At 40.1% G+C, this 144179-nt stretch overlaps 2 protein-coding genes across 3 annotated transcripts; one reads left to right on the top strand and one right to left on the bottom strand.

Annotated features, from left to right (window-relative positions):
- Nucleotides 1–24137: 24137 nt before the first annotated feature.
- Nucleotides 24138–86508, top strand: LOC131226657 (probable RNA-dependent RNA polymerase 1). The gene is made up of 4 exons (XM_058222268.1): nt 24138–24910; nt 60751–62651; nt 83940–84090; nt 85493–86508. The coding sequence occupies exons 1-4, from the start codon at nt 24383–24385 to the stop codon at nt 86291–86293; spliced, it is 3381 nt and encodes a 1126-aa protein (XP_058078251.1). The 5' UTR covers nt 24138–24382; the 3' UTR covers nt 86294–86508.
- Nucleotides 86509–103092: 16584 nt separating this feature from the next.
- On the bottom strand, nt 103093–117099 carry LOC131227590 (MACPF domain-containing protein At1g14780-like). 2 transcript variants are annotated; one of them, XM_058223396.1, is made up of 8 exons: nt 116713–117099; nt 113327–113568; nt 110137–110340; nt 108145–108220; nt 107554–107737; nt 106711–106877; nt 105795–105859; nt 103093–103736 (listed from the first exon to the last, which is right to left on the bottom strand). In XM_058223396.1, exons 1-8 carry the CDS (start codon nt 116944–116946, stop codon nt 103109–103111), a joined length of 1800 nt encoding a protein of 599 aa, XP_058079379.1. In that variant the 5' UTR covers nt 116947–117099; the 3' UTR covers nt 103093–103108. The 2 variants fall into 2 exon arrangements, with proteins under 2 accessions (XP_058079379.1, XP_058079380.1); XM_058223397.1 differs by lacking the exon at nt 113327–113568 and having other exon boundaries at nt 116713–117097.
- Between the last annotated feature and the right edge of the window lie 27080 nt (nt 117100–144179).

The following is a 144179-nucleotide window of genomic DNA, read 5'->3' on the forward strand; positions in this document are numbered from 1 at the left end:
TTCTCAATTCAGTTAAGCAGTAATGATAAAACAATATAATCAAACATTCATAAGTACTCTGATTAATGTAAGAATGGTATGAATAAATGATACATGCCCTCGCCTGCACTCCCTCTGCGATCTTCATCTAACGGTCGCGCATGTCAGTCACTTCCTCAGTACTCTGCTCAACGCCAAACGGCACATGCAATACGGTGCATGAACGTGATTACCAAGTTCTTATTAGTCCTTTTCATATAGTAGGATTGGGAAGCTAAGGTACCTCCCTTATATCAATTCCCAAACGATGATCCAATCTAAGGTCGTCAATCCTAGTAAATCTCATACGATGTTACGGTTCTAGGTCGCTGCAAAGGGCTCGTCACTTTATCAGTGCAGGCCTAGTGTACTCCTATGCTACGTAAGAGCTCGTCGCCTCTACGCAGTCTTAGAGTACGCTCGAGGTCACTATAAAGGGCTCGCCACCTCATCAGTGTAGGCCGACAGCTCGAATACAGTGTCCCATACCACCGTATTCGGCTCACGAGTTTGGGTTGCTCACTGGTCACTACGGGGAGGCTATTCACCCCAGCGTAAGCCGACAGCTCGACCACGGTATCCCATACCACCATGTCCAGCTCATGAGTCTTAGCGGATTGAAGTACCAAGGTTTAAAGGGGTTTTCACTGGTGAGTTTAGGACCTTAGATTCAAGCAGTAGCGTCTATACATGGTGAACATACATCGGGTCAATCGGGTTACTTGATGAGCTTGACTAGTACGAGCGCATGTTGAGTTGACCGACATGAAGTGTGTAAGCACTCCGTCTGGCCTAACCACTGCCGACATCTCAAGTACGGCTCGGATTCATCTATCACGTCCTATGCGGCAAAACAACCTCAACCACCTATTCAGTGCCTGTTACCGATTGCCTGGACTATTCCGTAGTCCCAAACACATTCAATTATAACAGATAATCATACAAGCTAATCAGAACAGTAATGGATCAACAATTCCAATCATACTAGCATATGAGCATTTGATGGATTTCAACTTAAACATGAATTCACACATATGTAGTCCCTAAGTAAAACAAACAAAGAATGTAAGTTACATGGAGAAAATCATACACATCGTTAAGATAGTTGAGAATCTCTTCTCAACGCCCATATAATGTACAATTTATTACACACTTGTTCATTCAGACATTTCTACAAACACTTAGACTACATATTCCAACATACATGACATATGTTGGTGATAGCACATATTAGGGCAAATCCTTTCACTAAGGAACTGTCACATATACTTCAACCATATGTCTATAACAGTTAATCATGGCAAATCCATATCCAGAATCCATACACATACAAATATTTCAACAAACACAAGAATACACAATATTCAACATAGTTCATATATATGTGTAAAGGGCGGGAACAACGTGTTAAGCATGTGATAGTAATTCAAGTTAGTCATAAATCATTAGTTGACATTGAAAGCCTTGAAAACCATAACCTAAACATTTATAGTCCTCACCTTTCGTCGGTAGACTCGTAGCGAACTCAGTTTTAAAAGTTAAGTCTTGTCTACAGCACCACAATAACCTATAACAGGGAATAGGTTAGCTAATTCATCTATTACGCTAGTCGAAAACCCTAAGACAAATTAGGGTTAGGTTTTCTTACCTAAATACAGAGTCGGAATTGCCTGTATAGCGATACAGGAGTGGCGGTTGAGTGCGTGGAGTAGCAGGATCGAATCCCAGGAAGTATCTCCAACTCTCACTCTCACTTTCTCTCTTTTCCTTTCTCTTTTCTCTTCTCTCTCTCCTAGGGTTTCTCAAATTCGTATGAGGTGAGAGAGTGAGGGTTTAAGGTCCTTACATAGGCCCAGGTTTGATGAAAATAGCCCCAGGGCCAAGGTATACTTAGGTTATATCCAAATACGGACTGTTCTGGTCCAACAGAGCACTTCTGGTGGCCCCTTTTCCACGTGCGGTCGGACTTAAGCTCCCTGACCATGGATCTGGGTCAGGCTAAGTTTTCGTTCCAATCGGACTTACAGATCAGCTGTGGCGGACCAGTTTCAGTTTAATGGTTACCAACACTCGATCAGGACCACAAGTACACCGACATGTGTGGGACATTTCTCCTGATTCGAGGGTATATTTGGGTTAGATTCTGACGGTCTAAATTCTCATATTTGGCCCGCAAGCGACACGACTCAGATTACTTAAATTCGGATGTTATTTCTAAATATTTTCACATTTCTCACACACTTTGTTCCGGGCTCAAGTGTGCATTTTTAGACACAATTAAGACTTGATTTCCAAGGGGGTCATCAAGTCCAGTAATGCGGTCATATCCGTATAGTTTCGGGGTAATCGGACTTTCGACGTGTGGTACAGGTCCAATACGGAGTTTCGGTGTGCTCCCGAGAGCAACCAGGTTTAGGGATGGATTCTAGATTTCAGGGTAATGTAGCGTCAATGATACTGCACGGTTTGGGTCTTACAGATCATATTTAAAGTGAGTAGTGCTAATTTCATAAGCACTCTAGTTTAGCACTTGCTAACATTAACCTAATTTCTAAAGGTTTTGGTCCTGGGTGATTTCTGCCTGAGGTGGTACTCGGGTCCTTGTACGGATTTTTTCGAGACGTTACAATCTACCCCCCTTAAAGAAAAATTTCATCCTTGAAATTAGTACCTTTTCATACTCCTCGAGAATCTAAGGGTAGTTCTTTCGAACCTCGACTTCTTCCTCGGCTTCTCTCCCAAGTGGCCTCTTCTTCCGTGTGATGCATCCACAGTACTTTCACCAATGAAATAATTTTGCTACGTAGCACTTGTTCCTTCTTGTCTAGGATATGCGTCAGTCGTAATATATATGCAGCATCCTCACTCAACTGTATCTGCTCTCATCTGATAATGTGGGAAGGATCGGGAACGTATTTCTTCATCATAGAAACATGAAACACGTTATGCACACCCGCAAGTGGAGTAGGCAAAGCAAGGCGGTACGCTACCGTCTCCACTCGATCAAGTATCTGGAATGAGCCAATGAATCGAGGCGTAAGCTTCCCCTTCTTGCCAAACCAAAGGACTCCCTTTATAGGGAAAACCCTAAGCAACACATGGTCTCCGACCTCGAACTCTAGCGGTCGCCGCCTCATATCGGCGTAGCTCTTCTGTCTGCTCTGTGCTGTCAGAAGTCGGCGCCTGATAATGTCGACTTTCTCTGAAGTTGCCTGAACTAACTCCGGGCCAATCAAGCTCTTCTTGCCAACCTCTGCCCAGCAATGCGGCGCTCTGCACGGGCGCCCATACAAGGCCTCATAGGGAGCCATGTCAATACTCGCCTGAAAACTGTTGTTTTAAGAGAACTCTGCATAAGGAAGACAGTCATCCCAACTGTCCTTGAAATCCAACACACAGGCCCGCAACATGTCCTCCAGAATCTGGTTCACTTGTTCCGTCTGCTCGTCAGTCTGTGGGTGGAATGCGGTACTGAACTTCAACTTTACCCCATCGCTTCCTAAATGCGAGTCCAGAAGATATATGTAAATCGCGTGTCTCAGTCCGACACGATCTCCAAGGGAACTCCATGCAGACGTATAATCTCCTTGATATACAACCTGGCCGCCTCGTCTGCAGAGTTCGAAACTCTGATAGGGAGAAAATGAGCCGATTTCATCAACCGGTCCACGATCACCCAAATGGAATCATGCCCCTTCCTCGTCTTTGGTAGCCCTGAGATGAAATCCATAGAGATGAAGTCCCACTTCCATTCTACTATGGGCATGGGCTGAAGTAGTCTAGGAGGTTGGCGATGCTCTACCTTGACCTGCTGGCACGTGAGACAACGGGACATGTAATCTACTATGTGAGCCTTTATATTGTCCTACCAGTACGACCTCTTCATGTCACGATACATCTTCGTACTGCCTGGATGCATAACCATCCTTGAGTCGTGAGCAGCCTCAAGAACTTCCTTCCTTAAGTCAGGGAGGTTCGGGAGTCATAGGCGGCCACGGTAACGTAAGCCCCCATCCGTACCAACTCTCCACTCTGAGTCCTCATCTGCACTAACCTGCCCTCTCATCTTCGCCAACAGCTCATCGTCTGCCTAAGCTGCGATAATCCCGTCATCAATGAGGGGTTGTACTCGAATATGTGCGATGCCCTCATATGGCTCCTCCACCATGAGTTTCTGCTCAAAGTCTTGCATAAACTCTACCATGTCCCACTCTGTTATCATCAACGGAGCCGCAAACACCAATGCCTTCTTGCGGATCAGTGCGTCTACCACAAGGTTGGCCTTACTGGGATGGTAAGAGACCTCGAACTTGAAGTCCTTCAAGGTTTCCATCCATCGCCGCTGCCTCATATTCAGGTCCTGCTGAGTGAATATGTATCTGAGGCTCTTGTGGTCGCAAAAGAGCTCAAACTCCTCTCCGTAGAAGTAATGCCTCCAGATCTTAAAGGCAAAGATGACGACAACTAACTCCAAGTCATGCGTAGGGTAGTTTTCCTCGTGTTTCCTCAACTGTCGCGACAGGTAAGCAATAACTCTGTCTTTTTGCATCAAAACACCGCCCAAACCGACGCGAGACACGTCCGTGTATATCGTATACTTGACCCCTTGCTCTGGCAATACTAGCACAGGGGCGGACGTCAACTTGTCTTTCAGCTCCTGAAAAGCTACTTCTGCCTTTTCATTCCAAGCGAACTTCAGATCCTTTCATGTCAACTGAGACAAAAGTCTAGCTATTTTCGAGAAATCCCAAATGAATCGTCAATAGTAACCTGCCAGACCAAGAAAACTCCTTACCTCAGTAACCGAACTGGGCTGCTTCCAGTCCTAAACTGCAGCTACCTTGGCAAGGTCCATAGCTATCCCTTCTCTAGATACCATGTGTCCTAGAAACTTGACTTCCTCTTTCCAGAAGTCGCACTTCTTGTACTGGGCGAACAACTGGTTCTTCCTCAGAGTATCCAAGACTGCTCGCAGGTGTTCCTTGTGCTCCTCCCGACTCTTAGAGTATATCAGGATATCATCAATAAATACGATGACGAATCGGAATAGAAATGGCCGAAATACCTTGTTCATCAGGTCCATGAACACAGCCGGTGCGTTCATAAGGCCGAACGACATTATGAGAAACTCAGTGTCCAAAATTGGTCCTGAAGGCCGTCTTCTGCACGTCCTCATCCCTGACACGCAACTGGTGATACCCCGACTGCAAGTCGATCTTCGAGAAATACCTTGCCCCCTTCAACTGATCAAACAGATCATCTATCCTAGGCAAAGGATACTTGTTCTTTACCGTCACTTGATTCAATCTGCGATAATCAATACATAACCGCAGAGATCCATCCTTCTTCTTTACAAACAACATGGGCGCTCCCCATGGAGACACGCTGGGTTGTATAAAGCCTGCATCCAACAATCATCGATCTATTTCCTCAGCTCCTCCATCTCACACGGAGCCATGCGATAGGTCGGAAGAGATACAGGTGTCGTACTAGGCACTAGATCGATCGTAAAATTAATTTCGCGCTGAGAGGGTAGTCCAGGTATCTTCCTGAACACATCTGAGAACTCTTGGACCACAGGAGTGTCCTCAAGCGCTGGACCATGAGCGTCCTCCAGCATGGAAGCATAACAATCAATGCTATAGGGTCAACTGACCTGTACCGGGAAAGTAAAGGTCGTGCCCTCTGGTCCATAAGCTGTCACCACTCTACAATCGCAGTCGATCTCTACCTTCATCTCTGTGAGCCAATCCATACCAAGAATGACATCATAATGATGTAATGGGGTGATAATCAAGTCGAGGAGCCCTGTCCTGCCCCCTACATCTATCAAACATCCCTTACAGATCTTGGTAGCATCCGAGAAAGTCCCTGTGGCGGTAAGGATTCTCACCCCAACCATAGGACTAGTTTCCAACCCTAGTCGCTTGACTGCTGCGCACGATATGATAGAGACAGTGGACCCGGTGTCCACTAATAAAAAGACTGGAGTACCTTAGATATGTGCCATAACATCAAAAGCCATAGGTGGTGTAGGTGCTGCCTCTGATGCTTCAACTCTAAGTGAGTACACTCGAGCTTGCTGAAAACGGTTAGGCTGAGGTACCATAGGCCGTTGAGGCGGCCTAGATCGAGGTACAGGTGGCCGGAATGATGGATGAGCTGGTGTCGTGCGTAGAGGTGGTGCCGATATAACCTGGGGAAGCGGGCGGTTGACCCTCTGGGGCGGTGAGAAGCCGCTATCCCTCATCCTGATGAAGCAGTTCACCTCTGTGTGGCCTGGCCTCTTGCAATAGGCACACCACATATCAGGTCGCTTCACAGGGCAGGTGAAGCCGTTAGCCTCGACGGTGAATCTGCCTGTGGCCTCTTCCCGAGGAATGGTCTGCTCTAAATCTCTGGTCGCGGCCTAGGAGCCATCGGTGCTCGCATACGGGACTGCCTGTCCCCGTCCTGCTCAGCTCTCATGGACATGCTCACTAGCTCAGAATAGCTAGGTATGCTAGCGCAGCACATCTTCGAGCGAATATCTGATCGCAAGCCCTCAGAAAAACGCCGCATACGCATCGGCTCATCTGCCAGAATCAACGGGGCATACCTGCCTAACTCTATAAACTTGTTCTCGTACTCTGCCACTGACATCCCTCCCTGTCGAAGGCGAAGGAACTCACTCTCCTTCTTGTGGCGATAGGTGATGGGATAGTATTTCTCGTGGAAGCGGGTCTCAAAATCTGCCTACGTCCATACGTGTCCAATCGCAACAGTACAGAGGACACTATCCCACCATAAGTTGGCCTCCTTCTCGAACATGAAGGTGACCAACTCCACCTGCTCAGGCTCTGTGCAGTGCAGCTGCTTTAGCATCTTAGAGATGTAGTCAAGCCAATACTCGGCCTCCTCGGGTCTATGAGTACTTGTAAAGGTAGGGGGCCGCAAGCGCTGAAATTGCTCAAAAAGGCCGATAGCACCCACATTTCCAGCAGGGGGCACAGGTGATGTAGGTGAAGCCACACCAATGCTCTCGGCACAGATCCCTGCCATGGTGGCCAAAAACTGCTACTGCTGCTATGCCTGCTGCTGCTGCTATTGTGCCTGCTGCTGCTGCATCAATAACATCATCTGCTCCAACCTATCAGTAGGGGGAGCCGACTGAGGTACAGATGGCGTCGAGGAGGATGCACGATTCTGCTCTGGAATTGGTGGCACAACAAGTGTAGGCCCATTGGTGGGGCCAGTGGCCGGCTGAGAGTCCGGCATGGTGTCAGAGGGAGACGGGCCCGAACTAAGGTCCGTATGGCTATCGCTCAAGGGAGGTGCCCCGTCAAATGAATTGCCAAGAGTCAGCCGTGCCGTACTCCGTGTGGCCTTAGGTGACATTCCCTATATACAACATACGGTGCAACCCAGGTCAAATTCAGCATGCCCACAACCTTAACCACACAACATTTACACACAGTTTAAAGAAACTTCATGTATTTCATTTACTAAAATTGTCACAATACATGAAATACATATTACATGAATCATGACAGGAAATGCATATAAGCTATTACAAAGCAAGACTACAAACATAGAGCAATTGTCAAACACAAACACACTTCCTACCTACTATACTACTAGGTCCATCAACCTTAAAACGCAAACATTCTAAGATAACTACTAGGCAACGGCATGGATGACTAGACATCCGAGTCTGGCGATGGAGGAGGGGTGCCCTTATCCTGCAGGCAACATAGGATAGTTTTCAAGGTGCGGGTCACCTTCTTAAACTTGTGTTTCACAAGGGCCCGGACATCGATAATCTCCTGTCGCAAGGCAGCCTGGCCCTCCTCAAGTCGAGCTAAGCGAGCTTCCCTAGCAGCCCGATCAGGGTCATGCTCCGTTACTATAGGAGGGGAGCTCTCATCCGTGTCTTGAGCCTCCACTTCTTCCTCTTGTTCTTCTTTTATCTCCTCTCTGCTTTCCTCCTCACTTTCATACTCGTCACTAGCTGTCTCATCCTCACTTTCATCAAGGCGGGCTTATCACTGTTGTGGCCCAATTTTCATCTAGTTGAGAGTAGTTTCGTCGATGTAATAGATCAGCACCGGCACTTCTGCCCTATGTCTATAGCCAAACTCACGTGCAATCTTGCATATGAGTCGACCAAATGGAAGCGAATCAGACGCTCTAGTTGAGCGTGCGGTAAGAACTATCTACCGCAGAACGTGCGTAGGCATGCACAACTTCTCTCCCTGCCCCACTTGGTACAGGAAATCTACCATCAGACGGGTGCACTCGCTGCAGTTGCTCCACCTAGGGTACATGTTGTACGTGAAGATTTCCTGGAGCAGGCGGAAGTCATCCGTCATATTAGTTGCTAGGAGACTGTTGTTCGAATTCCAGCGAGCTAGTTGTCCACAAAGGAATCGCGTGCGGCAATCCCTTTCACGTACATTCTTCAAATTCTTCTCGCTTGCATGCACTTCGCCAAGCGGCATCTTCATAAGCCGAGCTATCAACCCAGTATCAATTGTGGCCTCCCGATCTCTTCCAATAGGGATCTTGAACTGCAAGGGCTCTAACGTAGGCTCTCGAATATGGGCGTAGAAGGATCGGACTATGCCCACATTTGCGTGGTACTCACCCTCGAACACAGGACCTCACCCAGCTTCGACCAGGCCATCACCAGATATTGCCCGAAGAGCTTCTCATCCACATGAGCTTCAAAGAGGACCCTACGACCCTGAAATCTCCCATGAGACATATCTGTCAAGAGGATCCTTTCGAGAGGAGCCTGGGGATCAAGCTCCCACTTGGTCCGTATCTCCCGATCGACATTAGCACTAGTAGCGGCGCTTCTAGGCCTCCTTGAACGAGTAGGGCGACTAAGCCCGGCCTCATCCGTAGGCGTTCTCTTCTTCCCCATGAGAGAAAGAAGCGTGAAAATCGAGAAGATGGCCATCACAAGCTCGAACAAGGCCATGGAAAAGAGAAGATAGGTGGAAAAAGGAGGGGTTGTTGAACTTGAAGATATGTGGGACACAAATAAGGGATTTGTGCTCTCAAATCAAAGGAAAAGAGAGAGATAGGAGAGGGTTTTGATGGAAAATGATGGGAGGGTGTATGTGTTGAAGGAAAATGATGAAATGGGTGAATGGAGGGGAGATTTGAGAGAGAAACAAAGGTTTTTGAGAAAAAAAGAAAGCTTGGAGGGGTAGGTTATGAAGGGGAGGTGTGTTTGGAGGGTTTAAATTCATCCTAACACACATCAGTGGGCCACACTATACCCTAGGGGCGTCGGCCCGAACCAACCTGCCCGGCCAGGCCCGCTAGCCAGCGAGGCCTCACGAAACCGGCGAGGTCCTTGCCGACCTCTGGACCATCCGGCGATGGCTCGCCGATGGGGCGAGGTCCTCCTGCCTCCTGGACTCCAAAAATGTATGGGACCCACCCTGGGTCCCCCTGAAAATGTTCTGTTTGGCCCTCAACTTTGTTTTGAGTCGTTTCGGGTCATTTCGTATAATTTCTGGTGTAACAACGTATTTTCTCGATTGTTGAAGGCTGAGATTGGGTAAATTATGGTCTAAACCCGTCGATTGACGGTCTAGGAATGATCCGGGGTCGTCTCAAGCGATCACGGATGTGTTCGAACCCGATCTCAGCGATCGTTTTTTGTAACTTTCGCCAATTGGCGAAACTGGACAACTAAGCTTGTTTCTACAGTTTTCTCGTACCCACCTAGGTCTAAATGTGTCAACGTACGTCGTGTGACCATAACCCATGTCCGGTTTAATCCAAATCATGCTCCGATACCAACTTGTAATGCCTTGAAAATTGGGGGTCGAGTAGAAGTCCAACTCCCGAGTTCCAACCATCACTTATGCAACATATTTAATGATGATTAAATGTTGTCTGTATTAGTGCATAAAACATAAATAAGATTAAGCCAAATCATCAATACATAATCCAGGGACAGTTGTAATACGCAAACGGAAGACTTACTCAAACATGTATAGCGTTATAACTCAGTATAGGTCCCCAAAGTATGTATGCATTTCCAGGTCAATAATTACATGTACTGTTTCAAATTATAAAATGTCAAAATGTAATAGTCCACTACAAGTATAACCCTGAAGCCCCGCCGATCAGAACGGTCTGGGTGTAGCCCCCAGAATACTGTATATACGAGAAGGCATCCTCATCGTCTACGAAGTCCGCCTTCGCCTCATCAGTCGGGTCTCCGTCTGCAGCTAAGACAGAGTCTGGTTGGTGTGTACAACACCATCCCGTAATGTGGGAGTGAGTGATCAACTCAGTGGAACAATAAAGTAAAGGTTAACATGTTCTTAATTCAGTCGAGCAGTAATGATAAAACAATACAATCAAACATTCCTAAGTACTCTGATTAATGCAAGAATGGTATGAATAAATGATGCATGCCCTCGCCTACACTCCCTCTGCGATCTTCATCTAACGGTCGCGCATGTCAGTCACTTCCTCAGTGCTCTACCCAACGCCAAACGGCACATGCAGTGTGGCGTATGAATGTGATTACAAGTTCTTATTAGTCCTTTTCATATAGCAGGATTGGAAAGCTAAGGTACCTCCCTTATATCAATTCCCAAACAATGATCCAATCTAGGGTCGTCAATCCTAGTAAATCTCATACAGTGTTACAGTTCTAGGTCGCTGCAAAGGGCTTGTCACCTTATCAGTGCAGGCCTAGTGTACTCCTATTGTTATGTAAGGGCTCGTCGCCTCTACGCAGTCTTAGAGTACGCTCGAGGTCACTACAAAGGGCTCGTCACCTTATCAGTGTAGGCTGACAGCTCGAATATAGTGTCACATACCACCGTATTCAGCTCACGAGTCTGGGTTGCTCACTGGTCACTACAGGGAGGTTCGTCACCCCAGCGTAGGCCGACAGCTTGACCACGGTATCCTATAACACCATGTCCGGCTCATGAGTCTTAGCGGATCGAGGTACCAAGGTTTAAAGGGGTTTTCACCGGTGAGTTTAGGACCTTAGATTCAAGCAGTAGCGTCCATACATGGTGAACATACATCGGGTCAATTGGGTTACTTGACGAGCTCGACTAGTACGAGCGCACGTTGAGTTGATTGACATGAAGTGCATAAGCACTCCGTCTGGCCTAACCACTGCCGACATCCCAAGTACGGCTCGGATTCATCTATCACGTCCTATGCGGTGAAACAACCTCAGCCACCTATTTAGTGCCTGTTACCGATTACCTGGACTATTCCGCAGTCCCAAACACATTCAATTATAACAGATAATCATATAAGCTAATCCGAACAGTAATGGATCAACAATTCCAATCATACTAGCATATGAGCATTTAATGGATTTCAACTTAAACATGAATTCACACATATGTAGTCCCTGAGTAAAATAGACAAAGAATGTAAGTTACATGGAGGAAATCATACACATCGTTAAGATAGTTGAGAATCTCTTCTTAATGCCCATATAACGTACAATTTATTACACAATTGTTCATTCAGACATTTCTACAAACACTTATACTACATATTCCAACATATATGACGTATGTTGGTGATAGCACGTATTAGGGCAAATCCTTTCACTAAGGAATTGTTACATATACTTCAACCATACGTCTACAACAGTTAATCATGGCAAATTCATATCCAAAATCCATACACATACAAACATTTCAACAAACACAAGAATACACAATATTCAACATAGTTCATATATATATATGTGTAAAGTGCGGGAACAGCGTGTCTAAGCATGTGATAGTAATTCAAGTCAGTCATAAATCATTAGCTGACATTGAAAGCCTTGAAAACCATAACCTAAATATTTATAGTCCGTACCTTTCATCGGTAGACTCGTCGCGAACTCAGTTTTAAAAGTTAAGTCTTGTCTACGGCACCACAATAACCTATAACAGGGAATAGGTTAGCTAATTTATCTATTACGCTAGTCAGAAACCCTAAGACAAATTAGGGTTAGGTTTTCTTACCTAAATATGGAGTCGGAATCACCTGTATAGCAATACAGGAGTGGCGGTTGAGTGCGTGGAGTAGCGGGATCGAATCCCACGAAGTATCTCCAACTCTCACTCTCACTTTCTCTCTTTTCCTTTCTCTTTTCTCCTCTCTCTCCTAGGGTTTCTCAAATTCGTATGAGGTGAGAGAGTGAGGGTTTAAGGTCCTTATATAGGCCCAAGTTTGATGGAAATGGCCCTAGGGCCAAGGTATACTTAGGTTATATCCAAATACGGACTGTTCCGGTCCAACGAAGCACTTCTGGTGGCCCCTTTTCCATGTGCGATCGGACTTAAGCTCCCTGACCATGGATCCAGGTCAGGCTGAGTTTTCGTTCTGATCAGACTTACAGATCAGCCGTGATAGACTAGTTTCAGTTTAACGGTCACTGACACTCAATCAAGACCACAAGTACACTGACATGTGTGGGACATTTCTCCTGATCTGAGGGTGTATTTGGGTCAGATTCTAACGGTCTGAATCCTTATATTTGGCCCGCAAGCAACACGACTCAGATTACCTAAATTTGGATTTTATTTCTAAATATTTTCACGTTTCTCACACACTTTATTCCGGGCTCAAGTTGTGCATTTCTAAACACAATTAAGACTTGATTTCCGAGAGGGTTTTCAAGTCCAGTAATGCGGTCATATCTGTATAATTTCAGGGTAATTGGACTATTGATGTGTGGTCCAGGTCCGATACAGAGTTTCGGTGTGCTCCTGAGAGCAACCGAGTTTAGGGATGGATTCTAGATTTCAGGGTAATGTAGCATCAATGATACTGCACGGTTTAGGTCTTTCAAATCATATTTAAAGTGATTAGTGCTAATTTCATAAGCACTCTAGTTTAGCACTTGCTAACATTAACCTAATTTCTAAAGGTTTTGGTCCTGGGTGATTTCTGCCTGAGGCGGTTCTCGGGTCCTTGTACGGATTTTTCCAAGACATTACATATATGTGTGCCTTTCTGAAATAAATTAGAACTAGAACTAGGAGGTAGATTTAAGTAATAATCTAAAGAATTGAGAGATTAATGATTTAACAATCAATAATAAAAGGGAAACTATGGTGCCAATGAACCACATGTAGCTATTTAGATGCTACCTTACTTGATTCAAAGAGCTACAACTGGAATTAAAGTACTATCCTATCCAGTTGGATGATAGAGCAGCAGAAACCTAAAAATCTGAATTTTCCATTAACGTAGTTCTCTCGTGAAGCATCCATGTGATAATCGTAGGGATTTCAACCATCCACCATGCCTATAGACGATAGTAAATCATGATTTTTACAAATAATGATTTTTACAGATCACACACTTCCAAAACAAATAAGAAGATATCAAAATCTTTCACAACATCTACTGTAATTTCAGTCACAATAAACCATACAAAACTAAAAATATTCATTTTATTCCAACCATAAATTAATAGGAATTCATCATATACTTGAATCAAAGCAAAGGAAACATCAAAATAAACTACAGCTTCACCTCTTAGCCCTAGCTAAGAGATTAGCTAGTCATAGCTAACTCAAAAATAAAAGAAAAACTAAAAGATCTACTACAAGCATGAAGAAATCGAAGTAAAAGAACGTTGTCGGTGCTCCACCTAGGCCTTCTCTCCTTTTTCAAACCCTATAAGATGATTTGGAATAACCTAGGGACTCCATTAAATAGTTTTGTAGCTAAAACTTTCTCACTGCTTTAGAAAAGTTTGCAAATCGCCTCAAATTTATGCACTTTGCGCATCGGCAAACTTCGATGTCATCGAACAGTCTTTGATTGCACCTTCGATGGCATAAAACTGTCTCCAATTCCATTGATGTCCAAAACTGTCCAGCGAATTGAGCCTGAAATTCATAAATTGTCAATGTCATCGAAGTCTATTTTTGAAATTATTTCAGGACTTTCTCTTTTAGGCTCGGAGTTTCAGAATATTATTTTTTTAGATAATTTCCAGGATTCCTTTTCTTCACTTTAAACCTTCGATTCTCTTCATTCCTCACTTGGTTTCCTTAGATTTTTGACATGTGAATTTTTTATTAATGACTTTCAAATCTCCAATTCTTTATTATCTTCTTTTGAGCTCTAAATTCATCATTTTAAGCGCATATTCATTATAAGTTTCTGAATCACCTCGCAAGAGAAAATATGCGAAAATAGATCGATTAAATATATTTATGCTCTCGAAACTAATGAATAACAAAGGAAAAATATGCAATATTTCACACTCAATAGTAAGCCCAAATTTTGGAGTATGATATGAATGTGATAAGGTGCTTAGACGTAATGGAGGCGTAAGTACTAGTATGGGTGGCTCAAATGAGAGAAGCTTTAGAGAGGATAAGAGAAGCCAAGAGACGCTTCTCCGATCATCAAGAGGTGGCTTCAAGCTGTGATTGAAGTGCCACTCCTTTTTTTGTGTGGTTTTGGGCGAACTTTTATTTTGTACCTTTTAATACAGGTGAAATTAGCCATTGGTCGATCCTTTGGTTGAACTATGTAACCGCCTTTTCTTTTATATTGTTATTGCTATTAAACACCCACATTATGAATGCTTAACTATCTTTATTTATCAATATTTTAAAAATAAAAAATTTACAACTAAACCTAATTTAGTCGGCCATACATTATTGAAATAAAAAGAAAATAACCTATACTAAAAGATGCCCTTTAGTTGGCTTTGGCTATCCCTTCGATTGACTTTATCCTTTCTACTTCTAAGCGAATGGAGTGTTCAACAGATTTGGCCTTCACTCTTTTTGAATAGACTTCTTTTGTTAATTAGCTTGCTTGGGTTTCTTCATGTTATGGCCATAACTGTCGTTCTCTGTTCGCTTCTTGGTTTGCAATCATTTCTGCAGAGATATCGGTCGTAGGAGAAGCATGACCTTTTCCTATTGATTATTTCTAGTTGTGTCATATTTCTTCCTTTCAATTGCCCTCTTCTCCATATGCATCACTTTTTAGCCTTAACTGCCTAATGTGGGTGGTCCATTTTGGGCCTAATTGTGCGTGTGACCTGGCAAGCCATATTTAATGACTTCTATAATACGTTGGAGGAACTTATTATATTGTGGTTGATCTCGTGCTTACATTAGTCGGCCTAATTGTGGTTTTCTCCTAGTTCTCTGCTTGCTAGGACCAACCTTTGGTGTAGCTTTGGTCACATTACCGTTATTCATGGTAGAACCCTTTTAAGTCGCTTGTCCCCAAGGCCTCATCCTCATCAATTTGCTCCTCGTGTATTTGATCGGGTGCCATTGCATATTTCTTATAGGTTAGGCATAATGATGTTCTTTAATGGTGACAGTCAAGCCAACCTCCCTCTTAGTTACCCTAAGGAGGTTTGCTCTCGTGGAGCTTACCTTCCTCAAAATAGGCTTTTCTAGCAGTTGCTTGCCCATCTCCTGGGTGCCAACCCTCCCCTATTTTGGTCATGCATTGGGTTTATGTCGAGTTTGCTAATTTAATTTCGCCCCTACTTTTCTTTGTGTGACATACACAGAATATGAGGGGTCTGGATTCATGCTTAGGTTTTTAGGTGTTTGAACTTTCAGGGTCCTGATATACCATTGGAGTCTTTCCTTTGTCTTTTGCGTGGGGATGATTGCCTCACAACGCCTGCCATTTTCGCAACAAGTCTTCCTTTCACGCCTGAAGGTAGAATTGGGCTTGTGATCCATTCAATCATCGCTACCAATGGTGGGCTGTGAGTAACAGGCGTAGGCTGCTTCTCAACCTGGAGTGTTGACATTTGGGCGGTTAAGGGCGGATTATCTCGTTTAATTGGATGATGAGTGGCCCTGCAGGCTTCTCCTTGGGTTAGTCGATCGTCATTTTTGCTTGTATAATATTAACACCGACCGTTTTAGAGGTGGGGGTGATGTCGACCTCCATTAGCTTCTCTTCCATCTTAGGTTACTTAAGCAGGCCTTTGTCGATGTTTTCCTACACTTTATTCCTGAATATGATATAATTCTTAGTAGAATGTATCTTGGTACTATGCCATTTACAATAGATCCCCCTTTTTAGTTTTTTAGCTGAGAGAATCTTTTGACGATCAAGGAGTCCGATAAACTTGCTCTCTAACAGGACATCAAATATTTCCTCACCCTTAGAGATGTTAAATGTAACTGCCTTGGAGCTTCAAGGGCACATTTCCTTGGGTTAACTGTAACATAGGCTTTGTACTCAACCCTTTTTAGGGTCAAGCACTCGCAGGGCTGCATGCAAATTATTTTGGACATGATCACCTCATAGTAGGCGTCATATTGGTCTTCACTCGGCCATGTGGGAACAATTTCTGCAATGGCCAACTTGTAACTCGGGTCATGATAAAACTTGCCCTTAGGCACATTCATCTGTTGTTACTCCTCCTAAAGAATCCATTTGTATCTCATAACCCTAATTATTAACTCGAATAGGTCTCAAAAGTATACGCCTTCAAATGTCTTAAGAAACTCAAAACCCATTCCCTGCAAGGCCAACTTGACAAACTTAGCCTTTGAGAGAATAACTAGGCAGCAATTTCTGGTGCTCTTAAATTGAGCGATAAATTACTTGGTCAACTCCTTAGGCAATTGTTGTAGATTGGACAAGTCGGTCATAGATACTTCCAGATCAATACGGTAGAACTGCATGTGAAGCTTTTATTCCATCTCGTTGTAGGTTTGGACCGAGTTGACTGGGAGGTTTATGTACCATCTGAACGTAGTCCCATTAAGGAGTTTTCAAATAACCTGAGCCTTAGGAAATCATTATGAGATGTAGAGCTGGGTAAAATAGACCCGATCCGGTGGATCCGACCCGATCCAACCTGATCAGAACCAAACCGACTGTCTGGATCGGTGCAGATCGAGTAGCTCCATCCAAATCTGAAATCTTTTCGGGTCAAGTTTGAATTGGCCTTGATTCGACCCGACCCGACCCGAAAACCCGATCCAAATGGATCCGGACCGATCCGATCCTACCCGATCTGGAGTAGTTCTTATCGATACTTCTACTTTTTCCTGTGGTATGGTCCGCTTGAGCTTTGGATATGCATCAATTTTGGGTTCAACCACTAAAATGATCTGCAAAAATGAATGGACGGCGTGGATAAACCACATTCATTCAAGGTGGGCCCCAATAGAGTTTAGGGTGTACCATAAGAAGAGGATTTGCTAGTGTACCGCACACAACTATGTAGCTGGCTGCAGGAGCCTAGCTGTAGGTATGTGTCGTGCCAAGAGGAAGCTGATTGCGTACTGAGTAACTCAGTACGATTAGCGTACTGAGTAAACTTTGTGAGGTTCATCATGACTTATGTATTTTATCCACTCGGTTCATCCATTTTATGGAATAATTTTCGAGTTCTATCCCAAAAGTAAAGTATATCCAACGCTCAAATGGGCCACACCACAGGAAACAGTGTGAATTGAAGATCTACCATTGAAAATTTCTTGGAGGCCACAGAAGTTTTGGATCAAGCTTATTTTTATGTTTTCCCTTCATCCATGTCTGTAAGAGTTTTTGAATAGTTTGGATGACAAACAAACATCACTGTGGGGCCTAACAAGGTTTCAACGGTGGAAATCATTATTCCCACTATTTCCGGTAGTATGATATGCTTGATCTTTGGATATTCTTCAAATTTGGGCTCAACGCCTTAAATTATATGGAAAAACGGATGGACGGCATGGATAGACTACATACATTCACAGTGGGGCCAACTGAGTTTACTTAATACGATAAGAGCGTACTGAGTAACTCAGTATGCAATCCGATTTCTTACCAAGACGAGCACTGACGCTCCTCGAGCTGCGAGTTGTACGAACAGTCCAAAGGAGATCAAAGTTATACGGCCCAACAGTGATGTATTTATTATATCTACACCGTTCCTATATATTTAGAGATCATTCTAGAGCATTATCCAAAAAAATGGATCATATCTAAAGATCATCTGGACCACACCACAAATAGAAACATAGAATGATTTTCACCTTGAAACAATTCGTAGGGCCCACCATAATGTTTATTTTCCATCCAATCTGTTCATAAGGTCACAAAGACTTGAATTAAGAGGAAAAACAAATTTGCAATCGATCCAAAACTTCTATGAGACTGTGACCCCAAAAATTCAATGATAGACATTCAATCCCCACTGCTTTTTTCAGTGTGGCCCACTTGATAGTTAGATCTATCTTATTTTTTTGTCTCAAGCCTTAAAACAAGCTCGCCAAATGGATGGACAGTTTTGATATAACACATACACCATGATCAGACCCACCTAACTTGCTAACGTCAATACATTATACACCACCAGTGCGCACGGCACTTTCGTGCACAACACATCACGGTGCACGCTGTTCACAACACGTAAACAGCTGTAAGCGCCTCGAGATCTGATTTATATGAACGGCTCAAACGAGATCAACATGGGCCCCACAATGATGTATTTATTATATCCATACCGTTTATCCATTTTTCATGATCATTTTAGAGCACTTGGAAAAAAATGAATCATATCTAAAGCTCAAATGGACCACATCGAAAATAGCAGCGAGGATAATGATTTTCACTGTTAAAAACTTTGATGAGGATCGTACCCAATCCGATCCGACTCAATTTTCCTGACCAAGTTGGGCTCGGTTTGGATCAGGCCAAACGTCCATTGGATTGGTTTGAGTCAGATGTTTCAGACTCGGTCCCAGATCGGATCGGGTTCGGATCTGCATATGCAGATTTCGGACCGAATCGAGTTGGACTGAATCCGGTTCGACTCGGTCTGATGCCCAGCTCTAATGGGATGCCTCTCCATATTTCATGGTAAAGTGACCAACATGTTTGATGGTAGAGGTTTCACCATCTGCTAAGAAAAGAGTGGATTCGGGAAACCTAAAGCTTATGGAAAACTCGTAATGACGGTTGACCCACTCAGGATATGGTTTTCTATAGATTTGTTGAGCAATTTTCAAGCCATTCGGGTGGAGCCCGTACTCCTAGATGAGTCCTATGATGTTGAGATACCTTTACATTTGAGATAGCTTTGCGGCTGTTTAGGGATGGCCCTTGGCCGCATGACAACAGTTGCTAGAGGAGGCACAGCCGAAGGTTGCCCCCCGAGCACCTTTGTCCTATAGTAGCCATTGCGGATTGGAGGCACGATCAAAGATTGCCCCTGGAGTGCCTTTGTCATGTAGTAACCCTTGTAGACTGGAGATGCATCGACGGTTGCCCCTCGTGTGCCTCTGTTGTGTAGTGTTCTTGATATTTGGCCAAGCTTACTGGAAGTTGCCCTCCTTGGTACTCAGCGGTCTGGAAACCACCATGAATGGCTAGACTGACTAGAGGTTGCCCCTTAAGATGTCTGGTTGCGGGCTAGGCAGCTAGTTGCCCCCCTCCCCCCTGGGTAACTTGCATCTACTGGGTATCACCTCTCGGATGCATAATAATTTTGTCGATTGGGATATTTCGGCTAGTTGTATCATCGTCTATCTCGATCATTCCTCGTTGCTAGCGACGGTGGTGAAGGTCGACCTTGAGGTTCGATTTGGCTAGCTCTTGTTGAGAGCTCAACTGGCTGTTCTGCCTCCCATTTAACAAGGTGAGCATGGGTAGAGTGGATATAATTGATCTCGAGTCTTAAAAGAAAAATCTTAACCATTCTCTCAAATATCTCTACTTGTGCCATGGATCATCTGGCAATTTGTTGTATGTATCTGTTTATTCGAAGGAAGAACATAGCAAGGTCACCGGGGATATGCTAGGAAGATGATCTTGCATCTACGTCGACAACGAGCTCATGTGCCTAGACCAAGTCTTGTAGTTCTTCCGCCGTCTAGCTCTTCTCAAATAGGAGTCATCTTAATCTATTGAGAAATAGTAAAGGTAGCTTACTGAGTACCACTGGGTGTGCCAAAAAATGTGTTCATGCAATTCAATCAAACACAAGGCCACATGTGTGATTGAGGGCCTATTTTTGGTTTTCATGTGCGATTAAGAAGTGAGGGTGTGCTAGAGCCGTACTCGACTCAATATTTGATTGAACTCTGGTGACCCCCACGCTGAAACGACTAAGATTGGATTCAGAAATCCAGTGTTGAGCCAGCTTCTGGTTGTGATCAACGATCAAGCGATTTGTAAAGGGGTAGTGGTGAGTCCTTTCTAATGGATTATTTTTGCCTTGTATATAAGAATTTGTTCCTTCACCAGTAATTGCAGCCAATGTATTTCTCAAAGGAGTAAAGATGAACAAATAAATAAAGAGAACGCTGAAATAATACCAACAATGTTGATTTTATTAATATGCGAGTGAAGCTCATTACAATCGACATAGTATCAAAATAAACTAAAGAAATAAACAAAATGAGAGATAAATACCTAATCCGTTTATGAGAATAGATGATCAATGATCAAGGCAGATGGTTAGTAGAATGTGACCAGAAAGATTATCACCCAAGTAAGAACTTGATTGATTAAGATCCAATAACTTAGGGTTGTGGATGTTTAATATAATCTTACGATACTGTGGTGATTGTGTTGAATAATAGCGATCTATGCTAAGACTATGCTATGCTAAGATAAATGTAAAAGAGATAAATTATGTTTGGTGTGGGCCTCAAACTCTTCATCGTGTGTTCCGTTTATAGGTTATTGAGGTGGTGAAACCACCCCTGAGTTTCCTTGTTGATCCATGATACTCCGCATCTACAACATGCATTTTGAATAGGGGGATCTCCATAAATTTGAATATGACGATTTTTTGATCTCCACTTTCGCGTAAATATTCTCATATTGCAGACCTTCAGGACCTATTGAATGTAGATTTGGGATTGATTAGATCCATCTTTACCGTTCATCTTGAACTCAAATCAATCCGGTCATCATTGCATCTGAATGACCCGATCAACACAGTCCACCTTTCCACAATCTCGCTCTTGTTTGATCATAGAACTATGAGATTGGATCCACCAGATCAAGTTCTCCCATTCTTTTAGTTCCGATTGATGTGCAAACAGAGACCCAATTTGCTGGTGTTCACTCTCTCCTTATTTGGGTTCATGTGGCAACCAATCTGCTCGGACGCCAATTTGATTTTTGTGATCACCACAAGACCTTTGAAGGCCTCCAGAAAGATCTCATGTTTTGGAAGGATTGCAAGAGATGGCCTTAGCGAGTCTATTATAGGTAAATTCTTGGTAAGATTCTCTTCTCTCGTATGTTTTTTAAATAGATGTACTGGTACACTGCCTCATTAAAATGGTACACCAATCACAACCACGTCGCATGTACTACTATGCCAGCGCGTTAATAATAAAATTTGTATAGCTAAACTAAAATTAACATAATGTATATTTGGGTACTATTCTACCAACACCAAACTCACGGTGATATGATAAGTGGTTACTTCTAGTTAGTTCACGTTGGTACACGAAAATGGGTGTAAACAAGGATCCAACCACCTCTTATCGGTCACATAGACATAGATGAATGGAAAACACAAATTTCACCTTGATCAAAAACTTCCGTGGCCCCAAGAAATTTTCAACGGTAGGCATTCAATTCACACCGTTTTCTGTGGTACGGTCCACTTGAGCTTTGGATACGCTTCAATTTTAGGCTCACCCCTAAAACGATCGGGCAAAAAGGATGGACCGCGTGGATAAGACACATACATGACGGTGGGCCTCACAGAGTTTACTCAATACACAATCTGCGACTTCCACCCTCTTTCTTCAGGAAACGGATTGGCTACTCCCCTACACCAGCCAATGGCTGATGGTCGGTGCTATGTGGGCCCCGCCATGATGTATATGTTTCATCCATTTCGTTCATATATTTTTAAAGATCATTTTACGGTATGAGACCAAAAATGAGGTATATCCAAATCTCAAGTGGATCACATTACAGGAAACAGTGTTGGATGAGTGTCGACCATTAAAAGCATTTGGAGGCCATAAAAGTTTTGGATCAAGCTTATTTTTGTTTTTTACCTTCATCTGGGCCTGTATGACCTAATCAACAGATTGGATGTCAAATAAACAGTACAGTAGGCCTTAGGAGGATTTTAATGGTGGATATCCAATCACTATTGTTTTCATGTGGTGTGGTCCACTTGAGATTTATATCCTCTAATTTTTGGTAAAGACACAAAATGATCTTTAAAAATGTATGAATGGAATGGATGAAATACATAAATCATGGTGGGTCCCACAGAGCACTGACCATCAGCCGCAGGGGAACGGATTGGCTACTCCCCCTGACAGCAGCCATTGGCGGGTGGTCGGTGCTCTGTGGGGCCCACCATGATTTATGTGTGTCATCCATGCCGTCCATATATTTTTATATATCATTTTATGATACGATAAAAAAATTAAATACATCTCAATATCAGGTGGACCACATTACAGGAAACAGTGTTGAATGCATTTTGACCATTAAAAACGTTTTGGGGGCCATAAAAGTTTTGGATCAAGCTGATATTTATTTTTTCCCTTCATCTGGGTCTTTATGACCAAATCAACAGATTGGATGTCAAATAAACAGTACAGTGAGCCTTAGGAGGATTTTAATTGTGAATATCCATTCATTATTTTTGTCCTGTGGTGTGGCCCACCTATGATTTATATCCCTATCATTTTTTGTACCAAGCCTTAAAATGATCTGTAAAAATGGATGAACTGAATGGATGAAACAAGTACGTCATGGTTGGGCCCACAGAGCACCGACCACCAGCCACGGGGCTAGTGTCAGGGAGAGTAGCCAATCCGTTCCCCAGCCGCGGGGCTGGTGTCAGGGGGCGTAGCCAATCCGTTTCCTTTTCTTCAAACCCTCTCACCGCCCATTTTCCATTCCCAAATAACCACCTCTGCGCAGAAATCCCCCTGCCAACGATTCCACCCGTAGATGGCTTTCGCAGCACTGGAATTGAGGGCATTGTGCCGGGATCTAGGGCATTGTGCCGGTGAACGAATTACAGCTGCTGTCGTCGGTGGTACTCGACATTGCTGTTGCCCCAAACAATTCGCAAGAGGGATGCCTGCAATAGAAATCGCCATTAAAGTCGTCTTCTTCCTCGTTGATTCTCACGCATCTGACTCTGATTCATTTAATTCCCATCCGTTGAATCAATGCATACCTGTTGAATCCGCCATTAACGATGGGTTTCGAAGCTTGCTGAGAAGATGGTCCGCCGCCAACTCGGATCTTCCAGTGTCTTTCTCGAAGACTGATGCTTTTTCCTTCAGTAGGGATGCTTATCCTCTTGAGTTGCGCAGGGGATTTTACAACTTTAACTTGAAACTTTAGTGGAAAGAGTGAAAGAAGATAACTTCGATGAGATTGTGTTGTTCTTTGTCTTGAATCTGTCTGAGAGTCTGTTTGGATGCACCCAGAATGATAATGGATTGTAACATTGCCCGACCCATGTGCATTTTGGGAAAGAGGGTCATTTGGAACGAAATGCAAACTGCAAAAGCTACTAAAATGAGATGCAGTAAAAACATCCTTGACACATTATCTTCCCATTCCCAAATTGGGATGGTGGACATTTCAAACCTCCTCAATTGATACTGTATTTGGGTAGAAATGAATGACCATCTTAAGGCCTGTTTGGATGTACAAGACCACACTCCCACCCAAGAAATCCAGCTCAAATGAGAATGAGTTGAAAACAAGGTTGTTATGATCACATTCTCAATGGGGACAGTGGCTACACGCTTCCATCTGTATTTGGGGACATTCCGAACAGGTCCTTATCTATATGATATCTAGTAATTTGGTTGATGAGCTCTTTCAAGGCTTGATTATCTTTATGGGTGCTTTGGGTTGAACAAAATTAGGGCTCATTTGGCAGTAGTGAATGGGAAGGATTTGTGGGGTTTTGTTCTCTCTTTTTTTGGTTGTTCGGGACAATGGAATTAGAGGGATTTGGATTTTGGAGGAATCAAAATCCCCCAAAGAGACCCTTTTTGCATTCCCACCCCCAAGCTGATTTGCAAAGTCAACTTGATTCTACAGGATTTAAAATCCATGTTGCCAAATGAGCCTTTAGGCTGATTATTCATGATGTATCATGAAATTTCTTGATATTTGGTGCAACCAAACACAACCCTATACCATTGTATGAGTTTGAGTTTTGTGTGTAGTAAAGATTGTTCAAAATCTTGCAAATACTTGAAGTGGAAGCTTACATTGTAGCAGAGATTGACTGGCTAACATGTGTCTTGCTGCCGTAGATTTTTTGTTGCGAGTGACGCTGGGGTCAAGAGCTGTGGCCTCGTGATTGCAGCACGAAGAACCATCCAATTGAGCTATACCATCTCAACCCCAACTGTATTAGATCAACTCAGACAACATGGGAGGTGGGACAATTCAGGTTTTGGGTTTCCCTTCGAATGTGTGTGCGGAAAATGTGAAGGAGTTTTTTGAGAGATACACAGGTGAGGGGACTGTTTATGCAATTAAGGTTAGACTGCCCAAGACTATCAGGCCAAGATCAAAAGCATTCGTGATCGTTCAATTCACGACAAGTAGTTGCGCCAAAGATATAACCTCTATGGCTAGTCAGCAGCAGCTTTCATACGAGGGTTCTTACCTTGAAACCCGAGATGCGGAGCATGATATTGAGCCGAAGCCAAGGACCAAAGTGTTTAACTTGGAACACGTGACTCTGCATTTCGGCTGTCAGACTACGGACAGAAGTTTTTCTGCTCTTTGGAGTGTCAGCGACGTTAGAGTTAACTTTGGTTTCCGTCAGCGAAAATTGAAGTTCTTACTCTCTTGCCACAGCATCCACTATAAGCTTGGACTCTTTTATGGGAGCATTAGGCAAATCCAGCTGCGCCACTCACATGAACAAGCTGCTAAGTTTCTCTTGATACAGGTATGAAATGCCAAACCATGTTCTATTTTATTTTTTCTGGATTCTGAGATCAATAATTTCTCTTTTAGGCATGACTATATATATTGTATGTACTGAATAAGTAATTGCTCTTAGTTAGTGGGGCTGTCAACGGGTTTGGTCCAGGTTGGGTATCCAATAGTGCCCGTACCTTGTCTAACCAGAGTTGGGGTACCCGTCAGGTATTCATTTGGTCTTTATATCCAGGCTTCGAGTTGGGTTCGGGACAAATAAGAGAATTTGCATGGTCAGACCCACTCAATGGATTGGCTAGATTGCACGGCAAGTACCACTTTGACACATGCATGGTGTGTAAACAGGCCCTGTTGCATACATGTGGCTTAAAAAACCTCGCCTCTCTGCTAGAACCTTTGTTAGCCAAAATCAGGTTAAACTCCGTATTTTTGGAAAAAGAAAAATCATATAATTGATTAACCATCACCATCATCATCTAAGCCTTATCCAAACTAACTAGGGTCGGCTGCATGAATCCTTTTCCTCCGTCCCACTCTATCAAGGTCCGTAACTTCAGTTAGACCATGGGTCATCAAGTCTTTTCTTACTACCTCTACCCATGCCATTTTGGGCCTTCTCCTTGCTGTTTTAGAGCATTCAAATTGTACCAACTCACTCTTTCTTACCGGCACAATTCTTGGTCCCCATTTCACATGACCAAAGCATCAAATCTACTTTCCCTCAATCTCATTGCCTATTGGTGCTAGTCCTATATTTCCTCGAATGCATCCGTTTCTAATTCTTAACTGCTGATGTAGGCCCACGGCCCACCTAGATTTCGAACAGCTAATTTATAGATTTGGGGGAGATATGGTAGGATGTGATGGAGGATATGAGGTTGATTCGAAGATGTGATTGAAGATTTTGAGGATCATTTCCTAGATTTGCTTTTACTATTATTACACTTTTACCATCTTAGGTTGATGAGATTGCTTTGAAGTTAACTGTGATTGATTTGAAATCAATTAATTAGTTGGGAGAATTCTCATTAGGGATTTATTTAAGGTCTATAAAAGTGGGGATAGCATAGGTAGGCCTTCCAAATTTTCTTAGTGAGTTTTTCTTTAGTATTGTAAGAAGAAGTTGATATCAATAAAATTATTTCTCTCTACTCAAATATTCTTGTGGGTGAACTCTTGTCCATTTCTTTATGATTCGGGTGTTAAGATCTTAATTGACTCGATAACTGGGTTGCACCAATTGCCAACATTGTGTTCCATAAAGCATGACCGGTCTTATAGCCATCTCATGAAATTATCTTTTGAGTTCATTCATTTAATATCCCTTTGGTGTCATTGACATAAGAGATGTCATTCAATCAAAGAAGATGTTATCATTGACAAATTGATGGGGACATCACGCGCACATGCGCATGCACGCCGCCCCCTACGCACATACGCTAGAAGGTGGAGGACCCCACCGTCGATCTGGATCGATGACAACGTCCAGGGAGGGCTTCCTAGTTAGGAGACGAAGTTTTGATTCAAAAGAGTGAGCTCGATAATCAAGAAAAGCCCACCATGGGATCTCATGATCGTAGCCCACTAGTCGGATTGATTTTATATTTTAGGTTTTGCTTATTGTTATTATTTAGAACATCATGAACGTTTAGATTTCTTTGTTTGATTTTTATTTTAGTTTACCTCATCGCCAAGTAATAGGTTGCGCACATGGTGCGAGTTTTAGAGTATAGGGTTTTCCTATAAATAGGCACCCCTTGTAGTTCTTTTGATTCATTGAAGATTAATAAAAATTATGTGTTTTCCTACTCTCTGAGTTGTGAAGCCTAATTGGGTGCGAAGCCCTCCCTTCTTCGAAGGGTTAACTACCGTGGTGCGAAGCCACATCTATCCCGATTCACCCTCACCTTCTTCCATCCATATTTCTCTTTTCCTACAAGCATTCCATCTGTAAAACCATCAATAGTTGCAGCTGTTTTTCTCTTTACAGCAGATTTCTAGAATCTGGCCCTGCAGGAGGGCTGAAACTTCGGCGAAGCACCACACACAAACCATGTATCAGATTGAGTTGAGATTTGGGGGTTTTGGAGTCCATCCCTGGCCGACTAGGGCTAAGGTGGCCTTTTTTTGAATAGTGGACCCTACACACGTGCGGCCGTGATCACACGCATGTGCGTCTGGGCCATTATTGTTGTCCGCGCGAGGGAATTGTCTTCCGGTTAAAGTTTTCTTCTTATTTTGCCCTCTTATACCAGTTTTTCATAAACTTTAACCCTAAATTGCATTATCCTTAATTTGTTTACCCCTTTTCTCACCCTAGGGTTCCTTGAATTGAAATTGGTGAATTCCTTGGATTAGGGACTGATTGGTGTGCATGTGTGGATGATTACTGCTTATCTTTGAGCATTGTTTGGTTTATAATTTTAACAGATCCAGCCCTAACCTGTGTAGGCCTGGACCCGTGCAGATTCCCATTTACTTAAATGTTTGAGCTTTTGTATAGGATGTGGAATTAATATGGATTGTTTTGAATTAGTATGATCTAAAGCCTGAGATCTTGCATATCATATTTAATTTTCCATGTCTTGCATCAAATTTGGTATTAGAGCTTAGGGTTCTTATAGGGGAATACATTACATGTTCAGGATTAGTTTGTTTAAGTCCTTCATGCATCCAATTTCATCACATATAGCTGTTTAGAAAACCCGTATTTTTTGATATTAGTTGCTGAAATTTCTGATTATCAGGAAGTTAGCCTTTCACATTGCTGTACTTTCTGTTATTCCCTTATTTCGACAACTATATTGCTGAATTTCAGTATCGGTGTAGTCTTCTTCATATAAAGTCTCATAGGGTCATTTAGTTCTTTTAGATGCATATAGTCGCCGTAGAAAGTCCTTAGGTTTAGCGAGTCAGTGTATGCCCACACGTACGGGTCGTGGTTTTGGTTTGCACCCTACACTAAACATGGAACAACTGCTAGAGTCACTACAGAAACTGTCCCAGCAGATCAAGTCTTTGGTAAGCGCTTGGAAATGGACCAATGCTTTGAACGGCTTGATGTGCGCATTACTTGACTAAAGACCATCGCCAGGACAAACCCCACCATTGGGGTAGATGTCCAATCTCAGACAGGTGGCCTGGAGGATAGACCAATGAATGGAGTTGGTCAAAGAATCAGTCATGGGCGTGCACCCACCCCATGAGGGACATCAAGACCACTACTTTGAGGGGTACAATATGTGCAGCCTTGTGGCTGAAGAGAGTGCACCAGAGGCTAGTGTAGAGTTACCCACTGAGACCATTCCGGTAATAGATGAGTTTCGTGATGCTGTCCTGATGATCTACCGGATGAGTCTCCCCCTAGGAGGGATATAGAGCGCACTAAAACACAGGACACCGTAATACCTACAACCAAGTTTGCATTTAATAGCTTTGTCGATAGGTCCACGGGTCTCAGTCCTTATGAAGTCGTTACTGGTTATAAACCTGAGAAACATATAGATCTTGTCCCTACGTTACTTTCTCATAGGCCGTCAGAGCTTACAGAGTCTTTTGCGTATCACATTCATTCGTGACATTAAGAAATCAGGTAGAAGATCACTACTAGTAATGAACATTACAAATTTTTTGCAGACCAGCATGAACGTTTTAAAGAATTCAATATTGGAGACTCTGTGATGGTCCGCATCAGGCCCAAGCGGTATCTTCTGGAGGCCATTCGTAAGTTACATGCTCGTAGCGCTGGACCCTTTAAAATTATAAAACAAAACAGTCTCAATGCGTATGAGGTAGATCTTCCACCTTCCATGAGAATTAATTCCGCATTCAATGTGGAGGATCTAGTTACTTTTCAGGGGACCACTGATAGTTTTTTCAGCCTTTCACCCACCCATCCCGATTCCCCATATTTGTCCCTTGAACCATGGCCCCTTCCCGACCTATTTTCCCAGCCTCTACCTCCCATACCTACTCTTCCTGACCTTTCTTCCTAGTCTCTACCTCACATACCTACCCTTCCCGACCCATTTTCCTATCCTCTACCTCCCATACCTATCCGTCCCGACCCATTTTTCCAGCCTCTACCTCCCATACCTACTCTTCCTGACCTTTCTTCCTAGCCTTTGCCTCCCATACCTAACCTTCACACATCCGGAGAGGAAATAGAGGATATCCTGGACCACCAGATAGTTTCAACGTCGGACGGCAGGTTTCAGAAGTACCTGGTTAAATGGAAGTCACTCCCAGCTTTAGACAGCACGTGACTCACCGAGGAGGAGCTTCAGAGACTTGATCCTGATATCCTGGAGCGGTTCAGGAGTTTTATTTCCCCAGTGGCGGAATCTTCGTAGCCGGGGAGACTTGATGGGGACATCACGCGCACACGCGCACGCACGCCACCCCCTACGCACATACGCCAGGAGGAGGACCCCACCGTCGATCTGGATCGATGACGATGTCCAGGGAGGGCTTCCTAGTTAGGAGACGAAGTTTTGATTCAAAAGAGTGGGCCCAATAATCAATAAAAGCCCACCATGGGATCTCATGATTGTAGCCCATTAGTCGAATTGATTTCATATTTTAGGTTTTGCTTATTGTTATTACTTAGAACATCATGAACGCTTTAGATTTCTTTGTTTGGTTTTTATTTTAGTTTACTTCATTGCTAAGTAATAGGTTGCGCACATGGCGCGAGTTTTGGGGTATAGGGTTTTCCTATAGATAGGCACCCCTTGTAGTTCTTTTGATTCATTGAAGATTAATAAAAATTCTGCGTTTTCCTACTCTCTGAGTTGTGAAGCCTAATTGGGTGCGAAGCCCTCCCTTCTTAGAAGGGTTAACTACCGTGGTGCGAAGCCACATTTATCCCGATTCGCCCTCACCTTCTTCCATCCATATTTCTCTTCTCCTACAAGCATTCCATCTGTAAATCCATCAATAGTTGCAGCCGTTTTTCTCTTTACAGCAGATTTCCAGAATCTGGCCCTACAGGAGGGCTGAAACTTTGGCGGAGCATCACGCACAAACCGTGCATCGGATTGAGCTGAGATTTGAGAGTTTTGGAGTCCATCCCTAGCCGACTAGGGCCAATGTGACCTTTTTTTGAATAGTTGGCCTCACACACATGCGTCTGGGCCATTGTTGCTGTCCGCGCGCTGGAACTGTCTTCTGGTTCAGGTTTTCTTCTTATTTTACCCTCTCATACCGGTTTTTCATAAACTTTAACCCTAGATTGCATTATCCTTAATTTGTTTGCCCATTTTCTCACCCTAGGGTTCCTTGAATTGAAATTGGTGAATCCCTTGGATTAGGGACTGAGTGGTGTGCATGTGTGGATGATTACTGCTTATCTTTGAGCATCGTTTGGTTTATAATTTTAACAGATCCAACCCTAACCTGTGTAAGCCTGGACCCGTGCAGATTTCCCTTTACTTGAATGTTTGAGCTTTTCTGTAGGATGTGGAATTAACATGGATTGTTTTGAATTAGTATGATCTAAAGCCTGGGATCTTGCATATCATATTTAATTTTCCATTTCCTGCATCACAAAAGAGATGTCATTTCTAGTCTATCTGTTTCTATATATGGAAAAGCGGTACACGACGATCGCATAAAACTCCAAAGGCACATCTCCATTTCTTCCACCCAAGCTTGAATTCCATTGACAACATCCTTCTCAATCTCCCCACTCATGAATTATCAACCCAAGATATTGAAAGTGGTCATTATGGTTAACTTCTTGGTTAACAATCTTTACCTTGTTTATGCTCCTGTTGTTACTACAATTGCATTCCATATACTCTATTTTAGTTTGACTAATTTTAAATCTCTATATTGATTAAATGTTTAAAACTCTGTATTTTTCAAAAGAAAAGAAAAAAAACTTGTTTTTTGGGCAAACTGAATTAAACGTCTTTTTTTCAATAGAACACGTTTTATTAAAAAAAAAACAAAAACGAAAAACTTTTGGGGCAATTAGAAGATGGAGATTGGTGATCACCACCCATTAATAAATTTAGTGAGGTGAAAACTTTTAGTGGAGTTGGACTGATTTATACATGTATTACTTGAAATGGGAGAATTTGAAAGAGGCAAAGAACACCCTTTGACTATCTATGATACATCATTGTTCATATGTATAGAAATTCTAATTATTTTAATTAAAATTCTTTTTTAAAGATTATTTATACATAGTACATAGACAAAAATATACATGTTTAGCCATTTTTCAACTCCATTTTTTAGTCCAATCCGTACTAAACCAGAATTTTCCATTCCCGAATTTTTGGCATTTTCAGTTTTTTGATCGAAATTTTTACGATCAATACCAAATTGAACACAAATATTTCCCATACTGTTATTATTATTATTATTTTGCCTAATGATGTTTTGCTAACTATGGCTACAACAATCCATGTATATTTAATGCATATATTAGTATCATGAAAACTAACTGGACCCAAGATATCTCTCGTTTTGCTAAGACCAAATCAACAATAAACCTACAAGGATTGATAGCTACCAAAGGGTCCTCTCTTTCTAACCAAGTCTAACTTTCTGCCCCTAGCATGCTATAAGAGAAACTCCCCAATTTACCTCGGCATCATCCAATCACTTTGGGAAAAGATGAAATAACCAGCCCCACACCACTCTGGCATAATTGCAATGTAAGAATAAATGGTCCACATATTCCACTATGTTGAGGCACATAATGCAAAAGTTGAGAATGATCATGTGTAACTGAAGTTATGGCCCTTGATAGCTTGGAATGGCAGAAAAGGATTCATGTAGCGGATTCCAATTAGTTTGTATAAGGCTTAAGATGATGATGATGGGAATGATCATGTCTTTTTTTGCAAATTGTCCACGGTTAGGAACCTTACTCGTACCAACCAAGCAAAGGTGATAACCTTATTCACCAACTTTTTATATTTATCATGAATATCTTCTTCTTCTTCTTTTTTGTTTGCAGTCATTATTATATCCATTCTTGTATTACTATACGATGTGGTATTTTAAGAAAATTGGGACGTATGGGCAAATCGCCCACCATGTCTAGCATGCCTTTTCCCATTTAGAGTTACCTTGCAATTGTAGGGCTCATGCAGATGGCGTGGCACGTTATATTATTTATTTATTAATATTGTTATGATTATTATGGACTGAGTGACGCCATTACATGATTGAGTTGAGGAGCTGAAACACGGAATTTAGTGGCCCGCTTAAATCAACCACATGCGGGAAGATAGGCCAATTCACCTCCCTGATTCGATAGTGAAAGTGGTATGTTGACTACAGTCACGGTCAAATGTGGGTGGACGGGTCCCACGTGCAGGTCTCATCTCTTTCTCCTCTCACCTCTTAGTAAAATTGAGATGATGAATACATAGTCCATTAGGGGGACTGCATAGTCCACTAGATGGAGGTGCAAGTACGCAGTCTGCTAGTTGGAGGTGTGAGGCCCAACGTGGAGCACGCGTTGCACAGTTCGAGGGGAGGGGCACGAGGAACAAGGCAGAGGTGCATATTGCACAGTCCAGAAGGAGGGGTGTACAACCCATGACAGAGGCGCGTCTGTGCAATCCAAAGGGAGGGATGTGGGCCCCAAGGTAGAGGTGCGCACAGAGAGAGGAGAGCAAGAGAGTGAGCGGTGAGAGCAAGAGAGTGAACAGTGAGAGTGAGAGTAAGAGAGTGAGTGAGGCAGGAAGGGCCTTTTATAGAGAGAGCCAACCACTTCTCTCCCTTTACCCCCTTTTCTCCTTTAGTCAAGTGCAAGGGTAGGTGGGGCCCACTAGGGGCTGCCACCTATCTAGTACTAACATCTCCCATTCAACCCCATAGTGGGGTATAGTATTTTCAGTCTACCTGATTCTGGACATGAAATTAAATGTGGAATGCAAGAAATCAAGCTCATAATTATACCAATTTAAACAATCACAAAATTCCACATCCTACATACTATCAAACATTAAAAAAGGAAAATCTATGGGGGTCCAAGCCTACACAAGTTTAGGGCTGGATCAAATAAAATTATAAACTAAACAAGTCCAAAGGAATGTAAGATTCATCCATTATTGTAAAGGATTGTTCCCCAATTCAAGAGATTCACCATGTTTCAATTCGGGGGAAAATCTAGGGCTCAAATTTGGGGATAATTCGGATTTGGGATTCTTTAGGGTTAAGGATTTGGATTTAAGTCTAAAGAGAAGGCAAATAGAGGAAAAATAGAACCTAAGATGAGCCACGTGCGTGGACAGCAGCTGGCCCTGGGCGCACGTGCGTGACCACTCGTCCGCACGTGTGTGGGGCCCACAAAGTCGGAAGTCGATTCCTAGGCTAGGATCGGCCAGGGTAGGACTGCCTCCATGCCAAATTTCGCATCGATCCATCGCAAGGTATGTGCGTAGTGCTCCGTCGAAGTTTTAGCCCCTCAGATGGGCCAAAATCTAAAAATCTGTTTGTGCATTGTTATAGGATAGAACTTGGATACGAAAGAGGGTGAATTTGAAGGTGGAAGGGATGTAGAGGATGATGGATGTGAGGCGTAATGAAGTGGGGATGATTTGGGATGGTTGTGGCTTTGCGCAACGGTAGTTAGCCCTTCGAGGAAGGGAGGGTTTCACACCCAATTTGATTCTTCAACCCAAAGAGATAGAGAAGAAGAAAATGCAGAATTTTTTATTCATAAACTTCATTAAGAGCACCTACCTAGGGTTGCTTATTTATAAGAAAACCCTAAACCCCAAAAGACAATTTTACCTTGCGCCATGTGCGCGCACTAATACTTAAAGCTAAAGTAAATAAACTAATAACTAATCTAAGCAATCAAAGCCGTTTATGATGTTTCTAATAACGAGAATAGTCAAAACTCAAAATCCTAGATCATCTAAGGTAGTGGGCCACGATCATGAGATCCGATGGTAGAATCTATATGATGATCGTGTCCACTCTAATGCTCCATAGTGCAGCCCCTAATTGTAAGGCATTGATCCAAATTGAAATTAGGGCCCGCCTCCTCGAATATGTGCGTAGGGTGGGAGGCATGCGCATGATGTCCCCATCACCACCTCTGCAATGTTGCCTGATATCGTATAATTGGAGCAAGAATCGGGGATGTGGAACCAGCCAGGATTCTAGTGTCTTTATAGACATGTGATTGTATGCTAACTGACCACCACAATAGTGCATAGCCTCGTAAGCTCTCCAAGGTTTGCCCTAGACCTGCATGACCACACTAGATGTAGACAATCCTCAATGTAGGATCCCTCTACTATCATACTCACTTATCCTTTGATCGAGTTCAAATCATAAATCTTTTGGAAATGTTCTTTGAAGTTTTTCAAAAATTAGTTATTTAAGTACATAATTTTAAGAAATAGTTTGCATTTCATAATACAAACTTGATATGCCACTACAAATAAGTTTCAAAGTGCGCAATCATGGTCCTAGGAACTTGGTTCGCTGCCAAGGGGTCTTTTTCACGCAATCATACATTTTAGAATTGACTAAGCTAATTTCCTAATAGTACATCTTCGACTAAATTAATCATGACCTTTGTACTGTATGCTAAAGTAGCGACACTCAATCTCATCCTCCTGTGTGCAAATGTGGAGTTGAGGGCACAAGAGTCACCTACGAGACCCACTTGCTCGCTCAATACACTTATTAGACCGAATAAGGCATTTGTAGGTAAATCGATCCTTGAGTACTAGCTTAGCAACTCCTAACCTTATTAAATAGAGGTCCTGCCTAAAACGCGTGAGTACTAGCTTAGCAACTCCTAACTTGGCTCTATACAAGCCATGACATCATTAGGAAATAGAAATAGATGTTCCACTTAAAGTGGGTGAATATTGGCTCAACAACTCGTAACCTCATTAAATAGAGGTCCTGCCTAAAGCGTGTGAGTGCGAACTTAGCACAATAACTCTTAACTCCACTACCACTATGAATGTCATTCTACTCCCAAAGTCTCATTCCCAGTCACTTAAAGCTATTCACTATGTGATGACACAAGCTAATACATGCTAACACGTACGAAAATTAATATGAACATGTTAAACACGTCAAGGATCAAATAATACATATACATAGCTGTGATTGGAGGCGATCGCTCCTTAACATGCACTACCTCATCTTTTGTATTACTAGGGAAGGCGGTTGCAACTTAGTGTGTTTCCTCATCTTAAACATGCCTTCATGTGCATGCCAAGGATGGACAATTCTTGTGCGAGTGGGGAAGACTGACCTGCCCACCAAAAACCACAATTTATGATCTAAGGTGTAGAAAAATCAGCCATGCATAAATATTTAATTAATGTATGGCCATTTAAAAATTCATTTCATAAAATAGATCATTTATACAACCAACACATGTGTGCTAGTAGTAAACACTACACAATGAGATCTCTACCATCACAGTGGGAAGTATTACCGAAATTATTATTAAATTGCACACTCCCACTTTTATCAAAGATTGATGAGGACATCACGTCATGTACACCCTTACGTACAAATCAGAGGAGGCGGGCTGTGCCGATTTTCCTATGGCTAGGCAAGTACCCATGATCGTGTTAAAGACCTCATGTGCATGTGCGAGTATTTGGAAGACCCCACACTAGGAAGATGCATATGGGCTGCTTTATGGAGTGATCCAGACCATTGGATCGAAGGGACGCGACGATTGGGCCATTAGATCACATGGATCACATGATTGGGCCATTGATCGTTGATCGTCCACATCAGTTTTAGACTTTATCATATTTTAGGATTTAGTTTTTAATTATTTTATATTTGGACACATTATGAGTGTTTTAGTTGATTTTATTTAAACTAGGGTTATTTTTGTTAAAATTCATAATATAGGGGGATTTTTGTAATTTTTGAAACTTCTTGGATCTATAAAAAGAGGGGGGCGTGTGACCTCTCTCCCATTGAATTTTGTGAAAAAAAAAAAGAAAAGCTCTTGCTTTCTTCTCCTTTCTTCATGCGATTTGAAGATACTTTCATGTGATTTGGAAGGAAGATTGGTGCGGGGCTAATCTTCATCAACGGAGGTGCGAGGTCTCCATCTATTCCTACACCATCTTCTCTTTTCTTCTCCATCCAGGTATTTTATTCAGATTCTTAATTCTTCCATCCCAAATCTTCGTCTTCTACCAAACCCAACTTTCCCATACCCTTCCAAAATCTGAACCCTAACCGACCTAAACCCATCCTCCCATGCCACACGTGTGACCGTACGACTACATGTGTGAATCCTACCTGCCCCTTTTGGTTTCCCACCATCATTATATCAAAACCCCATTTTTCCATCCCCGAAACCCTGACTCTAAACCTAAAATTCCTAATTTTCCTACTTTCCCAAAATTACCCAAATCTTAATTTTCACCCTAGGTTGTATTAGGTTTCCTATTTTGAAATAAACTATACCCTATGCTAATTGGATATCCCTATATCCATTAAATCCTAGTTTCTTTTTTTATTTAATGATCTTGTGTTACAATGTTGGTAGCTTTGGTTATGATTATGCATAATTTTCTTTTGATTTTCTTGATATTTGTGATGAAAATAGTGACGTTTATGTTTTTTTTTTTTTTTTTTTTTTTTTTTTTGTGTTAAATATCTTAATTCGGTTATTTGATCTCACATGTTACTTAGTTCATGCATCGGTCCTGCATCAAAGATGTTAAGCTCTCTTGAGTCCTATTTGCCTAAAATGTACGTCAAATATATCTTTGACAATTGTTTTTGTCATGGGATCCGTTAGCATTTCTCCTATGGGAATATATTCAAGTACAACATGCCTATCTCTCCCTTGACGTCGCACTTAGTGATATTTAATTTTATTATGCTTCGACTTCTTGTGGCGGGGAGACATTATCTGACACCAAGACCTAGTCAAAGAGTGATGCGGGGGGTGGGTCCGGTGATAGTGATGACAACAATGAGGGTGATGATGACTCTGATGACAGTAGCGATAATGGTGATGATAGCGACGAGGATGGTGGCGGCGACGGTGGTAGTCGGGATCAGATGCCTCTTAGCCCTTTCACCGGGGAGGAGGATTTCGATCACAGACGAGTGAGGGGAGCTTGAGTTACAGGCCACAACATGGATATGGATCACAAACACAGGAGAGTAGCTCGAGTTATGTGCCACAATATGGATATGCATATGGACCTAGTGGATATGCGGCGAGTGACTCCAGCAGTAACGGCACATCGTTTTTTCAACTATGAACATGAGCAACGTTGTCATGTGCGATCGCACATTTGCATATGCGCACACATGTGCACAGATCGCATATGCGACAATGGCATATGCGATCGCATGGTTGCCAATGGTCAGAAATCTGATCGTTGGAATTTTTATTTTTATTTTCAAATCTTGATTTTTTTCTCCATAAAAAGGGATTCTAAGCACTCCTACATGCACTCAAAGCTCAAACTCTATCTCTATCTCTATTTTGCTCTCTTACACTCTCTCTTACATAATTCCAACCCCCAAGCTCCACTCCTCCATCCATATTTCTTTCAAAATTGAAGTTTCAATCAAGGGACAAGTACATACATCTACAATGATTCAAGAATCAAGATTCAAGAGACGAGACAACCAAGCTCTCCATCCATTGAATTGAACTCTCTTTCTAGTTTCTAATTTTTCCAAGTTATAATCATATTCACACAACACACCCACCACTCTCTCTTTTTATCTCTCTTTCTATCTCTCTTTCTATCTCATTCTCTCTTAAAGTTTCATAATCATATCCAAGTTCTAAGTTTTCTAACAACTTCTAACATTTTTTTTTTTTTTTTTAGTTTGTTACTTTGTTACAAGTTACAAGTTAGTGTTGTGTTAGTGACTTAGTGTTACAACTTACAGCAACACAACTTTACAAGTCTACATTTTACATAATTCTAGAATCAAGATCAAGACTCAAGGGTCAATGACTTGAGGCAAAAGTGAAGACAACTTAGACAAGAAGTGAAGATTGAAGAGTTTGGAAGTTGGAACCTCCTTTTAAATTTGTAATTGTAATTTTGTTTGTGTGTAAATCTCTCTCCCCTCTCTTTAACTACAAGCAATGTTTAAATTATCAGCGACAATATCGAAGTCGCCGATAATATCGGTATCGCTGGCTCAGCGATATCGAAACCCCATTTATTTGTTTCGGTGCCAGGTTTCGCCGATAATCTCGCCGATAATTTCGGTATTGTCAATATTTTCGAAATGTCACCGAAATTTCACTGTTCTCACGATAAAAGGGGATGTAAAATCGTCAGAATCAAAAACAAAAAACACAAGAAAATACCTGTTTTTCACCTGGATTTGTTTGAAGACGTGAATTTTAAGAGCTTTATGTTTGTTGAGTGTAGATCGGCAACCTTTCCGGTAAGATTCAACCCCAAAAAAATCGGTTTTTCCGTCGTCTCGATATCTTGTTGGAAAATAGAGGTTTTTTTATTTATTTATAAATTTGGGATGAGGGAGAGGGATTTTCTGGATGAAAATCCGGAGATTTTGGTGGGAAGGAGAGGAATTTTTGAAAATTTGGGATGAGGGAGAGGGGAGAGGGATTTTCGGGGTTTCTACGCATTTTGGGGATTGGATTTCAGATTTTAGGGAAATCGGATTGCGTACTGTATTACTTAGTACGCACGCTCTTATCGTACTGATTAAACTCTGTTGGGTTTACAGTGAATGTATGTGGTTAATCCACACTGTCCATCCGTTTTTCCATCTCATTTAAGGGTTGGGACCAAAATTGAAGTATATACAAAGCTCAAGTCGACCGTACCACAGGAAACAGTGGGAATAATGATTTCCACCGTTGAAACTTGATAGGCCCCACGGTGATGTTTATTTGTCATCCAGCCTGTTCATAAGATCACAAAAACATGGATGAAGGGAAAACACAAATATAAGTTTGATCAAAAACTTTAGTGGCCCTCAAGAAATTTCAATGGTAGATGTTCAATTCACATTGTTTCAGGTGGTGTGGTCCATTTAAGACTTGGTTATTCTTCATTTTTGGGTTCAAGTCCTAAATTTATCTGGTAAAATGGATGGAAGGAGTGGATATAATATAGAAATCATGGTGGACCCCACAAAGTTTACTCAGTATGCTTAGCGTATTGAGTTACTACGCGATCCGCTTCCATTTTAAGGGGCGCGTAGCATATTGAGCAGTCACACCCACCGTTGAAACATTTATAGGGCCCACCGTGATGTATTTTTGAGATCCAACCTATTCATAAGTTAACATAGAGATAGATGAAGTGAAAACAAAAATATCAGCTTGATTGGATACAACTGTGGCCCCTAAGAAGTTTTGAACTGTGGATGTCACTGTCCCCACTATTTTCAATGGTGGGGTCCTCTTGAACTTTAGATCTATCTCATTCACTTCATCCAAGTTTGCATGACCTTATTGATAGGTTGGGTGGTAAAAAAACATCACGGTGGCCCTTAGAAAGGTTTCAACGATGGGTGTCATTATCACTGTAGCTTCCTTTGATGTGGTCCACTGGAGATGTGTATCTGCTTCATTTTTTTGTATAATATCTTAAAATGATATTAGAAAAGCGATGAACGGTGTGGATAAAATACTTACATCACGGTGGGCCCCACAGAGCCCTGCCTAGATTGATCCGTCTGGGCGAGGGTAGGATGCAATCTGCGTCCATTGTTTATAAAAATCGGATTGCATACTGAGTACGTAGGGACGCAGTTTAGCTAGTGATGTTGATCGCTGCTCCGTGGGCCCATTATGTTCTGTCTTTAATTCACACAGTCCATCCATTTTTACACATCATTTTAATATTAAATGTAATAAAATAGGTAAATCAAAATCTCAGGTGGACCACACCATGGGAAAACAGTAGTGATTGAATTTCTACCATTAAAAACCTCCTAGGGGCTAGGGCCCACTGTAATATTTATTTGACATCTAACCTGTAGATTAAGTCATACAGTCCTAGATGAACAGCGTGGATAAACCACATGCATTCATGGTGGGTCCAAAAGTGAAGAATATCCAAAGCTCAAATGCACCACACCACATGAAACAGTGTGAATTGAACTTATACTGTTGAAAAATTCTTGAGTGTCACAGAATTTTTGTATTGAGCTTATATTTATTTTTTCCCCTTCATTCATGTCTTTTGATCTTATTAAAGCTTGGATGACAAATAGACATCACTGTAGGGTTTGGATGGGATGCCGTAGATGCACATAAACCATTGGGCAGTGGCAATGTAATGAAGTACACCGGAATTATCATTTGGCCCACCTGATGATTAAGAATGATGCCTCTACAGGCATCATGTATCGATATCGGATGATATCGACCCATATTCTGATGCAGACACAAGCGCATTCAAGGTGTACCAACGAAGAAAGCGCCAACCACAAGTGCCGTCCTTATGGATAGGCGACTATTGAGGAGCTGAAGACCTTTCACATGTGATTGGACATATAGAAGACCCCACTCAGGGAAGACACATGTGAAGGAAGATTGGAGAAAGAAGACCGAGCGCCTAAAAGCGCCCAAACTTTCCCGTACTTATGTTATTTGCGCGTTTTTGACTTAGTTAGGGGTCTTTTAGTAATTTTATGTCTTTATTTGCTTATTCTAGGGGTATTTTAGTAATTTTATGTCTTTATTTGCTTATTTAAGTGGGCTAAAGCCCTAAACACGAATTTCAATTATTGATTAATGAAAAGCAAACCATTTGGTTGCCTCCTTCCTCTCTTCTCTCTAATGGTGTTTCTTCTCTTCCCTTGATCTTCTTCTAATTTCTTCTTGCGCCCCTTCAACTTCTTCAAGGTAATAATCTTCTTCCTTCTATTTTTCAGTTTTGGCTAATCCTTCTTCGATCAAAATCTTGAGAACCGATCTAAACCCTAAACTCCCAAATTCTCAAATCCCTAATCTGTGAAACTTCTTGGTTCTTCGGACTAGTGATCTTCATTGATCGATTGAGTGTGACCATGCAAGATCGGGAAGTCTCATCCCTCGCCGGATCCAACATAAGTAGTAATTGAATTCCATACTCCATGGTTGTAGTGATGGCCCGCTCCATTACATGTTTCCTTTATAATTTTCTCAGTTCTGATGATTACTGTTAGAATTTTAGATCATTTATTCCTTTTATTTCCGCTGTTTAATTATGTCCATGAGCATGCATCATAATTAGGGCCGTCCTGCGTCAAATTTGGTATCAAAGCCTAGGCATGCATGGTTTTTGTTTAGATCGAGTTATCAAATTAGGGTTTTGATTTTATTTTATTTTATTATGTTTAACTTAGGAAAGTTCCAGGTTTAGAAAGTTTTCAATTTTAAAAACTTTCTAATTTTAGAAAGTTCCTAATCTGGAAAATTTTCAGATTTGAGTTGTTTCCTATTTCAACTTAATTGTGTCAGTTCATAATTGTTTTGCATTCATCACATTCATCTTGAAAGTCATAACAACTAGTAGTCTAGTTAGGTAGAGTTTGGTTCAAGTCTTCATTGTATGCCCACAAGAAGAGGTAGAGGTTTGGGACTTCAACCTACCATGAATAACGAGCAGTTATCTGAGCAACTTGCTCAATTGATACAAAAGATAACCGCCCTATAAGCGAGTCAAAGGCGTGAGTTTGCCCGCCTTGAGAACCAAATTACCAATACCATGACTCAAGTGGAGCAACTAGAGGCGTCCCAAAAGGAAAACCCCGCTGTAGGGGAAGATGCGCACTCTCAAGTGGAAGGAATCATTAAAGAACGTGCTGCCACACGTGGTGGTAGTGAGGATAGAGATCGTGGTAACGGTCGTGGTATGGTGCGAGAGGCACGAGCCACATGTGGTCATCAAGACCGCTATGATCCAGATGAGCGTGCCATGAAGAGTGTGAGAGTTGAGGCCCCGAGTTTTGATGGGCGCTTGGATCCCAAGGCGTTCCTTGACTGGGTTGCTGACATGGACCACTACTTTGAGTGGTATGGCATGTCGAAAAACCGTCAAATGCGGTTTGCTAAGATGAAGCTTGTGGGTCAAGCCAAGCTCTTCTGGACCAACACCGAGCGTAGGATAAAGAGAGTTGGTAGAGCCCCTATCACACATTGGTATGAGATGAAAGAGAAGTTGAAGGAGAAGTACCTTCCTCTCTCATACCGTCAGAAGCTCCTTGACCAATGGCAATCCTTACGCCAAGGGTCAATGCCTGCCGCTGACTACATCGCTAAATTTGAAGAGTATGTGATGCGATGTGATATCCGAGAAGACCCTCTAGTAACGCTCTCGCGTTTCAAGACGGGCCTTTGTGCGGATCTTCAGCGCGAGCTTATTACTCGGCCCTTAACAAACTTAGATGAAGCATATCAAGTCGTGCAGGAGTTAGAGCAATATCTGAAGGCTCCTGTCGTTCGTCGTTTTGAGTCCCGAGACTCCAGTGCTAGATCTAGTTCCCAAGGAACTAGACCTAATATTGGTAGTCAACCTAGGGCACAGGCGACCATTCCGCCTAGGCCTAGGGAGGACAAGGGCAAAGGGGTTCTTGGTGCCGGTCCTAGTAACATGAGCCAAGTGAGGTGCTATGAGTGTGGCAACCTTAGCCACATGTCTAATCAGTGTCCTACAAAGAATCGTGGGAGAGCCTTAGTTATAGGCGAGTCCCACGAAGGTGGAGATGACCAGGGTGATTATGAAGTTGAAGAGTATCACCCTGAAGGAGGACTTACTGATGAAGAAGAAGTGGATGGAGACGCAACGCCTGCAGTAGTCAGGCGTGTTAGCTCAGTCTAGAAGTAGTGCTGCCTGGCGTCGAAGCACTATCTTCTACACTATTGCCAAGTGTGGTGAAAAGAATTGTAAGGTGATAGTGGACAGTGGAAGTTGTCAGAATGTGATTTCCACTAGCACCTTAGATCGCTTAAAACTGAAATCTACACCTCATCCAGACCCGTATAAAGTTTCTTGGGTTGACAAGACATCCCTACCTGTCACCCACAAATGTCTAGTCCACAACGATTTTGGGTCATACAAAGAGTACCGGTGTTGTGAGGTTTTACATATGTATGTGGTAAATGTTATCCTAGGTAGACCGTGGCTATTCGATAATGATGTCACGATCTTTGGCCGTTCGAATGCGTGTACTTTTATGTATAATGGTAAAAAGATCAAACTTAATCCCATGCCACCTGAGAATACACTAGGGAAGAAGAAGGATGAGAAGGCAAGTGAGCCTAGAGAAATGGGGAAATCCAAACCTAAGTCTTTACATATAATCAGCGCAAGAGAGTTTGAAAAAGAGGCTAAGGAGGATTCTATGGTGTATGCCCTTGTGGCTAGAGAAATTACACCTGAGGTTCCATCAGAGTTGCCTTGTGAGGTGACCTCGGTCCTGAAGGAATACAGTGATGTATTTCCTGAAGACTTACCGAATGAGTTGCCACCTATGAGGGACATACAGCATGCCATTGATCTTGTCCCAGGGTCTACTTTACCGAACCTTCCTCACTACAGGATGAACCCTGCAGCGCATGCAGAGTTGAAGAAGCAAGTTGATGAGCTTCTGCAAAAGGGTTTCATCCAAGAGAGTATGAGCCCGTGTGCCGTGCCTGCATTGTTGACGCCAAAGAAAGACGGCACGTGGCGCATGTGTGTGGACAGCCGTGCCATAAACAAAATTACTGTCAAGTATAGGTTCCCTATACCTAGACTTGATGATATGCTTGACATGTTGGCCAGGTCCACTATATTCTCGAAGATAGACCTCAAGAGTGGATATCACCAAATCCGTATACGCCCAGGAGATGAGTGGAAGACGGCGTTTAAGACGAAAGATGGGCTGTATGAGTGGTTGGTCATGCCCTTCGGCTTGACTAACGCACCCAGTACTTTCATGCGGGTGATGACACAAGCTTTGAGGCCGTTCATGGAAAAATTCCTAGTGGTGTACTTTGACGATATTCTTATTTATAGTACCACCAAGGAATCACACCTTGAACATTTAAAGAAGGTCTGTAGTGTCCTTAGGAAGGAAAAGTTGTACACTAATCTTAAGAAATGTGCTTTCATGTCTAGCCAAGTTGTGTTCTTAGGATTTATAGTATCATCTGAAGGGATGCGCGCAGACCCTGAAAAAGTCAGGGCCATAGTTGAGTGGCCAGAACTAAGGAACATTCATGAGGTGCGAAGTTTTCACGGCCTAGCAACTTTTTATCGTCGGTTCATTAGGGGTTTTAGCACGATCATGGCTCCCATTACCGAGTGCATGAAAAAGGGAGAGTTTGTGTGGTCTAAAGCCGCCGTCAAGGCTTTTAAAGAAATTAAGGGCAAGATGGTGAAAGCTCCTGTCATGCGTCTACCTGACTTTTCTAAAGTCTTTGTAGTAGCATACGATGCGTCTGGTGTCGGTATAGGTGGAGTGTTGAGTCAAGAAGGACACCTAGTGGCCTATTTCAGTGAGAAATTGAATGAGGCAAAACAAAAATACTCCACTTACGACAAAGAATTTTATGCGGTAGTGCAATCCCTGAGACATTGGTGACACTACCTCCTACCGCAAGAATTCGTTTTGTTTTCTGACCATGAGGCTTTGAGATATTTGCATTCTCAGAAGAAACTCAACCCAAAGCATGCTAAGTGGGTAACGTTTCTTCAGGAATATTCGTTTGTTTTGAAACACAAGGCCGGGGTTGAAAACAAACCAGCGGATGCCCTTAGTAGGAGAGTGGCGTTGCTCAACTCCTTGAGTGTAGAGGTAGTCGGATTTGAGCAATTGAAAGATGAATACCCCATATGTCCTGATTTTGGGGGTACTTACGCGTCGCTCTCTAGTGACCAGCATATTATGGGTGAATATGTTCTTAAAGATGGCTTTCTTTTCAAGGGAGATAGACTTTGTATTCCCCGTATGTCCCTTCGTGAATTCCTCATCTGGGAGCTTCATTCAGGAGGGATAGCTGGCCATTTTGGTCGTGATAAGACCATTGCCCTCGTGGAAGATCGTTTCTATTGGCCAAGCCTCAAGCGAGACGTAGCCAAAGTTTTAGGGCAGTGTCGAACATGTCAGCTGGCAAAGCAAAGAAAGCAAAATACCGGGCTGTACACGCCATTGCCAGTGCCACATGCTCCGTGGCAGGACATTAGTATGGACTTCGTGCTCGGGCTTCCCAAGACTATTAAAAAGCAAGATTCCATTTTTGTCGTTGTGGACCGTTTTTCTAAAATGGCGCATTTCCTCCCATGTTCAAAAACGTCAGATGCGTCCCATGTTGCTCGTCTCTTTTTTAATGGTGTGGTGCGTCTCCATGGGTTACCTAAAACCATAGTGTCTGATCATGATGTTCGATTTACTAGCTATTTTTGGAAGACACTGTGGCACATTATGGGAACTCGTTTGCAATTTTCTACTGCTTACCACCCACAAACAGATGGTCAAACTGAAGTGGTAAACCGTAGCCTTGGAAATCTTCTACGTTGTCTAGTGGGTGAACATATTAAGACTTGGGACCTAATTTTACCAACTGCTGAACTTGCTTATAATGGGTCAGTTAATAGATCTACAGGGTTGAGTCCTTTTGAAATTGTAAGTGGTTATAAACCTAGAATGCCCATAGATCTCTTACCTATGTCTATTACCCAAAGGTCTTCTGAGTCAGCCGATGCATTCGCACGCCATATTCATGATTTGCATACACATATTAGACAGCGGTTAAATAAGAGCAATAATGATTATAAAGTTTCAGCTGATTCTCATCGTAAAGTGCAAGAATTTCAAGAAGGAGACTATGTAATGGTGCGAATAAGGCCAGAGCGATTCTCTCAAGGATCTGCAAAGAAATTACAAGCGCGTAGTGCTGGACCATTCAAGATATTACAAAAGGTTGGGTCCAACGCGTATCGGGTTGACCTTCCACCTGAAATGAGCATTAATCCAACTTTTAATGTGGAAGATCTAGTCCGTGCCCATACTCCCATTGTTGATACATCGTCCCTTTCATGGCCTTTTTCTGAGTTTGCTACCTAACCCCTTCCACCCCCTCCTCCACCCATTACCCATAAAGAAGCAATTGAAGAAATCTTGGATGACGAGATAGTATCCACGAGAGATGGGGGTTTCCAAAGGTATCTTGTCAAGTGGAAGAACAAACCATCGTCTGAATCTACGTGGCTGTCGGGCGACGCATTGCAGGGTATTGATCCAGATCTACTCGAGCACTACAAAAGTTTCAACTCGTCGAAGTCGAGTTTTTCTCACCCGAGGGGAATTGATGCGGACACAAGCGCATTCAAGGTGTACCAACGAAGAAAGCGCCAACCACAAGTGCCGTCCTTATGGATAGGCGACTATTGAGGAGCTGAAGACCTTTCACATGTGATTGGACATATAGAAGACCCCACTCAGGGAAGACACATGTGAAGGAAGATTGGAGAAAGAAGACCGAGCGCCCAAAAGCGCCCAAACTTTCCCGTACTTATGTTATTTGCGCGTTTTTGACTTAGTTAGGGGTCTTTTAGTAATTTTATGTCTTTATTTGCTTATTCTAGGGGTATTTTAGTAATTTTATGTCTTTATTTGCTTATTTAAGTGGGCTAAAGCCCTAAACACGAATTTCAACTATTGATTAATGAAAAGCAAACCCTTTGGTTGCCTCCTTCCTCTCTTCTCTCTAATGGTGCTTCTTCTCTTCCCTTGATCTTCTTCTAATTTCTTCTTGGGCCCCTCCAACTTCTTCAAGGTAATAATCTTCTTCCTTCTATTTTCCAGTTTTGGCTAATCCTTCTTCGATCAAAATCTTGAGAACCGATCTAAACCCTAAACCCCCAAATTCTCAAATCCCTAATCCGAGAAACTTCTTGGTTCTTCGGACTAGTGATCTTCATTGATCGATTGGGTGTGACCATGCAAGATCGGGAGGTCTCATCCCTCGCCGGATCCAACCTAAGTAGTAATTGAATTCCATACTCCATGGTTGTAGTGATGGCCCGCTCCATTGCATGTTTCCTTTATGATTTTCTCAGTTATGATGATTACTGTTAGAATTTTAGATCATTTATTCCTTTTATTTCCGTTGTTTAATTATGTCCATGAGCATGCATCATAATTAGGGCTGTCCTGCGTCACCTTCCTCTTTTTTTTTATTATTATTAAAATGCCATGTGATGAAGATGATGATAGAAATGGACGATTCAGATCGATTGTTTGATTATCCACACGTCCAGAATCAACTGCGTGCATCGTGGGCCATTGCCCACCTACATCACTTGTGCAAGAGCAGAGTCCGCCGTTTGCGCGGCCTCTCCCAAACACCCCATTGCATGGAGATGATACGGTAGAACCCGGAGAACCCGAATGTGGTAGATCCATATCTCTACCCTACAGGTAGCAGGGAGAAGTATTGATCGGGGCTGTCCATCTAGTGGGATATATCATGGATGGATATTTTTGAAAAATATCACAGCAGTTAGAAAATCTTGTCTATCACATTTCATCAATTTAACTGGATGAATGTTTGTCTATTAACTATTTTCATCTCACACCATCGCTTGAAGGCCATCTTTTAGATGGATATGATAACTGGATATTTATAAATTTGGATAAACCAACCATCCAAAGTAAGGAAAACTAGATGGACGGACCAGATTGATTCATTTTCCTGCCACTCGTTCCAATGTTTCCATAGTAAGATAACCTTGATCTGTAGTTAGCAGATAAAGTACATAAATCACCTTGGGCCCACGGAATTTACTCAATACGCAATCTGCGAACTCTTTCGTCAATTGTAAGTTACATGAAATTTTGAGGATTTAACATCCTAGCCCTTTAGCATTCTTGTAAGCTTGCATTTGTATTATATAAACTCATTTTGATTACTATTTGAGTGGTTTCTTACGACAATGCATGCCTTTTGACCCCTGTTAAATGGAAACTTATTATTTAATGCATTTTTTATTTTTTATTTTTGCAATTTTTTCATTCCTGAATATGTAAATGTGTATTTAGGCATGTCCTAAAGTTTCATTGAAAAATTCCACCATTTTCTCCATGTTTCCCCCCTTTTCCCTGCATTTCCGGTTATCAGTGATAACGATATTATATCTTTATCTCTGGCCAGCGAAACTTGTAGCGATACCGACAACTCGAACATTGACTACAAGTGTAACTCAACTCTCTCTCTCTCTCTCTCTCTCTCTCTCTCTCCTTTTCTTTTCCCTCTTCTTCTCCCTTTCTACAAGTGTAACTCAACTCTCTCTCTCTCTCCCTCTCTCTCTCTCCCTCTCTCAAGTCACATCTCTTTAGTCTCTTTATTCTTAGTCTCTTACTTTAGTTTTTACTTTTAGTTTACTTTCTAGTTACTTTTTAGTACTAGGCTACTAGCAATCAACATACACCCACACCACCAACATAATGTCTTCTTCCCAATCTTCTTCTTTGAAACCCAAGTCGAATGACCCGGGTTGGAAGTATGGATACTACCGTAGTGTTTCGGATAAGATTCATATAGTATGTGAGTTATGTGGGTATGTGGGTTCCGGTGGCATTGCAAGGCACAAGTAACACCTTACACATTTACCAGGGTCAAATGTAAACACATGCGACAAAATTACTTCAGAAATCTGAAGGGAGATCATGGAGTGTATGGAAAAATAGTCAAGAAAGAGATGCGATAATGCCCTACGTCAGGAGGAATATTTGGAATAAGATGCATATGAAGATATAAATGTAGTTAATGTAGATGAAGCTACTCTCACTCCCCCTACTTCGACAGGCCGGTTTAGACCACAAGTACAACCAATGGTCTCGAAAAGAGCCCGAGGGCATGGGCCCATGGATAGATGGTGTAGACCACACCCTGAGGATGTGATTGACCAAAGGGGTCGAGACAAAGGGCCGACTCAAACAACTTTAGAGATTCGGTATAAACAAAAAGATAGGAAAACCATTATTCAATACATTACTAAGTGGTTTTACCAAACCGACATTGCTTTCAACGTCGTTAAATCGAGAAGCTTCAAAGTAATGGTTGAGGCCATAGGTCAATTTGGACTTGGGCTTAAACCTCCTTCACATCATGAAATGAGGGAGACATGCCTGAAAACTGAAGTTGAATATACACGATCCTTCATAACTGAATATAAGAAATCGTGGAAAACATATTGGTGTTCACTAATGGCCGATGGATGAACCGATAGATCCGGTCGGTCTCTCATTAACTTTTTAGTAAATTGTCTAGCTAGGACAATGTTCTTGAAGTCCGTGGATGCATTGGGCCATTCACACACAGGAGAATACTTGTTTAGTTTACTAGATAATGTATTTGAGGAAATAGGTGAGGAATATGTTATATAAGTAATTACAGACAACACAACCTCATATGTGATGGCCGAACGTCTTCTTATGGAGAAGAGGCATTGTTTATTTTGGACACCTTGTGTTGATTTTATGTTAGAAGATATATGTAAGTTATTTATAAATGTGATTGAAAGGGCTAGAAGAATTACGGTCTTTATGTACAAATACGTCATTTTTCTCAGTCGAATGAGAAAATACATTGGGGGTAACTTGCTGCGTCCAACAGTCACCCGTTTCGCTACAGCCTTTTTAACACTACAAAGATTACATGCAAAAAAATCAGAACTTGGAAGCTTTGTAGTGTCGACTGATTTTACAAGTGGGCCTTGGTCAAAGAAGGCTGAAGGGAAACATATTCAACAAACAATCCTTTCGCAAAGTTTTTGGACACAAGTGGTAAAGGCGCTAAAAGCATCCGAGCCCTTAGTCATTGTGTTGCAATTGGTAGACGGGGTTGAGAAGCTTGCAATGAGCTACATATATGATGCAATGGAGGGGCGAAAAATAAGATAATGAATTATTTTAACTATAGAGACCGTGATTATAAGCCAATTATAGATATTATAAATAGAAGATGAGGCAGACAAATGCCATCTTCATTGTATTTAACTGCTTACATCCTTAACCTAGCCTGTTTATTCGCTTCTGCTGATCCAGCAAAAGCACTTACTATGCATATGGTTGGATTTATTGATCTCTTAGAAAGAATGATTCCAGATAGAGAAAAACAAGACAAGATCTCAATTTTGCTGGACTTCTATACAAAGAGTGAGGGGATATTCTCAAGGGATATCATAATAAGGCATCAGACAACGAAATTACGCAGTAAGTACTACTATGAATGTCAGTCTTAGTGTCTTACAAATAGTTTTTCTACATAGTGTCTCTAACCTACTTAAACTGTTTTTCTCACCTGACTGGTGGGCTGCCTGTGAAGTGGACCCAAACAGGAAGGATCCAGCTCTAAAGAAGCTGGCTATGAGGATTCTTGAACTCACGTCTTCTGCCAGTGGTTGCAAGCGCAATCGGAGCACGTTCGAGGTGGTAAGTTTAATAACTGTAAAATTCAATTTTTTAATTTAAGGCTTAAGGTAAATTAATTACCTAAATAGCTAGTGTCAAATGCGCTTTCTTTCATGCAGATTCATACCAAGAAAAGGAATCGCCTTGAGCAAAAAAAGCTCAACGACTTAGTTTTCGTTCAATACAATAAAAAATTGCGAGACCGATTTCAAACTAGGAAAGAAAAGGCTGGTTTCTTTAACCCTTTCTGCTTAGATGAGTTGGATGCAGATAACAAGTGACTCATAGAGACAGAGGACCTGATATTTGCTAGAGAGAACCTGACATGGGTGCAAGTTGAAGATGCCGTATACAGATCGACACCTGGTGAAGGTACCACTCAAAGGTGAAGGATGGGAGGAGCCGGGGGGTGAGTTGTAGCCGTTAACCCGTTGAATAGATTGAGGAGATGAAAGAAGGAGATGGTGATAATGATCAAGCTGAAGATCCACTATTGGATGTTGATGAAGTATTAGTACATACTGTGACGCCTCATCACTGTGGTCACATGTGGGCGGGACCTGAGGGTCTGGGCGAGTCACCAGTGATTAGCAGGCTACTGTGTACCCAGTGAGAGGCGGAACCTTGTCCCACATCGGAAGAGTTGTCGGAAGTTGTGATGGTTATATGTGGAGTTGTCACCCTATACTGTATGAGGCCTTTTGGGTGAGAACCCTGAGAACAAAATCGTGCAGGCTGTGCCCAGAGCGGACAATATCATACAGTGTGGGCGTGGGCTGTTACACATACAGATGATGAAGAAACGGAAGAAGAAGAAGTGTATGTGCAAGAAGGAGATGACTCGGATGATGATGGTGGTGATGATCTGACACAATGGCAAATAGATCAATGTATATAGTATATGATTAGATGAATAATAAATAAATAACTTCTTCATTTTGTTTACTAAGTGTGTTGATATTGATTGTTGATGTAGTGTTGAATGTTGAATGTTGATATTTCATATTTGTTAAATGTTAAGTACTTAAGTTAACTACATTGTAGAATGTAGAATTGTTGATGAATGATGACTTAATATTTAATTCATTATATAATTGGTTTTATTTTACTTAAATTAAATATATTGCAAGGCCTAATGGCATATAATAATTTATTCATTTTTTTTTCTTAATTTATCCCTATTTTTATAATTTTTTTTTTTAAATTTTTATTAAAAAAGATTGTGCGATCGCATATGTGCACAGGCATATGCAATCGCGATTGCATATGCGATTTAACAACATTGGTCATGAGTCCACTTCTACATTTGGGTAGGGATATGAGAAGCAATATGGATACCAAGGAGCTTCATATGTGCCCTTCCCAGAGATGCCGGGGGTTGATAGTGATGACAACAATGAGGGTGACGATGACTTTGATGACAATAGCGATAATGGTAATGATGGCAGTGGGGGTGGGAGTCAGGATTAAATGCCTCTTGGTCCTTTCACTGGGGAGGAGGATTTCGATCATGCCACGCAAGACCCTGACAATGGTTATCCTCCGGGAGAACCATGACCCCGTCTTATCTACAATAAGACATACGACCGTCAAATGTTACAGAAGAAAAAATAGACTCAGAAGCTTTCAGATTTTGAGGAGGAGCTACTGGTAAAATGCATGAGGGACACATGCATTTGTGACAAGTGATGTGGTTCTAGATTTGGATCACGGACGAGGGAGGGGAGCTCAAGTTACATGCCATAACATGGATATGGATCACAAGCATAAGAGAGTAGCTTGAGTTATGTGCCACAGTATGGATATGCATATGGACCTAGTGGATATGCGGCGAGTGACTCCAGCCAAGGTGTCCCGTATCGGTATCGGTTGGTGTAACGGTGCCCTCCGAAACCGATACGGATACGGGGGTGTAACGGCGATACGGGGGCGTAACGGCCCGTAACGGTGCAAATTTTTTTTTTCTAAAAAAAATGAAAAAATATGGATTAAATGCGGAATATTCTAAGCATTCCAAATATGCATTCATTTATAAATTGGAACATGTTTATAGTGGTGTAACGGTCCATTCTTTAGTGAGAAGTTGTATCGGACTGTCTGATGAATTTATGAACCAGATAACCTGAATTTGACTACAAAATTCATATATTTAATTTTCTAACTATCTACTATCAATGATAGATATATTAAAATGAATGTAATATGAAAATATCTTACATTTAAGTGTTTGCAATTATTTTTGAGGGCCAAAATTCATGCGTAAATAGAAAAAAAATATAAAATGGTACCCCAAATATGTAAAATGCACATTAACATGTTCTACTATGATTAACACATCATATGACATCATTAAAACAACAAAAGAATCATTAAAAAATGTTTTTTCGAATTTTCAAAAAAAGGGCCAAAATAAATGCGTAAATAGAAAAAAATATTAAAAAAAATATAAAATGGCACCCCAAATATGTAAAATGCACATTAACATGTTTTACTATGATTAACACATCATATGACATCATTAAAACAGCAAAAGAATCATTAAAAAATGATTTTTCGAATTTTCAAAAAAAGGGCCAAAATAAATGCGTAAATAGAAAAAAATATAAAAAAATATAAAATGGCACCCCAAATTTGTAAAATGCACATTAACATATTTTACTATGATTAACACATCATATGGCATCATTAAAACAGCAAAAGAATCATTAAAAAATGATTTTTCGAATTTTCAAAAAAAGGGCCAAAATAAATGCGTAAATAGAAAAAAATATTAAAAAAATATAAAATGGCACCCCAAATCTGTAAAATGCACATTAACATGTTGTACTATGATTAGCACATCAAATGGCATGATTAAAACAGCAAAACAACCATTAAAAATTGATTTTTCGAATTTTAAAAAAAGAGGCGAAAATTCATGCATAAATAGAAAAAATATAAAAAAATTATTAAATGGCACCCCAAATCTGTAAAATGCACATTAACATGTTCTACTATGATTAACACATCATATGACATGATTAAAACAGCAAAATATATTAAAAAAGTATAAATACTTATTTTTGACAAATTTCTTAAAAATGGCCCACCGAGCTTTGATTCAAGAAAATCCGTAATATAATGTGTTTTTATCTCAAATACCTAGCCAAGGTTGGTCGAAATTAGTAGTAGAAGGAGTGAGAAATAGTTTGGAAGCAAGAGGTTAAAAAAAAACAGCAAAAACAGAACTTAAAATGAAAAAAAAAAGTTACCGTTATTCGGCCGATACGGGCCCGTAACGGCCGTTACGCCCCGTAACGGGCCCATATCGGCCGATACGGGTACAAAATCGGGTAACGGCTGATACGACCTCGAAACGTGTAACGGTTCCCACCGTTACCGTTACGTATCGGCCGTTATAGCCGATACGTAACCGTTTTGGCACACCATGACTTCAGCAGTTACAGCACATCGTTTTTCAACCATGGTCATGAGTCCACTTCTGCATATGGGCAGGGATATGAGCAGCAATATGGATATAGCTAGCAATATGGATACCAATGAACTTCATATGCGCCCTACCCAGATCCCCATCAGCCACAGATTGTGATGATTATGCAGTACCCACAGATGAGCATATTGGTTTAGTTTGGAAAGGATGAGTACCAGCGTTATGTCAGGGAGTATCTTGACTGGTATTACTCTACTATGACCTAGGCACAGTATTGTCGATTTGTAGAGGAGCAATACTATTCCCAGCCTCGTCGAGATGGAGATGATGATTATGAGCCACCGCGCAACTCTATGTGGGTCTAGGCCACAACTAGTCTACATCATTGATATGTATATTTCTCAATTTTTACTTTTTCTTTTGCTTTTCAATGAATTGGTTGTGTTTTCATATGTCTTTGATACATTTATAAATGTCATGCATTCAATTTAAATATAGTTACATTAATTCAGTTAAACATCGCATAGCTTAGGACCCTATACGAAGGAAATTTATTACGTGCACTTTTTTTTTTTTTTTGAGATGTTATGATTTAAAAGTGTGTATTAGGGTCTTTTCTTAACAATCCCTGAAGTTTCATTGAAAAATTCAACAAATTTCCCAATGTTTCCCAATGTTTCCCAAAAAGTGCGATAAATTATGCGATACAAACGATATATCTCGTGCGATAACCGATACATTTCTGTATCCCAAGGGTAAGATACATAGCGCGATACCGATATTTCGAACACTAGTCTGATCTACCCTGATATGCAATCTGAACCCTTAAATAGGCCTAACACTTGGCCATATCTAGGCCTCTGTAGGAGATTGAGTGGCCTGGTTGCATTAATTCGTATTATGACACAAAAGTACTTAGTTTTTTGCTAGCAAAGATTTGCTATTTTCTAATACTCCTATCGAGTTTCTGACTAGACAAAGCATACCCCTACAAGGGGGGAAAATGCTTTCATAACAATATAAAATGTGGGTTTAAAACTTGAAAACACGACTTGATTTAGAAGTCCATTGTGTTTGATGGTATTGAACACTCGATGGACAACTCAAAAATAGTCGGAATTAAATAATTGGTTACATACACTAGGGGGTGGCACATGTGATGCACGTCGAGAGAGGGAGAGAGATTAGAGGGGAAGGGAGTGGCTTGGTGTGCCATCACTATCCCAACATTTCTAGTGATTTGGCCTAGTTGAGTTTGAAATATGCCTTTAGTTTTGGGCTTACATCATAAGATGAACTGCTGTAGCTGATGGATGAGTGGATGTCACAAAGACATCACGGGCGGCCCCACATAGCTTTTTGTTGCACGGTCTCATAGAGCTTTTTGTTGCAGTCTCCTAAGTATTTGTGACGTGTGCGGGCTACACACAAAGAGGAGAGAAAAAGGTTAGGTTGCGACCTACTCTCATGAAACGAGGGAAATATCCCTGTTTAAAGGGGCTTGCAAATTAATGTTCTTTTGTCTTAAAATCCTTCCAATGATTGATTGCTGAGATAAAATTGGCCGAATGCTATGATGCAGGACATGGAAAATTAAATATGATATGCAAGATTTCAGGCTTAGATCACACCAATTCAGAAACAATCACACAAATTCCACATCCCACATGAAAATCCAAACATTCAATTAAAGGGGAATCTATGCGGGTCCAAGCTGACACAGGTTAGGACTGGACCAATAAAAATTATAAACCAAACGATGTCAAAGGGAAATAAAATCAACTACTCATGCATAAAAATCAGTCCCTAATCTAAGGGATTCCCTAATTTCAATTCAAGGAACCCTAAGGTGATAAAAAGGGGCAAATCAATTAGGGATCATGTAATCTAGGGTTAGGATTCATGAAAAACGGCTATGAGAGGATAAAAGAGGATAAAAACCTGAGCCAAAAGATGATCCCGCGTGTGGACAGCAACAATGGCCCAGACGGACGTGCGTGTGATCCCGGCCGCACGTGTGTGGGGCCCACTATTCAGAAAAAGGCCACCTTGGCCCTGATCGGCCAGGGATGGCCCTGATCGGCACGGTTTGTGCGTGGTGCTCCGCCGAAGTTTCAGCTCGCCTGCGGGCCGAAATCTGGAAACCTGCTGTAATGAAGAAATCTGATGCAACAAAAGGACAAATTCGAAGTACGGATGGTGGGGGAAGATGGAAAAAAAGATGATGGAAGATGGGGGTGAATTGGGATCGATGTGGCTTCGCACCACGGTAGTTAGCCCTTCGAAAAGGGAGGGCTTCGCACCCACTTTTGAATTCTTCCACAACTCACGAAGAGAGCAGAAAAATAAAGCAGAAATTTTTTATTAACTTCAATGAATGAAAAAAACTACAAGGGGTGCCTATTTATAGGAAGAACCCTATACCAAAAACTCACATCATGTGCGATACCTATTACTTGGCGATGAAGTAAACTAAAATAAAAATCAAACAAGGAAATCTAAAGCGTTCACGATGTTCTAAATAATAACAATAAGCAAAATCTAAGATATAAAATCAATCCGACAAGTGGGCCACGATCATGAGATCCCATGGTGGGCTTTTCTTGACTATCGGGCCACTTTTCTGAACCAAAACTTGACTTCTAGTTAGGAGGCCCTCCCTGGACGTCGTCATCGAGCCAGATCGATGGTGGGGTCCTCCTTCTACGTACGTACGTGCATAGGGGAGGCGGCGTGAGTGCGCGTGTGCGCGTGATGTCTCCATCAAAAAGAATCAAAACATACATGCTCAAGTAAATTTTATAGCTTTCAACCGCTCCAGGATGTCAGGATCAAGTCTCTGAAGCTCCTCCTCAGTGAGCCACGTGCTGTCTGAAGCTGGGCGTGACTTCCATTTAACCACGTACTTCTGAGACCCGCCGTCCGACGTTGAAACTATCTGATGGTCCAGGATATCCTCTATTTCCTTTTTGGGTGTGTGAAGGTTAGGCACGGGAGAGAGGCTGGGAAAATGAGTCGGGAATGATAGGTATGGGAGGTAGAGGCTGGAAAGATGGGTCAGGACGGGTAGGTATGGGAGGTAGAGGCTGGGAACATGGGTCGGGACGGGTAGGTATGGGACGTAGAGGCTGGAAAAATGGGTTGGGAAGGGCAGATATGGGAGGTAGAGGCTGGAAAAATGGGTCGGGACGGGTAGGTATGGGACGTAGAGGCTGGGAAAATGGGTCGGGAAGGGTAGGTATGGGAGGTAGAGGCTGGGAAGAAATGTTAGAAAAAGTAGATATGGGAGGTAGAGGCTGGGAAAATGGGTTGGGAAGGGGCCATGGTTCAAGAGATAAATATGGGGAATCAGGATGGGTGGACGAAGGGCCGGACAAAGTATCAGTGGTCCCCTGAAAAGTAACTAAATCCTCCACATCGGATGTGAAACTAATTCCCATGGAAGGTGGAAGATCTACCTCATACACATTGAGACCGTTTCGTTTTATAATTTTGACGGGTCCAGCGCTACACGCGTGTAACTTACGAACGGCCCTCGAAGGATACCGCTCGGGCCTGATGCAAACCATCACAGAGTCCCCAATATTGAATCCTTTGAAACATTTATACTGGTCTGTAGAAAATGTACAATGTTCATTATTAGTCATGATCTTTTGCCTGATTTCTTGATGCCATGAATGAATGTGATGCACAAAAGACTCTGCAGACTCTGACGGCCTATGGGACAGTGACATAGGGACAAGATCAATAAGTTTCCTAGGTTTATAATCAGTAACGACTTCACGAGGACTTAGACCTGTGGACCTATCGACAAAATTATTCAACGTAAACTCGGTTGTAGGTATTACGGTGTCCCATGTTCTGATATGCTCTATATCCCTCCTAGGGGACTCATCCGGTAGATCATCAGGACAGACATCATAAAACTCATCCACTACCGAAATGGCCTCAGTGGGTAACTCTACACTAGCCTCTGATGCACTCTCTCCAGCCACAAGGTCACACATGTTGTACCCCTCAAAATAGTGGCCTTGATGTCCCTCATGGGGTGGGTGCACGGGTGCACACCCATAACTGATTCCTTGGCCAATTCCATTCATTGGTCTATCCTTTAGGCCACCTGCCTGAGATTGTACATCTACCCCAATGGTAGGGTTTGTCCTGGCGATGGTCTTTAGTCGGGCAATGCGTTCATCAAGCTGCTCAAAGCATTGGTCCATTTCCAAGTGTTTAATCATAAACTCCAACTTCTGGGACAACTTGTTTAATGACTCTTGCAATTGTTCCATATTTAGTGTAGGGTGCCAACCAAAATTCAGCAATATAGTTGTCAAAATATAAGAGATTTTTTTAATTTTATTTTTTATTTTTTTTAAAGAATCGACCTAGTTTCTAAAAAACGAAAAAGGAAAGTTTCTAAAGAAACAAATTAGGAAAGCTTCTAAAAAAAAAAAAACAAATTAGAAAAGTTTCTAAAAAAAAAAAAAAAAAAACAACCTAGTTTCTAAAGAAAAAGAAAAAAAGGAAAGTTGCTAAAAATAGAAAGTTAGTTTCTAAAAAAGAAAAAGGAAAGAAAATTAGTTTCTAAAAATAGATTAAGAAAGTTTCTAAAAAATTAGTTTATAAAAAAACAGAAAAGGAAAGTTTCTAAACCTAGAAATAGAAAACTAAGTTAATTTCTAAAATAATTCAAATAAGGGGATAACAGAAAATTTTAGCAGCTTATGTCAGGGTTTATGGACCTCTAAACAGCCATATATGATGAGAATTGATGTGTAATGGACATAAACAACCAAACCCTAAACATGTAATGAATTCCCCTACAAGAACCCTAGGCTTTGATACCAAATTTGATGCAGGACATGGAAAATTAAATATGATATGCAAGATTTCAGGCTTAGATCCTACCAATTCAGAAACAATCACACAAATTCCACGTCCCACATGAAAATCCAAACATTCAATTAAAGGGGAATCTATGCGGGTCCAAGCCGACACAGGCTAGGACTGGACCAATAAAATTATAAACCAAACAATGTCAAAGGGAAATAAAATCAACTACTCATGCATAAAAATCAGTCCCTAATCCAAGGGATTCCCTAATTTCAATTCAAGGAACCCTAAGGTGATAAAAATGGGCAAATCAATTAGGGATCATGTAATCTAGGGTTAGGATTCATGAAAAACGGCTATGAGAGGATAAAAGAGGATAAAAACCTGAGCCAAAAGATGATCCCGCGTGTGGACAGCAACAATGGCCCAGACGGACGTGCGTGTGATCCCGGCCGCACGTGTGTGGGGCCCACTATTCAGAAAAAGGCCACCTTGGCCCTAGTCGGCCAGGGATGGACTCCAAAACCTCCAAATCTCAGCTCGATCCGATGTACGGTTTGTGCGTGGTGCTCCGCCGAAGTTTCAGCTCGCCTGCGGGCCGAAATCTGGAAACCTGCTGTAATGAAGAAATCTGATGCAACAAAAGGACAAATTCGAAGTACGGATGGTGGGGGAAGATGGAAAAAAAGATGATGGAAGATGGGGGTGAATTGGGATCGATGTGGCTTCGCACCACGGTAGTTAGCCCTTCGAAAAGGGAGGGCTTCGCACCCACTTTTGAATTCTTCCACAACTCACGAAGAGAGCAGAAAAATAAAGCAGGAATTTTTTTATTAACTTCAATGAATGAAAAGAACTACAAGGGGTGCCTATTTATAGGAAAAACCCTATACCCAAAAACTCGCACCATATGCGACACCTATTACTTGGCAATGAAGTAAACTAAAATAAAAATCAAACAAGGAAATCTAAAGTGTTCACGATATTCTAAATAATAACAATAAGCAAAACCTAAAATATAAAATCAATCCGACAAGTGGGTCACGATCATGAGATCCCATGGTGGGCTTTTCTTGACTATCGGGCCACTTTTCTGAACCAAAACTTGACTTCTTGTTAGGAGGCCCTCCCTGGACGTTGTCATCGAGCGAGATCGATGGTGGGGTCCTCCTTCTACGTACGTACGTGCGTAAGGGAGGCGGCGTGAGTGCGCGTGTGCGCATGATGTCCCCATCATGCTACCCGCATTATTTATAGTAGAGATATATTTTAAATGTATAATTTATTATAATCTAGGAAAAACATAGACAATCTTACGAAAAATCTAGAAAGTCTAGGAAATCATAGAAAATCTAGGAAAGAGAGTGAAAAAGAACTTGAAGGAGACTTGGTTAGAACTCATCAAATGAATCGAGTTTCGGTCAAGAGTCTCAAATTCTCCTCGAGTCAACTCAGTTGAGTTTTGAGTTGACATGTTGAGTTTTTAAACTAAGGTATAAACAATTAAAATAGCTTTGTACCCATCCTTAATTCATGAATATCGATCTGCTTCTCAATTACGATAATCGACATTTCAACAGTCTTTCTTTAATGGGCTTATATGCTAGCAAGGAAAGTGAGTTTTTTCTGGTTCTCTTCTTGTTTGGAAATGAGCCCTCTTTTAATCGCTGGACCATTTAGCCTTACTAGAACAAATACGTATTCCATTTCCTTTCTGAAGGTCTTGTTCCTTCCTCATTCTGACCATGTTTGTTTTAGCAGCTGTTTTTTCCTATTTCCAAGATTGGCTTTTTACTAATGTTGGGAAATCAAATCTGAGATCTGATCAGTTCATTGGGTGGATTGCAGAGTGGATGGACCACAGTCCCAAATTGCATTGATTGGATGGTCCTCTGCTTCTGATGACTGGGACCTTTTCCTGTTCATTTTTTACCACTGCCAGAATTCTTTTCTAGTGTCCATTTGTCAGTCACTGATCGCATCGTTAAGATCATCTGATCAGTGAGGTTATTCTACAATTTTGATGCATGGTGGAACCCACCCAATGGCTGGTCTGGGTAATTAACTGTTGTACCATGTGTCCAAATTTTTGCAGAAGCTCACATTAAGACTTGCGGATGCACAATGCACCAAACAGTAACCTCTTCAATGTTTTCTGTTGTTTCTTGTAGCAGAAATTTAAATGGTAATGGTTGATATTGTTTCCTAATTTCTAGTTGCAAGCTGCTCCTCGGATTTACAAGAAGCCTCCGGTCACTCCACAATTTATATATGAAGATCCAAAGTTAAACTACTTCAAGGACAAGGACATATCAGGCAATCAATGGGTCAGAGCAACCGATTTCACCCCGTCTTCTTCGATCGGCCAATCTTCGGCGTTATGTTTGGAAGTTCCTTACAGCTGCAAGCTTCCTGATATCCATGCGAACTTTGTAAATTATGAAGAAATTGAAGGCCAATTTGTCTTGGAGAGTGGTTTTTCCTTCTCTCATGGTTTGGATCTTGTCCCCATTGTTAGGCCTTGCCAGAGGATTCAATTACCATATACGATTCTGTTTAAGATAAACAGTTTGGTTCAGAATGGGATCATCATGGGGCTCACACTCGATGAAGATTTCTTTAGGTTGGTCGATCCTCGTCTGGTACCTATTCACTACGTGGAACATGCCCTGGAGAGTCTATCACATCTAAAAGATTCCTGCTTCCAACCTGCAAAATGGCTTCACGAGCAGTATGGAAAATACCGTGCATCTCAGCATCCTCCAAAATCCACCACTATTTCATTGGATCCTGGTTTGGTCTATGTCTACAGGGTTCAAATCACCCCCACTAAAGTGTACTTTTGTGGACCGGAGGTCAACGTCTCAAATTGTGTATTACGCCAGTGTGCTGATGATATAAATAACTTCCTTCGTGTTACTTTTGTCGATGAGGATTTGGACAAAATACAGTCGACAGATTTGATACCACGGGCAGTTCCGGAAAATGGTGAACAGCACACTGGTGTTTATAAAAGGATACTCTCCACTTTGAGAAATGGCATAGTTATTGGTGATAAGAAGTTTGAATTTCTCGCATTCTCTTCAAGTCAGTTAAAGGAGAATTCCGCATGGATGTTTGCAGCGAGGAGTGGACTCGATGCAGCTGGTATAAGGAAGTGGCTGGGAGACTTTAGTAAGATAAGGAACGTGGCAAAATATGCAGCCCGATTAGGTCAATCATTTGGTTCATCCAAAGAAAGTTTGAGCGTTGATAGGCATGAAATTGAACATATTCCTGATATAGAGATAAAAAACAAGAAATATAATTTCTCGGATGGAATTGGAAAAATTTCAGCCGATTTTGCTAAAAGAGTGGCTATAAAGTGTGACATCAGAGGTTTGACGCCATCTGCCTTCCAAATTAGATATTGTGGGTACAAAGGTGTTGTAGCTGTGGATCCTGTGTCTCCATATAAGTTGTCCTTGAGAAAAAGCATGCTCAAGTATGAATCAGACAACACAAAACTGGATGTTTTGGGATGGAGCAAATATCAGCCTTTTTTCCTCAATCGACAGTTGATCACTCTTCTGTCGACTCTTGGAGTTAGAGATCATGTGTTTGAAATGAAACAAAAAGAAGCTGTAGAACAACTGGACATGATTTTCACGGATCCGAAACGAACACAGGAGGTGCTCAAGGTTATGTCTTCGGGAGAAGACAATCAGGTCCTTGGAGAAATGCTGATCTGTGGTTATAAGCCTGATGTTGAGCCATTCCTTTCAATGATGCTGCAAACTTTTCGGGCATCAAAGCTTTTGGAACTGAGAACTAAGACACGGATTTTTGTTCCGAAAGGAAGATCAATGATGGGATGCCTTGATGAAACTAGGACTCTTAAATATGGGCAGGTGTTTGTTCAAATATCTTGCGTTGGGCATAAACAGTTTGATGATAATGATCCATTTACATTTGGAAGAAATGAGTCCAATCAGCGGTCTATTGTGATCAAGGGTAGAGTACTTGTTGCTAAATGCCCGTGTCTCCACCCAGGTGATGTGCGTGTCTTGAGGGCCGTCAATGTTCCAGCTTTACACCATATGGTTGACTGCGTTGTTTTTCCACAGAAAGGGAATAGGTCAGACATTCTTGCAAGTTGCATTTAGAATTTACATTCTTGCTACTTACATTTAGATTTTAATTTCAAAATATCAAATGCTTCTATGTTTTTGTGTTAACACTTCTATTACGGACATTAGTCAGTTCCCCATAACCTTGCTATGGATGATTATAACAATAAATTAGATGCTTGTGCGGAATCTTAGTGCTTGTGAGTGTTAGTTACATGTTCTTTTGTCCTAATAACCTGTTTAATGTTTTGAGTATATGAATGTAATTGAATTTCTTGCTTTTGAGCTTCAGTGGAACTCATGCAATTGCTCGACCATGAACCTCTGTTAAGGGCTATCCTTTATGGGCATTTAGCAACAAGTACTCTACCTTGATCACAATAGACCGCTGATTGGACTCATTTCTTCCGAATGTTAATGGATCATTATCATCAAACTGTTTACGCCCAATGCAAGATATTTGAACAAACACGGTCGAGCAACGAGTCCTTAATAGAGGCTCACAGTCGAGCAATTGCATGTTGCATTTAGAATTTACATTCTTGCAACTTACATTTAGAATTTAATTTCAAAATATTAAATGCTTCTATGTTTTTGTGTTAACGCTTCTATTATGGACATTAGTCAGTTCCCCATAACCTTGCTATGGATGATTATAACAATATATTAGATGCTTGTGCGGAATCTTAGTGCTTGTGAGTGTTAGTTACATGTTCTTTTGTCCTAATAACCTGTTTAATGTTTTGAGTATGTGAATGTGATCGAATTTCTTGCTTTTGAGCTTCAGTGGAACTCATGCAATTGCTCGACCGTGAACCTCTGTTAAGGGCTATCCTTTCGTATGGGACATGAAAGAAAACCCATCATTCAAACTCACCCTTGTAACTTATATTAGCTCTGGCAAGGGATGTTTGGAGAAACCAAGTGGGTATGAATGTACATGTATTGGGGGTGGTTGGTGGTTTTGCTTTCTTATTCTCACCATTATCTAAGTCTTATCCAAACTAATTGGGGTCGGCTATGCAAACCCTGTTTGGCCATTCCCCTATCAAGGGCCATAACTTCAGTTGGGGCCCATTTGGATGCATCTGCAAAAGTGGTTTTTGTTGCCAAAACGTTGTTTTGAGCCAGTCATAGTTCACTTCCACGTTTGGATGCGCATTCACAAACACGTCTAATGCACCAATTGACAAAACCAACACTAAAAAGCCCACTCGCTGAAAGCTAAATCATATTGGTTTTCTGTGAGTTGATGAAAAAGTTGACCAATGAAGTTGATAAAAAAGGGGTTTGCGGAAGTTGCATCCAAACAGGTCCACAGACCATAGGTCCTCAAGTCTTTTCTTAGTACCTCAATTGATATCCTTTTGCGCCATCTCCTTGCGCTTTTAGAGCCTTCAGTGGACCAACTTACTCTAACCACCACAGTTCTTGGTCTCCGTTGCACATGACCAAACAATCCAAGTGTACTTTCCCTCATCTTATTCTTATTTCCTATTGGTGCTACCCTTTGTTTCCTTCAATTCATTCATTTCTAATTCCATCCTTCCTTGTCTTTCCATTCATCCACCTCAACATCCTCATTTCAGCTACACTCATCGTACAAACATGTTATTTCTTTACTGCTCAACATTCTATCCCATAAAGCTTGGCTGATCTTATAGCTATTGTACAGCGATCAGTGCTTTCTTGTTCTAATGGGGAGTTTATAGCTGTATATTCTCATGCCTCTATGTATATACAACTATCATGTTTGGTATACATGCTTTGGTAAGGGACATTGATGGATATGTGGTGAATCTAGCGATTCCCGTGATGTTCAGTAAAAAAATGTAACTACATCCATTATAAGAGTTGGTGAAGGGTTTCATGGTAGAATTTCGGGATTGTAGCCGTCTTCCCAAAGGTTTCCAGGGAAGACTGCTTGAAAGATTTTAGACCAATTAGCTTGGTCGGGGGACCCTACAAGATCCTTGCGAAAACGCTAGCGACTAGGTTCAGGGCAGTTTTACATTCAGTTATCTCCCAGAATCAGGGAGCCTTTATCGCTGGTAGGCAGCTTGTGGATAGTGTGTTGATAGCTCATGAGTGCGTTGACTCTGTTACAAGGAAAATGCTAAAGGATTAATATACAAACCGAATATTGAGAAGGCATACTGTCGTGTGAACTGGAAATTCCTGGGATTGCTTGCTTGGTCAAATAGGTTGTGGGTTAAAGTGGAGGGAGTAGGTGAAAGAGTGTATCTAGTCAGCATTTTTTTGTGTGTTGGTTATTGTCTCCCCTAAAGGTTTTTTTACCTCATCAAGGGGCATTAGACAGGGAGATCCACTCTCCCCTCTTTTGTTTGTCGTGGTGGCAGAGGCTCTAGGCAAGATGCTAGCTAAAGGCTAAGAGGCAGGTACCATGAGATTTTGTGAAGCTAATGAATCTATGGTGGACAAGTTAAGGATGTGAATTTTTTAATTTTGAAGTGGTATCAGGTCTAAAGATAAACATTGCTAAAAGTGAAATGTTAGGGGTGCATATGTCTAGGGAGGAAATCAAGCATATGGCTTTGATTTTTTGTTGTAGGGCAGGCACTTTCCCATCCACCTATCCTGGGCTCCACTTTTGTATTGAGAAGCCGGAAAAACACTTGTGGGATGTGGTGGTAGAGAGGTTTAAAAGGAAGCTATCTAGTTGGAAGTCTCGGTATCATTCGTTGGTTGATTGTATTACCCTTATTAAAGTAGCATTATCAAATCTTCCTCTATACTTCCTGTCATTTTTTAAGTGTCCAAAATTGGTTTTGGTGAAGCTGGAGAGGTTGGGGAGTAACTTCTTATGGGAAGGTGTGGAAGATGGGCAAAGATTCCTCGTGAGGTTAGAAAGTGGTGTGCTCCATCTTCTTGTATGAGGAAGGAGATGTTGGTATTAGGGACTTGGGGTAGTTGAGGTTGGATGATCTTGAGAGAGAGAGAGAGAGAGAGAGAGAGAGAGAGAGAGAGAGAGTTTGAAGAAAGGTGTCTTATGTGTGTAACGCCCTAAAACTGACACCTGAGTATCGGTGACTCAGATCCTGAATTCGAGGGTGTTAGCTAAATAATGAACGAATGCTTCTTTATTACGCACCATTTTTTTCCCAATATACTTTTAGCATTCGCAGAGAGAGAGAGAGAGAGAGAGAGAGAGAGAGAGAGAGAGAGTTTGAAGAAAGGTGTCTTATGTGTGTAACGTCCTAAAACTGACACCTGAGTATCACTGACTCAGATCCTGAATTCGAGGGTGTTAGCTAAATAATGAACGAATGCTTATTTCTTACGCACCATTTTTTTCCCAATATACTTTTAGCATTCGCAGGGTATACATCACACGAATAAAATAAATTGAACTTTGTAATTATGATTCCAATCATCACATAATCAACTAACTCATCCACACAGCTGGGGACCTATTACAACATTAAATAATCCATCAATTATCAAAGTTCTACTAAAGTACAAATCTTAACTATTCCAAGTCTAAAAACTCCGTTGCACTCAAGTACGACAACTCCACTCTGTCGATTCTTCAGGCGCAACATAACATTCTTCTAGTCTTGCATCACCTATTGTTGTTTTTCGATATTGAAGGGTGAGTGGCCAATTCAGTGAAAATTCCCTCCAAGATTACACATCCATCATCACAGTCAAGTATAGTTTACAAATATAAACCAAGCAAGTACAATATTCATTTCACAATGTGAATCTTGATTAATGCATGGATGCATAAATGCACATCAACCTGGGGATACACATCCAGCTGACAATGTGAGTAAAACCCACGATGCAAGTGAACTCCACAAGATGACCTGAAAATCAACAAAGGAACTCCGACGCCACCCGAAAATCATAAATGAACTCCGCACGATGACCTAAAAATCAAAGTGAACTTCAACTTCACCCGGAAATGACAAATGCCGTGAATGCATGATTAGCCAATCCCGGAAATCACAAATGCCATGAATGCATGATTAGCCAATTCTTTATTAGTCCATTTTACAAACAACCAATTATGGTAACCCTTTATGCTTAGTGGCCCTTTGAATCACCATACCACTCGGAAATCACAACTGAACTATGCACAATGACCCGAAAATCACAAGTGAACTTTGATGTCACCTGGAAATCATAATTGAACTCTGTAAGATGACCTAAAAATCAATAAAGGAACTCCGGTGTCACCCGGAAATCACTAGTGCCATGAATGATAAGGATAACCATTGAAAATACAAGTCCGTACATTAAACAAAGGGCTTGTTACCCATACCACTCAAGGCATCAAATAAGTCACAAATTGACATCCAAAATTATAAACCATCATGGTATTAAGTCCATAAACAATAGAGGCCAAATAAGTTTCAAGGTGTAATCCAACGAGGTGTATTCTCTACCAAACAATATAGTGTTCTCATAAATGTCAGATTTGCTGCTCAATGACCCTCAATCCAGTGGTCCTTTTCTTATATAGAAATCATTTTCCCTAATTACAATGTATCCGTTAATTACAATATCCCCTAATTACAGCATAATATCTCCTAATTACAATATATCCCTCAATTACAATATCCCGTAATTACAGCATAATATCTCCTAATTACAGCATCTCCTAACATTAAGCATTGACCCCTAATTCAGGAAAGATATTTATAGATCTGTTTCCTAAATAACTATACAACAATATATGGTAGATTTGACAGATTTGTTTCCTAAATAAATGTTTGACAGATTTGTTGTCTGTCCTACTAACCCCCCCCCCCCCCCAAATTGATGCTGGTCGATCAAGAAGCATCAATTTGCCAACAAGAAACTGATGACATAGTCGTGTCATAGCTTTGGTGAAGACATCCGCTATCTGATGGTCGCTTGAGACATGTGGAAGAGAGATAACCCGAGTATCAACAGCTTCCCGAATAGAATGACAATCCACCTCGATATGTTTGGTACACTCGTGATAGACAGGATTGGTAGCGATCTGAATAGCACTCGTATTATCAGCATGAAGAGGAGTGGGAGTAGACTGAAGAAAACCTATTTCAGCAAGCCACGGAGCCACATAATCTCCGAGTAGGCTGCCGACATGGCACGGTACTCGGACTCGGTCGAAGATTTGGAAACACGATCCTATTTCTTACTCTTCCAATAGATAAGTGAATCACCAATAAACATACACCACTCGGTGACAGACCGGCAAGTATCAGGACATCCCGCCCAGTCGGCATCACTAAAAGCCACAAGGCGAAGAGGAGTACCAATAGAGAAGAACAAGCCACGGTGAGAGGAACCCTCGAGATATTGAATAATTCGACGGACTGTGGCAAGATGAAGGTGGCGAGGAGACTGCATAAATTGACTGACTTGCTGGACAACAAAGGAGATGTCAGGCCGTGTAATAGTGAGATAATTGAGACTACCAACTAACTGTCGAAACACCATGGGATCAAGAAGGAGATCCCCCTCACGTCGATACTTGACATTTACTTCCAAATGGGTATCCACTGAAGAGGAGTCCTACAAACCAGACAAGGAAATCAAGTCTTTCGTGTATTTATGCTGATGCAGGAAAACCCCAGAGGAATCGAACTGAACTTCCAAACCGAAGAAATACCGGAGAGGACCAAGATCCTTTATATGGAATGAATCATAAAGATGCTGCTTGAGTTGATCAACGAGGGCAGAATCAGTTCCAGTGATGACAATGTCATCGACATAAACCAGAAGAAGAATGATACCAACAGAAGTCGTATGAAGAAATAACGAAGAATAATACTGGCTTCAGATGAAAGAAAATCGAAGTAAGGTAGCCCGGAACTTATCGAACTAGGCCCGGGGAGCCTGTTTCATACCATACAGAGAGTGCTTCAGCTTACACACATTCGACGTCGACGACGAGCAGAGGCCAGGAGGAGGTGTCATGTAAACATCTTCCTGTAAATCATTGTGAAGAAATGCGTTCTTCACATCCATTTGGCAAAGGGACCATCCTTAAGAGGTTGCAATGGCAATAATAGTACGCACAGTGGTCATTTTAGCGACAGGAGCAAAGGTCTCCTCATAGTCAACCCCATACTCCTGGCGGTTACCAAGGGCAACCGAACGAGCCTTATAACGGTCCACAAACCCATCAGGCCAAAGTTTCACAGAAAAAACCCACTTACACCCAATTAGCTTAACATGAGAAGGACAAGGGACCATATCCCAAGTCTGATTTCTTGAAGAGCTTGAAGTTCTTCCTGCATAGCCTTTCTCCAACACTCATGTTTATCAGCTTGTGAGTAGGAATTAGGAATCGACAGAGTTGATAAGGTAGCCGTGAAGGAGGTATGAGGGAAACCATACCTATCCGGTTGATGAGAAGTACGGCCAGATCGTTGAGGAGGATGCAAAATGGGATCAGGTGGCAGATCAGACTCAGGAAGGGGTAGAGTTGGTCGACGGTGTTCATACACAAAACTAGGCTTGAAGCGTTCAGGCGGGCACATCAAATCATTAAAGTGAGGAATAATAGAAACTGCAGGAGATGATGTAATAGAACTAGGATAGAAATATTGATGCTTAAAGAAAACGACATTACGAGATATATGAAATTTATTGGAGAAGCATCATAGCACACAAATCCTTTTTGAGAGAAGTTATATCTCATAAAGACACATTTCACGGATTGCGCAGAGAGTTTGTGATGTTGATGCGGAGGTAGATGTACAAAACAGACACAGCCAAAAGTGTGTTAGTCAAGAAAGCTAGGGTGCTGTTTATGCAGACGATAGTATGGAGAGTCGAAATTTAGCACTTTAGAAGGCAACCTATTAATCAAATATACTACTGTAGCTAAAGCTTTAACCCAAAATTTAGGAGGAACAGAAGATGCAAGTAACAAGGTCCTAGCAACATCAAACAAATGTCAATTTTTGCGCTCAGCCACGCCATTCTGTTGAGGCGTATAAGGACACAAGCGGTGAGAAACAATTCCTTTGTGATGAAGAAACTCAAGAAATTCATGAGACATATATTCTCCACCAGAATCAGATCGTAAAGTCTTAATGCTAGTGGTAAATTGATTCTCAACATATGCTAGAAATGATTTGAAAACAGTAAAGACTTCAGACTTATAGCGCAGAAAATATACCCAAGTATACCGACTATAGTCATCTATGAATGTCGCAAAATATTATAATGAGCATGAGAAATGACAGGAGCATACATCACTATGAACAAGGTCAAAGCAATTCTTTGCCCTACTCCCAGAAGAAGGGAAGGGAAGAATCTTACTTTTTCCAATTTTACACGTAGAACAATCAAAAGACAAAGCATGAGGCAAAGAAGAATCTTTTTTTCCCAACAAACCAGAATTTAGCAAATGAGATAAAACAACATTGTTTGGATGGCCTAAATGTTTGTGCCATACTTCACAATTTTGGAGACAGTAGTATAAGCCAAAGAAATGATACTAGGAATGGAAAAGTATAATGGAAATAGTCTCCCAACTTTAGGCCCCTTTGCTATTGTCCTCCCCGACACCGGATCCTACACATGACAACCATCACGAGAAAACTGAACATTATAATTATCATCCACTAATTGTCCAACCGAGATAAGACTCGTAGAAAGCCCAGGTGATACAAAAATATTAGTAAGTGACGGTGCGATATCACCAACCCCAGTAATCAGTAAACGATGGCCATTATTAGAAGAACTAGTGTACTTACGAACATTGCTAAGCATATCGGGAGAAGTGGTCATGTGATTGGATGCAGCGGAGTCAACAAGCCAAGATTGAGAGGGTATAGTACCCTTACCTTGCAGCCCTAAAGTGGAAAATGCCGATACAATCATTTGCTGCACCATTTGTGGTGTAAGGGCAAGTGTAGCAGCAGTGGAAGATGACGCTGGAGCAAGATTTTGAGTGCTGGTTACCCCATCCGAAGCGTGGCCAGTAGCAGTAGCATGATAAGCATTCACGGATCGGTTTTAAGGACTTGTTGGGCATTCTTTGATGATGTGCCCCTTCTGTTTTACAGTAGCTGCAGAACTTTTTAGCACAATGGGCAGCAATATGCCCATAATCTTTACAACTGTAGCACTGAACTGTACGCATGTCTTGAACCCTCCCTTTGCCTTGAGCAGCGTATGTGATAGCATTCTCTTGCGGAAGCGAAGATTGAGTAAGAAGATGTTGTTCCTCTAGAAGAAGTGCTCCAAAACACACGTCAAGAGATGGTGAAGGATCCCTGTGCATCAGGTTGGAGCGAATAGACTCGAATTCTGGCCTTAGTGTCATTAAAAACAGGTCTCTTTTGCTAGCTTCATGGATTGCTTGAATAGTAGAGAGAGACTCGGCCAACATGTCGGCATACACAATGTCGGAAAACTCAGCTCAAAGATTCTGAAAACCACAGAAATATTCCTGAACAGAGAGTGTACCTTGGGAATAGGCAGCACAATCAGTTTCCAACTGAAATCGCTGGGCGGAATGATCGTGATAATAGACCTTTTTCAAGTACTCCCACATAGATTTAGCTGTCTTGTGCGGCCTTAAATTGAGTATAAGCAGTGGATCAACAAACCCAAGAATCCAAATAAACACGCGAGCATCTTTCACCTTCTATTGAACCAACGTCGTAGGATCGGTAGGTGCTGGATCACTCCCATCAACATGACCTCACAACTCCTTTCCCATGACAAAAAGTTAAAACTGAAACTCCCAGGCAACATAATTCTTCCCTGTAAACCGAGTTTGAAAGACTTCTGAGTTGGAGTTGTTAGCTATAACTAGAATCTCTCGAAATGTACCAAAAACCAGAGCCTAAAACCACGAAAATTGGACCAAAGATAAGGTTGATTCAGATAGTCTCTGATACCATGTCAGATTTGCTCAATGACCCTCAATCGAGTGGTCCTTTTCTTATATAGAAATCGTTTTCCCTAATTACAATATATCCCTTAATTACAATATCCCCTAATTACTGCATAATATCTCCTAAGTACAGCATCTCCTAACATTAAGCATTGACCCCTAATTTAGGAAAGATATTTACAAATCTGTTTCCTAAATAACTATACAACAATATATGGTAGGTTTGACAGATTTGTTTCCTAAATAAATGTTTGACAGATTTGTTGTCTATCCTACTAACAATAAATAGTTTGAAATTCGGTTTTACCACTATAAGCGAAGCTTGAATATATGGCTAATGTCCTAGAGGGGGGTGAATAGGACTTTAAATTTTACTGGGTAATTAACATGCACCTACTTTTAAACACTTATGTAACGTAGTACAAATAAGAACAAGTGTAACTGTAAAGTCTACTCAAGTGAAAACATCATTCATGCATTCTGTCAAACACATTTGCTGCAGTAAAGTAAATCATGTATATTGTTCAGCAAAATGTAACAGATAAAAAATAAAACATTTAGCCCATTACAAGATGTATAATGGTTCGGCTATGTGCGTACTCCACTTTCAGCTAACACACTCTTTCCTAGAGTGTGTTGGATTTCACTATTCAGATGGTTTTAAATTAGGTTCACCATAAACCTTCACAACCTACACAAAGTCTATACGTTTTTCATCCGTCGATGGCCTACACAAGGTCTTACGAAGTCCTACACAAGAACGACGAAACGTACTCTCCTGTCGGAGGCCTACACAAGGACTTGTCGAGTTTCATATTTCAAACTCGGAAACCCAATCCTACACAAGGAATGGTTTCCAGACACAGTGGATTTAAAAATACTTTCTTACCTAAAGTGGATGAGCCCCATTAAAACACCTTTGATGAAGATCTTCTTGAATCGTGAAGCATCTTCTACTCCCTTGTACCGTAATCGTATTAATGATGTACCGTTGAAGATATCGAGGTTTTGGGCCAAGGGTTTGATGAATCCTAACTTAATAATGATGAGTCTTTATGAGCAAGTCAAGGATTCCCATGGCTGAGCATTCAATGCAATCTATCATAAAGGATTTACCAATAAGTGTGGTTGCTAGAGCATTAATGAATGTTAGAGTTCATTCTTCAATCCAAGCTTTGAATGCTCAATGAATGTCTTTAAGACATGAATTGAATGATGAACTCCGTGAGGAAAGAGACCTTGGGAAGTAGGGTATTAACTAGGGTTACTCACACACATAAGGCTCTCTCTCTATTTCTCACCAAACTGCCAAGAAATCCCTCTTTCGTATATGTAGAGAAGTTTTGCAATGGTAAAAAAATGGGCAGAAAACTATCAGTATCGATGTCATCGATCGGTCTTCGATGTTATCGAGAAAATCAAATTTTACTTCAAAATGTTGTTGGACAATTTTGTTGATGCCATTGAGTGACCTTCGATGTCATCGAAGAGGTCCTTCGATGTCATCAAAGCATTTCTCGATGCCATCGAGAAAATCCATATTTTTGACTTGGGGTTGCTCGACATTTTGGTGTCCCTGTTTGATGTCATCGACAGGGCTTCGATGCCATCGAAGGGACCCTTCTATGCCATCGAAGACACTTCGATGCCATCGTAAAAATCCAGATAGGGCTTCGATGCCATCGAAGGGACCCTTCTATGCCATCGAAGACACTTCGATGCCATCTTAAAAATCCAGATTTTTAACTCGCTGGACAGTTTGAACTCCAAGCTTGATGCCATCGAGCTGTTTTTGATGCCATCGAAGATAGTTCGATGGGATCGAAACTTATTTGTTTTTGAGTTTTTCTTTTTAAACAAATTTCTTCCCACACTTCTTACTTGCATTCTTTAAGTTGGTTTTTCCTATGGAGTTTGGGCTAGATGGAAGATTAAGTTCTGTGAGATTGGTATAGGTTTTTTGAAGAGGTCCCGGAACTTTGCCATTTCCTTACTTATTTCCGTTCTTCAGACGTCTTCGATCTTGGAATCTTCAGTCTTGAATCTTCTTTGGGGCTCTCCGGACTCTAAAACTCATAATTCACGCTAATTGACAAACTAGGGCACTTACAATCTCCCCCTTTGTCAATTATGTGACAAAACCTAAAAAACCTATACAACTCAATAAACATGTAACTTTACATGGCTTGTTGTAAGATTTACAAATACAAGTTGACTCAAGACATTTACAATGTAATGTACTCTTCAATGCTCCCCCTAAGTTTCTGCAACACAAATGTTACCAAAAAGATAGAACATAACACTTGGTGGAAGTATGTTTCTCCCCCTTTTTGTCAGTGATTGGCAAAGGTTATCCATAAAAGCATGTATTGTCAACTAAAGCTTGAAAATATGTAAAGTCATGCACAATGTTTTAAATATCGTTATCGCGTAATCTATCGCACCCTTGGGATACGGACACATATCGGTTATCGCATGGGATATATCGGTTGTATCGCGTAATGTATCGCCATTGTTAGGAAACATGGGAACATTGGAAATTGGTCAAAATTTTCAATGAAACTTCAGGGATTGTTGAAAAAGACATCAATACAAGACTTAGAAATCAAAACATTATAATAAAAAAAAGTGCACATAATAAGGGTTTCCTTTGTATGGGGTCCTAATATATGCGCTTTCCAACTGAACTAATGCAGGTATATTCAAAGTCTATTCATTTAATTTATAAACGTAAGAAGACGTGTATGGAAACACAAGCGATACATTCAAAAGCAAAACAAGAATCACTAGATCAGGTTACATACATGTTTAATTTTGTGTTTGGATACAAAGATTGTAACTGATTTGCGAGAAATTGAGAAATTTTGTTTTTTCTCAATTTTCCACAACCTGACCCATCTCCCCTAAATCTCGAAATTGAAGTTCCGAATTCATGATTTTTAATGGAAAATATGAAGAATCATATATTTGTTACAATTTGACACTGGTTTAACATGATTTACAACAAAAAGATGGATCGAAAATCGAAAATGCTCACTGGATCGAATAGGTGGGATATATCGGCACTACCTATGCGTTTCGTATCGCACAGGTGGGATACAAGATATATCGTGGGATATATCGGCTGATATCGTCGATATTAAGGATCCAAAGCAAGAAGAGAATGTATAATATACTCAAAATAATCATTCAACCACAAAAAGTAAAATCCAAAAATATACATAACATTGTTTATCTAACTCGGGTCAATCAAAAAGTAACATCTGACCGAGATTGTAACATAACACAACAAAAGACTTGACGGACAAATCCTATCCCTAACGCTCCGCGGCGGGTCCTGGTGTGGCAACATCTTCCTTACGGCAGGTCAGGAATGCAAGGATCTCCTGTGTCATCTACTATAGAGAGTGGGTCATTTGCTCCAGCCGGGAGAGGTGCTCCCCCTGACGCGTCTGCTCAGCAATCAACTGATCAAGACGGTCCTGTTGTCGCATGTATCACCATGTGGTCGCTATGTCCGGAGTCGCCTGTGCCGAGGGCTCGTGTGCTTGTTTGTCTTACCTTTGCTGTTGCTGCTGGTGCGACTGTCTCTGTGTCAACATTTTCTGCTACCGGGGCCGGTAGATGCATTTTCTTGATGTTGTTGCTAGTGATCGATGCTAGTGGAATCGGGACGTCAGAAGTTGGGAAGAACCCAACCTCCCAAGCTAGCAAAAGCAGAACATGGCCAAATGGGATATATGTGGGGCGACTTCCTCAGATTAGTTGCGCAAGTTGATGGATGATAATGGTTAGCAGACAGAGACGTATGCCCATCCCGACATTGTAAACAATGTCGACCATAAAAGGGGTGAGATCTACGCGATTAGTGCCCCTAAGCTAGACATTGGTAGAGAAGATTGAATGCAGAATGCGAAATTGGCTAGACATATTTGAGGAACGGAGCGCATTCCCTTGAATCCATTTCTCCTCTTTCCCATTGCAAAGGAATCTTGTCATCACGTCCCTTACTTGAGGTGATGCAAGATCATAATCTGGTTGTGGCTCTCAGGATAGAGGAATACCAATCAATGTGGCAACTTGAGTAGGGGTTATTTTAACGATACGACCACTAACTTCAACTTCAAATGAAGGAGGGCGAAGTGTGGGGCTCCTACACTTGGACATGAACCTATAAACTTGTTTTCTATGGGTCAACCCTCCAAATTTGAGCACATGTCCCCAACCAATAGCTCGTAACATCCCATCAACACCATAGGGTTGAATACATTGACTATTGACTCTTCTTTCACAAATGATTTTACAGATGACATATTTTGCCGATGGAGAGTTTGTCATAGGTGAGTTTCTCATAGGTGATTCGAGTACTAATGGTTTGTCACTATGGGCAGAATGGGTTTGCGATGGTGGAGGTGATGGCGAGTGACGTGTGGTGTGATTTGCATGTCGCGGTGCCAACTTCTTTATCTGAGTGGGCGAGAAGTTTCACCTATCGTCGGAGCTTTGCCCTTGTTGTCCTTCAGCATTTTGAGGAAGATTTGGATGTTCAAAGACAACAAGGATGACTTGCTTGGTTTTGACAAGGAAATCTAGGACTAAATCACCCACAGATTTGAACAATAGAGCGTGTGATGAAAATGAAATCGAAACAAGCAGCAAGAGAGCGAACCTACCACTTCAAGGATGAATCGGAACAAGGAACGAATCGGCGATGCAAGAACTTGACCGAGGGAAATGTAGAAGACCAAGAGCTCTTAGAAACCCTAAAATCCAATTTGGACAGAGGATGTGGAGATTTGGAGATCAAGGATCCCAAAATCATGGATTTAAAAACGAACCGGCGTGCCTATTTTAACTGCAGATTCGATAGTTTGATGGCATCGAAGCATCTTCTATGTCATCAAAATTTGATAAAGAACATATGAAGAACTGATAAAGAGTTGTGTTCTTTCAAATTTTTATAGGACTGATTCCTAACTTGAGGTGTACATAAAGATTGAACTTTAAGATTTGTAAGTTATACACTCAATTAGAACTAACATAAATAAAAAAGAATATAAAAAAATAAAATAAAAAGAATAATAACAAATAAAATTCCAAAATGAGGCTATAAATCCTCAGATTTGTTAATAAGCCATGAAAAACTGATAATTACCTAATTAGCACATACTCCAAAGGACTTTTGGAGATCTCCAAATCCATTTGCATCTAGGGGTTTAGTCAATATATCAGCCAATTGTTTTTCAGTTGGCACAGTCCAACGATATGATATGCTCCTCAACAACCTCTCGAATGGAATGATGCCGGATATTTGTGTTTTGTCCTAGAATGTTTCATTGGATTTTTGGAGATATTTATGACACTAGTATTATCGCAAAATAGTGTCATTGTAGTTTGGTCAATCCCATAATCTGTCAACATTTGTTTCATTCGCAGAAGCTGAGCACAACAACTACTTGCTGCAATATGTTCGGCTTCGGCTGTGGATAATGAAATGGAATTATGCTTTTTACTATGCCAAGACATTAAGCGGTTCCCTATATAAAAGCACTCGCCGCTAGTTGATTTTCTGTCGTCCATGTTTCTACCCCAGTCGGCATTTGAGTACCCGACAATTGTGGTTGAGGTGTGAAACGGGTACCAAAGGCCAAAATTTGTGGTCCCAGGCTCCTAGCCATATATCTAATGATCAGAGTGTCCCGTATCCGTTACGATACGGGCGTATCGGCCGATACGTATCGGTAACGGCCGTGGCCGTTACGTGATACGGAGCCGTAAGGGTCACCCCCCCGATTCTGTAGCCGTAACGCCCGTTACTGTCCTGTAACGGTAAAAAAATGGCCTCTTTTTGTTTGCTTTTTAAGGTATGTTTTTTCACTTTTTATGAAACTTCTTTCTTCTAAACTCTTCCTAAATCATTATATTGCTATTTTCGACCACTCTTAGCTTGATATTACAAATAAAAACAACTTAGATTAAGGATTTTCTTGATTCGAAGATCTGTGAGCCATTTTCCAGAAATTCCTCAAAAATAAGTATTTATACTTTTTATTCAATGTTTTGCTGTTTTAATGGTAGAATATGATGTGTTATTCATAATAAAAGATATTAATGTCCATTTTATAAATTGTCGTTATCATTTTATATTTTTTTATAATTTTTTTCTATTTACATACTATTTTCGGCCTTTTTTTTTTTAATTCGAAAAATTATTTTTTATTGAATGTTTTGCTGTTTTAATGGTAGAATATGATGTGTTAATCATAGTAGAACATGTTAATGTTCATTTTACAGATTGTTAGTGTCATTTTATATTTTTTTATGAATTATGAAAAATAATTGCAAACACCTACACATGTAAGATATTTTCATATTACATTCATTCTAATATATCTATCATTGATAGTAGATAGTTAGCAAATTAAATATATGAGTTTTGCAGTCAAATCCAGGTTATATGGTTCATAAATTTATCAGACAGTCCGATACAACTTTTCACCGAAGAGTGGACCATTACACCACCATAAACATGTTCCAATTTATAAATGAATGCATGTTTGGAATGCTTAGAATATTCCGGATTTAATCCATATTTTTTCATATTTTTTTGGGAAAAACAATTTTTTACACCGTTACGGGCCATTACGCCCCCATATCGCCGTCACAACCCCGTATCCGTATCGGTATCGGAGGGCACCGTTACGCCAACCGATACCGATACGGGATACCTTGCTAATGATTCTCTTCACAACGATTATATGCGATTCTTTTGGGTTGGCCTGAAACCGAGCACATCCTCAGTCACCTGCCAAGTAAGAGTGCATGTGTTACTTTAAGAAGATGACGGTTCTTTCGCTCAGTCACACCATTCTCTTGAGGGGTTCGTAAATATGAAGTACAAGATAATATACCATGATCTTGCAAAAAGGATAAAAAAATTCAACATATACTCGCCCCCATTGTCAGAATGTAGAATTTTAATAGAATATTGAAACTGAGTGACTACTTCATTATAAAAAAATTTTGAATACATCAAACACCTCATGTTTAGATTTGAGAAGATAAACCCAAGTCATTCGAGAGCAATCATCATGAACGTAACAAAATACTTATATCTAAAGAGAGAGAGAACAAACGCAGGGCCCCAAACATCAGAATGAACAAGTTCAAATGGTCTGAATTTTCTCGCAGACAAATTAGGAGGAAATATGGCTCGGTGATGTTTGGAGAACTCACACGTTTCACAACATAGGAGTTAAGTTACAAACATTGAAGGAAATAGAAGTTTTAATCTAGATAGAGATGGATGCCCTAGCTGACAATGCCATTTGGACACAAACTCTTGATCCAAGGACAAAGCGCTAGATGCCAAGACATGTGCATCATCAAGGAAATAGACCCCTCCATGTTCATAGCCCCCTTGAGGCAGAGGAGATTTTTTTGAAAGCTCATCTATTTGTGCTTGAAGGGCTTCTTGTATCAAATCGGTGGAAGAATGTAATTTTTTTTTTCTTTTTTTTTTTTTCTTAGGTTATAATGTTTGTGCTATCTCGGCGCTTCTCTAATAAAATATCTTGTTACTATTAAAGAAACTTCATAGCAAGAATTGACAATCAACTAATGAATTTCTAATTCTCAGATGATTTAACACCGAATTTGAGGTAAAGGGATAAAAATCCTAGTTTTTCGTAGGTTAGGCTGGCATAATGTTCTCACAAAACTATGATCAGTTACACCATGGAATACATGTCAAAAAACGCTAATAAATGCTAGATTCTTGTGCTCCCAAATTTTCCTTTTTTATGATATTTTTCCTTGTTATTATAGAAAAAAAAATGCAGATATGGTCTGATACAAGTTCAATGCATAATTTGTTTTGTATTCTTTTCCAGCATGGTTTATACACCCTCTAATATTGATATTTAGAACCTTCTTTATATTTGCACCAATCTTTTCGGAGTCACCTTCTTTGCCAAGGGTGTGTTTGGTTGCACAAAAAATGTGAAATTTCATGATATTTCATACCTTAAATAAATTTCTTCCTCTTAATTTGCTTATTTGAGAATCTTCTCCTCTTACTTCAATCAAACTTCCACCCTTACTCTCGAGTAATCCTCCCTGCTTGCAGCACTAGTATCCAGTTACTTCTTATGCCAACAAAACTATATAGATGGAAAATCACATAGAGACACTTAAAGAGATTAAATGGAAATACTTATAGAGATTCAAACTGTTCAAGTGGAAGACTTGTAGAGGATTACAAAACTAGAAATTCTTACAAAGAATTCTTACTCAAAGATTTACAAGACACTCAGAAGAAAATAGTTAAAAGAAAACACGAAAAACAAATATACAACAATTGATCTCTATGCTTCAACTGATGCTTAAGCTTTGAGGTTTCTCTTTGATTATATGGAGGAAATGTGCTTCAATGATTTAGCCTTCCTATAAAGAGATGCCATCGTACCATAGTAATGTCACTTTTACTATAGAGAGATTCCATATTAATACTCCAAAGATGTTACTTTTATTGTTGATGGATGCTTGGAATCTACTTTTGAGAATGACGATGATTTTCCTTTTTAGGAAAGGATTTTCTTTTTAGCGATTGACAAAAAATTAGTCACATGTCTTGAATGAGGTGGAGTCAGTCCGGCTTCGTCAGGGAGAGAGACCACTTTGTCCTTTAGTGATTAGGACTATTGATATTGAATAATTATGCTACATTTTGAAGATGCTGATTCACCTGAGGAATTCTAAGGCAGGCTTTGAGATTCTCAATTAAGAGTAATGTTGATGGCGGTCTCCTATAGTAAGAATTTAAACTTAAAACTCCAAAACTTGATTCCCAAATTGTTTATTCTCATTAGTTAAATGAAGGGTTAATAACCAAAGTCCATACATCTCTAGCTAGATTCTACGTAATGCCCATAGAACCCAATGTTACTCCGTATCCAATTCATCAAATAGTAACAAAATTCCTTCCCCCAGGAGGTGAATACCTTGTACCCCCCTCACATGGTAAAACCTAGGAATACTATTCTAAAGTCCTTCAGGACTTAACATTCAAATTAAACACTGTTATTGAGAAAATTCCTCAAGGAAATTACCTATTCACAATTTCTAATATCATTTCTCCCCTAAATGGGGAATCGATAAACATTATAAGCCCTAAAAAATAAAATTTCCCTATGATGGCAGTGTTTATGACAATTATTGGGACTACGTAAAAGGCTTGGGACAATGTGTTTTTCTATCAAAATTTGCAATTTAAAAACTCTTGGTTTCTCTGGTTTGATTCTTCTTTCAACTCTAGCTTCTCCTCTTGGTTTTTCTCATGGTGGGAAAATCTTGGAACAACTGCCTCAAGGTGTTCCGTAATGGTAACGGCTACCACCGTTACCTTTACAATACGGGGCATAATAGCTGTTACGGCCCCGTAACGGCCATTACAGTCTCTCTTTTTTATTTTTTATTTATTGAAAAAACCCCCGAAAAACTTGTATCTGCCCCGTAATGTTGATTAAAAAGTATGAAAAACCTATATATGTCTTGTAATAGACCATTAAGGGACTATTATGGCCTTTATAGGTGATGTAACGTGCCGTTAACGGCAATTACGGGTCATTTTTTTCCATAACGGTTGTTACGGCTATTACGACCCCGTAACATGTAACGGTTGCCACCGTTTCCTTTATGGCCCCGTAACGGCCTTTACGGCACACCATGAACTGCACAGCTTCTTCCCTTAGCCCTTTATCCTAAGTACGAAAAATTGAAAACTAAATTCTTCTCCATCCCAATTTCAGTTGAATTCTTTATATTTCTTTGCCAGTAATTTCGTTCCCTGGATTCTAAGATGGGAATTCTCTTTTAATTCCTAATCCTTTCTGCCTATTCATGAAAGGTATATTGACCTTCAAGGGCGGCAAAGTTCCTGTATCCTCAAAATCCCTTACCGCGAAAAATTCACTTCGAGAAAGTCTTAAACAGAGGATTTTAATTTGAAATCCAAACTTACAAAAAGAAGAATTATTTGATAAACTTCGAAACACCCTCCTAAAGGAGGATAATATGGATCTTAGTATCCTTGAAATTCCCAAGGATCTTCCAGAAGCATCCCTTGGAAATGATAAGGAAGACAATTGTCTTAATATTAATCTAGTTATATCTCTAACATCGGTAACCTCAACGCTCCAACGGAGAGAAGGGGAAGATTGATAAAAAAAATGTCATTAACATTACTCTTAATTAAGAACTCTCAAAGCGGTTTTAGAATTCCTTAGGCGAATTAGTATCTTCAAAAGGCAACATAATGATTCACTATCTAGACTCCTTATTACTGAAGGACAAAGTGGTCTCTTTCTATCTGATGAAGTCAAACCAACTCCATCTCATCTAGGATGTGTAGCTAATTTTCCATCAATTGCTAAAAAGTATTCCTTTTCTAAAAAGTAAAAGTGCCGTCATTCACAAAAGTAGATTTCAAGTATCCCTCAATGGTAAAAGCAACATTATTGGAGTACTATAGGATCTCTCTATAGGAAAGGCTACATCATTATAGTATAATGGCATCTCTCTACAGGAAGGCTAAATGATTAAAACACCTTTCTTCCCTCATATAATTAGAGAGAAGCCTCAAAGCTTGGGCATCACTTGAAACATAGAGATCTAGTGTTATATGTGTGTTTGAGTGTTTTCTTTTGAATATTTTCTTCAGAGTGTCTTGTGAAATTTGTTAGTGAAAATTTTGTGTGAGAATTTCTAGTTTTGTAATCCTCTATAAGTCTTCCAACATAACTACTCGAATCTCTATTAGTATTTCCATGTAATCTCTTCAAGTCTCTTGTGCAAGTTTCCATCGATAAATTGATATAGTTTTTCTAGCATAAAGTGATCCTATCTATTTTTGTTGTTGTTGTTGTTGGTGATGATGGTACAAATATCCAGTTGTTGTTGTTGTTAGTGATGATGGTACAAATATCCAGTTGTTGTTGTTGTTGCTAGTGATGATGGTACAAATATCCAGTTGTTGTTGTTAGTGATGATGGTACAAATATCCAGTTGTTGTTGTTGTTGCTAGTGATGATGGTACAAATATCCAATTCTAGCACCATGATCGCCATCACTGCTTTGGATACTAAGGTCTCCACCTCCCAAGGATTGGGAAGGATACCGGTGAGCCAATTCCATCATGTGCAGCAGCCCATGATTCCCAAACACCGTACAGAAAGAGATACAAAACTGAGCTAAGGGAAAGACCTGTTTCTGATTTGCCAATCCTTATCGTCTCCCTAGTCCGAATTAGAATCCTGTTTTGATCCAACTTCAATGGAAATACTGTCTTCCATCTCTGCTATACCCGAGTAACCCAACCAGCTTACCAGCTAGCCTTGATAGCCCCTCTTCAAAGAATTCAAATTTCACCCTTCCGTCTGAACAACCTTTTAGAAATTTTGAATTTCCTCAACCATCTCTTCACTAACAACGACCTATGGTCCCTCATTTTCCAATATCCAATCCTTTGTTTCTAATCCCCCAAACTCAGATGGAACACCTCTCTATATGATTTGCAGCTAAAATCAGTCCCCTTCCCCATTGGATCCCTAATACCTCATCCTCAAACTCACCTCCGGCTCTCTAGTTTGCAATTTAGGGTGGCAATGGACCATGTTTGGGCTGGGCTACAATAGGCCTGGGCTCACGTCCAGCCCACACTTGGCACGAGCCTCGCACAGTAGGCCCAAGCCCACACCAGGCACAAATCAGGTTGTGTAGGGATGAAGAGTCTTTAACATGCCCACAACCACTAAAGATCCTCTTCGGATCATCCCTCCCAGTGTCATTAGCACTTAGCAGAGAGTGAGAGATGATACTCAGGCGCTTGGATATTACCTAGAAATTGCATATGCGACATAGTAAAACTGAACTATCTGAATTATGGGTCCCAGTTTACATGCAGCATGCAATTATCTGCTATCAGATTGGTGGACTTTTTTTGGATGGTTAAGAATGAAAAATATCAAACATTCCTATTTCAACAAACAAGTGTCCAGAAATGAGAGGTTAGGATTGTTTGACCAGCCAAATTTCTCTACTGTGGTTTTGCTACAGTGAGTTAACAGTTTAGTGGGCTTAATTTGAGTTAATATATGGCTCATGCATGATTTCTGAGGGCCTGCGTATCAAGCGTCATACGCAGCTGGAGTATCAAATAATTCCCCATAAAGCCTCTTATGTTGAGCTCAAGACGAGAAATGGTTGGCTTGAATATAACACTTCAGCACATGAGATAAGTTTGGTACATGTATGAGAGAGAAGTTTCTTCAACCTTATTGCTTTGCATGCTACTGTTTGCGTCTTTTGGTGCACATACATTGTCATTGCAAAATGCTTATAAATGTCTGTTGATTTATTATTTTAGACCGCACCCAAACGAATGCTCGGGAAGCGATTTGGATGGAGACGTATATTTTGTAAGCTGGGACTCTGAACTTATTCCACCTCGTCAAATCCCACCCATGGAATACATTGCCAAACGGCCTGTTTTGCTGGATCACGATGTTGAAATTGAGGTACAAGTCTTACACACTGCAATCTTTCCTAACAAAAATGCAATTCATTTCTATTCCATTCATGTTTTGATGCTCATTTTTCAATGAGTTGGCAATGTCGTCTGAGCCATTTTTTAATCATTTTTTATGAGTCTCTCTTGTTAAAATCATATGGACTTGTGCCAATTTGTTAGTTGTTGTGATTGAACTGCTTTTCTTCTGTGGATTAACGGTGGATTTGGATATGCTATTGAATTGAACTGCTGTTATGTATTGAGGTTATGGGCTCCAAATTGAAGTTATGTTACTGTAATTCGAAGTGTAACTTCTTCATTAAGAACAATGGGAATGGTAATTAATAGTTCCCATATCCTTCAATTAACTGAATGCTCACAATTCAATTTGCTTTGACATCCAAACGCATCCTAAATTCATAAATTTACTTCAAATGTTATATCATTTGGGAGAAAATGATTGTTGCATTGTTTTATTATAATGTGCACCATAGTTGGTAAGAAAATAACTATATACACAGAAAATGAATATTATGGTCCGCTGTGAGATTTAATCACATTGCCATCGGTGTGTCAGATTACATAAATAGATGTAGTATCAATGCCCTCCATTTTGCCCCTACTTTCCTCCAGAAATTAGGTGCTTTCCTGCTCCAAATTCCCATCCAGATGACATTAGGTGGGTCACAAAGCATCTTGACAGAGAAAATGATGGAGCACATTTGATCAACTTTAGAAAACGAAAAATCCTATAACTTCAGTCCTCGGTCCTGACATGAGTGATAGGGGGCTGGGCACCATACTTCAACTACAGTGCTGCGGTTGCTCCCCTACTGTAAATGTGCCATGTACCCAAGGGTCTGTTTGGATAGTCGTAATTGACTGTAATGAATTGTGAAAGTGTAATGATTTCTAATTACAATACCGGTCTCCTGGTCAACAACACCAAGAATTCCTGTGTTGGGAAAGGTGTGGTACACGTGTAGTGATGATACTTTTACATTACTGACATGTCAAATCAACAGGAAAAATACACTGAATATGGTGTTTGGATTGGAGATTTCTATTGTAATGTATTGTAAATCTTTAATGATTACATATTTCTTTACCTATCTCGTATTACATATGCATTTTGACTACCTTCAATGCCGATTTACGCGTTTAAACAATCACCGTGAAATTGTAATGGTGGCACTTTTACGTTACAATATAGTCAATTATGACTATCCAAACAGGCCCTAAAATTAAAATCACCCAAATGGTCAGACCCACCGTAGGTTTGTCATGTCCCTGGAAAATCAGATCGGTTAGAAAATCCTGACCTATGATTAATGGAAATTTTTTATTGAATCTGGACCCTTTAACTATGTTTTTGCTGTCCATGAATGGCATTTGCACTCGCCATGTAGGAAGTCCAGGAGTACTTCACAAACTACATAGTCAACGATCGCTTCCGTCTCATTGCCAATGCCCACACCGTCTTTGCCGACAAGGAGCCACTCAAGGCCAACAGCAATGCGTGCATAGAGCTTGCGAAACTCTTCTCAATCGCCATAGACTTCTCGAAGACTGGCATCCCGGCTGAAATCCCGCCCGATCTCCATGTCAAGAAATACCCCGACTTCATGGAGAAGCCCGACAAGAAGACCTATGAATCAACCCGAGTGATTGGGAAGCTCTTCCGGGCGATAAAGGACATTGCCCTGCAAACCAGCCACATCAAATCCTTCACGAGGGAGGTCGCTCAGCAATCATATGACCCCGACATGGAATTCGATGGCTTCGAGGACTACCTCGACGAGGCGTGCTGGTACAAGGACCAGTATGACTTCAAGCTTGGTAATCTGATGGAGCATTATGGGGTTAAGACAGAGGCAGAGATCATCAGTGGCAATATCATGAAGCTGCCAAAATCCTTCATGAGCAAAAAGGATGACAACTTCAAGGTGATCAGCCTGGCTGTGCGGTCCTTGAAGAAGGAAGTGAGGGGGTGGTTCTATGGAAAGGGCAGTGAGGTGGACCCACCCACAGACAATGAAGCATACGCAAAGGCATCTGCATGGTACCATGTAACGTATCATCCTGACTACTTTGGCACATACAATGAAGGGCTGAAACGAGACCACTTCATCAGTTTCCCGTGGTGCATCTACGAGAAGCTGATTCACATCAAGCAGAAGATCAGGGAGGTCGAGCTGTTGTCGAGCTGAATCTGAGGTTGGGTTGAGATCCCAATTCCCAATCCGTTTTCTTTTTTAATGTTTTAGTTATATGAGTGTTGGCATTGTAAATTAAAATGCTCCCTACAGACTGCATGTCGTACCCCTCCTGGTGATGCAAACCGTTCATATGGTGGGCTGCACCGTGGAAGGGACGTGTCGACTTAAGTTATCCTAACTGTCCAATTTGGTCAGTGTTGAATGTGGACCATTGGCTTTAAAGTCTGTTTTCATCGGATGGCAAGGATCATTTGATGGGGGAGATTTTGGGTAGTGTTCCATCCCATGGTATGTTGACACTCTATCACCATCTTCCTCAAGGGGATAATTACTCCAAATCCACGGAGGAGATTGCTCGAAATAGTAATCTCAAACCCATGAAGAAGTTTTAGAATCAAACTCCAACTCAAACTCCCTAAAAACAACTATAAATAGTAAACTGACTATTTATAGATGGTCATTATTTCTACTAGACTTTATGGTTTTCAGCTAAAAATAGTTAAGTGTAAGCCCTTTTCCATGTTGGGCACAACTCCTAAACCTCAAAGGATGAAGAGTTATGATTGAATTAAACAAAATTAAAAAGGATTTTCAACCATCAATCTAGCAAATCTGGCATGGGCAACCAGGCATAGTGGGATTGGTTGGCTAAAGTAGCTTCTCCTACCCAAAATCATATATTTTTCAAATGACTCATTCCAGTTTGCGAGATATGCCTGTTTTAGGATTTTGACTATCCTGATCACTTCCGCCCCCGATCGGGCCTTCTCTGGTCCATCTTGGATATGAAAGTGTCTATGGCCCGCTCTACATCATATTCCAAGCCACATGTGGGTCCTATCCGACCATGTTGGGCTGATCTTCATTTGGTACATTAACTCTGCGAGAATATATATATATATATATATATATATATATATATATATATATATATATATATATATATATATAGATGGATATGTTTGCTTGATGTATGCTTTGATAGAGCATTAAACTGACAGTAGCTTTATTTAGCTGCTTTGGTTCTTGATTTCTATGTTAATGTCTGTGAATAATGTAGACTGATTTTCGTGTTGTGAGTGGATATCTATAATCTCTGTATCTCTATTTTTATATATGAGGTCTCAGGTCCAACCGGTTGGACCACATGTTAAGTTGTCCAATAGGTTGGTCCCATAATAAGAATTACATAGTGAAAAACAACAGACAGATTCACTTATTGAGTGAACAATGCTTGTATTTTTCTATTTATCAATGGCTAGATATTGTTCATTCAATAAATGGATATGGCTGATTTTTGTACAAGGTGATCCTCATTGCTGGGGCTAACCTATTGAAAGTGTTGGATTTGACATGGACTTAATAGGTTGGAAGTCATCAGGACCGTTACTTATGGTCCAACCAGTTGGACTTGAGGACTCTTTTTAGCCTGTTACACGTGTGTAAGGTGTTCTACGAGCCTCACATGCGTAGATGCAGCACAAGGGGGACATCACGTCCCCGATCGGGTACTATGCTGGCCGGACCCTATCGGGGATCTGAGGGGTCACCGTGGTGTGTGGGTTTTATCCACACCGTCCATCCATTTTACCATATCATTTTAGGGTACAAGCCCAAAAAAGAGGCAGATCCAAGACTCAAGTGGACCACACCACAGGCAGCAGCGGTGATAGTGACACCCACTGTTGAAACGTTCCCAGGGCCCTCCATGAAAGGAAAATATACATATTAGCTGGATCAAAAACTTCTATGGCTCCTAGAAAGTTTTCAACGGCAGGTGTTTACCCCCCACTGTGTGGTCCACTAGAGCCTTGGAACTGCCTTATTTTTGGGCTTGTACCCTAAAATGATATGGAAAAATGGATGGACGGTGTGGATAAAACCCATACATCACGGTGGCTCCTCAGAGCCCCTGTCCGTTCCTAGCTAGGGACAGCCAGGGGTATTACCCAATCTGTGTCCCCAAACCTTCAAAAATCATGCTTATCCCGGTTATCACAACCACCATGTTAAAGCAAATGAGTAGCTTAGAAGAAACTTGGTTAATATTTTCTTTTGGGTTTTGCAAATAACTATCTAGATAACCACGTAACAATAATATATTTGCAAATAACCACATCATAATAATAATATATTTGCAAATAGCCACATCGTTAATTCATGATCATTGTAACTACTCACTTTTGGCGAGTTTTTGCTCGGGGCTATTAACTTTGTTGGCATATTTTGATGAAGTGGCGAAACGGCTCCTACTAGAAAACGTCTCAAAACAAGAAGAAGAAGAAGAAGAAACCTATGATTAAAATTATTTTGTGATAATGTATGAAAAAAAAATTAAAGGATTTGTGTTCTCATGGAGAAATTTTCTGTGATATATTTCATATATGCATTAAGTCAATTTCCAACGTTTGCTAATGGAAGTTACGGAAAACTAATAGGACATGGTTATTTATATCCAAACCATACTGAGGTCTTGACATCGATTCCCTAGTGGGGGTGGCTAACAGTGATGTGTGAACTGACAGCGGGGTGTACTAACAAGCTAACAAAAAAAAAAAGTAGATACTTGTAAACCACGTCTTTTACACTTTTACATGGGAACTTGGAAACATCTTTTATATATATATAATTTGAAGAGAGGCGTGCTTCGAATGCAGGATTAAATGGTATGGAATTGTCTAAGTTAGAATTAATACCATTATTGCACAATGATTATTTGTCTGAAAATTTGACCATCCAATCCCATGTTTGGAATGAAATTCTTCCTTTCGAAAAAAATGCTATATTAAATAAAACATGCATTTGGTGAATTATGGAATTGTAATCAATGGACCAGATTTCACAGTTGAACTAGTCTCCCATTTGTATATGCAACTTGATTGTCACATGTAAAGGACGCATATAGATGGACACCATAAATAAAATACATCGTGAAACTTATAGAGATAGTCGATTTCAAAATCTACTACAAATCCCACCGTATCTTTCACCAGAGTATTGGATGATATGATACTTGGACTAATCCAATCCTTCTTGGCATTTGCAAATGAAATTTACATTCATCTAATCCCATGTTCCGGACGGACCCTAAAATTCCATATGTGCACCGATGGTGTGAAAGTCCCCGCATGCATTTGAAAATACACATTTTGATATGAAATCCATACTTCAGTTATCTTTGCTCTCTAACACGTACTGTCGCCCCACCATCGATTCAAAGGCCACCTTTTAGATGGCAAGAATCATTCAATGCACACACATCTCAAATCAACTTCCCATCCATGGTATGTCCCACTAGATGGGCAATCCTAATTGTATGATGACCCTGCCATGTGTAACCTAGCAATATGATCCTAACATATTCCACCAAGCCTGGAACATATGTGATCCAGGCTGGTCATCATGGGAGATCCACCATCTATACCCTTGACTAAAGCCTAGCTGATCCAACCACAACATGACCAGTGTGACTGGCCTGATCAAGGGTCTCAATTCTACACGCGTGTGATGTTGCACTTGTGCACTACTAATGTAGAACAGGTCCAGAAATTTTCATGCCAAAGATGGGCCAGAGAAGGCCTAATCGGTGGTTTAAATGATCCGGAACATCAGAACCTTAAACAGTCGTATCTCACAAACTGAGATGAATTATTCGATGAATCATATATGATTTTGGGTAGGAAAAGGTATTTTAGACAACTAATATGATTTTGGGTAGGAGAATGTATTTTAGACAACTAACATGCTATGCTGGGTTTCCCACGCTGAATTTGTGAGATTTCATAAGATCAATGGTCAAAAGTCCATTTTATTTTTGTTTTTACTATAAATATTAAGTTTTGATTCAATTATAACTTTTGATCATTTGAGTTGTAGGAGTCCTGCCCAACATGAAAAGGTTTTAGAAAAATTAAACGAATAATGTGGTTCAGCCAAATTGGACACTTATTATTTTTGTTCAAAAACCACGAAATCTAGTAGGAATGTAGATAGTATATAGATAGTAACTTTACTATTTATAATAAGTCATGCTTTTAGGGAGTTTGAGTCTAAAAGTTTGTATTAGGTTTGAGCTCATTATTTAAAGGATGGTAATTTCACTATTTTATGATTAATTAATTTATTAGAAATTATTTTTATTTTTATGCCTTATGAATTCAAGGAAACTCTGTGAGAGGTATAGAGAGCTCTCTGGATATAGAGTAGTTATTCATTGACAATAATTGACCTCTCACATCCTTCCTACGTCAACTATAAGTAATATAAGAATAAAGATTTCATTTACTTGTAGAATTAAAATGAAGAAGAGAGAACTTCACGTGTACACATATCTTCCCCTTTACCAAATCTAACTTAGTCCCACTCACTAACCCCAGTACAAAAAAAAACTGCTTTACCGGCGGCCAAAACCACCCCTAAAAGTCCCCAAAACTGACGGTATAAGAATTACCGGCGGTCGGACACGCCGTCGCGGTATGTTTTACCGGCGGTCTCATCTTTTTATCAGCGTTTTATGGCCGCCGCTAAAATAGGAACTTGACCGGCGCTTATTATCCTTTAGCCGCACTTCTGTGACTGCCGGTAAAAACTGTACGAAGCGCCACTAAAAACTATAAAAAAATTTGTGAGAAACGCCGCTAAAAACGCTAGTAGAAGTTATGATAAATGCAGAAAAAATTTGTAACAAACGCCAGTACAAAATGGCAAGAAATGCCGGTAAAAGCTGTCACAAGTGCTGATAAATAATTGAAAAGATGCTAGTAAAAGTATTTTTGACCGCCGCAATAAGGTTGCCAAAACACCAGGAAAGATATGCGAAAAATGCCAGAAAATGCATGCCGAAGCAATTTCATGCCAAAATTTGTATCTATAATTCTACAAGCAAAAAAAAAAAAAATGGCATGCTACACCTGTTACCAACTAAAATAAAAAAATAAAACTAAGAGAGTGAAACTCTAGAAAAGAAAAACGAGGAAAAAAAAAGAGAGAAAAAAAAGAATGCACCTGCAAATGTGTTTAACTGTTTATGAAGGATAGCAACGTGGGGAAAAAGAAGCATGATAAATTCAAAGGTATCCAATTTGTGGCTGATCAGAAACTATCTTTAAGAGAAAAAGCAAACTGCTTAAAGCAAAAGGAAAGCATTGCTGGAAGCCTGGAACTAACGATTTTTCCATAATTGATTAAACATTCACAATCAATTTCGTATGTTAAATGTCAATTGGAATGACTTGGCCAAAAAATCCCAAGCAAATGAATTTTTTAAACACTTACAGGCATGCCAATGTAAACTATCTGTCTATGTAAAAGTAGAGATGGCACATCCGGGGGAGGTTTTCTTGGCCTGTGCTCATTGTAAGTAACAGTGCGTTCCACTTAATACGGGCAATGAAAAGAATAATACATCAAGAAGAGAAAAAAAAAATGACAAAAAAATGAAAGTAATCAAGACCTCTCATTTTCTATGTATCATACTTGAATTTATGTTATCAAGACCTCTGTCAAAAAAACAAAAGCTATAAATTGAAAATTAAAATTTTGCAGAAAACCTTATGAAATTGAAAATTAAAATTCTGAACAAGGTATGTAATCAAGACCTCTGTGAATATCGGTCAATGCCTAACAATGTAAAAGAAAAGAAAGAAACAATTAAAAATTCTGCTAGGATGAATCTTCTAGATCAGAAGACCTTTACGGGCTTAAATTAGCATTCAAACACAACCTGTAAATCATTTACAACAAGCACCATTTATGTCGGGTAATTGGGTAAACTGATATCCATTACTAGCCCTACTCACACAAACACTATCAATTAGTTGTTCAAGTTATCATCTGTTTCGGTAGTTGTTTACAATTATATTAACTTCAGGCTAGTATAGTTATTGCAGTCTTTTTACTTGGAGCATAATTTTTAAACTCTTCCATGCATTTTGAACGTTAGTGTATTTTGAACCTTAGCAAGTATAAAACACTACAATGTACATATACGGACCTTATTCAAGCACCTATGTGCTTCCAAAACTGACTTCAGATTCAGCATTGGCTCACCCATTCCCATGAACACAACATTTCTCACCCTATGCTCGAAGAGCTCCTCTACAGCCAAGACCTACAGACATAACATATTAAGTGTACCATTATATCCAAGCACAAGGTTTTTGACATATATTGGCATACCTAGTGTTTTTAATTCTAATTAATAAATATTGAGTCGAGTCGGGTCTAGTTTTCGAGTCAACCCCACCTGGCTAAATATCAAGTCGAGTCGAATTTTTGGGTTTTTGAACCATGAGTAATACCACTGGCACTAGTCATAATCTAATCGCTACAGTTAATTTTGAAACAAAAACCAAAAAAAAAAAAAAAACCTGAAATGAACTAATAACATTAAGTTCATTGCTTATAAGAGGTTAGAGTATCTGAAAAGGTTTGAACTTTCTTACCTGCATTGTGAGTGTTCCTGAATTGTTGTCTTCTTCTCCATGCATAAGTAAAATCGGTTTCTTGATTTTGTTAGTTGACACAAAGGGGCTCATCTCAACATGAGTACTAGTAGCTTCCCAAAGTGTTCCGTCTTCATTATACACCAACAAAAGTGAAATAAGGCCTTCAATGGTTGGCAATCAACCAATTTCAATAGGTATCATGAATGGGGCCATACCCAAAAACCAAAAGGAGTAAGTGTTCTGTTGTAGGCTCCAGAACGAGCAATTCCATAGATTCATGTAACACTTATAAAATATTTGTAAACCACACTGAGGTCTTGGCACTAACAGTGATGTGTGAACTGACGGTGGGGTGTACTAATAAGCTAACAAAAAAAAAAGGTAGACATTTGCAAACCACGTCTTTTACATGGGAACTTGGAAACATCTTTTTTTTTTTTTAATAATCTGAAGAGGCATGCTTCGAATGCAGGATTAAATGGTATGGAATTGTCATGGAATGCAGGATTAAATGGTATGGAATTGTCTATGTTAGAATTAATACCATTATTGCACAATGATTATTTGTCCGGAAGTTTGACCATCCAATCCCCTTTGGAAAAAAACACTATATTAAATGAAACATGCATTTGGTGAATTATGGAATTGTAATCAATGGACTAGATTTCACAATTGAACTAGTTTCATGTTTGTATATGCAACTTGATTGGCACATGTAAAGGGCGCATATAAATGGACACCATAAATAAAATACATGCATCACCATCGTGAAACTTATAGATATAGTCGATTTCAAAATCTACTACAAATCCCACCGTATCTATCACCAAAGTATTGGATGATATGATACTTGGACTAATCCAATCCTTCTTGGCATTTGCAAATGGAATTTACATTCATCTAATCCCATGTTCCGGACGGGCCCTAAAATTCCATAAGTGCACCGATGGTGTGCAAGCCCCCGCATGCATTTGAAAATACACATTTTGATATGAAATCCATACTTCAGTTATCTTTGCTCTCTAAGGGCCCGTTTGGACGGGGGGATTGGAAGGGATTAGGATGTAATTAGGGGGATTGCACAGATACCAACGACATTAATGGTTGGTCAGGGGATTGTCTCCAATCCCACCGTCTTCCATGATCCAGCGTTCGGGAGGTGTTGTTTGGACGGTCTGGGTAATCAAGGGATGGCACGTACATCTCCTGTTTGGCCGGGCATGGGATTGCATGCAATCCCATGCATTCCCACCTATGACGTGTTTGGGAAGTGGCCCTGACACTTGATACGGAACGGCCCCAGGCAGAGTCGAATGGTAGCAGTTGCTGTGGACTTTTTCAGCCGTCCAGATTTTTACTCGCACTGACTAAAGTCTGTGGGCCCCACTGTCATTTTGTGCAACCATCCACTCCGTCCATCTATTTTACCAGATAATATTGGGTCTTGCACAGAAAATTAAAGTATGCAATGATACTCATCTGGAGCACACAACAGAAAACATTATGAAATGAAGGCCGTCCGTGATGTCTGACTTTCTACGGGTCCACAGAAGAGTTGGATCAAGTTTGTAATTTTTTCTATCCCTTCACCAAGCCATTTTTGTTACTGCCACAAGTTGGATGAGAAGTAAATATCAAGGGAAATTTGTATTAAGGTTTCAACGATGGAGATCATATTGGAACTGTTTCCTATATTATGGTCCACGTGATGGGCTCTGCATGCCTAGTAGATCAACATACTGGTACCGTGTGCATCAGGGTTGATCTCCCGTATGACATGTCCAGGTATCCTCAGGACCGCATCCTATGATGGTAGTGTCATACAATTGTCTATATCAAGTAACCTAAAGCATGCGAAAATCCAGATATATATCAAAACGGCTCCTACGGCCATTTAAACCCAAAAGCATGAACCACATCAACCCTAAATTCTCTATAAAATATCCTCAAATTTACAACACCATAAATATCTAAAATTTAATAATTATAAGCAACGCAAAAAAAATAACCAACACACCAACCAAAATGGCCACAACTCTCTCGCTCTCCGATTGGCTAAGATCATCAGTCGACATGGCCCTCTCCATCACTTCTGTGCTCGGCTCAGACGTCCGTCGGATAGAGGAGGTGGTAGCGTGATGGATGTCCATCTTAACAGATACAACGACAACCTGAAGAGATGGAGTTTGTGTGGGAGGTCTGGATGGTTCACTAGCCTTACTGAAATAATTATCCTAACATGCCACAACCTCCTTCCAATTCTTGAAAGCTCGGTGTTTGCCCTCACTGAACCCCTCGACTTCCACACGAGCATCGTCCCATGTGACGTATATTCCCGAATGTCGTCCAACAAGGACAACGTAGTACTTATCTTTACCCATCTGCAATGACATGGGGGGATTAGGGATGATATATATCAATAAGGGAAGATGGCGAAATGATGCATATCGAATAGAAGAAAGACAAACTATACCTTAAAAATCCATTACAGAATATAAAAGTTGTATGTACATACCCTTCATCCAGTACATCAAGTGTGTAGTCCGTTCCGGCTTAACGTGTGTAATGCAAGCATATTAGTAAATATACCAAAGATGTTATAAAAACATATATATGTCATATCACATAAGTCACAATGGTAAACCGACATAAGAAAACCACCACATAAAAGTCCAAAAAATAGGTACAAAAATAAAACAAACAGCATAACAATATAAGTTACTACATGCCCAGATAAGAAAACAACATATTAATTGAAAATGACTACACCCTGTCAGACAGATCCGACACCTCCATCACCGAAGTGATCACGCAGAGTTTTCTTTAACCACTCTTCTTGGCGCTCTGGTCGGAGACTGACAAAGAACGACGCCAGCGACTTGTCCTTACTCAGGATCTGACCAACTTCGAGAAATTCAGCATTGGTCAGTCCTTTCACTTCTTCCAGCACATCAAGTACCCTGCTAGTGCGATTAACCTCTTTGCCGAGCCCAAATTTCATCATTGAGTCAGCAATGGTCTGCAGAGAAGACCTAAGTGCATCACATGGATGAGGAGGGCGCGATCATTTCCTTGTTGTTGTACCTCCTTGGTTACCATCAGAATCAGGTGTGCGAGTGGGAGTGCTACGAGAGTCGTAATGTCCCATCGCTGGATTGTCCGATGGTAATGGAATGCTCCCTGTAGAGTCTGGTATATAATCCTCTGATAGGTCAATCATATCATCCATATCATCCTTAACCTCTATCCATGCTTCATTAAGGTCTCGTTGAGTACGAGAAGATAATGCTGAAGCAGCCATACTCCTACTGCCTTGGACATATCATCCCATGGCCTGGTCAGATCTGCAAATAACTGCAAGGTCATCCATTCTTTTGATATGTTTCCCGCGGAGTCTTTCAGCACGAGGTTAAGACTGCTAGATGAATAAGGCCGTTGCAATTAAGGACTAAAACGACATAGCAACTTTGGATGGGAATTTCAAAACCCCCTAAGATATTCCTCCCAAACTTCATCAGGAGCCGTGACAACCATCCTCTCATTGTCCTAACCAAACCCACTCACAGCCAGCATGTCTTTCACTGCATTGTACTCTCTCTTATAGTATCTCAAACGATTCGACATGTTTTACCACTTGACGACTACGTCAATATGCTTCGTAACTTTTTCAGCAGCAATCTAGTACGCCTCCCACTTGAAACCGTTATCAACTCTATGCCCTAGTGCGACTTGTTTGATAAATGTATCGAATATAACCTGATCCATAGCAGGTGTCCATTTGATTTTCGCTACTCTGGATGGATGTTCCACTAGAGATTGCACCGTCCTCCCACGTGGAGAACATCGAGTGGGCACCGACGGTGTTTTTACCGATGATTAGGTCGGTGTTGATGTGTCATTAAATGAGTCAGCCATTTCACCTGAATATGAAGTATGTATGATTGCAAGCTTAGAATACCATAATCATGAGAAGAGCAAATACATACATAAACAAACACAATATAAATTCTTCGGTCATTATAAGCAACCAACAAACCACCCAGTGCGTAACTGGGTGATTATAATTCCTTTGTTTCAAAGTTAAATAAACCTGATCTATAGTATCACAAACTTATGTCAGAGAAATTAAATAGCAAGTATCGACTATCTACTCCTACTATTATGTCTAGCATTTGCCCACATTTTGGTTGCAATGTCATCACGCAATCGGTTCCAAGCATCTTTTTCACACTGAGTAACTCGAAGCAACCATCGATGGTCATCATTAGTTGAAACCTCGTGAGGCATGAGGATACCCTCCCCATCGGCAGCAGATATACCATCGAAAAAGTTATCATGTGCATGCATAGTTGCGGTATGTATATAATTGTGTAGTACACAGTAGGCTATTACAATATGAACTTGTTATGAAATTCGTACTGCATAGCGCTCTTCAAGATGGGAAATCTGCCTTTCAAAACGCCGAAACAACGCTTGATTGTATTGTGCAACTGTGTATGTCAGTAATTAAACAACTCCTTCATGTTAGCAGGCGCTCTCTTAGTTCGATACTCCTGTAAATGATATCGAATGCCCCAGTATGGAGCCATAAAACCAGGTGAATGAGCGTATCCAGTGTCGATAACATAATATTTTCCTTCACATTCGAATCATAATTCTATTAAGTGAAAAACCAGATGCGCTATGAACATTATGAATTAGATTGACACTATTTTAACAAATAACAAGTATCGTTTGGGACAAACAAGGGATCATTTGATCGAGTCAATGCGTTGTGTAGTACTCTCACATCCGAAGCAGAACCCTCCCAACCGGTTAATACATATGTAAATTTCATATCGAATGAACAGACCGCCATTACATTTTGGGAGAAGACCCCTTTGCGATTGCGAAAGCTCGCCTGGTCAACCACCAGCACATGTGCTAGAATGTGTGTACCGTCAATTGCACCAATGTAATCCTAAAGGTGAAGAATCAATTAATGTGTAGGGATCACACAATGTGAATTTTACAAACATAGAAAACAATCCTATTTGAAATATACCTGAAAGTAAGCACACCAATTTTGATTTGTTTGAATCTCTGATGACGTCTCTTTTTCAGCTGATTTAACTAAATCGGGGTACAGTGATACAATTGCCTTTAACACACGGTGAAAGTGTCGACTGACTGTCTCACCCGATCGAATAAATTTGTGACCTATGACCTGGTTGCAAACATTATGCCCCAAGGTATGAAGGAAAATAAATACTTGTTCTTCGTGACTAACATTACGAGTATCACGGAGCCGTGTATTCTTGCGCAACAACGTACATAGTTCAAAAAATGTATGTCGATCCATCCTAAATTGATCTATACAATCTTCGTCGCTGGCCCGAATGATCAAATTGATGAACCTCACTCGCTCATCATCTCCATGACGCGCTGGTTGTTTGAACATATACGAGCGACAATATTCCCCAACAGCCTGTACACAAGTTGCCATCGCTTGAAAGACAATTACCCTCTCCAATTCTTCGTCATCTGAAGAATCCATCGTCAACTGATAACCTACACTCTCACATGCGGATTTCTCATAAATATTCATCGCAAATAACTGTGGGTACAAATATATATTTAAGGGTATACACACACACACACACGAAACAATGTCTGCCTGAGTGGTGAATGAAAAGATATAGTATATAAAAAGTTCTCCTCTCTCTCTCTCTCTCCCTCTCTCTCTATCTCTCACTCACTCTCTCCCTAACAATTGTATCTTTTGGCTCTAAGACTTCCCATCACATGAATTGGATGTTTAGTATACAGACAATTTTGGTGAGTAGAAAAGTGGTTGCACTGTGAAGCTTAGAGTACTATGGGTGTATCTGTTCATGCATTTTCCTGCTTTGTAAAATACAAACAAAATTTGGATTGGGCTACAGTGGCTACACTATGAAGCTTAGAATTCTATGGATGTATGTCTTTTACATAAGATTTTGAATACAAATGAAATTTTTTTCCCAACCCTATCTCTGGTGGAGAAGCATGTAGAGCTTGAAACAGAGTTTGTCATCCACTTCTGAAATAAAAGTCTTTCATCCTAAATGTTCTTATGTTTTGCGAACCGTACGTAGGGAATATGCTGACTTTTCTAATTGGTTCAAAGCAAGCATTTGAAGTATCTTTAACAGATGTATCAAAAACACAACTTCAAGGGAAAAGTGAGGTTGTCTTGGAGTTTCATGTTGATGATACAACTGGGGCTAATGAGGTTTGGTCATCTATGCTTCTCTATTCTATCAGTTTGTTTCACGTGAACTACCAACAGCTGCTCCCTCTATTTATCTTCCTTGTTAAAGGTCTATTTCTCAAGATTGATTCCCTATTTTTTGTAAGTTATTATGGACATCAGTAAAACGAGTGACCTACTAGATCATCAGTTACAATCATCTGAAGTTACATATATGTTGGACTGCTACATATGGTTTCATGTGGTTTTTAGCCAAATTACTTTTTCAAATTCAAATTTTGAGTATTTATATAACTAATGATTTATACATAAGGCATGTTTTGTTTTCATGGTAAGGATCTTCTTCAATTGTCTTGGGTGGATGTTAAAATCTCGACCTTGCATTTTTTTTAACACAACCAGTTTAAAAACTTTCACACGTCACATATAACTGTGTGAGTGATACAATTTAAAAACTTTTGTTTTTTATCTATTACTTGGGATTAGCCAAATATGACAGAGTTTAATCAGATACAAGATTTGGCAAGACCTCAAATGAGAGACATTCAAAAGTAGCAAAAATAACAAATCCTTTGCAATAAATACTATACTAGTTAAATAAATGCTTTCCAAATTCAGTCTTGAAATTGAATGTCGACAAATACAATCCAAATCCATCAAAGCCACAGTTTCATGTATTTGCTAACATCACAAAATCAGAACCCTTGAATCAAAAAATCTAGAATTAGTCACATGTATGTTTTGTATTTTTTGATCATATAAGTTACTCAATCTGTCTTTCTCATTCCCACATCTATGTATTTGGGTGTAAGACTCATGCCCATGTATTACTTTGTGGTGATTTTACTGTAGTGGAAATTTGTGAAGGATGAAAATGTGTGGTGAAATGATAACTGCTCTCATAGTTACCATAACAAATTCTTCTTAACTTGAACAGGCCTAGCACTTGAGCCAATCTAACCAAGCATTATGGGCTCTGCATTACGTCTAGAACACATTTCTCAGGCCACCATGTAAAAATCCCACCAATTTTGATGACACAAACCAGCTGAACAATACCATCTCTTATTGGACAGTCAACGTAATTATAGGAAAGTAAGGTTCTTCGGCACTCAAAAGATCCCTATGGATGGCGCATCATGTATTGCTTATGGTTCAAAAGAATCAAATTTATCAAAATTTCCAAACCAGTAGCCTATCTGAGAGCAGCATATACAGAAGTTGATGTTGTGAACAATATCATCACATCCCAGCAGCATTGTTCCAAATGATTAACAAACAATTACATACTACTTTGCAAAATCCATAACAAGAACAGAAACAGAATGCTATAGAAGGTTTTTGAAAAATCCAAAGCAAAAATCCATAACAAGAAGTTTCAGCCATAACTAGAAAATGCCATGAATGAGATAGGAAAAAAGAAAGATATGTAATATGGACCATACCAGTGATTTTTACAGTTTGCAAAGTCTACATATCAAAAACGAGGCTATGAGTAACCAACAGTTATCCTCAAAATTACTTATAGCATTAGTTATAAAGACCACTCTAGTTGAAGTAGTATGTCTGTAACCAACTGTGTATATCTATTGGAATCAAACAGTGTTAGAAGAACTATATATAGAATATGGAACCCTATAGACAGAGAGGACCCTTTAGTTTGAAATGAGAGCAATAGGTCATTTGGAAATGTTTACAGTTAGATTTTATAGTAACTGAAAACCTTATTTATCCAGTTTAACCCTTTTGCATGCATGCCATTATTTACAAAAAAAAGAGTTTTTACAGAACCCCCAAAATCCATGCACCATTAGGATACGAATTTCTCATCTCATCTTTCACTATCGGGTGAATACAGTTGCTATGAAGCCCAGTCAGTACAACACCATAGAAAATCCATTTCTGATTATCCCAAAACAGACATAAACCCAAACCCCCATTTTCAGGAGCTCTTACGAAGAGTAGAAGTAAGATTCCACAAAAACCCCAATTACCAGAAAACATGCACAAATAAATTTCGTAAGATCGAATACATCAATTGAATATAGCTTAATTGAAGCTCAAACTGTCCTCCTACAACCAAAAATCGTCAATAGAATAAGCCAAAACGCCATAAATCCAGTATATGGGGGTCAATCGGAGATATTATAAACAGTAGCAATCTGATTTCACGAAACCCAGCCCCAAAATCCAGAAACCATGGTTTAAAAAGTTTCGTCTTTTTTAAACCATGTACTGAAGACAACATTCTTGAACAAGAAACGGTCTATATGGGTATCAAAATCGCCTTTAAATTAACCGAAAACCCGAAAGATCCACAAACCCCCAATTTTTGGATGGCCAGCATTGTTGGAAGGAAGAAGAAGACATACCTTTGCTAGCAGTCCGGGACGAGGAAGGTTGTAATGGCCAGCCTCTTTGCACTAGTAAAACATATATAAGACTTTTTAAGCGTGCAAAATCTTACCTCCCACCACCACTCCCGCCATTTGGCCCTCTCCTTCCATCCCATCCAATACTGTCCGTACGCAGGACTGTGGAAGGGATTAGGATGGGCTCGAGGCGCCATCCAGAGAGAGAGAGAGAGGAGGAGATGGATGGACGGCCGAATCCCGCAGAAAATCCACTCTTCTGCAATCCGCCTTATCTCCTCTGTCATCCAAACAGGCCATCGCCGTACGTCTTGGGAGTGGACTGGCGACTCCCATCAAATCCAGCATACTCCCTTTTAATCCCCCCGTCGAAACGGGCCCTAACACGTACTGTCGCCGCACCATTGATTCAAAGGCCACCTTTTAGATGGCAAGAATCATTCAATGCACGCACATCTCAAATCAACTCCCATCCATGGTACGTCCCACTAGATGGGCAATCCTAATCGCTATGATGACCCTGCCACGTGTAACCTAGCAATATGATCCTACCATATTCCACCAAGCTTGGAACATATGTGATCCAGGCCGGTCATCATGGGAGATCCACCATCTATACCCTCGACTAAAGCCTACCTGATCCAACCACAGTATGACCAGTGTGACTAGCCTGATCAACGGTCTCAATTCCACACGCGTGTCATGTTGCACTTGTGCACTACTGATGTAGAGCAGGTCCAGACACTTTCATGGCAAAGATGGGCCAAAGAAGGCCTAATCGGAGGTGTAAATGATCCGGAACATTAGAACCTTAAACAGTCGTATCTCACAAACTGACCCTGCCACGTGTAACCTAGCAATATGATCCTATCATATTCCACCAAGCTTGGAATATATGTGATCGAGGCCGGTCATCATGGGACATCCACCATCTATACCCTCGACTAAAGCCTAGCTAATCCAACCACAGCATGACCAGTGTGATTGACCTGATCAACGGTCTCAATTCCACACGTGTGTCATGTTGCACTTGTGCACTACTGATGTAGAGTAGGTCCAGACACTTTGATGGCAAAGATGGGCCAGAGAAGGCCTAATTGGAGGTTAATCGGAGGTGTAAATGATCCGGAACATCGGAACCTTAAACAGTCGTATCTCACAAAATCAGATGAATTATTCCATGTATCATATATGATTTTGGGTAGGAGAAGGTATTTTAGACAACTAACATGCTATGCCAGGTGTCCCATGTTGAATTTGTGAGATTTCATAAGATCAATGGTCAAAAGTTCATTTTATTTTCGTCTTTGCTATAAATATTAAGTTTTGATTCAATTATAACTTTTGATCATTTGAGTTGTAGGAGTCCTGCCTAACATGAAAAAGTTTTAGAAAAATTAAAAGAATAATGTGGTTTGGCCAAATTGGACACTTATTTTTTTTATCAAAAACCATGAAATCTAGTAAGAATGTAGACATTATATAAATAGTAACTTTATTATCTATAATAAGTCATGTTTTTAGGGAGTTTGAGTCTAAAACTTTGTTTTAGATTTGAGCTCATTATTTAAAGGATTGTAATTTCACTATTTTATCATCAATTTTAGAAATTATTTTTATTTTTATGCCATGTGAACTCAAGAAAACTTATGAGAAGTACAGAGAGCTCCATGGATTCAGAGTATTTATTCCCTGACGTTGATCGACCTCTCACATCCTTTCTACATCAACTACAAGTAGTATAAGAATAAAGATTTCATTTACATGTAGAACTAAAATTAAGAAGAGAGAACTTCACATGTACACATATCTTCCCTTTTACCAAATCTAACTTAGCCCCACTCACCAACCAGTGCCCAGGGCTATCTTGTGCCCCCTTGCACACGTGTGAAGTATCCACGAACTTCAAATGCTTCTGAGCTTGAACGGGCATAGGTGGGCCCGTCGGGAACACACCCGAATCAACGATCACGATAGGCGGTTGCTTCTCTTTATCAGAAAACCCAGTTATGGACGTGCTAATAGCTGATAACAAGCTAAACTTTTGAGAGGTATCCGACGGTCCTTGTTGCCAGACCGATCGATAGACGCCGCAGCTCGATACCTTGGAAAACAAGAGCCGTAGGTGGAGCACGTTCTTCGACTCGTACTTCAATACCTGTAGTTGGGCCCCGGTAACCACGAATGCGGTGTCTGGGTCGTGGGCCCACCCTGGATTGTATTTTACTGGTGCGGTGCATACGTGTGAGAATTTCTTCCATTGCACCGGTTCGAAGTACCTCTCGTCGGCGATTTCATCGGACCCGCGCCACATCAGCGTGCCGTCGTTATTGTCTCTGAGGACTGCCGGGATGTTTGATAGATGTTCAAGGTGGATGGCTAACCTGCGCATGCAGGGGGAAGGTTAAGAGCTTGGCTACTGTTGGATTTTTTTCAAAATAAGAAGAAAAGAAAATTGAAAAAAGGATTATGGTTTTGGTGATTGTTGGTGTGAATGGTAATGCCTCTTAGTGAAGGGATCATCTTTTGAATTTGAAATGGAGGGATGCAATTATTGGAAAGACACCACCATTGATGAAGACATCAATGGTGGTTCTTTCCAACAATGGCATCCTTCCATTTCAAATTCAAAAGATGCTCCCTTCACCAAGAGGCATCACCATTCATACCAACAATCACCAAAACCATAACCCTTTTCCCAATTTTCTATTTTTCCGCCTCAAAAATAACAGCTACTGTTGAACGTGTTAGGTTACATGATTCTCAATAACACTAAGTAAAATGATTAAACTGCCCCTGCATGGGGATTTACGTAAATTCATGCATAGGCAACATGGCAATGCTCCGGTGCTAGTCGACCACCATTTTCAAAATGGTGGTGATGTATCCTCCTTACACGTGCCACTAGAAAATCATTCCAGTTAATCGACCAATGACGACCATCCGATTCGTGTTCACCAAATGCACTGAGAGAAGTAAAATAATGCGTGCTCTAAATTCTACTGGCAAATCCACACCAAGAAGATGATATCCACCGTCTGATTTTGAAAGGGCCCCACATTAAGACAAAACAAACGAATGGCTTGGATTACCCAACCACGAGCCCCACTCATCAGAATAAAAAATATCTACGGTCTGCTCGGGCTTTCATTTTGTACAAGTCCATTGTTCAACCATCCAAACCTACGATATGATAGGCGGAGAATGGCCCATGCACCAAAATTCTCTTATAGGAGAAATTCCTAATCCTCTAATTGGTGACCATGAAATGGTTGAAAAAGAAATATAACAATGGTCCACAACCAATCAATTAAAAGCTTGGATCTTTCAATCTAGAGAGAATTTAAGTGCATGCATGGATCAATCAAGATAGGTCCACGAACTAACTGTGTATATGGACAATCATCTCTCCTAACCAATGTTTTACATGGCCTATACCTTACACTATGTTCCTTGGCTTCGCCTTAATGCTATTTAGCTCATGAAAATAGCTTAAAATCGTATCTACTTTAGGTTATAAACTAATTTACATATACACACTAAAATCGTATTAGCTCATGAAAATAGCTTAAAATCGTATCTACTTTAGGTTATAAACTAAAATCGTATCTACTAATTTACTTTAGGTTAAAATCGTATATTAATGATTTATTATACTTTCTATTTTTTAATATATAAAGAATAGTTAATTCTTTGAATATTTTTAGTAAAATCATAATGATTTAAAATCGTATTATTTTATTAAAAATATTAAAAGTAAAATAATTTTATTTATTCAGTCTTTATCTTTATAGTTAATTTTTGCTATATTTTTTTCTATTATTTTAAATTGTGTTTCGTTATATGAGATGTTATGAAATGTCACTATTAGTTAGTTAAATTTAGTACTAAATAACATGAATTTTTTGAATATTTGGTACAACTAAATGCAACTTTGTTGAGAAATCTAAAAATAACATGTAAGCTTGTGTTACACTATATCGAAATCTACCGAGTTACTCAATATACTTTTATCGTATTGATCAGTAAACTCTGTTGGGCCACCATGAATATATCTGGTTTATCTACGCTGTCCACAGTTGAAACCTTGCTAGGGGTTATGGTGATGTTCATAAGATCACACAGACATGAATGATGTAAAAACCTAAATATCAGCTTGAATGAAAACTTCTATGGCCCAATTTTTTTTTCAACAGTAGACATTCAACTCATATTGTTTCCTATGGTGTGGTCTACTTAAGCTTTAGATATGCTTTGTTTTTGGGCTCAAACCCTAAAATTATCTAGTAATATGAATGGACGGAGTGGATAAAATATATAAATCACAATGGACCCCAACAGAGTTTATGCAATCGCTTCCCATTGCATATTGCTTAGGCCTCATACTACAAAGGAGAGAACGCTACAATACACTATTCGCTATTGAAAACATTGCTGCTAACCTGTTGGATTTCCTGCCTTCCAAATACAATCTCATTCCTGTCACGGGTTGTCTCTTCACAATTACCTGAAAATTGAAATTATAAATAAATAAATAGACGTTGCGAGTCCTTACTCTCTTTTTTTGTGGTAGACTTTGGGAGTTTCAAACACGAGGTCAAGGGTTCCAGCCTCCGTGGAGCATGTGGGGCCTATTAAAGTCTCTTTCAAATTGAATGTTGGGCCTAATGTGATTTTTTAATGCCATCTAATCCCTTCAAAAGATGTGCCTCCCCAAGAAGAATGGACACACCAAAATCAGACCATTCCAGAATTCAGGAGGGCCACAACATGTATCTTAGATGGTCTAGGCATGATTTTACATGTGGTGGCCCACCTGAGTTTTGGTTCAGCTTCATGGAGAAGATGAGGGGGCTCACATGATCGACGGATTATATGTCATGCTCGCATCACAGTAGGCCCCACATACCGCGTGTAGAAAACTCTTATTCTACAAACTTTGCAGAGGAACCACCGGTCCCAATGAGAAATAAAGCATGAGTACTTGATTGGGCCTATTTGTGTAGGGTGGCAAATGGCATGGTTGGGCCATCAGGTTTGGGGCCAAACCCTGTGTTTCAACCTCAACTTTAGGCCGTTGGTTTTGCTATCCCAACTTTTGATGGTTGAGATATAAGGAGTTCAGGACTAGGCCCATATCTAACAACATTTCATATTGATATCTGCACCAAACCCAAATCCAGGCCGTTCATGATCAACATGTGTCTGGGCCTGGGCCACCCTTTCAGGCCCAATTACAAACCCTCCATTCGTGGGCCACTGCAAAACTGGCCAAATCCGGGCCATTGCCACTCTCAGATGCAAGCCCATTCACACGTGTGTCTATATGCCTACGTGGAGAGAGAAGAGTGCACTCACCTGAGCCGTATTGACGTATAGCTTTGGGCCCATCAAGTTGAATTGGAGGGCTTCAGATGGGGTAGCTTTGTTTGTTCGGACCAAAGGGAGGTCGCTGTGAATAGGGGCCCACATCTTGGGACATTGGAAGTCTAGGAAGTACTCTAAATCAGCTATTGGAGGCTTGTCTGTGAACAAAGATCAACATAAAAGTTATAAGATGGTCCACTTACTTTAAAACTAGGAGGTTCGACCCTTCTGGCCCACCACGTGATGATCTAGGCCGTTCATCTCGACGATCCAACCGTAGATGGGCCTGAGAGATGTAAGAAGAATGGTCCAGATTTCAACTGATCATCTATGGACAACGGGGATAGTTTAAATATTGAGATTATTGTGATTTGGCCAATCTAGATGACGTTCCATCGATTTGACGGTCCTGATTCATGGTCAGCGCTCTAATCAGAAATGGAGATTGTCTATACACCAGCAATTGATGTATAGCCATGCATCATGCACACAAATGGAGCATGCATGCATGCATTTCACACAGATTCAGACATCCAAACGGTGGGGGGCCATTGTGAAACGAGCATCGCTCATAAGTAAATTTATACGAAGATCTTAACCGTTCAACTTGGACAACAGAACATTTTCTTCTGAACCATCGATTTGATTGCCACAAATCAGATGTTAAGACCGTCCAATTAATGTGATTTTTGGGCCATCCTCCATTAATTCTGCGTCCTGTAATCTGAACGATCTGGATCGGTGTTTCCATGTGTATGCCACGTGTATCACGTGGCAAACGTACGTTACTGTGTGGCCATATTTTCTAAGGGAGGAGATGAGAAGTGGGCTTACAACGTAGGTAGAGGTTGATGGCATGAGATAGGAAGCCTCTGCCAGGAACGCCTTTGAGGAGAGAGGTGATAGGAATGAAGGTGAAGTTGATAGCATCAGGCATTGAAGGGACGGTCAGGAGCCACTCGCAGTGGCTTTGGGCCATTGCATCCCCTCCTCTTTTGGACCATATCACCGTAATTCCCTGAAAACATTCACACCCACCAAAGAGAAATGTTCACATCTTAGCCTATCAAAACCAAAGTTTTTGCTCATCCCACGTGGCATGCATCCGTACCATTCATTGGGTGGGCCCCATTCAGTGTTTGATGGGGGCCCAAAAATCAGGCCGCTCCGCTCATGCCGCTGACCACATGCATGCAATCGTCCGCATTCTGCGTACACATGCGCGCACCTAGTGGAGTGGACATGCAACTAGTGGGGCCCACCTGATTTACATCTTAGATCTCACACACGTTGATCCAAGTAACAGGAATTTTTGTATATTTTTCAACATAATTATTTATAAATAAAATAAAATAATAATAATTATTATTATTATTATAATAAACAAACAAACTAAGTAATAATCAACGGTGATGATGGACTTACATCTTTAGTCACTGGCAAGGATGCAAAGCTATCAATAAGCACGGGTTGATGATCAAAGACATTGAAAGCATGTGGAAGTACCTGTACATTAATCATATGATTGTAAATAAAAAATAAAATAAAGATAAATGAAATTTAATTACTGGAAAGTACACATGGATTTTCAATTATGACAAGTAGGACCATTTTTTTAATCTAGACCATCAATTATTTTGTCCCACTGTAGATGGACCGTAACCCAAAAATCTTCCACATCAAAAGATCCCAATGAATTGTTAGAATTTGAATTAAACTTGAATTAGTTAGTTGTTAGTTAGCCTAAAGAGTTAGGGTTAGGGTTTTTGGTCCCTTCTCTCCGTTTATTAGCATAAAAGGTAAAGTAGTTTGAGAATTATACACACACACACATAAACAAATACTCTTCTTTAAACTCGATCATAGATATTAATCATGTTCAACTTAGATATAATTTTTTTTAAAATGAAATCCGATACTACTTTAATAAACATATCAAGTAATTGATCTTTGAATGATGCGCAAGGTGTATAGATGAACTACCCTAGCTACAAAGTTCTCGTGAGCAAAGTGGTAATCCACCTCAATATGTTTTATAGGTTAATGAAAATAGGATTTGACATGATATAGATGACCACTTGATTATTACAATAGAGTGGAACATTGAGATATGGTGGAGAACCCGAGATTTGACACGAAGGAATGGAACCAAAGAACCCTACTTGCATCATGGCCTATGAATCAATGTTTAGCCGCTATAGAAGAGGGGTTCAATGGGGGATAACCCATCCTAACTGTTTCTGATTATGTGGCCCACTTGACTCTCCAATCTCTCTCATTTTTGGGTTGACACCCTAACATGAGCTAATACAGTAGATATATAAAATAAATGTTACATGGTCACCACAATAGGCTTAATATAACCTTTCTCATATAAGCTCCCTAATAACATAGCACCCATGTAGACTAGACAAGGGGGTGAGGTGGGTTCAGCCTACTTCCAGGAAGTACAAAAATGGCATCAAAATCAAGAGAAAGCGAGCACGCTTCTCTTTGTTTACTAATTGTAGGGTGTAAAATGGGCAAATGCTTATTTTAGCTGGTATGATATAAGCGGCTTTGCAAATTTAAAGGTGAAATATGAGCTCCATGTTTTGATGTACTTTGACACCTACTATATTTTATTTATTTATTTTTTAAAATAAAACTCTTAACTTCATTTAAACTGTTTTTTTTATTTCTTTTTTACTTGTCCTTTGAATTCTCAAGGTTCTCTAGCTTGAGAAAACTAAAGACTGATTTTGAGAAAGATGACGTGACAAGAGCTTTAAGCACCTCCGTAAACTATTGGGTAGGTGATTTTAAAGCAAATGAGTTCTATAGAATTATTAAGCTCAACTCTTAAAAATTGAATGAAAATAGATTGAAAGATAATATATGAGCTAAGAAGCGGCACGGACGTTTTAAAATCTAAAGAATTGGCGTGATTATGATGTTGATATTTAAATTTTCGTTTTCCTAAGATAAAAAAGAAAACAAAAAAGTATTTAATAATCGAAGAAACCAATCAAAGATGTGGAAATTTCAAAGGTGTGTATATATGCTTGAGTTATAATCCCCATATTCTAATATCTTGAGCTCTAATCACATCAATCATGATAAGATGAAGAATAATAACAAGAGGCCTATTTTAGAGCATTCTATGAAAGAATAAAAGGATGAGAAAAATATTCAACCCAAATAAAGAAGTCTTTCCAAAGCAAAAACCCGGATATTGCAACATGTTGGGATTTGGTGGGTTCTTCGCATCATAAATGTTATTTTTTGGTTGCATATAAACCATTATTATATAATTTCTCTTCTTAATGGTCCACCTCTATTCCACAAATTAAAAGATTAAGATTGTGCTACTAAGGTCCCACTTGTCAGAATTGCAAATTTATGTATGCTATGCACAGATGAGTGTGTTTTGAATGGACCTTATTTTTGTACTCCTTTGATTTCAAACGAAGAGGGGAAAGGGTGCATGTCCCAGTAAACAACTGCTCCCCAAGCTTATCTAAGTGCTTCTTGAGCTCAGATGGTTGCAAGTTAGATGATTGATTTTGTCTCACAAAAACTACATCCTGCCCTCCAACACTCAGGCCTGTGACGATGTGGGTCCCATATTTTTCAATGAACCTGCAAAAACAAATTAAATGAGTATTATTCAGATTTTTTTTTCTCTTTTTCAGAAAATCATAGAAATGTTAGGTTTGTTAATTTCATAGCCATGCCAATCCCATATATAGGCACACATGCCAGTATGGAACACGTGTATAGGATCAGAGCCTTCCATGTGGTTTGATGCAAGGCATGCATTAATCTTCTGTCTAAAAATTAGAACGTTTTACTCCTCAGTTGGGGTGACATGTACCAACTAGACTGATTTTTAAAACAACCATATCTAGCTTACCATTTTCTAAGTTGTGAAATGTCCTTTTTTTGGCTTTTAAGATTTAGAAGTTGTAGCCCACCTAATGGAAAGCTCAGATCTCGCACACATGTTTCATAGTTCCATGTGTGACCATTTGTGGATGGGCAACACTCCCACAAGCATGTGGGCTTAACAAACCTCTTGAAATGTAAAGGGAAATTTTAGTTCATATTGGTTACTGTACATGGTTTATTATTATTTATTTTGAACTTAATTATATTAGAGAGAGATGAGAGTATTTGTAAGGTAGCCATCTAAAAGACACCATAGCTGCCATCCGTGACGTTTACAAGATACAAGCCATCCATTACGTGGACCCTACTGGGTAGATGTGGTTGTTGTAAAATGTTGATTTTAATATATTTTAAATAAAAAAATATTATATATATATTATAAAAAGTGTTTTGCAAAAATTCCTTTTTAAGTGTTTTAGGAATAATCTCACATTAGAAAAAAGAGAAGATAATTTTGAGGATATATGAGAAAGATAGAGCATTATAATGTTTACTCACCTAATTTAAAAAGTATCAAGCTTGTGTGTTTGGGTCCATGAAACTCTTCGAACTAGCCCGATACTCCTCGAACTAACCCAAGCTTGAGAATACATAAGTTTGGTACTTTTCGGACTAGGTGAGTAAGCATTATAATATCCCACCTTTCTCATATATCTTCAAAAATTTTCTTCTCTTTTTTCAATGTATGACTATTATCAAAACACTTAAAAATAATTTTTTACAAAACACTTTTTATAACATATAAAATATTTTTTATTTAAAATATATTAAAATCAACATTTTACAACAATCACTACCTAGAAAACTAGAATGGGTTTTTATTAGTTATACATCTTGTTCCTAAAATGGTGGCCCACATGATAAGTGGACAAGCTTGAATCTTGGAGGTGCAACTCACCTGATAGATGTTTGGATGTCACGTGTGCTGCATTGGCACATATAGTCCATGCAAATGGCTAACCTTATAATACACGTGTGTCCTGGACTTAGCATGCACATGTATATATCATCTACCTCTACTAAAACACATCACCTAGGATTAGGGTTGTGAAGGGTTGGGGCCATGGTTGGCTCAGGCCCATATTTTTTAAATGATGGGCCAGTCCGGTCTGATAAATATGTTCAATTTTTATTTTTATTTTTAATTTCTTTTTCTTAGCATAGATAGTGTAACTTAGGAAAATTAAATGACATGGCATGCAACATATGTTTTAAAAAAAATAATAAAAAAATAGCACAAGGTGAAAGTAACCAATTAAAACATTATATTAAGTTCCATGTTATTCCATTCCATGATAATTAAAACTAGAGGAAAGATCAAGATGGGTCCCTTTGTTTTCCATCAAATTGGCAGACTGGGTCATTGAATGAGTTAATTAATCCCAACCATCAGTTCATTGGGTGGGGTTTATGAAAGACAAATTGCGCCAATCATCTTAATTATTGTTACAGTATATAAAGATAATTTTACTAATCTCTCTCTCTCTCTCTCTCTCTCTCTCTCTCTCTCTCTCTCTCTCTCTCTCTCTCTCTCTCTCTCTCTCTCTCTCTCTCTATATATATATATATATATATATATATATATATTATTTTCAATAAAATAAATAAAATTATAATTTCCATAGTGTTACGAATATTTTCAGAAACAGCATCAATGAGATCGCTAATACCATCAAACTTTCATAAAAGATTCTTCTTAAAGAGTTTGGATCCCCTACCTGCCGCAAGTGAAAATTTACTCTTGTTCCAATGTGATTGGGTCACATTATCATGGACTGCATTTAATGCGGTAATGCCGACAATGTCAATGATAACATGGATCAATTACATTACAACAAGCAAAAAATCATGTGGCATCTATCCTTGTCAATTCAAACCATACAAATTATAAGGCCCAGTATGGATTCGCTATAACCGAAATATAATTAGAAATGGATGATTCTACCTATCAGATAGTAGTTATCAAATGGCCAGATGGAACAAAAAATAATTGTCTAAATCCAAACAACAAATATCCCTTTGAAGGGAGGTTGGTATATGTGCGGACAACTATTTGGACGGTTTTTATTAATATACGCATATACCAAGTACACAAAGGCTTTTTGCATGTGTATGGATGGTCATACTCTGTCATCGCATCAGTATTTTTTAAATGAGATTGCTTACTTACTCAGTACACTTTACCGTACGTAGTAAACCCTATTGAGCCCACCCTGAATGTATATGTTTAATCCATACTGTCCATCCGTTTTTCCAGCTTATTTTAAAGGTTGAATCCACATTTGAAGCATATAAAAATCTCAAGTGGACCACACCACAAGAAACAGTGTGAATAATGATTTGCAACGTTAAAAACTTCCTAGGGCTTACATTGATGTTTATTTGTCATCCAATCTGTTCATAAGATCAAACATACATGGATGAAGTGAAAATACAAATATAAGCTTGATCTAAAACTTCTGTAGCCTCCAAATATTTTTCGACAGTAGACGTTCAATTAACACTGTTTACTTTTGTGTGGTCCACTTGAGAAATATATATACTTCATTTTTGGTATCAAGAACTAAAATTATATTTTAAAATGGATGAACGGAGTGGATAAAATACATAAATCACGGTGTGCCCCAGAGAGTTTACTCAGTACGTAATCCTTCAAGTATTTTTCTCTAAAGCGTACCTTGCAAGAGCACGTGGGTCCCAGCTGTTGGGAACGGCGTTCCTGACATGGTCACATAGGATGAGTGGAGAGTGATCGAGCCGTAGATTGAAGAGGGAGATGAAATATCCGTCGAGGGCCAGACATTTCGTCTCTGATGCATCTTTGGCCATTGTCCCACTATCGAATCCAAACATTGCATTGAAATACCCGCTCGGAACCTTCCCAGCCAGCGAATTCATCTGATTGAATAGAGCTGACATCTACAGAAAATCAACGATCAGATGGTTAGGATCGTACGATCAGTGCGATTTTGTCTCGGATGGACGATCTGGATCGATGATTGGATTGTCCACATGCCCAGTAGGAGCAATGTCCACTATATCATATGGTGCACGTGACATGTTCCACATAAGGGGCACACTATAACCGAGAGTGGATCGGGTTTGGGTGTAGCCCGTGTAACACACTAGTGGGTGTTTCCCTGACCGTGGGGCCCACCTATATGTATGTGTTGTATATCCATACCGTCCATTATTTTTTTGAACTCATTTTATGGCATGGACCCAAACAACGATGCAGATCCAAATCTCAAGTGGATCATTCCACAGGAAACAGTGGTCATTGGACGCTCACCATTAAAAACTTCCTAGAGTCCATAGTAATTTTTATTTTCTATCTTACCCGTTCATAAGGTCACACAGACCTGGATGAAGGAAAAATACAAATATCAGATTTATCCAAAACGTTTGTGGCCCACAGGAAATTTTGTTAATGACTAATTTTTCTTGTGGTGTGGTCCACTTGAGATTTGGATCTTCTTCATTTTTGGGACCATGCAATAAAATGATCTGAAAAAACTGATGAACGACGTGGATATAGAAAAAATGCATCAAGGTGGGCCCTAGGTCGGAGAAACACCCACTACGGTATTATCCGGGTAACCCCTGGTCGGCTCCCCATTAAACCACTGGTCAAGCCCACACAGACGTGAGATTTGGACCGTTCATCAGGCAGGTCCAGTAGTGTATGTCGTGCTAGCCTTAAATTTCTGCCAGCATACTCATGAAGTGGGCCACATATGTATCTTGAATAATCTCGATCATCTAGATTACAAGTCCACGTGATCAGATGGTTTGGATTGTCTGATCCACGTGATTTTTGCATGGTAACCCATGAAATTTTGGGTGAACCTAGTGGATTGTCCAGATCAATGTTTTGGACAGTCCAACGGTCCGGATTCAATTAGGAGAGTTATAACTTATCGTGATCATTTATTCATTATTAAAAAAAAAAAAAAGGTTTCCGTATCCTCTTCTAAAAGGTTTAGAAAAGGGGGGAAAGTAGAGATAAGGATCCTTTGCTTTGCGTGATTCGGTTGGCCTCTTTTTTCTTTCGAAAATCACATGATACTCGACCCATGGATATGCATAATATACTCGTGTTTTCATTTTTATGAATGTAGGGCGGATGAATCCTTGATCGGGACCCTTGGTTATGCTGTTATGCTGTAAATCATCAGTGTCCTTGATTATTCTATGGATCATGTTGTAGCGGTGGCCCACAGTTTAATTGGGCCATACACTGCTGTCAGAGATGAAAAGAAACGAAGGATGCAGATTGCATGGACATTTACAAGATGGAGGTGGTTTGGCTAGTCGTCGGTGCTATGTGGACCCCACCATGATGTATGTGTTTTATCCACGCTGTCCATCCATTATGAAAGGTAATTTTAGGGCTTGATCACAAAAATGAGGTAGATCTAAATCTCAGGTGGACCACACCATGGAAAAACAGTAGTGGTTGAATGTCCACCATTAAAAACCTATTAGGTCCCACTGGAATGGTTATTTCACATCTAACCTGTTGATGAGGTCATACAGACTTGGATGAAGGTAAAATATATATATCATCTTGATCCAAAACTTTTGTGGCTCCTAAAAAGTTTTTAATGGTAGGCATTCAGTACGCACTATGTGGTCCACTTGAGATTTGGATCAACCTCAGTTTTTATTCATACCATAAAATGATATGGAAGAATGGGTGGACAGAATGAATGAAACACATACATCATGGTGGGGCCCACATAGCATTGAGCACTAACCATTGGCTAGTGGCAGGGGGAGTAGCCAATCCCTTCCCTTACCAGATATGTCACTGCCAAATGCCTACTCCTAACCGATTAAATATGCTTTGCATTGGCTAGCTCATCTTTAAGAGTTACACATGGCCCACTCAAATCCTGCCCCAACACCATTGTGTCTTGTGGTGTTACGGTCATCCCCAATCCGTGTCTGTTTGAAAGTTGTGAGCTAAATTACTTTAGCTAATTGGATAGTGACTACTGAATACTGAAGCCATCGGGATCTAAAGCTCTGGTGCACCCCACCCATGGGAGAAACTAAAAACAGAAGGGGAAAAAAAAAAACGGTGGAGAGAGTGACACTCATAATTGAAACCTTAGTAGCGTCCACCGTGATATTTATTTGAGATTCAATCTGCTCGTAAGTTAACATAGGCATGAATGAAGGGAAGACGCAAATATAACTAATGTAACCTTTAGAAGTTTTTAATGGTGAGCGTTTAATCTCCATTATTTTTTGTGGTAAAATGCACTCCAACTTTGGATCTCACTCATTCATTGACTCATGACATAAAATGATTTTTCCAAATAGACGGGGAGTGTGTATACAATTCATATACATCATCGTGTCACCAAAGAACATGATAACGCCACTTCAGTAGCCAGTACCGCTACAATTAATCCCGTGAGTACCTTATCCGCGTCCTTTCGAAACTTGATTGTTGAAAGATGACCAATGAAAATTTTTCATTTCCAATTGTCTAATAATAGTCAGATAATTATTAAATGAGTGTAGTTTTAATTTCGACAATACATTTAATCTGGCCCCACAATTGGTACAACTCAATTTGAAATATTGAATGTTACCGACACATGTGCAATCGTTAAGTAATATCTAAGCGTCGTTTCATCGGTCAGCTCGGCCGGAGTATCGAAGTTTTTCTCTTATACCTTGGGTGTGTTTGGTTACACCAGATTTAATGAAATATCATGAATTTTGAACCAAATTAAACTAATTAATCATGATATTTTGTGCAACCAAACGCACCCTAAACTAGGATTAATTGGGTTATTTCAGTTCTGACTAGAGTTCGGGGCAGATTGGAAGATCCTAGCCACAAATCTTAATGGGGGACCATTTTCAGAAAAATGCGGCCCACTGTTGTATTCTTCATTTGAGCCAAAATCAAAGGTTAGGATTGTTCCATCAGTGAGATTCTTTAGGTGATACCAGTCTCTTCAAGATAGCCTATTGCTGAACTGTGGGCCCCACAAGGAAACAGAAAATCCAATATATAAATGGAAAAGATTACTCGCCTAGTACCTGATTGAATTGAAGAACATCGGATTGAAGGCGGATTCGATCTCCTTTGTCGCATTTAACGTCGACAGAGATGTTCTTGTAGATGCCGAATCCGGGAACTGAGAGATCTCTTGTTTCAGACCCATTGATCAGGACCAGCTTATCTTCTCCCTTGCAAAATTTCAGTCTGAAATCCGACGTCACGTCGAATCCTCTCCCCAAACACTTCAGAGCTCTCTCTACTATCCCATTCATCTCTTCCTCTCTCTCTCTCTCAATCCACCACAACCCAGAATGCAAAAATCCGAAAAGAAATCGAATAATTTCACTTACCCAGATGAGAATATCAATAGATCTCTCTCTTATGAACGGTATGGAAGAGGAGAAACGAGAAATTGCAGAACGTCAGGAAACGGAGTATTTTGATCACTTGAACTGCTGGCTTCGTTTAAATAACCTTCGATTTGCCTCCGTCGCGACTGAGGATTCCACCATGGGTCGTCCCACTGGGGCCCACTTTCTCGGATGACCAGATGACTTAAAATGTCTATGTTGTAGACATTTCCGTATGTAAGCTACCTGCTGCTGGGGGACGCGGCTTGGGTGGATACCCAGTCCACTGAGGTCGGTGGATCCCTGATTGTGGGGCCCACCATGATATGTATACCTTAAATCCACGCAGTTCATCCGTTTTGAATGCTCATTTTAGGGCACGATCCCAAAAGTAAAGCTATTGAATAACCACCATTAGAAACTTTTCGGGGGCACCAGAACCTTTATTTGACATCCAAACCTTTTAATGGGGCCACAAAGACCTGTATGAATTACCCCATAAACATTAGCTTGATCGAAAACTTTTGTTACCCACGAGAAGTTTTTAACGGTCAATCATCACTGTTTCCTATGGTGTGGTCCATTTTAGATTTTTATCTGTTTCGTTTTTGGGGTCGTGTCCCAAAATGAGTGGTAAAAACTGATGGACGGCATGGATTTAAGGCACATACATCAGGTGCCCCCCACAGTCAGTATCCCCCAAGCTGGGGCGCAGTTTGGGTGGATCCCTAACCGTAGGGCCCACTGTGATGTATGTGCCTTGCATCCACAATGTCCATCCATTTTGACAGCTTGTTTGAAGGCATGATTTAAATATAAGCAGATCCAAATCTTAGGTGGACCATACCACAGAAAACAGTCTTGATTGAATCCCCACCATTAAAATCATAGGGGGCCGTGGAATGTTTATTTGCCATCCAACCTGCTGATAAGGTCACAAAGAATGGATGAAGAGACCACTTAGATATCAGCTTGATCCAAAACTTTTATAGCCTACGAGAATCTTTAAATGAACGATTACCACTGTTTCCTATATTATGGTCCACCTGAGATTTGGATCTGCTTCATTTTTGGCATCATGCCCTAAAATGATTTCTCAAAATGGATGAACGGTATGGATATAAGGCACATACATCACCATGGGCCCCACATTCAAGGATCCCACCCTGGTGGATCCGAAGCCGAGTCTCCTCCTAGGCCTTTGATATTTTCCATTGATCTAAAACCGTTGAAAGTTCTTTACTATGTTCTAAGTTCATCTACGTACAAGATGATCGGATTCATGTGGGTCATCTTACTTTTATTACCGTAGACCCTAAAGGTTGGAGTCCAGAAAATGGACGGTTTTGATAATCGTACTATCGCATCATGTGGGCCCCAGATAGGCGACATACGCTAAATCCTGAGTCGCGACAGATACAAAACTAACATAAGAAATAAATGGTACACGTCGGCAGGAAGGTTCCTTCGCTTGTTTGATAGTCCGTTTGACCGTTCTTTCTTCATTTTTCTTAATTTCTAATTGACCACTCTCTCTCCATTCAGCTGCATCTTTGTATTCTTCCAAGTGAAAAACCGACTCTGGTCAGGCAACGACAGAAATCTCATGAATGATCTAAGAAGCTAAATGCCAGTAAGTTTGGAAATAACGTACCTACAGTAAGATCTGGGCCACTAATCATTTGGATTCCATGTTGTATGCTGGCCAGATGATCCTAACCACCCAATTCAAAAATTAAATGTTAACAATTCATGTGGTTGTTTCTGACCATCCATCGCAAACGTTTGGTCCGTACACATGACGCACATGCATCTCAAATTTGGATCGTCCAAATTGTGGCCCATATTGTGGATAGAGGATAGCCTGAATTTCAAACTGTCTGGGTGATTTTAACTATCTGATTTCAATAGTTAAATTAGCACCACTGATCTCGTTCTTTTTAACCGTCCGTTTGATGATCACATTTTAGATGGTTAGGATGATTAGGTCCCGGTTCACGATCCATCCTCATGCTGGTCTATCTACAACGATGCGGATTGGCACACATGCATGTTACGTGGCTGGTAGATGAGCTGTTGCACCGGCGTTAGGTGAACTTGTGTGGTTTTACTTTAACACACAAGGTTTTATTTTATGCACACGTGTCACTTTGGTGTATCATCCGAGCCGTGAAAATGGTGGCCCATGACAGGAATATCATCTGGAGAGAAAATCGGAACAATCCACTGATTAGGTGAGCCACGCATGTACATCGATTTAGACCATGGGCCGTTCGCTGATTTCGACGGTGAAGCAAGGCTGAAGAATGGACGCTCCTGGTTTACACCCACGGTTTCAGATATTAGAAACAAGTGCAAGTTCGCCTGTAAGAAACTGTTGTATGTGAAAGTTTCACATACACCGGTGTATTCGAACATTACTTGCATAATCAGCACCGACAAGGAGCATGTATACATGGGATGCGGATTAGGTGGTGTGGTGATCTGTTGGGCACTGTGGGGCCCACCATGAAGTATGTTTTTATATCCACGCCGTCCATTCATTTTCCAGATCATTTTAGGGTACAAATTTTAAAAAATGAAGTATATCCAACGTTCAAGTGGACCACACCAAAGGAAACAGCGGGGATAATGATACCCACCGTTGAAACTTTTCTAGGGCCCTCCGTAATGTTTATTTCACGTTGACCGACCTGGATGAAGAGAAAACACAAATATCAGCTTGATCCAAAACTTTCGTGGCCTCAGAGAAGTTTTTAATGGTGAAATTTCAATTAATCACCACTCTTTCCTCTGGTATGGTCCACTTGATCTTAGTATTTGTTATATTTTTAGGTTTCTTGACTAAAATGAGCTGAAAAAATGGATGGACGGCGTGGATATAAAACAGATACATCAAGGTGGGGCCCATAGCTCCCAACACATCACTACACATGCAGGTTACGTGTGAGAGATCTGAACTTTCCATCTAGTTGGAAACAATTATCACATCTTGTCTCAAAAGTCAGTTGTTTTTCACTCCTCAGGTGGGCCACAGTATACAAAGAAATTAAACTGACAGATCACATTAATCAGGTGTGGCATATGTACGTTGAATAAAGACTTGATCAGTCTTCATGCTGGTGTGATCCACCTCATGCCTGGGCAGGCTCTGTTTAAGTACGAGGTTATGTTCAAGGGTGGGCCCAACTAACGAATGGTCCAGATCAGGTACACGCATGCCACGTTGACAATTGTGCCACGCGTCTCCTTCTCAATCTGAATTCCCAAGAGTCTCCGTTGCCAGTGTGAAAACACTTTATTTTTTGAGAAATTTCCAACTGTACGACCCATTTATGGGTCACCAACCTTTTTAAGCCCACTTGCTTTTTTACCTCCCAATAATAATCCCCGGATGTACGGACAGGTTTTCACATTACGAAAATGCCCCTGCTTTTCAAAAAAGCAATGCCTGAAACCTGGGGTTTCCTATGGTTACAGATTATAACCGTAGTAATAACTAGCCATTGATAAACAAATAGATAGTGAGACAGCGAGTTGGGGCCGACCGGGTCAAGCTGTTTTATGGATGCACTTTTTTCTACGTGGGGAACTTTATTCTACCTACTTTCTTTTCTTATACATATTTATATAAATATGTATATATAAGCATATAAAAAAAAAAATTCTGTCTTTTTTTCATTTCTTTCTTTATTCATTTAACGAGAATATTTTCTAAATCAAAATTAGTTACTTGACGTACCCTATATAATTTTAGGGTAGGAGAAGCTACTTTAGCCAACCAACCTGGTTATTTTCCAAGATTCCATCAGGTCGATGGTCAAAAATCCATTTCATTCACTTCGCGGTCAATTTCATTTAGTTCGCGGTCAATTTCATTCATTTCATTTACTTCGCGATCAATTCCATGCATTTCACAGTCAATCCCGGTGATTCCCCTTCACTTCACGGTCAATTCCATGCATTTCACGGTCAATTTCCTTCACTTCACCGTCAATTCTGTGCATTTCACGGTCAATTCCCTTCATTTAACGCTCAATTCTATGCATTTCATGGTCAATTCCGACGATTTCCCTTCACTTCACGGTCAATTCAATTCATTTCACGGTCAATTCCCTTTACTTCACGGTCAATTCCATGCATTTCATGGTCAATTCCGGTGATTCCCCTTCACTTCACGGTCAATTCAATTCATTTCACGGTCAATTCCCTTCAATTCATGGTCAATTCCGTGCATTTCACGGTCAATTCCCTTCACTTCACGGTCAATTCCATGCATTTCACAATCAATTCCTTTCACTTCACGGTCAATTCAATGCATTTCATGGTCAATTTGCTTCACTTCACAGTCATTTCCATTCATTTCACGGTCAATTCCGACGATTTCCCTTCACTTCATGGTCATTTCCATGCATTTTACGGTCAATTCGCTTCACTTCACAGTCAATTTCATGCATTTCACGGTCAATTCCGACAATTCCTCTTCACTTCATGGTCAATTCCCTTCACTTCACAGTCATTTCCATTTATTTCACGGTCAATTTCAATGATTCTGTTTGGATTCATGGTCATTTTCATGCATTTCACGGTCAATTTCGGCGATTCCGTTTGGATACATGGTCATTTCTATGCATTTCACGGTCAATTCCCTTCACTTCACGGTCATTTCCACTCATTTCACGGTCATTTCTATGCATTTCACGGTCAATTCCGGCGATTCCGTTTGGATTCACGGTCATTTCCATGCATTTCACAGTCATTTTCCTTCACTTCACGATCATTTCCACGTATTTCACGGTCAATTCGCTTCACTTCACGGTCATTTTCGGCCATTTCGTTTGCATTCATGGTCATTTCCATGCATTTCACGGTCAATTCCCTTCACTTCATGGTCGTTTCCACGCATTTCATGGTCAATTTGCTTCACTTCACGGTCATTTCCATGCATTTCATGGTCAATTTCGGCGATTCCGTTTGGATTCACGGTCATTTTCATGCATTTCATAGTCATTTCCCTTCACTTCACGATCATTTCCACGCATTTCATGGTCAATTCGCTTCACTTCACGGTCATTTCCATGCATTTCACGGTCAAATCCCTTCACTTCACGGTCATTTCTACGCATTTCACGGTCAATTTGCTTCACTTCACGGTCATTTCCATGCATTTCATGGTCATTTTCGGCAATTCCGTTTGGATTCACAGTCATTTCCATACATTTCACAGTCAATTCCCTTCACTTCACGGTCGTTTCCACGCATTTCACGATCAATTTGCTTCACTTCACGGTCATTTCCATGCATTTCACGGTTAATTCCGGTGATTCCGTTTGGATTCATGATCATTTTCATGCATTTCATGGTCAATTCACTTCACTTCACGGTCATTTTCATGCATTTTATGGTCATTTCTGGCAATTCCGTTTACATTCATGGTCATGTCCATGCATTTCACGTTCAATTCCCTTCACTTCACGATCGTTTCCACGCATTTCACGGTCAATTCGCTTCACTTCACGGTCATTTCCATGCATTTCACAGTCAATTTCGACGATTCCGTTTGGATTCACTGTCATTTCCCTTCACTTCATGGTCATTTCCACGCATTTCACAGTCAATTCGCTTCACGTCAAGATCATTTTCATGCATTTCACGGTCAATTTTCTTCACTTCACGGTCATTTTCATACATTTCACGGTCAATTTGCTTCGCTTTACGATCATTTCCATGCATTTCACGGTCATTTCCAGCAATTCCATTTGCATTCACGGTCATTTCCATGCATTTCACGGTCAATTCTGGCAATTCTGTTTGGATTCACGATCAATTCCCTTCAGTTCACGGTCATTTCCACGCATTTCACGGTCAATTCGCTTCACTTCATGGTCATTTTCATGCATTTCACGGTCATTTTTGGCAATTCCGTTTGCATTCACGGTCATTTTCATGTATTTCACGGTCAATTCCCTTCACTTCACGGTCGTTTCCACGCATTTCACGGTCAATTCGCTTCATTTCACGATCATTTCCATGCATTTCATGGTCAATTCCGGCGATTCCGTTTAGTCATTTCCATAAATTTCACAGTCAATTCCCTTCACTTCACCGTCATTTCGACACATTTTACGGTCAATTCGCTTCACTTTACGGTCATTTCCATGCATTTCATGGTCAATTCCGGCGATTCTATTTGGATTCACGATCATTTCCATTGCTTTCCAGTCCATTCCATTCCACTCTAGTCTATTCCACTCCATTCCTTTCCATTCCATTCCATACTATTCCATTCCATTCCTTTGCATTCCGTTTCCATGCATTTCACAGTCAATTCCCTTCGCTTCACGGTCGTTTCCATGCATTTCACGGTCATTTTCATGCATTTTACGGTCAATTCCGGTGATTCTGTTTGGATTCACGCTCATTTCCATGCATTTCACGGTCAATTCCCTTCACTTCACGGTCATTTCCACGCATTTTACGGTCAATTCACTTCACTTCACGGTCATTTCCATGCATTTCACGGTCAATTCCGGTGATTTCGTTTGGATTCACGGTCATTTCCACGCATTTCACGGTCATTTTCGGCAATTACGTTTGCAATCACGGTCATTTCCATGCATTTCACGGTCAATTCCCTTCACTTCACAGTTGTTTCCATGCATTTCACGGTCATTTCCATGCATTTCATGGTTAATTTCGACGATTTCGTTTTGATTCACGGTCATTTTCATGCATTTTATGGTTAATTCTCTTCACTTCACGGTCATTTCCACGCATTTCATGGTTAATTTACTTCACTTCACGGTCATTTCTATGCATTTCACGGTCATTTTCGGCAATTCCGTTTGCATTCATGGTCATTTCCATGCATTTCACGGTCAATTCGCTTCACTTCACGGTCATTTCCTTGCATTTGACAGTCATTTCTAGCAATTCCGTTTGGCTTCACGGCCATTTCCATGTATTTCACTGTGATTTCCCTTCATTTCACGGTCATTTTCATTCATTTCACGATCAATTCGGATGATTCCCCATCACTTCACGGTCAATTCCATGCATTTCACGGTCAATCCCTTCACTTCACGATCATTTCCATTCATTTCATGGTCAATTCCGACGATTCCCCATCACTTCACGGTCAATTCCATGCATTTAACAATCAATCCTGGCGATTCCCCTTCACTTCACAGTCATTTTCATGCATTTCACAATCAATCCCCTTAATTTCATGGTCACCATAACATTTATTTTCCATCAAATCTATTCATAAGGTCACAATGACCTAGATGAAGAGGAAAAACAAATTTCATGATGATCCAAAACTTTTGTGACTCCTAAAAGTGATTCAATGGTAAACGTTCAATCATACACTACCTTTTACAGTGTGGTCCACTTGATAGCTAAATCTATCTGATTTTTCGTCTCAAGCCTTAATACAAGTTCGCCAAATAGATGGACAGTTTGGTTATAACATATACCTCATAATGGGACTCACAATAAACAGTGGGGATTACAACGGGAAAAAAAAAACAGCCGGCGAGTCGAGGTGAGAGATACAGATTATAATAATAGCTATAATGGTGGTGATTTCCACCGCACGGCTATGGCTACGGTTATAATCCGTAGCCACTGACCCAGTTCACCGTGCTGCTTACGGGCTGAAATACGCGTACTGTTGTACTGCAGAGCTACGGATTTCGCTACGGTTGTAATCCGTAGCTATTGACCCAGTCGATCGGGTCCATCGATTTGCTGGCTTTTTTTCTTTTTTTTTTTTTCCTGTTATAATCCCCATCGCTTTTTGTGAGTCCCATGATAAGGTGTGTGTTATATCCAAACCGTCCATATATTTGGTGAACTCGAATAAAGGCTTGAGATGAAAAATAAGATAGATCTAGCTATTAAGTGGACCATACTCTAAAAATCAGTGGAGGATTGAACATCTACCACTGAAACCATTTTAGGGGCCCCAGAAGTTTTGGATCATTATGAAATTTGTTTTTCCCCTTCATCCAGGTCTTTGTGACATCATGAATAGATTGGATGAAAAATAAATGTTATGGTGGGCCCTACGAAATTTTTAAGAAAATAAATTTTCCCACGGCTATGTGGTGTGGTCAAGTTGATCATCCATTTTCCCGCGGCTATGTGGTGTGGTCCAGTTGATCTTTGGATATGATTATTTTTTTTTGATAATGCTCCGAAATGATCTAGAAATATGGATGAACGTTGTGGATATAATAAATACATAACTGTGGGGCCCATGTGACATTGATATCTTTTGAACCGTTCGCACAACTCGGACTTCAAGGAGCATCAACGCTCGTCTTCGCGCACCAGGCGATCCGCTTCCGGAAGGAAAACAGGGGCATTTTCGACCTGAGAAATGGGGCTGTTTAGCTGGGCCTTATTCTTGGGAGGTAAAAAGCAAGTGGGCTTAAAAAGGTTGGTGTGCCATATATGGGTCGTACAGTTGGAAATTACCCTTATTTTATTGTTCACACAGGGATTCCGCTTTCACATTTGCAATAAAGATAAAAACGAATGGACACCGAGGATGGTACACCTCAGTATAAAACGAAGCACATTAAAGTCATATATTAGATCTAGACCGTTGATTTTTCTGGTAAAATAGAAGATGGCCCCAACTCAAAAAATGGAACTGGTTGGACTACCCCAGACTTTATCAACCGTTGGATTTTTTTTCCTTTGAGATCATTTCGATTCTTAACCATCCCTTTGCAGCACTTCACATGGTTAGGATCTTCCCATGTTTGCAACTTCTCTGACCCACCAGATGAACGGCCTGGACTCGTATGTGCACCCACTTGTATACTTCTTGGTAGAACGACAACGAAAGATTTCTTTTGTTAATGGAAAGCATGACAAACGGCATTTTCGTTCACATGCAAAAGAATGTAGTCCTCTATTTTTAAAGATCAATGATTAAGACGCTCCTATTTTGCTATACGTACATGAGATCAAGGTCATTCATCTATTTTAAGCCTGACCGCTCATCAAGGTAGGCCACTAAAAACACAATAGTTGGAGGAAACTAATCAACGGTCCAAGTCCACTCACACGTTTGCACGTTTTAAATGGCCCATGCTGATTTCATGTAACGTCATGTTCATAGCCAGGTCAACCTTTTGAACGGTCGGATCTCGTTTATACGTTTAGGATTTGCATGCGTGATGCGAAGAAAACCATCAAATTCACAAGCGACGCAAAGTAGCCAAGAAAAGTCTCATTGAAAATTTAAACACGGGGAATTCAAGCTGACCATGGAAACCTTGTACAAGTTCAACCCGGGGTACACGTAAAGGGCTTCAGAGCCGTCCAAATGATTGTGATGTGAATCATATCGTCAACCTCATTTTGCATTACTGTGACCTCTCAGCCACGTGGTACGTGCCATATACGTTTCAGTTACCACTGGCCATGAAGGGCACAAGAAATGTGGAGGACGCGGATTGCCTGAAAGCCTTCTTGCGTTAAGTTAGGTGGGGCCCACCGTGATTTCGGTGAGAAATTCATCCCTTGTCCTTATCTTACGCGGGCTAAAAAATGAGGTAGATCTAAAATTAATTTCATCTTTGATTCTTAAGAAAAAGAGGTAAAGTCATGCGGGCCTATCAATGATGCGTGTGTTTTATCCAAGCTGTCCATTCATTTTGTGAGGAAATTTCAGGGAATAAGCAAACAATGAGATGGATTCAAAGCTCAAGTGGACCCACCATTAAACTCATTATTTTTTTTGTGGTGTGGTCCACTTGAGCTTTCGGTCCCGTCCATTTAATTTTTGGCCCATCCCATATTTTAAAATGATTTGAAAAAATAAATGGTCATTGTGTATATGACTTATATATAATAGTGAGGCCATAGAGTTTTAATAATGGAATAAAGGTGAGTTTTGCCCTCTTTGTTTAGTGTAGCTCCCACTCTTCCCAAACAGCCTACATAAATAATTATTATGGTTTTACCATGGGTCAGGGATATTTGTACACCAACTGAATGAGCTCTAAGTGGGCCGCACCATAGAAGAAAGTGGATAGAAAAATGCTTACCAGTGAAACTTCCTTGGCCCATTGTGATTTTATATGCCACCCATACCCTATATAAGGCCATTTGTATGGAGATGGACTAAAAATATAAAAATATTAGCCTAATCTAATACTTCTGCAGCCCTATTAATGTTTCTACAGTGGACATTTAATTGTCATTATTTTTTCTTATATGGTTCACTTAAGTTTTAGATGTAGCTAGCCCATATTGTAACATGATTTAAAATGACCTCATAGACAGTATGGATAGCATTTAAATGGAAACGGATTGGCTACTACCCCTTACACTAGTCAATGGCTAGTGGTCCGGTGCTCTGTGGGCCCCACCATGATGTATGTGTTTCATCCATGCCATCCACCCATTATTTCATATCATTTTATGGTATGAACCCAAAAATGAGGTTAATCCAAATCTCAGGTGGACCGCACAGTGTTGATTGAACGCCTATCATTAAAAACTTTCTGTAAGCCACAAAAGTTTTGTTTCAAGCCGATATATATGTTTTCCCTTCATCTAAGTCTGTGTGACCTAATCAACATGTTAGATGTCAAATAACCATTACAGTGGCCTTAAGAGGTTTTCAACGGTGGACATTCAATAATTGCTGCTTTCCATGGTGTGGTCCACCTGAGATTTAGATCTACTCATTTTTTGGATCAATCCCTAAAATTATCTTTCAAAATGGATGGACAGTGCAGATAAAACACATACATCATGGTGGGGGTCCACATAGCACCGACCACTAGCCAAATGGTGTCCATATAAAAATACGGTGGATTACGTGGAGGTTTCAAGAGCAGGCATTTCCCCACTAAGCGTTTGCTGTCGCGTGACGTGATGCACCTGCGTTTTGAATCTGCCTTACTTTTTGGGCTCATGTCGTAATCGGAAAAACGGATGAACCAAGTGGATTTCTCACAAATAACATAGTGGGCTCTACCTAGCTTCATAAGCTCCACCAATCAAATGGGCCAACCGGACCATCCGTCGTGAGCATGCGGCAGCCTGATGAGTGGACCAGTCTGATACTTGGATCATTGCATCAGATGATGATTGCCCGGATCTCAAACAAGGGTGCCATGTTGCACGTGTACTGCGAATACAGCTTCAATTTATACGCGCGAGAATTACAACTTACACTTAGAAAAGGAGACTCGCTAAGGAGGTTCATTGTTGCGGTGTGCTGCTCAGAACGGTAGGTACTGTTGATGCTGCAACTCCGTTATAACGCCCGTTTTATATTTGGCCGATGATGATAGGGATTTTTTGCCGTAAAATTCCTCAGCCATTTGGAATTTTACCAAATAGTCTAAAACTAAGGGTGAAATTTACGTTAATACCCTTGTTTAATTTTTCTTTTAAAAATAGAGAATCAAGAATTGTGGGCCTGTGTGGCATGTGTTTAACATCCAAACCGTACAATAGATGCATTTCACTAATATTATTAGATAATCAAAAGATATGTCCATTCCAATCAAAAGATATGTCCTCAAAATATTAAAATTAAAGAATGGCCCATCCGGTGTTTTTTTTTTTTTTTTTTCTTATCACCATGATGGGTTGCAAATGTAAGATGGGTTGGATGTTTTATTCACATACGATGTGGGCCAATAGTTCACAACTTTCCTACTTTTAAAGAAAAAGTAGATGAGGCCAACTTGATGACTTTCTCCCTCTAAAAGCATCTCCATGTAATGTTAAAATGCCTAGGCATTGTTTATAATAAGACAAAGTTTTAAGGCCTTTAACTTTTAATATACCTTTGTAAGTAATGGTAAATGAGTCATCATTCGTTATATTGATAATTCAAAATAATCACATCCACATGACATTGACCTTAGTTTGGTTCATTCGCCTGATTCATCTTTTTTATAAAAAAAAAGTTTGACTTGACTTGGCTTGACTTGAAATTAAATTTGAGCTAAGTTGAGCCATTTTATCGAGCTCAAAAATATTTCGAATGGAGTTCGATCTATCTTAAGCTTGACTTGGATCGACTCAAAACTCGACCCAAATGGACTCGCTTGGGTCTGTCTCAACTCAGCTCAATTTAAGTACCTTACTAAAAAATATAGTTTCATTGGAAGCCGATTGGCTGGTGTACCACACACCAGCTATGTAGCTGGTGTAGATACGTGTCGTGCGAAGATGAGCACGGGAGTTCATCAAGCTCCAAGTTGTATGAATGGTTCAAAGGAGATCAAAGTTATATGGGCCCTAAAATGATGTATTTATTATATCCACACCGTTCATCCAATTTTATAGATCATTTTAGAGCAGTATACAAAAAACAAATCATATCCAAAGCTCAAATGGACCACACCAAAAATAGCAGCTAGGATAATGATTTTCGTTGTTAAAAAATTCGTAGGGCCCACCATAACTTTTATTTTCCATCCAATTTGTTAATAAGGTCACAAATACATGGATGAAGAAGGAAAAAAAATCATATTGATCCGAAACTTTTGTGACCCCCAAAAGGGTTTCAATGGTAGACGATCAATCTCCCACTACTTTTTGCAGTGTGGTCCAATTGATTTTAGATCTGTCTTATTTTTCGGCTCAAGCCTTAAGACAAGCTTGCAAAATGAATGGGCAGTTTGGATATAACATATACCTCATGATGGGACCCACGGAACTTGCTGACATCAATACACCAGCCATATAGCTAGTGTGTGGCACACCAGCCAATCCGCTTCCAGTTTCATCTTAAACTAAAACCACGATATTTTGTAATTCCTGGCAATAAATGGGTTTGGGAAAGTGGTACAAGTACAACTAAGACAGCCGAAAGGCAAGGTAAACGTCCTCGTAAAGTTTTTTCTTGATGTTAGGTGAGCATATGTATCAAGATGCACACACAGTTATGGAATACGTGGTGTACAAATGATTCAATCCAAACCGTTTAGTGGTGTGGTCCCCATTTATAAAGTAGATCAATGTAGAAAAAAGAATAAAAATTCAAACATATCCAACTTTATGCGTTCGTGCATTGATATTGTATAATGTATTGAAGTAAAGGTGACTATAAGATTATTCCTATCTAAACTGGCCCACAATTTGAACGGTTTGGATTGCTCTAGATACATATATGAATCCTATTTTTTTTCATGGAAAAAAATGGCTCGTGGAATGGTGGAAATGCAATTGCATTCCCTTGTAGTGCACGTCTGAAACGCGCTCGCTGACACATGGAAATGTTGGACACGTATCTCATATTGGAGTAGATGATGATGCAATTCTACTCATTAGATGCTATGTTTCCAAAACTAGAATAGAAGAAAATGGCCAATCGCCTCTCTCATCAACCTTTAAGGCCTGATAGGAGAAAATCTGTTATCTAAGACTTTAGTAATGGGAGACCAAGTTTTCGTACAAGAAAATATGTTTATTTGATATCCAATTGGCTCATAAGTTCACACAAACAGGGACGATGGGAAAACACAAATATCAGTTTTAGTGGAGTTCTAATGAAATTTTTTTAGGAAGAGATGGTGCTCAGGTGTTCTTGTTCTATTAGCTGGACTCGGCTTAAGCTCGGCCCGAGCTGCTGACCGAATGAGCCGAGCTAACCAGTATGGCTTGAAGACCGAGACGAGCTGAGTCAAACTCGAGCAAAGGTAGGCTGCTAGCTGAACCGAGCCCAGCTTTTCCTTTATGGTATTGGGATGGCTACAACCCTAAAATTAGGGGGAAAAAAAAAATCATACTATTCAATTTTGCGAGGCTCTCCTTTATTTATGTGTTTGATCCACATCATTTACCTGTTTCACCTGCTCATTTTAGCCATTAGCAAAAAGATGAGTCAAATCCAAAGCGCAAGTGGACCAGACCATACCAAATAGTGAGAATTGAACACCTACCAATGCATAGGTTGAATGATAGATACACATTCTTGTGAGCCATGAGCCATGTTTCAACTTCCAATAGTGGACGTCATTATTCCTTTTGTTTCATGTGGTGTGGTCCACGTGAGCTTACCATCTACCTCAATTTTGGGCTCATGCCCTAAAATGTGTTGGTAAAACTGATGGATGGAGTGGATCAGACACTTACATCAAATTGTGCCCACGTATTTAATCAAACACAATCCTTTCTTATTTGGTGAATGTAACAACAGATACTGAGCGTAATTAAAAAAAGATAATTTTCTTTTATTTGATGCTTAGTTAAAAAGTAATTATTACTTGTTTACCATCATTAACAGTGAGAAATAAGAAAATAAATAACTCCTAAAGAATTTTTAACAAAGCAAATATTTAAGGAATTTTGTGGTAAAAATCTCATGATAATATTAGAGTTGCTATGTGAAAAATAAATATTTTTTTTCTCTAATTTGTATTTTCATTAAAAATAATTATTAAAAAGTAAAATAACTAACATAAATAATGAGTAATTGTTGATTGAGTGGCTTCAATCGGATGTTGAAACATGGGATTTCGATCGGATCAAATAGACTATCGATTGATCAAGAAAATCCTGAAAATTTGAGTTTACTCTTTGGACATTTTTAAGCATGTTCGATTCGATCAAACATCGGGTGTCGATCGATCGACGATTTGTGCAACTTTTGTATAAAGTGTGTTATTTTATTTCTAATTTTGTAAGTGGGTTATATAAGTCGTGTTAATACGAGATTAGGGTATTCTAAGGGAGTTCTAAGAGTGCAATACATGAGACGTTGAGAGCAAAAAGGGTTTTAAAGGGAGAAAACTAGGGTTTTCAAATTTGTAAGTTAATTCCATCTCTTGTAACTTTCTATTCATAGTGGATTGTTCGTCACTTGGTGCCGTGGTTTTTTCCAATAAGGATTTTTCCACGTAAAATCTCTGTGTTCTCTATGATTACTTAAAATTTTTATTTCTTTATTGCGTGTTTGATTCATTATAGGGTTGCCTCAGCGCCTAACATGTGACGTTTGCGCATAATAAGTTATATCATAGCGTAAGATTTACCTTAGGTTTTTTTAAAATTGAATATAAGACATGGAATTAATCAAAGGGATCGAAGTGAAATTTGAGATGGAGAAATTTATAGGAAAAAATAACTTTGAACTTGAAAAGATGAAAGCCCTTCTAATTCAGCGAGAAGTGTCATGAGCACTCATTGGTAAAACGAAATATCCTGAATCAATGAAAGAAGATGATTGGGATGAACTTGATCAGAAGGCGATTAGTACAATTCAATTGTGTTTAACCGATAAAGTCCTTTATAATGTTATTAATGAGACGACTGTCGAGGGCCTATGAGTGAAGTTAGAGAGTATTTATATGACGAAGTCACCCTCCAACCATTTATATCTGAAGTGATAGTTGTAGACTCAAAAGATGGCAGAAGGATCAGATCTCTCTGAACACATCAACGTCTTCAACAAACTACTTTGCAAACCGACATGAAGACAAAGTCCTAATTTTGTTAATTTTCATTTCAAATTTCTACGAGAATCTAGTGGATACTTTGTGTCATGGTAGGGATATCTTGAACATTAATACCGTTATCTCGGCCCTTCAGTCGAAGTAACAGAGAATGAATAATGGTGGGGAAGGCACTTCTACGTGTGCACTAGTTAGTAGGGTGAGATCATCTGAGGCAGAGAATGGGAAGTTGCGATCGATGTTCAAGTTGAATGGCAAAGGAAAGTTGAAGTGTGGGAATTGTGATAGGATGGGACATGTGAAGAGGAATTGCATAAATTCTAAAATTCAGAAAGATGATAACTTAGATGATTCACAAAGAAGGCCAATTTAGTGAAATCAAGCAAAGAGACGAGCGATTGTGACATATTGTCTGTTTCCAAGGTCAGACACTTGTATAATAAGTGAATTTTAGATATGGGAGCATCGTATCACCCGTGTCCTCATCAAAGTTGGTTCACCACATACAATGAATATGATGGTGGCCTGATGCATATGGACAACGATCATGCCTATAAGATTATTAAACTTGTATCCAACCGAATAAGAATGTTTGATGAGGGTGGAGTGTACTCTGACCAATGTGAGGCAGGTTCCGGACCTAGAAAAAATTTGATAACTCTAGGAGCTCTTGAGGCACTATGATGAAAATTCTATGAGTATGAAAGTGTCTTAAAAAAATTTTAAACGTGGCACTCACTATTATGAAGGCACAGCAAAGTGAAAACCTTTGCAAATTGATCAAGAGCACAATATCAGGTGAAACCATACCGTCTATAGTGAAATCTATGCCTGCACGTGTGTGGCATGCACGCCTAGGCCACATGAGCAAGCACAATATGAAGGTACTTCTTGATCGTGGTTTAATTCCTACTTTTAAAATTTTTTATTTACATGTGCGTGAGCATTGCATATATGGTAAACAACCAAGATTTTCATTTTAAACTAGGAATGAACGACTTGACTATATGCATTATGATGTCTGGGGGTCACCGTCCATTATTTCTAGTTAAGGGTTATCATTCTTTGTAATATTTATTAACAACTTTTCTAGAAAAGTTTGGGTTTATTTCTTAAAAGATAAATCCGATGTATTTGCCACATTCAAGTCGTGGAAGGTTATGGTTGAAAAACAATCAGTGTAAAATTTGAAAATTCTAAGGACTAATAATAGCTGAGATTTTACTTCAAAAAAATTTAATCAATTTTGTAAGAATGGGGGGATCATAAGGCATAACATAGTAAGGCATACACCAAAGTGGAATGGTGTAGTGGAGCATATGAATCGGACTCTTTTAGAAAGAGTCTGAAGTATCTAAGTAGTATTGGGTTAAGCAAAGGAGCTATGGACTGAGGCCATTAACAAGGCTTGTTATTTAGTGAATTGATATTTATCTACGCTGATTGATTGTAAAACTCCAGAGAAAGTATGGAGTGGTCAACAAGTTATACTCAAGGCTACAGATATTTGGTTGTAAAGTTTACTCTCATGTACCATCAATTAAGAGAGATAAGTTAGACTAAATGGCAAAAAGGTATACTTTTGTCGGCTATAGTGATGAAGTGAAAGGGTACAGATTGTACGAATGGATTTTACAAAAAAATAATATTTAACTGTGACGTCAAATTCAATTAAGGTTCCTTGTTTCAAAAGGATGAGCACAAAGAAACTGAAAAATTGGTCGTTGATGTTGAAACAGATAAAAGTGAAGCACATGAAGAAGCAGAGTTGTAGAAAGAGGTACAGGAAGAGGTGGTGGCACCACCTGTCAAGAGAAATCCACTGAAAAATCGCAGAGTACTGTTGAGATACAGGAATGAATCGAATGTTTTGTTTACCCTCATTACAAATAAGAGGGATACGTCTACCTTTCAAGAATATAAGATGACACAGATACTGAGAAGTGGAAGATGATGATGCATGATAAGATGGATTCTTTGTACAATAACAAAACATGGGAGCTGGTAGAATTACCCATTGGAAGTAAAGCGATTGGGTGTAAGTGATTTTTTCGTTAACAACTGGATAGGTACAAGGATAAACTAGTAGTGAAGGATTATGCTAAAAAAGAAGGCGTCGACTTCGGTGAAATATTCGCACTAATTGTGAATCAGGTATCTATTATATTTATATTATTGGCGTTGGTTGCCCAATAAAATATGGAATTAAAACAGTTACATGTGAAAATAGTTTTTCTATACAAGGAACTAGAAGAGAAAATTTACATGAAAAAACCTAAAGGGTTTGAGGTTCAGGGAGTAGATAATTAGATTTAGAAGTTAAAGAGGTTATTGTAAAAATTGAAACAATTGCTAGCTATTGATATAAAAAGTTTGATTCTTTCATGTTAAGTAAGCAATTTATTAGAAGTGAGATTAATCATTATATCTACTTCATATCATTAAGTGATGGGGAATTCATTATTATAATATTACATATTGATGATATGCTTATCGTCAACCATGACATATCTAAAATCAAAATATTGAAGGTTCAGTTATTTAGGACATTCGAGATGAAAGATGTAGGGGCTGCAAAAAGGATTCTCGACATCGATTTATACAAAGAAAGAAAAGAAGTAGTCTATACTTATCTCATAAAGAGTATCTTGAGAAGGTTTTGGTCAAGTTTGGACTTGATAAAGATAAACTGATTGGCACACCCCCACACTACTCACTTTTAGCGTTCTTCAAAGCAATATTCTATGTCAAATGAAGAAAAGCAGAATCTGTCAGTGTGCCTTACTGGAGCGTTGTTGGCAGTCTTATATACGTCATGGTCTGTACTAAAACTAATTTTCACATGAAGTGGGTGTTATGAGCAGATACATGTCAAACCCCGACAAGCAACACTGGGAGGCAGTAAAATGGATACTTTGTTACATACAATGTAAAATGGACTACGTCTTGATATTTGAAAAATCTAATAACTAACTTAAAGGATATATAGATTTAAATATGTTAGTAACGTGGACAATAGAAGGTTGACTTTCGATTACTCATTTGTTTTGGCAGGTGGAGTAATCAGTTGGATGTTGAAGCTGGATGTTGAAGCTTCAGTCTATATTGACACTTTTTTTTTACACACGCACACACACCCCCACATACTCACACTAGGGGAATTTCACCACCTATGGGTACTCAAACCCTTGATCGGGAGTTGAAACTCCGGAGAGTCTACCACCCAAGTAAGAGTGAGGACCCAGTCTATATTGACACTTTTCACAACTGAAGTTAAGTATATGACGGTGATGAAAGCATTTAGGAAGTGGTTTAGTTGAGAGGAATAATGAATAAGTTAATGCTTCAGCAAGAAGTCGTGCCTGTGCATTATAGAAATGGAAGTGTGATCAATTTGGTAAAGAACTGGATGTACCACTCCCAGACTAAACATATTGACGTGTGTCATCACTTTATCCGACAGATACTAGAGAAAGGTGGTGTTACTCTTAAGAAAATTCACACAAGCAAAAATTCGGTGAATATACTTATATAGGTTGTTCCTACAAAGAAGTTGTAATGTCCTGTAAAATTTCGTACAAAAACAACCCTAGTACGTCCACGAGTGGAACTGTCAGATGGTCGTACTTGCCCAACTAAATGCCTTGATTATGCTAGAATTGATGGATTTATAATAATTAGATACGAATACACATTTCTGCTAATCGCGAATGGGTGATGTCATTAATGTATCTCTTTCCAACACTAGTTGACACCCACGAGAAATATCGAGGTTTAACTTATTTCAAAAATGCCCCGATTAACCGAATTAGATCTAGACCACATGTTCGTAGTCCACTAAACTCAAAACTATAGAAAAGCGTCCTCTTGTCGAGCTTGATGTTCATCATGGATATTAAGCCGAAATCGCGTCTAGGATCGTCCAACTTGAGCTCGTAAACCATAGGTGTGAAATTTGTGAATTCCTCAAGAGATAACCTAAACTTAAATTAAATATTCACCCTCAACTCCTTGCCCAAATTGTGGCTTTCAAACCGTTAAATCATGATCAAACTTCTATAGGATAACACTCTACATGCATCCGTATACTTATAACCCCGATCGATATTTAGTGACTATTGAACTAAATTAGGACCTTCCCTGTTGATCGGCACGTCCAATCATCGGATGGTTGTATCCAAATATAGATCTCTTAGTGGGACACATATCCCATGATTTATATTGATCCATAACCTCCTAGTGGGTCTCAGTGGTTAGAAACAACCTCCCATAGGGTTAATATAACAATATCTTGTCATTGGGACCATTTGCACCCATTGTGGCACTATAAATATAATTCAGCATTTCGCACTCCCTCTCCCCATACAAATTTGTGACATAGCATTATGAAAGAAAGAGAAAAAGTGAGGAAGAAAAAGAGAGAGTGTGATCAAAAGTGTGAGAGCTTGTGCACCTTTATCCTCTCATCCCCTCAATAGCAACCTTAGTCGCTCCCAGATCTTTCATCGAATCTTTTTCATCAGCAATTGGAGGTAAGAAATGGATTTCACTTTCCAATCTAAGTCTTTTAGGTTGAGTTTCCTAAATTTTACCATGGTTTGCATGATTGTTTAGGTTTTGTAGATCTTTCTCTAAACCCTAACCTTGGAAGCACTCTAAGTGGAGGCGAACCATCACAAGGTGTAGACTATTTCCTTCTACATTTCCTTTTATCAACCCTTAAGAACATTAATTAATGAATCTATGTTATAATTAAAATTTTATGTGTTAATATTACTAAACTTACTTTGTTATTGCAAATCTTATTACTACCTGCTTTTGGTAGTCAATATGTTTGATGAAATATTTGAATGAATAAAATGTTTAAATTGAAAGCTTGTACATTAGATTAATAGTTTGCTTAATGTTTACCTAGAATGCTTTGGTTAACAAATATTTATTCTTGACTCACCTTGTTATTTTATGAATCGATAACTACCGCCTAATGATTAGAATTATGATTCTTGTGAAATCAGCTTTGGAAAATGTTTAAGTCAATGGGTGGTCCACATTGGGTCGGCCACTCCAGGCTTGTTCGATCGACTGGGGTTGAACATAAACGATTGACAGTAGCTGGACTACGTAGGATGCTTTGCGCCCAATATAGGTTACATCGTGGTTCTCCATTGTCAATTAGATCAGTCTAATGAATGCCTAGTCATAGTGTATGATAACGCTCGATTAAATATAAGACATCACCATTCCCTTGAATGAGTCTACTTATAACTCTTAGCGATACGATCCTATAAGACTCATGAGCCAAACATGGTGGCATGAAACACCATGTTCAAGTAGTCGGCCTACACTGGGGTGATGACCCTCCCCATAGTGACCATTGAGTAATGATGAAAGAAACTTTCTTGTCATGTGTAATCGAATGGGGTGATGAACCTAAAAATAGATTAAGGGACACAGGTGAGTAGTCATTATGGCAGCTACGAGCCTTGTGATTCGAATGAGACTCGTGATATAATGGTGGCAACATAACTTTCCCGATATGTTGAATGAATAGGACCTAATAACTACCTGACTAATCATGCATATCATTCGTACTTATTGATAATGCTGGCGACAAGCCATATTACACTAAGATGGGTAGTTTATAAATGGAGTTAGAGTTGCGGATGACAAAGTGTTGACATTTGCGAAATAAGAGTTGAACTCACTTGTTGAGGGAGTGTTGGATTGTAAGGCTCATGTATCCTTTCATTAAACATTCATACATCTAAAAGGATTAGATTGTGAGTGTTTGTTTACTTATGCTATCATTACATGCATTGATTAAGTTAATAACATGTGCAACTTATAATAAATAGAACCACTAAATTGATCACTCATCCCCACTTTGGGACGGTGTTTTAAAACACCAACCAGACAGTGTTATATATGCAGGGGTTACTAATACGGATGCATTGGATGATGCGCACATGTATCCCAAAGATGAGTTCTCCTACTTCTAATTATCTGATGGACAGTTATAATTGGCCCGTCGCGCGGTTGGATTTGGCAGATATTCTTTTTGTTGAGTAGACTTTAGACTTAATACATTTCTATTTCTCTTGAACTGTATATTGGGCCCCAGATGTGGACTATATTCTCTGTATGGATGTATATTGTATATTTTAAGATTGTTACTTACTTTAGATACATTCGTTTCAGAGTATATTCATTGCTTATCTTAATTCTATGAATGCTTAGATATCAAGTTAACAGTATAGTTAATTCACGCTCGTGCAAAGCGTATACATACAGAATATTAGGAATTAAGTTCGTGCTCGACTCCTGAAATTCGAGACATTATAAAAATTCAGGTTTTACTCAACTTCTCTGGGCTTGGCAAAGGATGAATGAAGATGTCAAATGCACAAAAAGTGCTGATGGTATATGATTCTACTATGAAGAAATTTAAAGATTGTAATAGCAACTTGGAATAGTAAAGATGTAAGATTAAAGCCACGGTAGAGATTGTTGATTAAGTGACTTCAATCTAATGTTGAAATAGGGGATTCCGATCAGATAAAATAAGTTGTCAATCGATCAAGAACATTTTGAAAAAAAAAAAATGAGCTTACTCTCTAAACACTTTTGAGCATGTTCAATTTGATTGAACATGGGGTGTCGATCGATCGAAGATCATTGATAGGAGACAATTCAATCAACGATTCATAGAACTTCTATGTAAGTGCATTATTTTCTTTCTAATTATGTAAGCGGGTTATATAAGTTGTGTTAATATGAAATTAGGGCATTCTAAGAGTACAATATGTGAGGGGTTAAGAGCCAAAAGAGTTTTGAAGGGAGAAAACTAGGGTTTTCGGATATGTAAGTTAATTATATGTCTTGTAACTTTTTGTTCATAGTGGATTACTTGTCACTTGGTGCGTGGTTTTTTCCCCTAAGGGTTTTTCCACGCAAAATCCTTGTGTTCTTTGTGATTGTTTGAACTTTTCATTTCTCTGTTACGTGCTTGATTCATTCTAAGGTTACTTCCATTCCTAATGTGTGGTGGCTACACACAACGTTAATGTTCCTATTTATTGTTCATTAGTTTAAATAAGTGGGATTCATGGTTCACTGATCCATGCCCTTCTATCACGGGTCCCCTTGTGATGGCCCATTCACCAAATATCCGGATTGCAAGGATCCTAGCCCTTGGTAAGATGGCCAACCAAAAAACCACTACAAAAGAAAAATAAAGCAAGAGCTCACCTTAGAACGAAACAAAGCCTAAGGCTAGGATCTCCTCATCTGAGAATTTGTGTACGGCCCTCCACAATGAGCTCCAATAATTTCAACCGTTTGGACCACAGAACCATGATCCCCACTCATAGAACCAATAATTGTTGTGATTAGCCATGTTTTGGTAATCCAAAGCAGTGGTATGTTCTATCTTGCTAGCTGTTTGTGCACCATACGTCAAACTTTGGAATCATTATAACCTCTTAATCCATGGCCCACAGATGGATAGACGGTTAAGAATAGATACACCACCATACTCAACTGAAAAGGTCTGAATATTCATTCCTGGGATCCTGCAATTTAATAGATGTTTGATCTTTATCCCGTGTCGAGAAACAAATACTCCATATTATCAAGAGGCCCACTTAAAATAGTTTATAACACGTCCATGATGTGAAAGATATATAGGGACCACATATCATATCTTTAAAAAAGAGAGAAATCTTTAACACTCTGACAGGGTTTGATGGATGATACACTGGCACTTAGAAATTGCGTAACTAGTTCAAATTATACTGTTCAATTGTGGGTCCCAGTTAAATGTATCATGAACCAAAATTAATAATATCATATTATCAGGTAGACATTGATTGGACGGTCAAAATCGAAGAATATCCAAATGATCCTATTTTAACAAACAAGTGTCCATGAATCAGCGGTTAAGATTGTTTAACTTGTCTGATTTAGGGACTGTAACATAGTGAAAGTGGGTTTCTCAACTTGTTGGTTTATTTTGAGTTTAGTACATGCCATGTGTCTAATTTATGGATGCCTGCATCTCAAGCACGGTAGCCACCAGAGTATCAAATAACTCGAAAGAAAGCCCTCCATTATAACGGCTGTTATAAAGTGAGACTTTGGTCCCAGGTGTGAATGGCCTGAAGAAGTTAAAAGTCCATCTCCAGTCAGTCAGTCTCCGTGTCAAACGAAATACATGCAATCATTCCGAAGTCTACCAAATTTCCAAAGACCGGACGCGGATTGTGTAGCGACGAGTACTGAGGGGCTCACCACCCTTCACCGTGGGAATCAAGACTTTGTGGGACCCACTATGATGTATGTGTTTTATCCAGGCCATCCATCTGTTTTTCCAACTCATTTTAGAATATGATCCCAAAATTGAAGCATAAGTGGACCACACAACAGGAAAACGGTTGGGATAATGATTTCCACCGTTGAAACCTTCCAAGGGTCCACACTTATATTCATTTTTCATCCAACCTGTTCATAAGGTCATACAGACCTGGATGAAGGGAATCGACAAGTATCAGCTTGATCGAAAGCTTCTATGTCCCACAAGAAGTTTTCAACGGTAGGAGTTCAACAACCACTTTTCCTATGGTGTGGTCAACTCGAGATTTGGATGCACTTCAATTTTGGTACTAGGATGAGCTGGAAAATGGATGGACTGACGTGGATAAAACACATACATGATGGTGGGCCCCACAGAGTTTTCACACCACTGTAAAGGGTGGTGAGCCCCTCACCGCACAATCCGCGTGCCGAAGGACCTGAAGAAAATGTATGTATGCGAGGAATGCTGAGTGTGCTTGCTGGCTTGAGATGGATGGATGGTGGATCTGTACAGGACCCATGAAATTTTGTACGCGGATATCCTGTCAGAGCCTTTACCAGGAAGTTCCCGCACAAGGATGCTAGGTGGGGCCCACCGTGATGTTTTTGAGAATCCATTCCGTTCATCCGTTTTGTGAGCTCATTTTAAGAAATGTAACCAAAAATTAGGTGGATCCAAAACTCAAGTGGGTCACACGAGAGGGAAATTCGGAGAAAGAAATGCCTACCGTTGAAACCTTCCCAGGATCCGCCTTTATGTTTATATGCCATCCAAACCGTTTAAAAGGTACTTCCCAATGGGATTAAGTGAAAACACAAAAATGCAAAAACTAAAAATTGGCCTGATACAAAAGTTTTATGTCATAAGAATGTTTCAACGGTGCTCACTGAATCTCCACTGTTTCCTCTCGTGTGGCCCACTTGAGTCTTGGATCCACTTTATTTTTTTTCTAAATATCTTATAATGATCTTACAAAACGGATGGACGGGGTGGATTTCATACAAACATCGTGGTGGCCCCAACCAGGATCCTCACGCAGGAACATCCTTAGAAAGGCTTTAACAGGAATCCGTAGATTTTAAACACATATGTAAGATCTAGACCATTCATTGTGTAGGGTTGACTACTGAAGATGCCATGGATGAAAAATCATACCAGCCCATCAGCACTTAGGTCACATACGTAATCAAACCATTAATTAAATCTTATATGTATGAACGGCCTTAAGGAAAAAGAGCTTAGTGGGTCCAGATCGTATACACATGTTTTATGTTGGATGTTCTGCCATAAAGATCCCCTTCATCTCATGAGAGCGAGTAGACGTTGCATTCCTCTCCTTGACGTGGAAGGCTTATCAGTTCGATAAAACTAATATCTTTTAGAAAGAATATTGGTGGATGCCGAACGTTTAGCTATCATTCATGACTACAAGATCATGTGCTGTGGGCTACCTTATGCTCGATTCTTCTCCAAAGTGAAAAATGAAACCAAGCGTTCACATTTGTAGTCTTTATCTTAGTTTAATATATGACGTACGTTCTTGTCACGGGGTGCCCATTGCATACTGAGTAAATTCTGTGAGGGCCATCATGATGTATGTGTCTTATCCATGCTGTCCATCTATTTTCCAAGCTCATTTTAAGGACATGAACCTGGCAAAGTTACCTTGTGCTGGAGGGCATCAGACACTATTAGCTTTTTTTCTCATGTTGAATGCAGTTGGGGTGCACTGTTGACTCGTATGTAGTATTACAGTTGATTTGATGCTATTAGTTAATATAAGTTTAGAACCTGTGGTTGACTAAAAATCATAAAATTTCTTTAAGGATTGAATAATAGTAAGACTCTATAACTCAAGTGACTTCTGTGGTTGGTTTACGGCCAAAGACTTAAAATAATGTCTCGGTGACGGAAAATGAAAAAGTTAGCTATGCACTAGTTTATGCTTGCATAGCGTATGGTCTCCACTTTACAAGATTTTGAATTTTATGAGAATTTAACTAAGCTCTAAAAAGATAACATCCCCTTTCTCTAGATACTCTCTAAAATAAAATAAAAAAATCTATTTATATTCTTGGCATAACATAACACTACACAGGTTCATTGACATAGTAAAACCTGAGCGTAACTATGTCACGTGAAGTGAAGTGAAGTGACATGAAGTGAAGAACCTCTGCTCTCTTTTTTAGACACATTCTCTGATTATTCCTCGGAACACAAGATCAAGGGTAAACTCCTCAGCTGGATAGTCAGTGGGGAATATCAAAATTGATATCACTATTAAAGGGAGACTGAGAGAAAAGGAATGATATATGTAGCTAGTGAGTGACAACTAGTTCAGAGGTGCTATCAAAAACTGTGTTCTATCTGCCATTAGAGACACTTGTCCCTTCTCCTTTCCTTTCCGTCGACGGTCTAACCTCGCGTAGCTCATGAAAGAGAATACCTTAGAACAGAACCGACTATAAGCCCTAAGAACTAATTCATATCTACTAGGGTTGGTTCTTGCTCTATAGAAAATGGGTCTTGTACACTGGAGGTTGTATTGGATTTAGGTCTTCTGGTAGTACCCTATGAAATGAATATTCAAAGGGCATGCCCGGGTAGCCGAAGGGAAGGAAGTCGAGCAGCCCTTATAGCAATAGCGGCCTGGGGACGAAGCTAAATCATAAGAATAGCTTGCTTCCAAGCACTTGCAAGAAGGATCCAATCAATAATGGGTGGGCGGTTGATAAGCGTCATTGTTAACACTGCCAATAACTTATGAATGGAGAAAGATGTCATATAAACCCATGGCGAAAAGAGATGTAGGCCCGGAATAAGGACTTTCTTCATGATCCCCAGAATCAGAAAAAAAAAGGTTTAATGATCAAAGAAAGCCTAGTTCCATGTACCTGTAACCTGAAATCGAAATGAGTTTTCTTAAAAAGCATGCTTCAAAACTTCCAATGAGAGGAGCTTGCTTACTGCCTTGACTTACTGAACTTAACGCCTTCTTTTCTTTTCTTTTCTTTTTTTGTTAGCTTGTTAGTACACCCCACTGTCAGTTCAAACATCACTGTTAGCCACCCCCACTAGGGAATTGATACCAAGACCTCAGTATTGAAATGTAACACCCCAGATTTTCAGGGGCCACGTAAGAACACGGCTCCCGAATTCCCATGTGTCATGGGTGCTCTAATGGGCTTCATATTTTAATTACATTTGGATGATCTCATAAACAATAGAGGATTTAGCAAGGCATGAAGCATAAGTACGTCATAAAGCAGTATCAATTGCTACTAAATATAAAAATATCCAAACCACGAATCCAAAATCATCTAAATAGAGAACTAGTCCCACCCATACATGACCCAAAGCGA

Source organism: Magnolia sinica, chromosome 15 (genome assembly GCF_029962835.1).
Source record: "Magnolia sinica isolate HGM2019 chromosome 15, MsV1, whole genome shotgun sequence".
Taxonomy (NCBI): domain Eukaryota; kingdom Viridiplantae; phylum Streptophyta; class Magnoliopsida; order Magnoliales; family Magnoliaceae; genus Magnolia; species Magnolia sinica.

Coding starts and splice junctions, on each gene's coding strand:
- LOC131226657 (XM_058222268.1), top strand. CDS start 24,383: ATGGGAGGTGGGACAATTCAGGTTTTGGGTTTCCCTTCGAATGTGTGT. Junction 24,911..60,750: donor CTAAGTTTCTCTTGATACAG/GTATGAAATGCC, acceptor CCTAATTTCTAG/TTGCAAGCTGCTCCTCGGAT. Junction 84,091..85,492: donor ATCACGATGTTGAAATTGAG/GTACAAGTCTTA, acceptor CTCGCCATGTAG/GAAGTCCAGGAGTACTTCAC.
- LOC131227590 (XM_058223396.1), bottom strand. CDS start 116,946: ATGAATGGGATAGTAGAGAGAGCTCTGAAGTGTTTGGGGAGAGGATTC. Junction 107,738..108,144: donor CCTTGCCAGTGACTAAAGAT/GTAAGTCCATCA, acceptor GAATGTTTTCAG/GGAATTACGGTGATATGGTC. Junction 105,860..106,710: donor TATACGTCAATACGGCTCAG/GTGAGTGCACTC, acceptor TTCAATTTTCAG/GTAATTGTGAAGAGACAACC.